This window comes from Cherax quadricarinatus, chromosome 33 (genome assembly GCF_038502225.1).
Source record: "Cherax quadricarinatus isolate ZL_2023a chromosome 33, ASM3850222v1, whole genome shotgun sequence".
Taxonomy (NCBI): Eukaryota; Metazoa; Arthropoda; class Malacostraca; order Decapoda; family Parastacidae; genus Cherax; species Cherax quadricarinatus.
Window position 1 is genome coordinate 28,449,553 of NC_091324.1, and position 144,179 is coordinate 28,593,731.

Sequence of the window (144,179 nt, forward strand, 5' to 3'; positions counted from 1 at the left end):
CGAAACAAAACATGGAAAATTAATAAAACGTCAAGAGCTATGCAAGCTCACTAATACTTCAAAAGCAGGATAAAAAAATAGGAAAAGTAAAATAAATCATGTAGAAATCTCAGCACGGATATTAATAAGGATAATGCAAACAGTCACAAATTAATTATTTAAAGAAACTGGTGGAAGAAAGAAAAAGTCATTATTTTTGGCTGAATGGATAAAATAACATGCATAAAAAAATAGGATAAATAGAAAGTATATCAAATCAGTTTCATTACAAAATGCAATTACAGTTTTAGCATAAAATAACATATAATAAGATACGCAAGAGTACGCAAAAAAAAATCTAAAAATTTTGAAAACTGGCTAAGTTCGAAAACTTCGTACAACAGTGTTTTCCACTGAGAGCATTATCATCCTGCACATCATCTGGCCTCAGGGAGCGTGTAAAAAAGTTTTACGTGTTTCTACTTATTAGTTGTTGTTCCATTGTAGTGAGTGCAGGACCCCAAGAACTGGTTCTTTCAAAATGGCCGCCAAGAGGCTCCCCTCCCTCAACCCACACCATCACAAGTGATACAGACACTTTGTTTCAGCACGATGCAATGTACTACGGTAAATTACAGAGCATTTCCGGCAAACTTAAGATTAATAAGGCAATGACAAATGGTTTTACATACACAATCTCTTAAGTGATTGTAAATATAGTGGGATAAAATGATATTATAGTTTTTGAAGTCAACATGAAATTCAAAATATTTGGGCGGCAGAATATTTGTATAATACTATGCAATACTATACAATCAGGATCTGTATACTCGTATATAGTGGACGAAATTTACAAATAAATGTTAATTCTATCGTGCTCGAGAAATACTGTATAAAAATATAGTAACAATGCCCAAATTTTATAGAATTTCCGTAATCATTTATAATTACGTTGTAAGGAACTTAAAAATACCCCTCACGGGAAGTTCCTTTATGCTACTGACGAGCTCTTGATCCAAGGAATTGGATCTGTGCTCAAATGCCTTGAATCAAGCTTGAATGCCTTCCATTATCCCAGGGACTGTAACTCCTACTAGTTTACCGATCCCTCATGAATGTAGAAGTAGTTGTAGTAGTAGTAGTAGTAGTAGTAGTAGTAGTAGTAGTAGTAGTAGTAGTAGTAGTAGTAGTAGTAGTAGTAGTAGTAATAATAATAAATAAATAATATTAGTACTACACTAGCTCCCACCAACATTAATCCCTCCTATTCTCCAATCTCACCACTTTCACCTATTCCCAATCCACTGCAGTCTCCTATTCCCCAGTCTTAACAACCACTCTCGAGTCTCCTATTCCTCAGTCTTATCACCCTTACCTATCCGCCCACCCCAATCAGTCTCTCCTATTCCTCAAGGGTTATCCCCTACCAAGACTCACTAGCATTCTCAAAGGGCGGTGTTCCATATTACGGACACCTGACTGAAAAACTCGACCCATGAAAAACGGAAACTAATGCACGTTACGTATTTGTAAAGAACCTTGGCGCAGAATGGAGCACAAGCGAAAAACGATCACCGTGGAACTGCGACGCCATGTTGTGTTGTGCCACCGTGTGTATTGTGTTGCTTGGTATTTATTATGTTATAGTGTTAGGTAATGTACTGTGTGGTGCTTTTTTTATGCAATAGTTTTGTGGTGATTAGTGTGTTGAATTGTTTGGTGTTACATTATTGTGTAATGTGGTACTGTTTTAGGTGATGTGCTTATATGTGGTATGTTGTGGTGTTGTGTTGTGATGTTATGTTGTGCTGTTTAGTCGTTCTGTGTCGTGATGCCTTTGTGGTACATTATACTATCGTTTTGTGATAAAAAGATATAGGAACACCTAAAATAGCACAGGTAAAACAAAAATCACAGATAAAAACGACGCAGGTAAAAAATGGCATAAGGGAAAGTAGGAAAATAACTTTTTTTTTTCTTTTGTGACGTGGTTTGGTACAAACTGGATGGATGGGGGCTGTTAGGTTCGCTAGACTTTTTTTTCCAGCTTTTCACTCATGCCATTTCTGCCTCTGATATTTGTTGTATGGTGTTGTGTTACCATATAGGGTGATGTGGTGCCATGTTATGTGGCACTGTGCCGTGGTGCCAGGTGTTGCATCATGATGTAATAGAGTATAATTTCTACATTGTGTAGTGTTATGCAGGGCTATGTATTATTATGATGGATGACGTTATTTTAAGTCGTGTGGTATTTTCTTGTGTTGCAACATGTGGTGACGTGGTCTGTGGAGGGAGAACACAAGATGCCAGACTCAGACTATGCAATTCAGCCAGGAACTAAGCCATGAAAGACAATGGTAAAAGAAACGAGAACAAGCGAGATCACACTGATAAAAAAGCTAGACGAGATCAAGAAAGACCAAACGAGATCAAGAAAGACCAGACGAGATCAAGAAAGGCCATACCAGTCGAAATCAAGAAAGACCATACGAGTTCAAGAAAGACCAGACGAGATCAAGAATAGCTAGACGAGATCAAAAAAGACCAGACGAGATCAAGAATGGCTAGACGAGATCAAAAATTGCTAGACAAGCTGAAAAGATTAGAGATCAAGCTAAGCTAAATGAGATCAAACTAGACTAAACGAGATCAGAGCAAACAAGATCAAACAAAGTTTATGAAAAGATGCAGACAGGGAGAAAAACAGGAATATAAAGAGGATGTAAATAACAGCCCTGAAAATATCTAACCAAGACAGGTCTCGCAACAATGTGTTCAAGTTGGACAAATTTAGATTTAGAAAGGGTACTGGGAAGTACAGGCTTGGCAATAAAATTGTTGATGAGTGAAGCAAACTCCCAAGTACTATTATTGAAGCAGGAAGTTTTGGTAGCTTTAAATTTAGGTTGTATGGATATGAGTGGATGTGGCTGGGCTGTGAATTGGACCTACACTAGCATGGACTCATTGTAGTGTTCTTAAATCGAACTAAGCTTGACGAGATCAAACTAGACTAGATATGATCAAACTAGACTAAGCAAGATCACACTAAACTAAATGAGATCAAACTAGGATAGAAGAAATCAAACTAGGCTAAACTATGTTAAACTAGACTAAATGAAATCAAACTAAATTAGACGAATGAAGAATGTTAAATAAGACTAGGCGAGGCCAAAGAGAACATGACACAAGGTGTCTATTTCCCTCGTAAAAAATAGTTTATTTCAGTCTGACCTAGCTTAAATCCTATTATCTCCTCCGTTGGATATTCATCTGTAAGTTTCTAGTCATAAATGATATGAAATCAAACAACTGCGGAAGCAATAAGAGAAAATCTGATGTATGCTGTCTACTTTCAGTGGTGATTTTTTTAAATATTTAAAACGTTTTTTCCTTAAAGGGTCGGGGGTGTCTTGATGCCGGTGAAGGGATCTTGAACTGAGGAATTGATGCTATCCTCCCCTGCCTTGAATCAAACCTGATTACCTTCCATTATCTAGGCGCTGTATGATCCTTATGGGTTTTTAACGCTTCGCCATGATTATATTAATTAAAAAAAAAAGGTTTTGCATGTTTCTTGCAGACCTTTTGAATATTTTCTTGATACGTGAATTGACTACTTCAGTGACTATCGCAGAATTTCATTAAGAATTCCTAATGTGTCATGCTTATGTATATTCATATGAAACACTCAACGTGTCATGTGTCATATCATTACTTATTAACATGACCTACAGTAGGTTTTTATTTTCTGCTGCCTTTCTGCTTATAATTGAAGGAAAATAAGCACGATGGTTTGCACAAAACACTGAAAAATTCTTGTCACTTACAGAGAATAATTTCACCTGTTGACAAATTCTGAGGAAGTGTAACTGCATATTCCAGTATAGTGACGCCATACTGGCGGTAGTTTTATTAGTTTATTCTTCTTAATAATATAATTCATCTAAGAAAAATAAACCTTGAAAATGTGGCTAAAAATATATAATTTCAATCAATTATTATCTTAGATACAGCGCCTGAGGAATGAGAGGTTGGGGTAACTGGTTTGATAAGGAATGGAAGGATAGCTCTAATTCCTTGGAAAGAGAGCCCTTTATCTGCATCAAGGCTTTCCCTTAAAGGGACAAATTCAGTCACAGAGTTTTAGGGATTCACTGAAACACATAGACCAGCAGCTGCACACCGGTACTATAACCTCCTGGCTGACATTTTTATGGCACGTGACTCGTTTACCTTTAACTTTATGTACATGTACAGTAATTTTATCACACTGGAAAGATAATCAAATTCTTAACGTTGTGTTTATGTACTGATAACTTCTTCATGGAATGCTGTGAAACAAATCAGCATATGTGGTTCAATTTGTGTTGTGTTCTGACCATGAAATGATACATTATAAAGGCGTTTAGAATTCCTTTCCTCTTTTAATTGTAGTGAAATTACATATTAAAGTAGCACATCTTGTTTATGTTGTAACCCATTTAGCACAAGGAAAACTTACCAAAGTAACTGACATAGTAAATTTTACTGTAGAAGAAAGCTGTGAGATTACTGACGTATAAAAATAATCAACATCAGTGGTAGATACTAACCTTAAATCGGGAGATCTTGATCTGGTTCTTCTAATCCTTTATATTGGCTTCCTGTTAATATATATTTCCTCTAGTGTCCTTCCTAGGAGCAATAAAATGGTGTGTCTATCGTAGTTGTGACCTGAGGGACACAACTATGGCGTACACTGACCTTATCTCCTACTGACTGAAGTTATTAAAACATCTGACCTTGGTTCACTTCAGACTATTTGTAATGTTCTAGTGTTTTTCAACACTTTGGAATATATAATACGATAATTGAACATATTTTTCGTTGCACTTATCTGATATATTCTATGTACTATTACGGTTTTTGGGAAAGAGCTTCCGCCTAGTTTCTTTAAAGAAATTTTACACACTGGAGAGGCAATAATAGTCAAGTGCAACACTGACTTAACCTACCACGGCACTACCACTACTCTGCTGGAATATATTTAGTTGAGTATTAACTCCTGGACCTAGTCGGCACTTAAAGCAGGAATACACTCAGCGTTGAGTACTAACTCCTGGACCTAGTCAGCACTTTAAGCAGGAGTATACTTGGTGTTGAGTACTAACTCCTGGACCTGGTCAACGCTTTCGACAGCAGGACTACTCAACATTGAGTACCAACACCTGGTCATCTCTCGCCTCACCACCAGCAGGACTGCACTCAGCGTTGAGCACTATCTCTTGGTCACTTGTAGCCTCACCATGATTATCACCACGACCCCCGAGACCAATACTCCCAGCGGCTGCCACAGCAGAAAGACAACTAACTGGGGCGGGACCAGCTGACCCACCGCCAGCACCCCCATCCATCCCTCACCTCCATCAACAAACTTTCCTATCCTCTAGCTCACTCACTCCTAACTCTTCATTCCCCAAACTATGTAGACCTCAACATACAACGAATGCTAACAAACACGTCTGAATGATTGTCATAATCTTGATTGAATGTTGCAAATAACTTAAGTATTTCACCGAGTTGCCATTTTTCACAATACGGGTCATGACAGATTAGCAGACTTTCATGAGCTTAATAAAATATATTTTAAATTTTATGAGATTTTATTTAACGCGTTCAGTGGTTGTTATGCACTGTAATGTTATCAGGAATGGTACAGAATTTAGAGAGACGTGTTGACAGTAAAATATGAAGAGACTAGCAAAATATTGGGAGAAAAGAAAGGAGGCAGAGTGAGTGCTGCAAGCCATGTACTACCCCACACCACCACCACACCTCCACCACCACACCACCACCACACCTCCACCACCACCACATCACCACCACCACACCTCCACCACCACACCTTCACCACCACACCTCCACCACCACCACACCTCCACCACCACACCACCACCACCACCACACCACTACCACACCACCAACACACCACCACCACACCTCCACCACCACACCTTCACCACCACACCTTCACCACCACACCTCCACACTACCACCTCCACTACCACACCACCACTACCACCACTTCTCCACCACCACACCTGGTTGTCTGGTGGCTAAAGCTCCCGCTTCACACACGGAGGGCCCGGGTTCGATTCCCGGCGGGTGAAAATTCCGACACGTTTCCTTACACCTATTGTCCTGTTCACCTAGCAGCAAATAGGTACCTGGGTGTTAGTCGACTGGTGTGGGTCGCATCCTGGGGGACAAGATTAAGGACCCCAATGGAAATAAGTTAGACAGTCCTCGATGACGCACTGACTTTCTTGGGTTATCCTGGGTGGCTAACCCTCCGGGGTTAAAAATCCGAACGAAATCTTATCTTATCTTATCTTACCACCACACCTCCACCACCACACCACTACCACACCACCACCTCTCCACCACCACACCACTACGACCACACCACCGCCACCCCTCCACCACCACACCACCACCACCCCTCCACCACCACACCACCACCATCACCACTACACTACCACCACACAAGAGAGGACACACTAGAATACACAAGAGGACACGTGAGAGAGAAGACATATGAGAAGAATGAAGAGGGGGGGGACACGTGAGGGAGAGCACACATGAGGGAGAGGACACATAAGGGAGAAGACACGTGAGGGAGGACATAAGTGCAAGCGCACATAAGGGTGAGGACACAGATCCGATAACATAAAGGAGATGAGACGTAAGGGTGAGGACACATGGGGCGAGGACACATGGGGTGAGGACACATGGGGTGAGAGGACACATGGGGTGAGAGGACACATGGGGTGAGAGGACACATGGGGTGAAAGAACACAGGGGCAAATAATATAGGAGCGAGGACACGCATGGACGAAGACACAAAGGGGATAGGACACATGGGAGTAAGAGGACACATAAGGACACATAGAGAGGAAAGGGTAATATAAAGAGTTAGGTGCAAGGAGGAAGCTCTCAATTGTACCTAACTGGACGTCATGCTGAGGCTGGCACCTGTATGGCACTGCCCAGGCCACCAGGGCAGTGCCCAGGCCAAGCCAGTCCCTAGGTCATCAGAGCAGTAACTAGGCCACCGAGGCAGTACCTAGGCTACCAAGGCAGTGCCTAGGCCACCAGACCAGTGACCAAGCTACCAGAGCAGTGCCCAGGCCATCAGAGCAGTAACCAGGCTACCAGAGAAGTGCCCAGGCTACCAGAGCAGTGCACAAAGCCACAAGAGCAATGACCAGCCCACCAGAGCAGTGACCAGCTACCAGAGCAGTATGGGTCAGAGCAGTGCCCAGGCCACCAGGGCAGTGACCAAGGCAGTGACCAGGCCACCAGAGCAGTGACCAAGCTACCAGAGCAGTGACCAGGCCACTAGGGCAGTGTCCAGATCACCAGAGCAGTGACCAGGCTACCAGAACAGTGACCAAGCTACCAGGCCAATGCCCAAGCCACCAGAGTAGTCATTGAAGCTAAAACCTTGTGTAGTTTTAAAATTAGGTTAGACAAGTACATGAGTGGGTGTAAGTGTAAGATGGATCTGCTTGTTGGGTCAGTAGGTCTGCAACAGTGCTCCTTCATTTTTAACTGGGTATGACTTGAACCTTCCTAGTATGGGTCAGTAGTCCTGCTGTAGTGTTTTTTCTTTCTTATATTGTTATACATAATTAGGGTTGCCGTGTGAAGCAGTAAAACACCACACACACACACACACACACACACACACACACACACACACACACACACACACACACACACACACACACACACACACACCTGTGACGAGCGGGGTCCCACAGGGGTCGGTCCTAGGACCAGTGCTATTTTTGGTATATGTGAACGACATGACGGAAGGGTTAGACTCAGAAGTGTCCCTGTTTGCAGATGATGTGAAGTTAATGAGGAGAATTAAATCTGATGAGGACCAGGCAGGACTTCAAAGAGACCTGGACAGACTGGACACCTGGTCCAGCAAATGGCTTCTCGAATTTAATCCTGCCAAATGCAAAGTCATGAAGATGGGGGAGGGGCACAGAAGACCACAGACAGAGTATAGGCTAGGTGGCCAAAGACTGCAAACCTCACTCAAGGAGAAAGATCTTGGGGTGAGTATAACACCGAGCATGTCTCCGGAAGCACACATCAATCAGATAACTGCTGCAGCATATGGGCGCCTGGCAAACCTGAGAACAGCATTCCGATACCTTAGTAAGGAATCATTCAAGACACTGTACACCGTGTATGTCAGGCCCATACTGGAGTATGCAGCACCTGTTTGGAACCCGCACTTGATAAAGCACGTCAAGAAACTAGAGAAAGTACAAAGGTTTGCGACAAGGTTAGTTCCAGAGCTAAGGGGAATGTCCTATGAAGAAAGATTAAGGGAAATCGGCCTGACCACACTGGAGGACAGGAGGGTCAGGGGAGACATGATAACGACATATAAAATACTGCGTGGAATAGACAAGGTGGACAAAGACAGGATGTTCCAGGGAGGGGACACAGAAACAAGAGGCCACAATTGGAAGTTGAAGACACAAATGAGTCAGAGAGATAGTAGGAAGTATTTCTTCAGTCATAGAGTTGTAAGGCAGTGGAATAGCCTAGAAAATGACGTAGTGGAGGCAGGAACCATACACAGTTTTAAGACGAGGTTTGATAAAGCTCATGGAGCGGGGAGAGAGAGGGCCTAGTAGCAACCGGTGAAGAGGCGGGGCCAGGAGCTAGGACTCGACCCCTGCAACCACAAATAGGTGAGTACACACACACATACACACACACACACACACACACACACACACACACACTAGTCCCAGAGCTCAAGGGAATGTCGTACGAGGAAAGGTTAAGGGAAATCGGACTGACGACACTGGAGGACAGAAGGGTCAGGGGAGACATGATAACGACATACAAGATACTGCGGGGAATAGACAAGGTGGACAGAGATAGGATGTTCCAGAGAGGGGACACAGGGACAAGGGGTCACAACTGGAAGCTGAAGACTCAGACGAGTCACAGGGACGTTAGGAAGTATTTTTTCAGTCATAGAGTTGTCAGCAAGTGGAATAGCCTAGCAAGTGAAGTAGTGGAGGCAGGAACCATACATAGTTTTAAGAAGAGGTATGACAAAGCTCAGGAAGCAGAGAGAGAGAGGACCCAGTAGCGATCAGTGAAGAGGCGGGGCCAGGAGCTGAGTCTCGACCCCTGCAACCACAATTAGGTGAGTACAATTAGGTGAGTACACACACACACACACACATGTCAGCATAGTTGCTGAATCCCCTTACATGTGTTGTATAGATTAGCTGAGCATTATAGGATCATCCATGTGTTTATACAGGAGATCCCTTTTAGGCCTGTGACTGTTTGTGTGACGTCACGGGATACAGCTTGAGTGTGAGGCGAGCTAGCTACCTCGGCCTCAGTCGGCGTTTGACATAGGCTAGGACAAGGCAGAGGCTGGGCTCCATCTCCCATTGCCACAGTCTGACAATATAGCGTTACCATCCAACAAGTGTGTCTATCTTCAACCCTCGATATCTCCTTTTTAAGAACCCTTACGATACACACACACACACAGAAAGTTGAAAACTCAGATGAGTCACAGGGATGTTAGGAAGTATTACTTCAGTCACAGAGTTTCCAGGAAGTGGAACAATCTGGAGAGTGATGCAGTGGAGGCAGGATCCATACAGAGCTATAAGAAGAGGTATGATAAAGCTCATGACAGTGTCTTCCATTGCAGACACTGCAAGGCTCCAGGCGGACATCAACCAAATCTTTCAGTGGGCTGCAGAAAACAATATGAAGTTCAACGATGAGAAATTTCAATTACTTAGATATGGTAAACATGAGGAAATTAAATCTTCATCAGAGTACAAAACAAATTCTGGCCACAAAATAGAGCGAAACACCAACGTCAAAGACCTGGGAGTGATTATGTCGGAGGATCTCACCTTCAAGGACCATAACATTGTATCAATCGCATCTGCTAGGAAAATGACAGGATGGATAATGAGAACCTTCAAAACTAGGGAGGCCAAGCCCATGATGACACTCTTCAGGTCACTTGTTCTATCTAGGCTGGAATATTGCTGCACTCTAACAGCACCTTTCAAGGCAGGTGAAATTGCCGACCTAGAAAATGTACAGATAACTTTCACGGCGCGCATAACGGAGATAAAACACCTCAATTACTGGGAGCGCTTGAGGTTTCTAAACCTGTATTCCCTGGAACGCAGGAGGGAGAGATACATGATTATATACACCTGGAAAATCCTAGAGGGACTAGTACCGAACTTGCACACGAAAATCACTCACTACGAAAGCAAAAGACTTGGCAGACGATGCACCATCCCCCCAATGAAAAGCAGGGGTGTCACTAGCACGTTAAGAGACCATACAATAAGTGTCAGGGGCCCGAGACTGTTCAACTGCCTCCCAGCACACATAAGGGGGATTACCAACAGACCCCTGGCAGTCTTCAAGCTGGCACTGGACAAGCACCTAAAGTCAGTTCCTGATCAGCCGGGCTGTGGCTCGTACGTTGGTTTGCGTGCAGCCAGCAGCAACAGCCTGGTTGATCAGGCGCTGATCCACCAGGAGGCCTGGTCACGGACCGGGCCGCGGGGGCGTTGACCCCCGAAACTCTCTCCAGGTAAACTCCAGGTAATGGAGCAGGGAGAGAGTGAACCTAGTAGCGACTAGTGATGAGACGGTCCAGGAGCTATGAATCGACCCCTGCAGCCACAATTAGGTGAGTACACACACACACACACACACACATATTAGGTGAGTACACACACAAACACACACACACATTAGGTGAGTACACACACACACAGATTCCTGATAGGGCAGACATGTGGTCATCTAGTCAGTGAGACAGTGTGACCTCCCGCCAACCATCTGGCTCAAGTCAAAACACAATTGCCTTCTATATAACACACCAGCCATAATACAAATTTATCCAATAAAATGTGTTAAAAATCTTGACACTTCGCAAAATAAGCAGATTAATGTTCAGTTTTTTCAAGATTGATGGACTGATTACATCGACTCCAGGCTGAGGGACTGATTACCTCAAACTCCTCCTGATCTTCGCCATTCTTCTTTGTTTAGGACTGATAAAGCCACTGTGTGGCGAAACGTTTCCTCAGTAAAAATACCCAAGTGTTGCACATATGTCTAATTCGTCATGTTGTCAGTTCTCTGAACCATTTATCTAGTCAGACGACTGCTCATGATAACCTAACCCAAAGCCAGATCCATCAGAGACAAAGTGAGATTATTATTTATTATAATCACAGGGAAGCGCTAAATCCGTAGGATTATACAGCGCATGTGGGGGGGGATGGAAGGTATTTAGGCTCAATTCAGGGAACCGGAGCACAGATCCAATTCCCTAGATCAAGAGCCCCTCACCAGCGTCAAGGAACCTCCCTTGAGAGGAGACAAAGTGAGAGGCGGATTTCAATAAAGATTTGAGATGTTCAAATTAATGAACCTCTGACGTTCAGGGAGGATCATAGGCTCACGCCCTTTCAGGTGTAAAGTGAGGGGCTCTTGATCTAGGGAATTGGATCTGTGCTCTAGTTCCCTGAATTGAGCCTGAATATCTTCCATCCCTCCCCCACACAGGCGCTGTAAAATCCTACGGGTTTAGCGCTCCCCATGATTATAATAATAATTTCAGGCGTAAAGCATAGAAAAAAATAAATATATATATATCAAATGAGGTAAAGTAATAATACAAAATCGAAATATTTTAATTGTTGCATTATATAAAAGCTAATGGTAGACAAGCCTGAGAAGTAATATATATATAAAAACGAATAAAATTATTTTTTTTCTGATCCACCGCCAAATAATTACAACAAAATACAAATGAACAGGAGTGTTGATCTCGAGAATAGTAGATAAATTGTCAGCTCGGGAAGGAATCCCTTCATACCAGGTCCTGCAGCAGAATGCTGAGAGAAGGAAATGCAGCTGAAGTGGCTCAAGGATCGTAGCAGTTGAGACTGTTGTTGTTGCTTTTTTAAGACCTACGACGGTTTATGCTATATGGGTGCTGATTGAGAGAGTGAAGCCATGGTCGGGGCGAGGCATTCAAGAGCCTCTCCACTCAGAGTGAAGGTGAGCATGTCACAGGCACGTAATGAGGGTGGACAGTTTGAGAATAATGATGCTCTACACTACACCAAATGTATGACAAGATTGTGAGACTGAATTTATAGTAAAGTAGTATCTGTGTGATTTCCTAAATCATGAATCTGTGATATGCCTTGCAGAGTGGTGATGTAAAATTGGAGCTCCGCCTCTCCTCTGTGTCTCTCGCTTTTGACAGTACACAAGTCTCCGTCTATTGCCTCACCTTCACATTGTCCTGACTCTGGAGCAAAATTCTTCTCCAGGATGAGAACTGATCACCTCAAAACTAAGTGTTCAAGGGTGATGAACTGATTAAATCTTTACATCTCCACTGCTTCTACCTCCTCCTCCGTACTCGAATGAAGAAGTCTTCTGTGTAGGCGAAACATTTCGGAATAAAGATACCTAACTGTAGCACATGTGCCTTACCTATCAATTAACCCACCCAGGTGAGGCAGGAGTTAGGAAGTAGATAGTGCCCACACAAACCACTGTACTAGCCTGGTATCCCGTAACTCCCGTGTACTGACCCCTTCTTTAGCATATCCGCTCAAGGAAAGAAACAACAAATTTGACTGCATTTTTAGGTTTCACAAACTTGCACACGAAAATCATTCCCTGCGAAAGCAAAAGACTCGGCAGATGGTGCAACATCCCCCCAATGAAAAGGAGGGGTGCCACTAGCACGATAAGAAACAACACAATAAGTATCAGGGGACAAAGACTGTTCAACTACCTCCCAGCATACATAAGGGGGATTACCAATAGACCCCTGGCTGTCTTCAAGCAGGCACTGGACAAGCACCTAAAGTCGGTACCTGACCAGCCGGGCTGTGGTTCATACGTTGAATTACATGCGGCCAGCAGTAACAGCCTGGTTGATCAAGCCCTGATTCACCATGAGGCCTGGTCACAGACCGTGCCGCTGGGTCGTTGACCCCCGGAACTCTCTCCAGGTACACGAGTTTAGTGAACCCTTAAATACTATATTTTCGTACAATTTTATGCCAGATGTACAGTGTTCTTATCTTTCACTACCTGCGAGGTTTTTGTTTATGCCTTCAGAACACATTTTGCAATCGACTTAAAATTTCCAACCCTTGTAAATTTGCAAATGGTAGTTGTGAATGTCCCCTGCTCAGTTTTATATAGACCACTCCCAGTATGGGTTATATAATAACTTTAGAAAGTCTCTTTTGATCGCCTCAAAATTTCAACATTTGTATATCCTACTTAGAGAAAGGTTTATATTGTTAGTGGAGTGTATAGGTGCTATTTTGCCACCTTTAATCTCGAAATGCCTCCTTCAATCACATTTCTAAAGGGGGTACCTTGATACAGATGAAAGGGGGCTTTTAGTCCAAGGAACTGGACTTATTCTTCTTTTCCTTGTATTTAATCTTAATGCCTCCCATTCCTAAGGTGTTATATGACCCGTACGAGTTTAGCTTTTCCCCGACGAAAATAATAAAAATATATAATCTGCTTCAATATTTAATAAGTGATGCTTCTTATGAAATGGATGAACTGCAATAACTGAAGAACACACCTAGTCGGCTTCAAAATTTTAGTGCTGATGTGTTTTCCCTAAAAGGAGCTTCATCTTGATTTTAGGTTCCGTATGTTTAATGTGTCAATTTTATTTACTGAATCTAAGAACAGCGGGCAGCATGAGTTGTGCTCCTCAATTTTACGAGCAACCTAGGCTGCCTAGTGCCCCTTTGACGGCCTACCAACAAGATATACAACACTAACGTACGTACGTAGAGACCCATGATGATGTAAATCAACTGTGGAAGCCTAGCAAACTTATTTTTATGTCAATTAAAATAGAAATACCTGTTGGTACCCTATATTGGCCCCGCTGCCATAAGATGGGCAAACTACCGAAGTTCTCCCTATTATGTCCACACAACTGAAGCAACTTTCTCATGGCTAGGGTAAAGCACAAGAGAGGCAACGCTAGACATTACTGCAAGACTCAGAACAACACAGGAGAGGAAAGTATTACTCTAGAATCGGGGATAGGTTGTAGCCGATGACTTCCTACAAGGGAGAAGTGTAATAATGTTGGTAGAATTACCGACAACATGTTAAGTGGAGGGACATAAGTACAACTAATGTGACTTTTTTTGTGGCAATAAAAGCCACAAAAAAAAAAAGGTCACATTAGCTGCACTTGTGCCCTTCTACCTAACATATTGTCGGTAATTCTACAAACATTATTACAATTTGTCGGACACTGCAACATAATGGACGTTTCATGCAAACGTTATTTGGACACCTTCCTTCGTGCTTATAGCTGTCGCAACAGACACAACTTTCTACAAGATTGCCGTGCAGAGAAGGTGATACCTAAATCTACTCCTACACAACTCTCAAACTCCAGACACCCATTCTCTCCAGCTACCCGATCTTACTTGACTGAATGCGCCGAAGAGCTTTCAAACACTGCTAAGGAAACACTAGAAACGGCAAGAAATATGAGGGCCAGTCTGCAGATTGACCACCGCACTGCTGAGCACATCCTCAGTACAGTCACAACAGTCAACCTACAACAGAAGATTAAACTCAAACGCCACAATAAAATGTCACATTAGTTGCACTTGTGTCCTTTTACCTAACAAGGGAAAAGTGAGTGTATGGACCTTGCTATAACCAACGCTATCTCCGGGTTCGAACCTACAGCGTTACACGTACAATTCGGAGATACCTTTCTTGGATCATTGTAGTACAAGGTACTGACTGGGATTATTCAATACGTATTTTGTATCTCGCAGGGGCCGAAATACATTCAGCTTTCTTACGTGATTCCCAGTGTCATAATCATCACCCTCCGTGTAAACTAAAACATTATATTTAATTTATTTTCTAATTAGATTAGGTTAGGTTACATGAACCCTTCAACACGTATTCAGTCACAAAAAGCACTTTTAATAAAAAAAGGTCAACAGTAACAGCCTGGTTGATCAGGCCCTGATCCACTGCGAGGCCTGGCCATGGATCGGGCCGCGGGGGCGTTGACCACCAGAATATCCCCAAGGTATACTCCAGGTAAGATGGTGACTAAGTAGCATCGTTCAGATCTACACGAATGTTATTGGTGATTTTAATAACTTGTTTTGGAAGTCAATATATCATAGCTTAGTGGTAGTGTTTGTCTCACAACCGAAAGGATATGGGTTCGATTCCCAGACAAGTCGGGTTGCATGCTAGGTAACATTCCCTTGTGCAACTCTTGGGTATCTTTATTGAGTACAGGCTAAAACGTTGTGTAGTTTTAAAAATAGGTTAGATAAATACATGAGTGGATGTGGGTGCGTGTGAGTTGGACCTGATTAGCGTGTGCTACAAGGTCAGTTGTCGTGTTCCTTCCTTAAGTGAATGAGACCTGACCTGGGCTTAAGCCGGTAGGAAACTTGGACCTGCCTCGCATGGGCCAGTAGGCCTGCTGCAGTGTTCCTTCTTTCTTATGTTCTTATCAGTCCATACAAAGGAGAATCTATTCAAGATTAATGGACTGACCACATCGACTCAAGGTTGAGGGACTGATTACCTCATTCTTCTCCTGTTCTTATTATTATTATTAAAGATTCGCCGGTATTCTCCCGGCCCGGGCCTTTCCCAAGTGGTGGCCCGGCCTTGGCTCCCTCTTTAGGGAGTGTCTGAGACCTAAGTCTCCCATGGGAGGAGGCACAATTACCTCCTCATCTTTGGGACCAACTGTCCCCAGGCCTAGCCACAAGCTAGGCCTCTCTGGTCTGCCATCCCCACCCCAAGGGGGCTAATGGGAATGACAGTCTTATGAGCTAAAGGCTCGGGCTCAGGCACCTACCCTACCCTAGAAGGGTTAGGCATGGTGTCGATGTCTCCTGTTCTTCAGGATCCTCCTTGTATGGACTGATAAAGCCACTGTATGGCGAAACGTTTCCTCAATAAAGATACCCAAGAGTTGCACATATGTTTAATTTATCAACATGTCGGTTCTCTGAACCATTCATCTACAACATTCCCTTGGATTATTATTATTATTAATGTTATTTAGGGGAAGCACTAAATACGTATGGGTCATACAGTGCCTGGGCTTGGGTGGTAGCGTCCTCAGCTCACACACTGAGGGGTTAGGATTGATCTCAGGCACGGTGGAACGTTGGGCATGTTTCCTTATATCTGCTGTCCCTGTTCACCTAGCAATAAGTAGGTACCTGGGTGTTTATCATATTATACCTACTGCCCTACTTCATCACCTAGCAGTAAGTAATAACAATATCTTTATTTATACAAGTATATATACAAGGTATTCGGGCCCAGCTGACATCAATGACAAACTATTATATAGAAAGCCGCTTGTTATGCAGAGCATTTCAGGTAATTTTTTCTCTATAATAGTTGTTTCAGGTAATTTTTTGTCTATAATAGTTGTTTCATGTATTTGTAGAAATAAAGATTATTATTCTGTCACTGCTAGGATGGACCACTATGGTATCCGGAGAAGCCGCGGGGTTTCACCTTTAAATGGGAAAAGAATTTGAATGAATCAAGGCATTTTAAACCTTCCTTCAGGATTAACCGAGTATCAAACATGGCGTATATATCCACATACTAAATATTTTATAAAGCCTGTGTTAATTGATTTTTTAGTTACTAAAGATTCATAGGTTATCTTCTGCGTTGGTGTGGGCTTGTGAAGGATGGGAACCACGCCACATCGTATATACTACTCAGTGTTCGTCTTCCTCGCCACTCAACATACTTATATATTATATATTCTGATGAATTACGGAACTTAATGCATATGAAATTATATATTGATGAATGAAATATCAGACGATTTGCTCTGTTGTAATTTTACGCCCCAGAAATGATGGTTTATGTTAGTTAAGTTAAGCGGAAGCTGAGGCCAAGTGTGGGCATCGTCCGCTTGTTGTTGTAGTGAAGGAACAACACCGAGGCTCCGGAGGCAGATGACGGCGTGGTGAGGCTTTATTATTATTCATATTTTCTTAACTTACTATGAAGTATATGCTGTTTTTGATAGGCATTATCATCTGCGCATCAATAACAATTGCTTAACGACAACAGAGATAGAGAATTTAGTGTAAGGGTGTGTTTAGGCGGGGTTGTGACCTAGGTTATTGGTAGCATAGTACGTGCAGCCACCAGGCAGCCTCGGCGGGAGTAGTTTGTTCCTCAGGAACCCAGGTAATATCTCCTGATGCACGTCTTTATCAGATGATGACCCGCTCAATGATTAAGCAACCGTTGACATAGTGGTGCTGGGCACCCGTGTTGAAGGAACTAGTGGTGTACCGGTGCTAGTGCTCTTACACTCTTACCCCTATCACATACCTTTACTAAAGCCATAAATGCAGTAAGTATTTTACACATGTATGTTTTAATGCACATCCTTGGTGTATAGATCACTATCCTTCCTAAACATTGTTCTTCTGCAGTCTTCTTTCAATAATTCTTCCAAACACTCTTTGTTTTATTATATATATAAAGTTAAAGTTACTACTTGTTATAGTCATTTGGTTTATTTCCCTGTAGTTCCTGCACACACTCCACTTCCTTCCTTGTACCTTATTCAAGGGAACTATGCAGGTTGTTTGCCAGTCCTTCAGTATTTTCCCCTCTTCCATGTCCTTAATGAATAAATGCACCAGTTCCTCCAAAACTGTATCCCCATCCACTTGTAATTTCTTGCTTCTAATCCCATGTCCAGGGTCTTTACCCTCTTTCATTTTACCCATTTCTTATCATTCACCTCTGGCACTTTCTTAATCTATATTATTCCTCCCCACCCAAGGCATGAGATCACTGCCTTCCTATTACCATCAATTTTAGCATATGATATATATACTCCCCATATTTCCAATAACTCTCCTTCCTCATCTAATATTTTTCCCTTTCATTTTTAACTGGCATGCCCATTTACTCCCTCAGTTTATTAATCTCTCTCCTAAACTTTTTTCCTACTCTCAGCAAAGTTTGCTGATAGACTTGCTCATTCTTTCATTGACTGTCCTCTTACACACACCCTTACAGTTCATTTTTTCTTCACCTTGTCTCTCCATATACTGTACTGTACTTTGCCTTTTGTATATCATTATTACATATTCTAACTTTTTGTTTTTTTACCCTTACCATCATTTTTGTCTATCATTCCACCAGTCGTACCCACCTGCACCTACCCTCCTGTAACCACAGACTTCAGCTGTGCACTCTAGCACTACATCCTAAATTTACCCCATACCTCTTCAACCCCTTCCTTATTACATGTACTCCCTTTACCCCACCTTTCTACTAACAGTTGCTTATATCTCCCACTGTGTATTTAGCCCTTTCAGGGTTTCAGCCGTACTAGTACGGCTTTCGCACCAGGGTTTTTGATGTACTAGTACGCCTAAATTCTAGCGCCCTCAAATCTAGTGAGAGAACTGGTAGGCCTACATATGAAAGAATGGGTCTATGTGGTCAGTGTGCGCAGTATAAAAAAAATCCTGCAGCACACAGTGTGTAATGAGAAAAAAAAAACTTTGACCGTGTTTTTGGATTAAAACAGCGACTTTGCACTGTATTTTCGTATGGTATTTATTGATGTATTCTAGTTTTTCTGGTCTCATTCTATAGAATGGAAGACATATTACAGAAATTGAGATGATTTTGACTGATTTTACAATGAAAAGTACCTTGAAATTGAGCTCAAAATAGCAGAAATGTTAGATTTTTACCCAAGTTTAAAAGTAAACAAATCATGCTAAGCGTCCAATACACGTTAACTGGTGAGTCTAATATTCTTTCACAAGTGTGCTGATATTATTTATACCATTTTTTAGACTAATGCATAACAGTAAATTTTCTATTTTTTGTGAGAATAAAAATTCAAAGTGGAAAGCAAAACAATGTAAGAGGGGCATTGGGACGTGACTAATGAACAGAGGAAATATCATTTTAGTTCCAGGAATGTCTTTCTTGTTTATTCTGGACCCTATTTGGAAATTGGCATCTTTTGAAATTTGTGTGAAATGGGCAAAATTGCTAAATTCTGACCACTGTATTGGATAGTTGAAATCGGTAAATGGGTGGTTTCTTGCACTCATTAGATAGAAAAAATGGAGTTCTAGCGAAATATTCATGATTTTCGTCGACTAGTACAGTGGAATTGGCCGAAAATAGGGCTCAAAGTGGGCAAAATCGCCGATGCGTAAACATCGTCGAGACCGCTAACTTCGCGAGAGCATAATTCCGTAAGTTTTCCATCAAATTTCATACTTTTGGTGTCATTATGATCGGGAAAAGATTCTCTATGTTTTCATGAGAATTTTTTTTTTTTTTTTTTTAAATTTGGGCGACCCTGAGAACAAGTTTCTGAGAGGGCCTGCCGCCCCTGAAAGGGGCGGCAGGCCCTCATGTCTCCCACTGATACCATTCTCCTTGTACTCCATCTGCCTTTTACTATACCTTTTACTAAGTAATCTGACATACTAGTTTCTCCTCTGAGAGACATGCACATTCTGAAATTTGTACATCGTCCTTTTATCCACCAGTACATAGTCTGGTAAACTACATCATGTCTTATAAACTTTTCTTATCCTCATTTTATTCAAAAAATAAATATTACCTATTACTGGATTCCTTTCAGTACATAATTCAGTTAGAGGTCCTGTATCATTTACCTCTGGCACTTCAAGCTTATCTACTGTACCCTCTCCAGCAGTCTCTCCCACTTCAGCATATAGGTCAACTGCAATAGGTATTCTCTCATTTGGTTCGAGACTCCCTAAGTATTCTTTTAAACACTTCCCAGAATCTCTCTCATCTTGATTCTTTCGCCTCCATGTATGGCACATAAACATTTAATATAACTCGCTTCTTACAGTCTACTTTTACTCTACTCCATGTGGAAAACAACCTTACATCAAGCACAAAACCTGTGAGGGTTTTCCAGTCCAGTGGTGGAAACAGCTTTATCTTCAAGCCACTAATCAAGAGTTATTTGCTATAATTATGGTAATTTATTATGCTGTTGGTTTCAAAGAATTTGTAGTAATTAATCCAATTTAATTTCCTTTAATGCAGATGGAAGAAGAAGGATTAATGTCCTCTGTCCCACAAGATTCTCTTGATAAGGATTTTACTAAGGAAATGGATGTTATAGAGGGTGATGAAAGTAACTTAGATGGGAATAATGCTGGGGAAGACGAAGAGGCTGATGTGCATGAGGCTGATGAAGTTGAAGAGAGTCAAGATGCTGAGGAGAAGGAACCCTCAGAAGAAGCAAATCTGCAGGAAGATGCATTAGATAACATCACTGATGATGTAGAATCTGCAAATAAGTCAGATAATAAAGAAAAAAGTGAAGACGAAAAAGCTCCCCCTGAAAAGTCTGCAGAGAACGAAGTGGGTATCACACACTATGCTGGAAATCATGAGGGTTTCTTTGGTATTATTAAACAAAGGTAGGTTATTGCTTTATGAAAATTGTCTAAATTCTTTGTGAAAAATTTTTTTTAAGTTAAGAAATGGAATGTGTAATAAATACATCCATCCATCCATCCACAAAACTAAGTGTTTTTTAAAACAAATAAGAATACTTCAACTAGCAGGGAATCAAACCCGAGTTATTTAACTAGCCTCTCCTTTAAACTAGCTAGATTCTCGACACCTTAGTCCACTATTAAATATATAGACACGAAAGCACAAGTAATACAGTCACAAACAAGTGACTTTAACAATGCAAAACAAACCACATTAGCTCAAGACCTTTCACATTTTCATGCTTCGTCAGGAGCTATTCAATGTTGCAGGAGTTGTAATAAGAAAGATTTTCTCAGGGGTAAGGAAGTGTGTATAACATATGGCCTGTTCCACCAGAGATAGTTCTCTCTGCATTTTATTCCTATAGGTTCTTTTACCGGTTAGTTGAACTTGAGTCCTGGAAATGGGAAGTACAGTTCCTGCACTTTAAAGGAAGGGCTTGGGATATTGGCAGTTTGGAGGGACTTCTAAACTGTCATATCTGAGTGCCTCTTCAAAGACAGTGATTATGTATGAGTGAAGTGAAAGTGTTGAATGATGATGAAAGTATTTTATTTTTGGGACTTTTCTTTCTTTTTGGGTCACTCTGTCTTGGTGGATCTTGCTTAATCCCCAGTCTTACGCGAGAGTTTCCATTAGTTCAGCACAGAAGAAATTATTGGAAAAACTACAGTATTTAAAATAAATATAAAATTATGTATAAGGTGGATAGAATTATTTTTTTTTCTCTCAATTTTTGCTTTGAGTAATGCATAGTTTTTGAGTCAGTGATTATAATATTGGAACATGCAAAGATGTTTTAGCTTAGCAAATCACTACGTGTTTAGTCTGGTTTCAATTACATAAATATTTACAATATTCTAATACATATAACATTCTTTTCAGGTTTTCAGATTTTCTTGTGAATGAAATAAACAGTGCTGGAGAGATTGTTTGCATCACCGAACAAATGGTCCCTCACGAACCTGAAGAAATTCCAGGTGACTGTGCATCTTTTTCCTGTAATGTTAATTTTGTGTAATTTCATTGCTTTCAGTAATACACAGTACAGGCTGGCCATCACTAATCCGGCAATCAGTAATCCGGCACTAATTTCAGCTAGCATAATTTAAAATTTCCGGGGTCACCACACCAACTTGCCGCTACTGTTTGGTGGCGCTACTTGCTGCATAAGTCACTCCAATTTGGTTTTCTCCATTTATTGTTATAACCTGCTCACTTTTAGCCCTAGCCGTGGTTCCAACGAATTAAAGAAATGCTTCTTGTTGTGTAAAGCACATACACTGTACATTGTCCATAAAAGATAAGGTGGTTTTGAAGCCACTGTCAGTTGCCATGAGCTCAGGCTCACTCAGATAAGCTGTGACTGCTAATTTAGGCCTATATGGGAGAGAATAGGTCTCTGTGTAAGTGTGCACTGTATAAAGAAAAATCCTGCAGCACGCAGTGCTTAATGAGAAAATACTGCAACTGTTTTTGGTGTAAAACTGCTACTTTCCGGTGTATTTTTGTAAGGTTTTTATGGTAGTATTCTCGTCTTTTTGGTCTCAATTGATAGAATAGAAGATATATTACAGAAATAGATGTGATTTTGATTTGTCTCACAATGGAAAGTACCTTGAAATTGAGCTTAAGGTAGCAGAAGTGTTTGATTTTAGCCGATGTTCAAGAGTAAACAAATGTCACCGTCCAGTACGTGCCCAACCGGCCGGTCTAATACTCGGTCACGAATGGGTTGACATTATTTATACAATTATTACAATAATGCAGTAGTCTCCATAGCAGTAAATCTTCTATTTTTTGTGTGAAAAAGCAAGCATAATATAAAAGGAGCCTGGAGATGTGACTAATGAACAGAGAAAATGTCTGCATTGTTTATTCTGGACCCTATTTTGAAATTGGCATCTCTTGAAATTTGTGTGAAATTGTTCAAATTACCAATTTCTGACCACTTTATTGGGTAGTTGCAATAGGTAAATGGGCGGTTTCTTGTACAGCCTCTCACTTAACGATGGAGTTTTGTTCCTAAGACCATGTCGGTAAATGAATTTGTCACTAAGTGAGGAGCATTCTGTAATGGTGGTGGGTTTCTGTCACCCATGTTTGATATTGTTTTAATGTCACCTTTGCACCATTTATAAAATTTCTGTTATATATTTTTAAATGTTTATACAGTAGTGTACTGTATATTGCAGTAGACAGAATAGCGGAAATAAGCTCTAATGTATATTATTTAACCCCTTGACTGTTGCAACCCCAAATCCTGAGGTGTCTCCTGGTGTCGCAAAATTTAAAAAAAAAAATTACGAAATGATAGAGAATGTTTTCCCGATTGTAATGACACCAAAAGAATGAAATTTGATGAAAAACTGATGGAATTACACTCGTGATGTTAGCAACCTTGGCGATATTTACAAATCGGCGATTTTACCCACTTTGAGTCCTATTTTCAGCTAATTCCATTGTTCCAGTTGACCAAACTCATAGGTATTTCTTTAGAACTCCATTTTTTCTATCAATTCAATTGAGTACAAGAAACTGCCCATTAAATGTACCAATTTCAACTACCCAATAACGTGGTCAGAAATTTGAAATTTGGCCAATTTCACAAAAAATAAAAAATATGACATTTTCAAAATAGGGTCCAGAATGAACATTGCAGACATTCCTGGCTCAAAAATAACATTTTCTTTGTTCATCAGTCACATTTCCAGGCCCCTCTAATATTACTCTTGCTTTCTATTTTGAATTTTTATTCAAACAAAAAAATAGAAGATTTACTGTTATGCAGACTACGGCAATATTGTAATAGTTGTATAAATAGTGTCACTCCATTCATGACTGCATATTAGAATGGCTACTTGGACATTTATTGGTAAATGACATCATTTGTTTACTTTTGAACATCAGCAAAAAACAAACATTTTCCCTACTTTGAGCTCCATTTCAAGGTTCTTTTCATAGTAAAACCAATCAAAATCACCTCTATTTCCATAATAATTATTTATTTATTTATTTTATGTGTTTGCAAACAGTACATTGAGATTTTGTATTTACAATAGTGGGTTGCAGTGCAAAGAGAGCCTCTATTATTCATAGGCATTATGGGCTAACTTAACGTTATTGGCTTACAGACTACTTAAACTAAGGATTATATCATAGTTGTACAGTAGGATAGTAATTATTTCATAGTTGTACAGTAGATTATTAATTATAAGTGAATCAAAATTTGTATAAGACAAGAGATATATTCATATGTTCAGAAATACAAGTCATGATGTGGGAGTACATAAGTGAGTATTTAGCGTTTAGTCTAGGGTGATTAAGTGGCTTTTAAGAAGAGTCTTAAATTGATTTTCAGACTGGGTTACTTTAATATCTTCTGGTAATGAATTCCATATTTTGGGGCCCTTTATGTGCATAGAGTTTTTACACAGTGTGATATGGACACAAGGTATATCAAAAAGAGATCTGTGTCTTGTGTTGTGGTCATGTGTCCTGTTTAGGTTGGTGAGGAGAAGTTTGAGTGGAGGGTTTATATTTGGGTGTATTGTTCTGTATGTAGTAGGCACATGAATATGTTTTCCATTCTATCAAATGAGACCAAGAAAATGAGAATACAACCATAAATACTATACGAAAATAGACCACAAAGTCGGCATTTTAATTAAAAAAATGGTTGGAGTTTTTTTTTTCTTATTATGCACTGCGTGCTGCAGGATTTTTTTTATATGGTACACACTGACCACACAGACCCATTCTCTCACATGTGGGCCTACCAGCTTTCTCCTGCTTGATTTGAAGCCACTAGAATTTATGAGTATATATACGTCAAAAACGGTGGCTCGTAAGACTTGTATATACGACCAAAACAGTCAAAGGGTTAAGGCATGCACACTTGTCAGAGAGCCCTACATAAGTCTGAGTTGTCGGTAAACAAGTACATCACTAAGTGAGGAGAGGCTGTAATCAATCGACAGAATTGAAGGAATACTTGCAAAATAGATATGAGTGTGGTAGACTGGAACAATAGAATAGGACAAAAATAGGGCGTGAAGTGGGCAAAATCGCCAATACATAAATATCACTGTTGGGTTAAGTGTATTCTAACCTAACCACTCTATAATCTGGCAACATCATTAATCCAGCACCCTACAGGTCTTGATGATGCCAGATTAGTGATGGTCAACCTGTACTATTATCAGAATTATATTGATACAAGGGTTAGAGGTTGACTTTTTCTTTTCATTTGCAACATTGCCAGGGGAAACTGTGCACAGTGCTGAGCAAGAATTTTTTAATTTAGGGGCTATACTTGTACTGGAAAATGCCTTCCTCTCTTATATATCCTACCCTGAGCCTTGCCCTCCTCAGAAAAGTTCTTAATAGCTTTTAAAATGCTACTACCTATTTCATATATTTCCATCACCTGCTTCATTGCTCTATAATCCACTCTAGCATATACCTTTTCCAAATTCATAAATGGAAATAATAGCTTCTTATCTATATCATTGTGTTGCTTACATAAATGTTTTAATTCAAATCCTTAATCTGCATCATCTTCCTTTCCTAAATTAACCTTGTTCATCTGCAATCTTTCTTTGTTTTCCCCTATGTCAATAATTATTAATATCAGCAAGTCTAATACATGTACTTCTGTTGTGCTCTCTGTCAGAAAGAGAGTGGCCAGTTTGTCCAAAGTATTGGAGAGGATAAGAGAAGCAGGGAATGGAGTAGACTCCAGAGGCATCAGTAGCAGGAGAGGAACAAACTAGATTACTATAAAGGGTATTAATCTGTCAAAAAGTAAGTCTGATGTCTAAGGAAAGGAGGGATTTGTTCAAGATTTAGGAGACTTGAAATATAGGGAAGGCAAAGAACAGATTTCACAGGGGTAGAGAGTTTGGGAAATAAAAGAAGTCTGTTTAGCATGTGAGTAGGCAGAATTCACGAAATCGGAAAGGTAGCTAAGGCGAGAGAATGAACTGTGAAGAGTGGAAATTTCTGAGTCCAGAAACTGAGGGTCACAAATGCAGAGGGCACAGAGAAAGAAAGAAATAATGCTTTTCTTGACAGGGAGAATGGTAAGAATAGTGAATATACATGCCACTGTGGATTAGCTTGCAATAAACGGAAAAAAGAAAAGCCTGTAGCTTAGTGATTGATATGCACATCAGGGAAAGGAAGCAAAGAGCTAGGTTCGCATTCATCTTTAAACTGGGAGGAAGGAGTAGTAATCTAGTTCGTACCTCTCCTGCTGCTGATGCTTCTCTTGTCCTCTTATCCTTTAGAAAAACTGGCCTCTCTTTGTTAATAGTTACCTAACATATTTTACCAGGTATACCTAACAAAGATGGCATAAATTTTTATCTTGATGTAAAAAGTGTATAAATATATACTGTTGATTGATTTTTAGAAACCTTTATGTGACCTCAGGTATTGTAATTGTAGCAATGATTTTAATCTATTTTAAAGCTGAACCAGCTGAGCTACCACCAGAACTGACACCAGAGAAGATCAGTGAACTAAATAGGTTGGTGGGTATTAAAGAGCCTGTGAGATTACCCATTGTTGCTCCAACTAAAAAAGACCTTGAAGCAGAGGAGACTCCCACATGTGATCAGAGTGAGACGGAAGAGTCTGAGATCAGCTTGCAACAGGCAGATGAAGATAAAAAAATGCAAGATGATGATGGTGAAGAAGACAATGATCAGGATGACAAATTAGCAGAGGAAGGTTTAAATGATGTTAAGCAGGAAACCGTCAAGCATGAAACTGTAGATAAAGTAAAGGACGAGAGTGAAGAAATGGAACATCATGAATTTACGGAAAGTGAAACAGAATTCAAAATGGCATCAAAAGAAGAGGATGAATCGGATAAAATAACTGAAGAAGCAGAAGTAGCAAAAGACGTGGAAGGCATATTTAAGAAACCATTAGAAGAACCCTTCAACAAGGGATCATCAGCTGAGAATTACAAAAAGAATAAAGACAAGTTTGGTAAGGAAACAGGAGGTAGGTGTATTGTGGTGTTCATTGATGAATAAACCACATGTGCATTACCTAGCTATGTTTATTTGAGTTGACCAGTGTCTTTACCAGTTTAATACAAACATGAGTTTGCATGTAATGTCATAGGGTAAGTGACTGGCATATTGGTGATCAAGCATGTACCAGTGTATTTTAAGCATAACTCTACATTACTACTACAGATAATGATAGTAATAATAATAATAATAATAATAATAATAATAATAAAAATAACAATAATAATACAAAATGGGAATTGACACAGTTACTTTTTGCTGATGATACTGTGCTTTTGGGAGATTCTGAAGAGAAGTTGCAAGGGTTAGTGGACGAGTTTGGGAGGGTGTGTAAAGGAAGAAAGTTGAAAGCGAACATAAATAAAGAGTAAGGTGATGAGGGTATCAAACGAGTTAGGTAAGGAAAAAATGGATATCAGATTGGAGGGAGGAAGTATGGAAGAAGTGAATATGTTCAGATATTTGGGAGTAGACTTGTCGGTGGATGGGTTTACCATGGAAATGATGAAGGGGAAAAAAGGTGGGTGGTGTGTTAAGGTATCTTTGAAAACAAAGAACATTATCCTTGGAGGCAAAGAAGGGAGTGTGTGAGAGTATAGTGGTACCAACTCTCTTATATGGGTGTGAAGCATGGGTTGTGAATGTTGCAGTGAAAAGGCTGGAGGCAGTGGAGATGTCGTTTCTAAGGGCAGTGTGAGGCACAAATATTATGCAGAGAATTCGTAGTGTGGAAATTAGGAGGAGGTGTGGGGGTTACTAAAAGTATTATTTAGAGGTCTGAGGAGGAGTGGTTGCAGTTTGGTCATTTAGGTAGGATGGAGGGTGTATAAGTCTGTAATGGAGGGAAGGAGGGGTAGGGGTCATGCTAGGAAAGGATGGGAGGGAGGAATAAAAGAGGTTTTGTGTGAAAGGGGCTTGGATATACAGCAGGCATATGTGAGCATGTTAGATAAGAGTGAGTGGAGACGAATGGTTTTTGGGACTTGACGAGCTGTTGGAGTGTGAGCTGGGTAACATTTTGTGAAGCAATTCAGCAGTGACAGTGTCTTGCAATCTGTTAATTTAATTTTCTCTATAGAGATTTGTCACATTTCATTGTGATGGTTACTATATGAACCATGTGGGTTTAGCACTTAATTTTTATTAAAATCATAAAATTATGATGGGTACTGTATCTTCTAAATCTTATCTGGTCTCTTCTACCTCAAAGTCAATTTTCTCCTAGTTTTTGTTTAGCATTGATTTTTATAGACAAATGGTTTGTAAACTGTTTTGAAAACCAAAATTATATTCCACATTCTTTTTTTTTTTTTTTTCTTTTTTTTTTTCTCAGCAAGTCGGCCGCCTCCCACCGAGGCAGGGTGACCCAAAAAAGAAGGAAAATCCCCAAAAAGAAAATACTTTCATCATCATTCAACACTTTCACCACACTCACACATTATCACTGTTTTTGCAGAGATGCTCAGAATACAACAGTTTAGAAGCATATACGTATAAAGATACACAACATATCCCTCCAAACTGCCAATATTCCAAACCCCTCCTTTAAAGTGCAGGCATTGTACTTCTCATTTCCAGGACTCAAGTCCGACTATATGAAAATAACCAGTTTCCCTGAATCCTTTCACTAAATATTACCCTGCTCACACTCCAACAGATCGTCAGGTCCCAAGTACCATTTGTCTCCATTCACTCCTATCTAACACGCTCATGCACGCTTGCTGGAAGTCCAAGCCCCTCGCCCACAAAACCTCCTTTACCCCCTCTCTCCAACCCTTTCAAGGATGACCCCTACCCCTCCTTCCTTCCCCTATAGATTTATATGCTTTCCATGTCATTCTACTTTGATCCATTCTCTCTAAATGACCAAACCACCTCAACAACCCCTCTTCTGCCCTCTGACTAATAATTTTATTAGCTCCACACCTTTTCCTAATTTCCACACTCCGAATTTTCTGCATAATATTTACACCACACATTGCCCTTAGACAGGACATCTCCACTGCCTCCAACCATCTCCTCGCTGCTGCATTTACCACCCAAGCTTCACATCCATATAAGAGTGTTAGTACTACTATACTTTCATACATTCCCTTCTTTGCCTCCATAGATAACGTTTTTTGACTCCACATATACCTCAACGCACCACTCACCTTTTTTCCCTCATCAATTCTATGATTAACCTCATCCTTCATAAATCCATCCGCCGACACGTCAACTCCCAAGTATCTGAAAACATTCACTTCCATATTCCTCCTCCCCAATTTGATATCCAATTTTTCTTTATCTAAATCACTTGATACCCTCATCACCTTACTCTTTTCTATGTTCACTTTCAACTTTCTACCTTTACACACATTCCCAAACTCATCCACTAACCTTTGCAATTTTTCTTTAGAATCTCCCATAAGCACAGTATCATCAGCAAAAAGTAACTGTGTCAATTCCCATTTTGAATTTGATTCCCCATAATTTAATCCCACCCCTCTCCCGAACACCCTAGCATTTACTTCTTTTACAACCCCATCTATAAATATATTAAACAACCATGGTGACATGACACATCCCTGTCTAAGACCTACTTTTACCGGGAAGTATTCTCCCTCTCTTCTACACACCCTAACCTGAGCCTCACTATCCTCATAAAAACTCTTTACAGCATTTAGTAACTTACCACCTATTCCATATACTTGCAACATCTGCCACATTGCTCCTCTATCCACTCTATCATATGCCTTTTCTAAATCCATAAATGCAATAAAAACTTCCCTACCTTTATCTAAATACTGTTCACATATATGCTTCAATGTAAACACTTGATCTACACATCCCCTACCCACTCTGAAACCTCCCTGCTCATCCGCAATCCTACATTCTGTCTTACCTCTAATTCTTTCAATTATAACCCTACCGTATACTTTTCCTGGTATACTCAGTAAACTTATTCCTCTATAATTTTTACAATCTCTTTTGTCCCCTTTCCCTTTATATAAAGGGACTATACATGCTCTCCGCCAATCCCTAGGTACCTTCCCCTCTTTCATACATTTATTAAACAAAAGTACCAACCACTCCAACACTATATCCCCCCCTGCTTTTAACATTTCTGTCATGATCCCATCAGTTCCAGCTGCTTTACCCCCTTTCATTCTACGTAATGCCTCACGTACCTCCCTCACACTTACATTCTGCTCTTCTTCACTCCTAAAAGATGGTATACCTCCCTGGCCAGTGCATGAAATTACCGCCTCCCTTTCTTCCTCAACATTTAAAAGTTCCTCAAAATATTCTCGCCATCTACCTAATACCTCCCTCTCCCCATCTACTAACTCCCCTTCTCTGTTTTTAACTGACAAATCCATACTTTCCCTAGGCTTTCTTAACTTGTTTAACTCACTCCAAAAATTTTTCTTATTTTCATTAAAATTTCTTGACAGTGCCTCTCCCACTCTATCATCTGCTCTCTTTTTGCACTCTCTCACCACTCTCTTCGCCTTTCTTTTACTTTCCATATACTCTGCTCTTCTTATAACACTTCTGCTTTGTAAAAACCTCTCATAAGCTACCTTTTTCTCTTTTATCACACCCCTTATTTCATCATTCCACCAATCACTCCTCTTTCCTCCTGCCCCCACCCTCCTATAACCACATTCTTTTTGTTTAATGCTAATTTAGCCCAGGCATCATATTAATATCTTCCTGGAGGCCAGTGTACTTTGAGAGTTTCAAGCCATTTCCAGTGCTAAAACCAATCAAAATCATCTCTATTTCTGTAACATGTCTTCCGAATCGAAAAATCATGATTTCAGTTTTTTTCTCTCATTATACACAGTGTGCTGGTGGTGCACACATACCACATAGATGTATTCTCTCATATCTAGGCCAAATGTACCAACAGTTTATCAGAGTGAGCTGAGCTCATGGCGTAGATCTACGGTTTGGACACTCACCGTCAGTAATATGTGAATGTGTGTGTGGTTTTTGTACATAAGCATGTTACATTCATACTTCAGCATTCATAAGTAATGAGAATAGGGAACCATAGAAACCTATACTGTCTGTAGTTACATATACAATATGTAGACTTAGTTGCAGCCATTAATGTTAGGTTCAGGGGAAAACTCTAAACCCTTTTGGGTCACGCAGGACCTGGGAATAGCAGGTATTCAAGTTCGATCCAAGGAAAGGAAGGATAGGTTCATTTTCTTGGATGAAGAGCCACTCACAAGCATCAGGGTACTTTCCTCGAAGATACAAGGTATATTGATATGGCAAATGGGATGAAAGAACTTGGTTCATTCAGCCAGGATATTTATTGGTTATGTTTTGTTCCTGAGATCTTGGTCTCTCTACATGTCTCAGGTCCCATGGTCCTGCCAGGACCAGATTTTTTTTTTTAACACGTCGGCTGTTTTCCACCGAGGCAGGGTGACCGAAAAAGAAAGAACAACCCAAAAAGAAAGAAAAACCTTTTATCATCATTCAACGCTTGCACCATCACTTATACATAATCACTGTCTTTGCAGAGGCGCTCAGATATGACAATTTAGATGTCCCTCCAAACTGCCAATATCCCAAACTTCTTTAAGCGCAGGCATTGTACTTCCCACTTCCAGGAATCAAGTTCGGCTAACCAGTTTCCCTGAATCCCTTCACAAAATATTACACTGCTCACACTCCAACAGCTCGTCCACAAAACCTCCTTTACCCCCTCCCTCCAACCTTTTTGAGGACAACCCCTCGGATTTATACACTCTACAAGTCATTCTACTTTATTCCATTCTCTCTAAATTACCAAACCACCTCAACAACCCCTCTTCAGCCCTCTGATGAACACTTTTAGTAACTACACCTCCTCCTAATTTCCACATTACAAATTCTCTGCATAATATTTACACCACATGTTGCCCTTAGACACGACATCTCCACTGCCTCCAGCCTTTTCACTGCAACATTCACAACCCATACTTCACACCCATATAAGAGTGTTGGTACCGCTATGCTCTTGTACATTCCCTTCTTTGCCTCCATGGATAACAAAAATATCCTGAGTGTAGACACTTGTTCTTTTATTTGTATTATCTTTGAGGGCTTTCACATTTGTACTACTGAACTATAAAAGTTGACCTACCTTACATTTGTATATAAAGTGGTACGTTGACTTACGAGTTTAATTTGTTCTGTGACCATGCTTGAAACTCAATTTACTCGTACATCAAATCAATTTTACTCATTGAAATTAACTGAAATACCATTAATCTGTTCCAGTCCCCCAAAAAACCACCCCAATTTATTTGTTACGGGTTTTTAAATAAGAAAAACGCATTTATGAATACAAAATATTGTATACTCCACCCACCCATCACTACTCTACCCACCACCATCTCTACTACACCCACCACCCTCACTACTCCATCCACACCACATCTATTCCACCCACCATCTATTATCACTACTCCATCCACTACCCTCACTACTGCACCCGCCACCATCACTTTTCCACCCACCACCATCACTACTCCAGCCACCACCATCACTACTTCACCCACTACCATTAATACTACACCCCACCACCATCAATACTACACCCACCACCACCACCAATACTACATCCACCACCATCAGTACTCTATTCACCACCATCACTACTCCACCCACCACCATCACTACTCCACTGACCACCATGACTACTCCACCCACCTCTCACTACTACACCCACCACTCACCACTACACCCACCACCATCACTACACTGACCAGTTTTATTTAAACCTGATGGTTGTTGAAAAAAGAAACTTCAAGGTAGGTGTCTTAATGCAGATGATAGGCCTTTGATTCAAGGAATTGGAGCTGCCTTCCCTTTCATTGACTCTGATTGCCTTCCATTTCTCAAGATACAGTATAACCTCTACTGGTTTAGTGTTTCTTCCATGAAATAAAAAAAATGTTGATATAAAAAGGTATGTTTGCCCACTAGTGTGGCAGGACAGCTGATTGGAATAGTGTGATTGCAAGCTTTCTGTAGAGGAAGCAGTGAGGTGTAATTGTAGTAACAAAGTATGAGTATTCATATAAGCATGGACAGGACTTATTAGTGGAGATGTGAGTCTCCTCTCTCACGTCTATTACACTGATGAATGTCCTTAGTGAAATGTCTCTCAAATCAAGCATCCACTTGTTTCATATGTATCTTGTTCATAAATTTGTTGGCATTTTATACCCATGATTTAATTAGAGAGTTTGTTACTAGTTCACTTAGCACCTCTTTGCAGTGATGTGTTGAACAGGCTAGCTAGAGGCCACACTAAATTTATTCTTACACTCTTTGAAAACTGTTGGAGCCAGGAGATTTATTTTGCTTTCAGGAAAAATTATTTCTCAATATTTGTTTCAGATGCACCCAAAGAGGTCTTGATTGATGTAAACAATACAGACAAAGAGGGAAGAACTGCCATTCACCGAGCAGTTAAGGCCAAGTATCGTGTGGTTGACAGCATCTATAAAGAGATGGAGGATGGTGGGAGGTACATTCTTGTTAGAAGGAAAAAAAGTAAGTCATTTGATAAAGTGACTAACAGCATTGTTATGCAGTCAGTTCTGTTAAAATCAGCATACATTATACATATTATATGCTAGAGATGAGACTAAGAAGTAGTAATGGCTCATAACATTTGATTAGAAACTCTGAATTGGTTAACAATATTAATTATTAATGTGAAAAAGTTTAGACTTGTATATCAGTGGAAGAATATTTTGATAAATATGTGAATAAGAAATAATGTGCAGTTTATGGCATTTTAGGCAGTAAAAGACCATAAACTCCATCTTGAGTTTTGTGGATTAATAAAATATGTTTTGGAATATTTTCTGACAGCATAAAGATTTTCCCTCATTCCAGCAGGTAGTGTGCGACGAGAGAGGACTACATGGCCCAAGTCTCAGATGTATACCACATTTGTACTATACAAAGAAAATATTGATACTATGGAAGCTATCAATTACATTGCTTGGAAAACCAGGTTATTTTCTTTTTTGTTATTATTTACAGTATATGTGTGTTTAGTAAGTATACAGATAGAGTACTTTTATCACTTTTAACCCAGTATTTTTCTTGCAAAATCTACTAAAATTGTATATTAAAGTGTTTATTATTTGGCTAAATAGTTGTACAGATGAAAATTAATAATTTTCTTTGGGTATTAGAATGAGTAATTGGAGGCAAGTGGTTTTTGGAGATTTGACATACTATACACAAATAACAAACACATAGGAGAAGGAATCTCATGACGATGTTTCGGTCCATGTTGGACCGAAACGTCATCCTAGGTTTCATTCTCCTATGCTCAGGTTAATTGTGTATTGTTCCAGTCACAGTATTGTGCCTTTTTATTCTTTGATTTGATATACAGTTAAGCATTTTAGTAAGGAATTTGCAGAAACTGGTTAGCCTGACTTTAAGTCCTAGATGTGGGAAGTACAGTGCTTGCACTCTTGAAGTAGGGGTGAGGATGTTACCGTTCAAAAGATTCATTGAATTGTGATGTCTGTGCATGTCTGGCAAGACAGCTTTTGAATGAATGATGGTGAATGTTTTCTGTTTGTGGGCCAACCTACCTTTTTAAGGCTGTCAGTGAATGGATATTTGATTATAGTACTGTATTTTATGCAGTATTTGAGATTTGTAATCTTTGTGCTATAAAATGTGAATTCCCTATTTTCATTTCATTTTCTTAATGTAATATACAGTGATTCACCCATTTTCTGGCACTAATGAGAAAGGGGAGGGGTGTGCTGGATTTTTCTAAAATGTCAAATAATGAAGGAATTTTTGTTAAAAAGTAGTGTATTTTTTAAGTGTTCTATTTCTGATAAAATATTACATGAGGAAGTGGAACAGAATTCTTCCTCTGTAAGCTATGCATGTTGTAAGAGGCAAGTAAAATGCCAGGAGCAAGGGGTTAGTAACACCTTCTCCTGTATATATTATTAAATTTAAAACGAGAAACTTGCATTTTTCTTTTTGGGCCACCCTGCCTAGGTGGGATATGGCCGGTTTGTTGAAAAAAAAAAAAAAAGCCTTTTCATGGGTTGATTTAATACACAAGTTAGAGTGTATATAGCAGAAAGATAGCAAGTAAGTGAGGCACAATAGCAGGTGACTGGACTTTCTACTTCAGTGACTTGTTCGGTCACTGAAGTAGAAAGCCCTGACTAACATAGGCCGTTAGGCCCATCTGCAGTGCTCTTTCACTCCAATGTTTTTGTATAGAGATGTGGGTCTGTTTGTAGTCTTGCATGTTTCAGATCTTTTTTTAAAGGAATAAGTGTGCCAACAGTTTTGCAATTTGAAAACTTTAATTTTCTGAAATCTTACTAGATGTGCTGATTAAAGCAGATTCTAAACATTCACATCTATATTTATCTCCTTGCTGATCAGTTTCATATGATGGATGTGTCCATCTCTTTGTATGATGAAAGCATTATTGGTGTTTTGTATGTGATGTGCATGCTTCTGTTCCATTATCTGTATGCTTTAAGTTTTCCAATGTATATTTTGTCAAGTATTGCCTAAGATGAAGTATACACCAGCATTTTCTGTTTTTGAATGATTGTTTTTTAATCTGGTCAGTTCTTTTATGGTGAAAAAGGTTGAAACAGCATTCCTGTTGTGGGCTGCATTAAGAATTTTTGTAAGATGGATGGATACCTAAGTGGATTACAAGATGGATGGATCCATAAGTGGATTGAGATAGCTAGTAACTATTCTAAATAGAAGGTTGATTGCTTAGTGCATAGGCACTGGTAACCAGGGGAAACAACTTCAAGACTGGCAAGTTTCTTGTTTTTTATATATCTTTTCTTTCAACAAACCGGCCGTATCCCACTGAGGCAGGGTGGCCCGAAAAGAAAAACGAAAGTTTCTCTTTTTAAATTTAGTAATTTATGCAAGAGAAGGGGTTACTAGCCCCTTGCCTCCGGCATTTTAGCCGCCTCTTACAACACGCATGGTTTATGGAAGAAGAATTCTGTTCCACTTCCCCATGGAAATAAGAGGAAATAAACAAGAACAAGAACTAGAAAAAAATAGCAGAAAACCCAGAGGGGCGTGTATATATATGCCTGTACATGTATGTGTAGTGTGACCTAAGTGTAAGTAGAAGTAGCAAGACGTACCTGAAATCTTGCATGTTTATGAGACAGAAAAAAGACACCAGCAATCCTACCATCGTGTAAAACAATTACAGGTTTCCGTTTTACACTCACTTGGCAGAACGGTAGTACCTCCCTGGGCAGTTGCTGTCTACCAACCTACTACCTAGATTTTTTATATATATAAATCCTTTATTCTAGTAAGCTCTCTGAATGTTTAAGATGGATGCTGTTAATGGAACCTAGTAATTTTGCTAGGTACTTAGCCAAACTTTTCTTTCTTTCAACACACCGGCTGTATCCCACTGAGGTGGGGTGGCCCAAAAGGAAAAATGAAAGTTTCTCCTTTTACATTTAGTAATATATACAAGAGAAGGGGTTACTAGCCCCTTGCTCCTGGTATTTTAGTCGCCTCTTACAACACACATGGCTTACGGAGGAAGAATTCTGCTCCACTTCCCCATGGAGGTAAGAGGAAATAAACAAGAACTAGAAAGAAAATAGAAGAAAACTCAAAGGGGTGTGTATATATATGCTTGTACATGTATGTGTAGTGTGACCTAAGTGTAAGTAGAAGTAGCAGACGTACCTAAAATCTTGCATGTGTATGAGACAGAAAAAAGGACACCAGCAATCCTACCATCATGTAAAACAATTACAACTTATCCAAACTGTCTGCTATAATTGTGTATTGCCTATTCCTGAGGGTGTAGGCCTCAGAAACCTAACATAGTATATGAAATCAGTGACCTCAGGAATAGGCAGTACACTACATAGCTAACAGATAAATTGTAATGGTAGATGCCAGATAAAAGATAGCAGCTGGATAATGGATGATTTACTGTATTTATAACAGATAAAACTGTGCTCTTAGTATTTAAGAGATAGCTGGAGTGGAATCATATTTCGGTTTTTAGAATACAGTACAAGTAATATATGGGTTAGTTCATTATGGAAAGTTATTGTTAGAGTAATTGTTTAAGTTTTGTGTAATATTTTTAATTTTGTGTATTCCAGGGTAAAACCTAACAATTTTTGTTATGCTGGAACCAAAGACAGACGTGCCAAGACAAGTCAGCTTGTATCTGTAAGTCGAGTAAGTAGTGCTGTACATTGTTTTGTTTTTTTATGCATTTTTCTTAGAATCTGTACCTTTTCAGTACTCTGCTTTTGCCATTTCAACAATACACAGATAACCTGCACAAAGAGAGAGGAGCTTACGATGGCATTTTGGTCTGACTTGGACCATTACAAAGTCACACTAACTGTGACTTTGTAAATGGTCCAAGTTGGACCAAAATGCCGTTGTAAGCTCCTCTCTTCTTAGTGCGGGTTATTTGTGTATTGTTCCAGTTATGGTATTGTGCGTTTTTGTTCTTCATTTCAGCAACACTGTAATATCCAATCTAGGTTCATTTTGTCTGTGACCAAAAAATCTCGGCAACCTCTTTCCTGCTTTTTGACTTACATCTTTCATACTACTATACCCATTCATATTGCTTTAAATATTCTGGATGGAAATTATAATGACAAAATGTATATGATTCAAATGCTGTATACTGTATTTCAGTCTGATTTTTTTTTTTTTTAGGTTGCTCCTCATAAACTTTGGCATGCAACTAAGAATCACAGGGGAATTGAACTTGGCAACTTTCGTTTTCGACCTACCCCTCAGAAATTGGGTCAGCTCCGAGGGAATCACTTTAGAGTTGTTTTGAGGTTTGTCTTGATTGTATTTATTTTCTAAGTGAAAGGTATCCGATTTTTATTATTGTGACAATTTATAACTAAAATGCAGTAGTTTAGTTTAATATACGTTGGGACAAGTACTGTACTAGGTGAAACAATTCTGACTAACTGTGGAACATAGACACACATGTAACATGTAGGATAATTATGAGACTTCTTACACATTGGGGGTTTTGATCATTCCAGTACAGTGAACAGGACTTGAGTCCTGGAAATTGGAAATACAATGCCTGCACTTTAAAGGAGGGGTTTGGGGTATTGGCATTTTGGAGGTACATCTAAACTGTCATATATGAGCACCTCTGCAAAGACATTGATTATGTATGAATGATGATGAAAGTGTTGAATGATGATGAAAGTTTTTTTTTTCTTTTTGGGTCACCCTGCCTCTGTGGGAAATGGCCGATGTGTTAAAAAAAAATAATTGTGTTACATATGTACTGTATATACTGTACCTTATGGTAACAAAATCATCATTGTGTTAACCATTGGTCAATATGCTGCTATGTTTATTCTTAAGATAATTTTTGTAGAAATTAGGGATGGGATAATACCAAAATTTTGGCGATGCCTATATACCAGAATTTTTGTCACTACTGATCCTCGGCATTAGGCTGATCTTTCTTTCTTCTTTTTTTCAACACACTGGCCGTATCCCACCGAGGCGGGGTGGCTGATACTGATACCATAAAAATTGACCAATACCCACCACTGCTGATACCGAGTAGTACCATTAAAATTAGCCAATACCACCAGTACCAGTACTTAGGCACAACCCTACTAGAGGTAATGGTTCATGACATACATGGCATGTTTGGACTCGGTCTACACCGATGTAGTAATGAACTGATGATTTTTAACAGAGAAGTGAAGGGAACTGATGAAGTAATAACATCTGCAATTGAATCTTTGAAGACTACTGGCTTTATTAATTACTATGGAACTCAGCGGTTTGGTACTACCACCATCCCAACATACGTTATTGGTCGAGAACTTTTGAAGAGCAATTGGCAACAGGTATGGTTTTCCATTTTTAGTTGCATTTTATTTTTTGTTGCATCAGTAATATATTTTTACAGTTGAAGTGTTTATTTATTTGTTAATGTGGTGTAATGTGTCCGGTTATTATAAATTTAGCCGGACTTGAGTCCTGGGTCTGGGTCTGGGATAATGACAGTTTGGAGGGGCTTCTATACTGTCATATCTGAAAGCCTCTGCAAAGACAATGATTATTTATGAGTGAGGTGAAAGTGTTGAATGATGATGAAAGTATTTTCTTTTTGGGTCATCCTGCTTCAGTGGGAGATGGCTGACTTGTTGAAAAAAAAAAGTGTGTAGTCATAGGAAGATTGAGTAATAATGAAGATTATAAGATGATGGGAAAATGTTAAAGTGAATATGATATAATAAGAATATGTGGAGGACAGGAAAGTTGAAAGAGTGGGTAGGTAGGTAGTATGATTGGGAAAATGACTATATTAGGCACACTAGACTCAGATGAACATTATTTTCGACAATTTTTTTTAATGACCTGATACCCTTAAGAAATCTATGCCTCTGAAAATCCCACGTTTGTGAAGATTCACTCAGTGACTTCTTAACTAAAACACCAATTATGTTTTTTTTTTCTTGTGCTCACCCTCCATGTATCTGCCTCTTAACATCAGCATCATTTTGTCATATTACTGTACTCAATATGCTTTTCAGGAATAATAATATCTGGTTTTAAATAACACCAAATGTATCATGTAATGAAAGGTAAGTTACTCTGTAGAAAATACTGTGGTAAATTATTTTAGGATCTTCATGCAGTAAAGGCTAAGTTATAAAAAAAAAGGGATGTTATTCAAGTTTGTATACAAGCTAAAGACAAGAATATGCTAAGGAGTAGAGATAGAATGCTGATTCAAATGCTTCCCATAAAGTCTTCTAACAAATTACTTGCTTTACTTTCATATACTCAGTATCCATTATCAGACAGGGTCACATCTTGAAATCATCATTGAAGTTTCAGAAGTATAAGGTGATGATTATATCCTGTCTTTGATTTCTGATTTGCCCTCATTGAAAGGTAAGCATGTTACTGTATCCATCCGTCTTGTCTAAGCATTTTCGTGACAGATACCTTGATTTCTTTGCTCTATGTAGTATTTCTAATATAACTTACAGTAGTCATTTATTACATCATTATAAACTTAAATTTTGTTCAACAGGCTGTTAACCTCATACTTGCTCCACGTGAGAATGATATTCCTGAACTTAACCGGTGTCGCATCACTTGGAAAGAAACTGGAGATGCAGAAGCAGCTCTTAAATCACTTCCCAAAGGATGGGAATCATCAGTTGAGGCTCAGCTCCTGACTGGCCTTGTTCAGCTACAAAGGAATGACCTTGTAGGAGCACTTGATCGTGTAAGGCTAAAAACAACTGTTTACCTCTACCTTAGGAACAACCTTGTTCTGTTATTTTCTTCATGAACTACCACAGTTTAAATGTTAATTTTATTTGTAATGAAGAATGGCCTGTATACAACTAACTCCATTAAGACAACTTTTTTTTTTTTTTTTTTTGTTTTTTTTAATGCTGGGGATGGTTTTTAAATCAGTTCTGTAACAAGTTGCTGTATACTATTTATCCTATGCACACTGTAAGTAAATACGTATTCAGTTGACCTGACTAAATAACCCCTTGAAGGAAGAACTTAAGATTAAAGCAAGATTTAATTTAATGCAAAGATTTTCTTCCCTCACAGATTCCTCGCAATACACGGTTACTTTATCTCCATGCATACCAGAGCTACTTGTGGAACATTGTAGCATCTCGGCGTATTGAGAAATACGGCCTTAAGGTTCTGCCAGGAGATATAGTTCGTCGGAAGGGGGACAAAACTGATGAAGAAGGTTAGCGTAGCACGTTTTGTATTTATCTTTATTATGGAACTTGAGACTAATGATGATGACTCGAAGTATCGAGATGACAGTTCTGCATAGTTGGCATTCTAGGCAATATACACACACAGGAAATTGCATAATATGGACCACCCAGGGTGGTACCACTGTCCTGCCAGATTAGTGTGAAACAGAAACCTGTTATTGTTTTACACAGTGGTAGGATTGCTGGTGTCTTTTCTTTCAGTCTCATAAACATGCAAGATAACAGTTATGTCTTGCGACTTCCACTTACACTTGGTCACACTACACATGCATGTACACATATATGTATGCACACCCATCTGAGTTTCCTTCTATTTTCTTAATAGTTCTTGTTCTTATTTATTTTCTGTTCATATCCATGGGGAAGTACAATGCCTGCACTTTAAAGGAGGAGTTTGGGATATTGGCAGTTTGGAGGGATATGTTGTGTATCTTTATACATATATGCTTCTAAACTGTTGTATTCTGAGCACCTCTGCAAAAACAGTGATTATGTGTGAGTGAGGTCAGAGTGTTGAATGATGATGAAAGTATTTTCTTTTTGGGGATTTTCTTTTTTTTTTTGGGGTCACCCTGCCTCGGTAGGAGATGGCTGACTTATTAAAAAAAAAATCCATGGGGAAGTGGAAAAAATCCTTTTTCCCAAAGTCATGCATGTCATAAAAGGCAAATAAAATTCTGGAAACAAGGAGATAGTAACCCCTTCTCCTTGCATATTTTTGGAGGGTAACATATTTTTTCTTTTAACATGCTGGCCGTCTTCCGCCGAGGCAGGGTGACCTGAAGCAAAATAGGATGACTTGAAGGGTGTATAAGTCTGTAGTGGAGGGAATGAGGGGTATGGGTTGTCCTAGGAAATGATGGAGGGAGGGGTTAAAAGAGGTTTTGTGTGAAAGGGGCTTGCACATACAGCAGGCATGTGTGAGCATGTTAGATAGGAGTAAGTGGAGACAAATGGTTTTTAGGACTTGATGAGCTGTTTGGAGTGTGAGCAGGGTAATATTTTGTGAAGGGATTCAGGGAAACTGGTTAGTCAGACTTGAGTTCTGAAGGTGAGAAGTACAATGCCTGCACTTTAAAAGGAGGAGTTTGGGATATTTGCTGTTTGGAGTGACATCTGAACTGTCGTATCTGCACACCTCTGCAGATGTGTGAGTGATGGTGAAAGTGTTTCTTTCTTCTTTTGGGTCACCATGCCTAGGTGGGAGATGGCCAGTGTATTAAAAAAAAATTTGTTGAGTATACCAGGTAAATTGTATGGTAGTTATTATTGAAAGAATTAAGGGCAAGATGAAGAGCAGGATCATAGATGAACAAGGAGGCTTAGGAAGGGTAGGAGATGTGTAGACTAAGCATTTACATTGATGCATATAAGTATTGAGGTAAAGGTATATGATGATAAGGTAAATAGGGGAGTAATGTTGTAGATGTTGCAAGTGTATTATGGAATAGGTGATAGGTTACTGAAAGAAGTTAGGAGTTTTTATAAGGATAGTGAGACTCAGGTTAGGGTACATGGGGGAGAGAGAGATTATTTTCCAGCAAGGATGCGTGATGTCACCATGGTTTTTTAACATAAAAATGGGGTTGTAAAAGAAGCAAATGCTAGAGAAAAGGGTTGGATTAAAATATGCAGAATCTACTACAAAATGGGAGTTGTCACAGTTGCTCTTTGCCAATGACACTGTTTTTGGAAGATTCTGAAGAGAAGTTGCAAAAGTTGGTGGATGAATTTGGTAGTGAGGGTAACAAATGATTAAAGTAATGAAAGATTGGATATCATATTGAAATGAGGACTCGTAGAGGAAGCGAATGTGTTCAGATATTTGGGAATGGACTTGTTGATGGATGGGTCTAGTTATTGGAGAATAAATTACTTGAGCTGGTGTTATGTTGAAAGGTTCTGAGTTCTATTTGATGCTGTGTCTTTAACTGCTGCTTCTAGACATTTCCTCACTTTAACTTCGTCAATTACCATCTTAACCATTCATCAACATGAACAGAATTAGGCTAGTAATTAGAAAATGGAATAAGAAAGGGAACTGTAAATAATAGTTATACTATTTAACATAGAACAGACTGAATAGGAGAATATTCAGTTTTGCAACACGCCTTTCACATCTCGTTTTTTCAAAACCAACTCAAACCTAACTGGAGACATTAAACCTGCTTATGTACATCACGACGAGGCTGTATAACATTTCTCTACTCACTATGATGGTGAATCTAAGTTCTAGCAATGCTTTATGTTAGGACTTTACAAACTTATAGTAAAGTGAAACGTAGTCCAAGATAGGTTTGCTTTCATGTCTTTGTTCCACCCCATTTTTGTGGGAGTTTCTGGTCATTGTAGGTTACTCTTCATGATGTGCAGTTTTCTTCTGGCTTTGCATTTGCAAAGCAAGGGTGGGGGTCTTATGTAAATTTATTATTTGCAAAGAATACCGAGGCTTTTGGCACATTAAACGCTCAACTATCTTTGCATGGTCAAACGTTAGCTAATACAGCAGTCCACTATTCAGTCAGCTGCTTTCTGTCATTTACTTTCAGTTTAAAACTATTTCTCAGTGTCATCATCAAGGCTGGTGTCTTCTCCAGAGTTGCCAGTTACAACACCATTCAATAACGAAGGCTCCAATAGTGAGAAGGTGGGTACGCATTGGTGGAACGCTGAAGTAACGAAGGCTGTGCAAGAAAAAAAAGAAGCTTATTATTTGAAAATGCAGACGGAAGGCGTGAGTGAAGAGGAGCGGAAAGAGCGCCAGAAAAGATATCAAGAAGCAAAGCAGAGAGCTAAAAGAGTGGTAAGAGAAAGCAAGAGGAAAGCTGAAGAAGAATTAGGGAAGTATTGGGCGAAAGTTAAAACCCTGCCATTAGAAGTAATTGAAGACGAGAGTAATGACAGTCACATTTCAGAAGGGGAGGCAGCCGATCAAGAGGCAAAGGCAGACATTGAGGGCGAAGAAACAAATGGCAATAAAACTCCAGATCTATGCTTTTTGACAAAAGAAGAGGCAGAGACAGCAGATATTTCAGATGTAAGTGTCATTACAGTGCATGTGTGTTTGTATGAGAGGAACTTCAGTTATTTGGCCCACTTCTTAATTTTTTATTGCCTGTCTTGAATTAATTCCATTATATAGCCGGACTTGAGTCCTGGAAATGGGAAGTACAATGCCTGCACTCTAAAGGAGGGGTTTTGGGATATTAGCAGTTTGGAGGGATATGTTGTGTATCTTTATACGTATATGCTTCTAAACTGTTGTGTTCTGAGCACCTCTACAAAAACAGTGATTATGTGTGAGGTGAAAGTGTTGAATGATGATGAAAGTATTTTGTTTTTTGGGGATTTTCTTTCTTTTTGGGTCACCCTGCCTCAGTGGGAGATGGCCGACTTGTTGAAAAAAAAAAAGTTTTAATCAATTAGCTGGACTTAAATCATGGAGGTGGGAAGTACAGTGCCTGCACTCTTGAAGGAGGGGTGGGGATTTTGCAGTTTTCAACTGTAATATTGGTACCCCTCTGGCAAGACAGTTATAGTGAAAACGTTTCTTCTTTTTGGGTGACCTTGCCTCGGTGGGGGTCAGCCAGTGTGTTAAAAAAATACTAGTTTCAACATTAGAGCAGAAAAATGAGTTATGTTGATAATAGTTTGAATATATGCAAAAATACGGATATGGAACTTGAAATATCAATTGTGCAGTCATCAGTGATAATGTAAGTAATATCAAAAGTGTTTCCTTTTCAAATACATGTATATGTAATATATGTGTTTCATCCCATGTCTTTGTCAGGGTTTCCTCAAAATTTACAAAAGCCCACATGTTTCAGGTCCTTTTGCCACTGCCTGGCTATAGTGTAATGTATCCTGAGAGTGAAATTAAAGACTGGTATGCTGAATTATTGGAGGCTGATGGCTTGTCTTTTGAAGCCCTGAAGCACCGAGTCAAGTGAGTACCTTTATGGTGAGAGTTGCCGCAGCTTAATGTTTCGTAGTATCATCATGTTGTGTGATCATCCCCTCCTTTTTCTCTCTTCTCCAGAAACCTCTTTCCTTCCTTACTCTAATCCTTTCCCTCCTGTCCTCTCATTTATGCACCTCTCCTCTTCACTCTTCTCTCCTCCCCACCCCACCCACTCTCATCCACCCAATCCTTCCCTCTTCATGCCTTCCCCTTTCTTCATCATCATCCTCATCATCCTCATCATCATCATCCTCATCATTATCATCCTCATCATCCTCATCCTCCTCCTCATCCTCATCATCATCATCCTCCTCCTCCTCCTCCTCCTCCTTATCATCCTCCTCCTCCTTATCTTCCTCCTCCTTATCCTCCTTCTCCTTATCTTCCTCCTCCTTATCCTTCTCCTCCTTATCCTTCTCCTCCTCCTTATCCTCCTCCTCCTTATCCTCCTCATCCTCCTCCTTATCCTCCTCCTCCTCCTTATTCTCCTCCTCCTCCTCCTCCTCCTTATTCTCCTCATCCTCCTCCTCCTCCTTATCCTTCTCCTCCTCCTCCTCCTTATCCTCCTCCTCCTTATCCTCATCCTCCTTATCATAAGAACATAAGAAAGGAGGAACACTGCAGGAGGCCTGCTGGCCCATACTAGGCAGGTCCTTTACAATTCATCCCACTAACAAAACATTTGCCCAACCCAATTTTCAATGCCACCCAAGAAATAAGCTCTGATGTGAAAGTCCCACTCAAATCCAACCCCTCCCACTCATGTACTTATCCAACCTAGATTTGAAACTACCCAAAGTCCCAGCCTCAATAACCCAACTAGGTAGACTGTTCCACTCATCAACTACCCTATTTCCAAACCAATACTTTCCTATGTCCTTTCTAAATCTAAACTTATCTAATTTAAATCCATTACTGCGCGTTCTCTCTTGGAGAGACATCCTCAAGACCTTATTAATATCCCCTTTATTAATACCTATCTTCCACTTATACACTTCGATCAGGTCTCCCCTCATTCTTCGTCTAACAAGTGAATGTAACTTAAGAGTCTTCAATCTTTCTTCATAAGGAAGATTTCTGATGCTATGTATTAATTTAGTCATCCTACGCTGAATGTTTTCTAACGAATTTATGTCCATTTTGTAATACGGAGACCAGAACTGAGCTGCATAATCAAGGTGAGGCCTTACTAATGATGTATAAAGCTGCAGTATGACCTCTGGACTTCTGTTGCTTACACTTCTTGATATAAATCCCAGTAATCTATTTGCCTTATTACGTACGCTTAGGCATTGCTGTCTTGGTTTAAGGTTGCTGCTCACCATAACCCCCAAGTCCTTTTCGTAATCTGTATGGCTAAGTTCTACATCATTTAATTTATAAGTACTAGGGTTATGGGCACTCCCAAGCTTCAGAACCTTGCATTTATCTACATTGAACTGCATCTGCCACTTTTCTGACCAAGAATAGAGTTTGTTTAAATCCTCCTGAAGTTCCCTAACATCTACGTTTGAATCAATTATCCTACCTATCTTTGTGTCATCAGCGAATTTGCTCATATCACTAGTAATTCCCTCATCAAGATCATTGATATATATTATAAATAACAACGGGCCCAAGACTGATCCCTGTGGAACGCCACTTGTTACAGATCCCCACTCGGATTTAACCCCATTTATGGACACTCTCTGCTTCCTGTCAGTGAGCCATGACTCGATCCACGAGAGCACTTTTCCCCCAATGCCATGAGCTGCCACTTTCTTTAACAGTCTATGGTGCGGAACTCTATCAAAAGCCTTACTAAAATCTAAGTAAATAATATCAAATTCTTTATTGTGGTCAACAGCCTCAAAAGCTTTACTGAAGAAAGTTAATAAATTAGTTAGACAAGACCGGCCTCTTGTGAATCCATGCTGAGTATCATTAATCAAGCTATGCTTATCGAGATGGCTTCTTATAATCTCAGCTATAATTGACTCTAGTAATTTGCCTACAATTGAGGTCAGGCTTATTGGGCGGTAATTTGACGGTAACGACTTGTCCCCTGTTTTAAAAATAGGAAATTACATTAGCCATCTTCCACATATCAGACACTACACCTGTTTGAAGAGATAAATTAAAAATATTAGTTAATGGTTCACAGAGTTCCATTTTGCATTCCTTAAGAACCCTTGAAAAAACCTCATCAGGACCCGGCGACTTATTTTGCTTCAGTCTGTCTATCTGCCTCACAACCATCTCACTAGTGACTGTGATGTTACATAATTTATCTTCTTCTAGCCCACTGTAAAAATTAATTACTGGAATATTGTTAGTGTCTTCCTGTGTAAAAACTGAGAGAAAATAATTATTTAAAATCAAGCACATTTCATTCTCATTGTCAGTAAGGTGCCCATAGTTATTTTTAAGGGGACCTATCTTATCTCTAACTTTTGTTCTATAGACCTGGAAAAAACTTTTTGGGTTAGTTTTAGAATCCCTAGCAACTTTAATTTCATAGTCCCTTTTAGCTTTTCTTATCCCCTTTTTAATGTCCCTCTTAATGTCAATATACTGATTCATAAGATGACCCTCACCTCTTTTGATACGCCTATAAATTCCTTTCTTATGCCCTAGTAGATATTTGAGCCTATTATTCATCCATTTTGGGTCATTTCTATTTGATCTAATTTCTTTATATGGGATAAACGCTCTTTGAGCAGCATGTATAGTGTTCAGAAAACTGTCATATTGATAGCTCTCTTCGTTACCCCAGTCAACAGATGATAAGTGTTCTCTAAGCCCGTCGTAATCTGCTAAGCGAAAATCTGGGACTGTTACTGAGTTATCGCTACTATCGTACTTCCATTCAATGCTAAATGTAATTGACTTGTGGTCGCTAGCACCCAGTTCCTCTGAAATTTCTAAATTATTAACAAGGGATTCATTGTTTGCCATAACTAAGTCAAGCAGGTTATTTCCCCTTGTAGGTTCTGTCACAAACTGCTTCAAAAAACAATCCTGAAATACTTCTAAGAAGTCGTACGATTCTAAATTCCCAGTCAAGAAATTCCAATCAACATGACTAAAGTTAAAGTCTCCTAGAATTACTACATTATCGTGCCTTGTGGCCTTAACAATTTCCTCCCATAGTAGTTTCCCTTGGTCCCTATCTAAGTTAGGGGGACGGTATATCACTCCTAAAATCAGTTTTTCATGCCCCTCTGAAAATTCTATCCAAACAGACTCTGTATGTGTTACTTCAGACTTAATACCCGTTTTTATGCAACAGTTCAAGCGATCTCGGACATACAATGCCACCCCACCCCCCCTCCCAATACTTCTATCTTCTTGGAACAATTTAAAACCCTGAATATGACATTCCGCAGGCATGTCCCGACTTTTTGAATTAAACCACGTCTCAGTTAAGGCAAATACATCAATGTTACCTACACTAGCAACTAATCTCAACTCGTCCATCTTATTCCTAGCACTACGGCAATTAGCATAATAAACATTGAAAGACTCTCCTTTCTCTTTACCCTTCCTGCTCATTTCTATTTTCCTACTAAACCTATTACTGTCCTTATCACCCAAGGTCCCTGGCTTTTCAATATCTATCTCGTTCTTATTATTACTAGTTTCCCTAGAACTCGTAATATTACTACACTGGGACTTCACTGTTTTCCTGCCAAAACCCATACCACTAACTATTCCTAGTTTAAAGTCCTAACTGCTCCCTCCACTGCAGTTGCCAGTGCTTCCACCCCACACCTAGATAAGTGAACCCCATCCCTAGCATACATGTCATTTCTGCCATAGAAGAGGTCCCAGTTGTCAATGAATGTTACCGCATTTTCCTTACAGTATTTGTCCAGCCAGCAATTGACACCAATTGCCCTGGACAACCATTCACTTCCAACTCCCCTCCTTGGCAAAATACCACATATGAGAGGGTTCCCACCCTTACTTCTAATTATTTCTATTGCTGACCTATACCTGCTAATCAGGTCCTCACTCCTACGTCTGCCAACATCGTTGCCTCCAGCACTGAGACAGATAATAGGATTGCTCCCATTACCTCTCATGATGTCATCCAGACGGCTAACAATATCCTCCATCCCAGCCCCAGGAAAGCAAACTCTCTGTCTCCTACTCCTGTCCTTCAAGCAGAACGCCCTATCCATATCCTCCTCCTTATCCTTATCCTTCTCCTCCTCCTCCTTATCATCATCCTTATCCTTCTCCTCCTCCTCCTTATTCTCCTCCTCCTTATCCTCCTCCCCCTTATCCTCTTCCTCCTCCTTATCCTCCTCCTCCTCCTTATCCTCCTCCTCCTTATCCTCCTCCTCCTCCTTATCCTCCTCCTCCTTATCATCATCATCCTCCTTATCATCCTCCTCCTCCTCCTCCTCCTTATCATCCTCATCATCCTCTTCCTCCTCCTTACCATCCTCCTCCTCCTTATCCTCCTCCTCCTCCTTATCCTCCTCCTCCTTATCATCATCCTCCTCCTTATCTTCCTCCTCCTTATCCTCCTCCTCTTTATCCTCCTCCTTATCCTCCTCCTCCTCCTCCTCCTCGACCATACTTTGATTACTATCTCTTTCCTTCTCCAATGACCTACACGAGTTTAGTGGTTTTTATATAAATTATATATGAACTTTAATGGTTGAGGATGTTTTACAAAAGCGTGCTTTTGTGTTTTTTATTATCAGTAGGTTGGATTGAAATACCCAAATGACATATTGGTTCTTCTGGCACACCTATGCAACTTGTAAGTACTACTGCTGTATGAAATGAGTGTTTAAGAAATGCTATAACTAGCTGAGAATGTGCTCCTTTCTTGAAGATAAGTTGAAAATTTTTGAAGCTGATTCATACTAACATCGGAAAGAGGCTTTTTATAATTGACTGCCCATTACACTTCAGAGGTTAAATGTAAATGTAAATTCAGTGCTATATCGCAAAAGATTGTACCATATTTAATACGACCCAAATATGTCACCCTGCCTCAATGGGAGACAGCCGACTTGTTTAAAAAAAAATTACCATAAATCAGTTATTAGCCACAAGTTTTTTAAACATCAATGTAAATAGTATGCTAGGTCCATAATTGTGGCAATTGTTCCTCAAAGCAGTCTTAATTCTCACTTAAAACTTTGTCTCAGTTGCAGATAGCTTCCTAGTTGTGTAACTTTTCATTTTGTCAAGTGTTTTCACCTCTGTATTATCCCTGCTTTGGCTCCCCCTTCATCACATTTTGTCAAGTGTTTTCTCTTCTGTATTATTCCTGCTTTGGTTCCCCCTTCATCAGAATGTAGAATTATCAAAAACTCTAAACAATTTTTATACGACTTTTAGTTTTGTAGATAATGCCATGATCCATTGATTAGGTGAAATAGGTATACCTGGAGGGGATTTCTGGGGCCAGTGCCCCCACAGCCCAGTCCGTGGCCAGGCCATTTTTTATTAACCATCCTTTAACCCTTCAACTGTCCAAACGTAGATCTACGTTTGCACGCGTAGCGCTCCAACCTTGATTTTCTCCCTAAGAAAGAAAATAAAAAAAACATAGATCTATGTTCGGAGCGCTACGCAAGCAAACGTAGATCTATGTTTGGACAGTTTAAGGGTTAAGGTTAAAATAGCAACATTTGGGTAAGCAGGGGCACTGTCTAATGTTAACAGTTCTTTAGCTTCACTAGTTCTTCGTGATATTCATGATACTCTGTAACCTCTTCATAGAAATATGTATAATCAGTTTATAACTATATTACATGTAAACTGGATAGTTGCTGCACTTTATGATAAAATAAAGGTAGTTTGTCCCCACATTTCCTTAGGACTGTGGGTTTTACAACTTTCTCCATGACTACTTTCTTAATCTTAGGGTATCAAAGGATTTGGTGCATAATAAGGATGATAGTCTTTCCTTAGTTTATGTTTTAGCAGTCTCGTCTAATTTATTAGAAATAGTGTTAGTGTTACTAATAAACTTCTCTAATTCAGCCTAGTCTCATTAACATGGCAAATTTGAATAAAAGTGTAAGTTATTCTCATAAATGTAATATTTTAATTTTAGCCTGAGAAGGTTATTAGTCTGAATCTGAACTTAAGCTTCACCAGTAATTAGTCTACTTTTAATGCTATGTATGTCTTTATATTTTCCAGCCCAGCCATCACTTGCCTTAAAATAAGTTCTGCATGGGAGGGAAACCAATTTCTCAGCTGCTGCCTTGAGTTCCTTGCATAATACCAGTACTTTCTCTGTGTTAAGTGTCTAAAACATGCATACATACCATCATCCATATCCCTAAAAAATGTTTTGTTGGCTTTATTGTACCACTCTGATGCTCTGTTGTCTTGATTTGTGGTAAACCTCATAATTTTCACTTTGATTTTATGCATCTACTTTATCCAGCCCTATACTCATTGGCAACATTCGCTAACCAATTATTCCCATCTTTTCATCTGTTGGTAGCACATTGCTTTTTCTTTTACCATTTGAAGAATTAACTGTTGCTCCTAGACATATTTTTTATCAATACTGAATATGGTTACATACATCTTTATTTTTTCAATCCTGAGTGGGAGTTCAGGAGTGAGGGTCTTGACCCTCAAAGGGTTAACACACTAGCTTTATCTCACTGAGACAGGGTGACCTAGTTAAAAAAACTTTCACCATCATTCACACTCACTGTCTTGCCAGATGCCTGTTGATACGACTTCAAATGACCCTCTAAACAACAAATATCCCCACCCTTCCTTTACAGTGCAGGCGCTATATATTTCTATAAAAATATCTTTGCATGAGAGCACATTATAAGGTTAATGGTTATTTCATTTATTTGTATATTTCTTCATGATCAGATCATATGCAGTGGGTGGAGCCTATCGACGATTGATTGTTCGACCCACAAATGTCAATGGAACACTATGTTACTACAAAGATCCCAGTAAATCACTCATCCAGTCTGATATGGACAAGTTGCGAGGTGCTGAGGTTAAAGATAATATATTAGAAGGTGAGATCAATACACTACAGTCTTCATCTCATGTTAATAATTCTCTAAGCTTTGAGACTTTGACCCACTGTTATTGACTCATATATGAAGGGTGATGTGCAGTATTCTATTCCATATTTCGGTGCACTAAGCGTATCTCATTATTTATTTGTCTTAAAAGGTAGAAAATTATTCTAATATCCAGTGTATCTGCATTTGTGTTTGCACCTAGATCAAGTGTTACGTTCATATGTGCAGTATTGGTAAGATCCATATTCTGTAATAGCCAAGCTGAGTGACCAATGATAAATTTTCTTCTCAACGTATCTTAGTGTTCTCTCGACAGAATAGATTTGTGGGCATCTAATATGCAGACTTCTGAATGATGGAGATTTAAAAAGGCTTTGTAATGAATAAACGTGTGATTGGTATATTAAAAAAATGTTACCAGTATAATACACATTTTCCTTACTTTTAAGTGAATTCACTAATATCTGATGTTCCATTTATAACAGTATCTGTGTTGTAGGGTTTATATTCACTGTATGCAATTGGTGCAGTTTGCAATTATTTTTATTTAACACTGGCTGTCTCCCACTGAGGTAGGTGACCCCTAGAAAGAAGGAACATTTTTTACCATCACTCACTCTATACCAAGGGTGGGCAAACTGTGGCCCGCCAAAGCTTTTCATGCGGCCCACCAAGATCAAGTCATATACTCACGTATATGCAGCTGAATGAGCAAAACTTTGTTCATTTTCCTCTATTGAAAACATGAGCTGTTAGCCAAGCATTATCAAACAAGTACAGTTCCCAGTTGATGGCACTGAAACGTTTGCCCATCCCTGCTTTATACTGTCTTGCCAAAGTTGTGCTGATATTACAGCTTAGTGTACAGTATAAAATTTTCATTAGGAATTCAGCTTCGATGACTAGATTAACATAGTACACATTCCATGAGCCTCAAGAATGGGTCACAGTACCAATCCTGAAATTATTCACAATTTCTCTACAAAATGGAAATTAAAACTGGATGTCATCCAGTATTAATTTAAAGTTTGTTGGTTAAGTTTGAAAAGTGAACCCTTCTAAGGAATTTCCTTCTGCTGGTGAGGGGCTCTCAATCCAGGGAATTAGACCTGTTCTAACCTTTCTGGGATTGAACCTAATTGCCTCCCATTTCCCAAGTACTGTATGCATTCTGTGGGTATAGCGTTTTCCCTTACATATAATAATAAAAAGGTTGTAATATTAATGTGGTGTTTATTGGTGAGTAAGACACTGATTGCAGAGGAGTCTTTATTGGCACAGTGTTATGTCACATATTGGCTTTATCAAGTACATAAAATACAACAGAAACATCTTGTATAGTACATATAGGCCAGGTAGTCAAGTGCTGAGCAAACGAGGTTCAAGGAATCAGGTGTTGAGTGGTAAGATCCAAGAAGCCAGGAAGCACTGCACAGAGAATTATTAATATATGTACGTTAAAGGAAGTCAGGCTGTATGCCAGATATAACTGCGGTACGTTGCATTATGGAAATGAACTTTTTTTTTTTGACAATATAAGAATGGTTGGTGGAAAAAATTAAACTATGAAACTTATTCATCTTAAGGTTGATGAATGTATTGTATTATTATTATTTTTTTCAAGTGCATTGGTCTGCTTACTCTACTTCATATAATTGAAATGTGTAGTACAGTGTAAGAATTAAACAAAAAAAAAGAGCTATCAAATTTTTCTTTTGTATTGCCAGAGGGTCCACACAGAGCTGTGATCCTAGAAATGACACTACCAGCATCTTCATATGCTACAATTGCACTTCGAGAATTGCTCAAGATGGATACCTCCTCTCAGGTTAGTAATATTACAGTCCTTCCTACTAATTAGTTTTCCTTCTGTTCTCTTTCTTAGATGCTCAATGAATACCATTTTGGTAGTTATATGTGATAATAGCAGTAGCCACTTTTGTGGAATATTCAGGTATGTTTGGTGATAATACAATTTAAAACAGATGTTTTTTTTTAAGTACAGATATAGTATTTTATCATTAACTAGAAATTCTTGTACTTTAATTAAAAAAATTTGATTTATCTCAGTGGCCATCTCCTGCCAAGGCAGGGTACCAGGGTGACAGTTGTGCTGACACCACATTTCAGATTATTCAGACTACACTCCAACTGCAACTTTCCTACCCTATCAGAGTACAGGCATTGCTCTTGCCATGTCCAGGATTCAAGTCCATCTAATTGGTTTTCTGTAATACTTTCATGTTATCTTGTTCATACTCTGCCTGCATGTCCATTAAAAAACCAGTTGTTTCCATTCACTCCTATCTAGCATGCTCACACATGCCTGCTGGATGCTGAAGCTCCTGTAATTCAGCCTCCTTTACCCCTTCCCTCCAACCATTTTTGACATGAGCCCCCCTACTCTTGCCTTTCACCCAATATATACACCCTTTGCATCATGCTTTTCCACCTCTATCCTCTTTGTGCCCAAACTATACTATTTTGAAAATTATTATTTGTGTTTTTCCATTTGAATATTTTTTTTAACATCTAAATTAAATTCATTATCAGGTTAAATTTATCTAATTTTGTATATAAATTTACCATAGAAATTAGGATTATTAAAGGAAGCAATGCTTTTGGTAAAAGTTCAGTTAAAAATAAAATTATGACCATTTCTGAGATACAGAGATTAGAGGCTTCTTATTTGCAACAAATGCCCTTTATTTTTTATTATTATTACATGCATGTCCGGTTAGCCAGATGTAAGTCCTGGAAATGGGAAGTAGTACAAAGCCTGCACTTTAAAGGAGGGGTTTGGGATATTGACAGTTTGGAGTGACTATCTAAACTGTCGTATATGGGTGCCACTGCAAAGACAGTGATTATGTATGAGTGATGGTGAAAGTGTTGAATGATAATGAAAGTTTTTTCTTTCTTTTTGGGTTTTCTTTCTTTTGGATTGCCCTGCCTTGGTGGGAAATGGCCAACTTGTTAAAAAAAAAAAAGTGTAGCTAAAATTAACATGGTCATATTTTCTTTTTAGAAAATGTAAAAATTAATCTAAAAACATATAGCACTTTACAACTATTGACCTGTGCATAAATGAGCTGCATTCATTGTATACAGTAGAACCTTCATTTACAAACAAGCTACGTTCCTGGACATTGGTCGTAGCTCAAAAACTTTTGCTGTTTTTTTTCCTCGCCCATATTTTCAACAGATATATTCCTGAGCCATAATATTCCATTTAATTTTTAACAAAGAAACTAAAAAAATTTCAGTATTCATAAAAGCCCTCTATTTCCCTTTCTTTTCCCTCCCATTTTTGGAGAAGTAATTTGAATTGTGATATCAGCACACTTACGCAAAACAGCAATTTAATGAACAGTGAATGTTTTTTCTTCATTGGGTTACCCTGGCTTGGCAGGAGGCACCTCTTCAGATAAAAAAAAAAATAATGTTTTTACTGTATTTTAAGGAGTGCAGAATTTCTTTTACAAATTATTTTTTCTTTGAACCAGTCTGATTTGTCTGCACACAATTTTCTATTCCATTACCCTTGTAAATTAATGATAATTTTTTTAGTTTCAGGCATCGCTCAATCCACCAGCAACCTACTTAAATAGAAATCGAGATTTTGGTAATAGACGAGGGATGCCCAGAGGAAGAGGTGGACCATGGAGAGGGTCTGATCGAAGAGGGGGCTGGGATGACAGAGGCTCATGGAAACAAGGAACATGGAGGAGCCACGATAATACTGGATCTACTTGGCGGCAGAATAGGGGTGGTGGGAGAGGATCTTACCAGACTGGTGGTGATCATGGAGGTTATAGAGGGGGTCGGGACTATGGTTGGAATAGTAGCAGAGGAGGTGGAGGAAGGGGTGGTTATGGAGGAGGTAGTGGATGGGGTGGACGAGGTGAAAAAAGGTCAAGAAGGGGAGGAGATAGCTGGAATGCTAAGAGGGGGAGATATTATTAGCTCTTGGGTGACAGGTAAAACAATGTCTGAAATGGAAATCTGGTGTCCATAGGGTGTTGTGCATGTCTCAACAATATATGTACTTCTGTATTGACTTTGAGATCGCACTTGTAAGAGGTTTCATTTTCTAAAATTCCACATCATGAATGATGATAGAGATTTAATGACTAGAATAATTTTTATTTTGTAAGTGCAAATCTGATATGAATCTTAAGTGAAAAAGTGTTTTATGATTGTAAGAATGAGCTGAATACCTATAGTAGGCAATTTCCTTGTTCTGTAAGATAAATTGCCAAGGCATTAGAACTAGGCTGCCAGCATGAATGTTGTGTATTTGAAATGATCATTTTTTATCAATAGGATGCTCTATTTCTTATACCCATTAAGGAGTTGATTTTTATAGTATTGAACAGGAAAATTACAAGGTTTATATTTTACTGTAACTTTTTTTTTCTTTGCATTTGTGTATATATGCTTGTATATATACACAGACACGTGCACATACATGTACTGTATACTTTGCTTAGTAAGTTATACTTAATGTTTGACGAAACATGCTGAATACTTGAGTATAAGAGAGGTGCATATTAAAAGTATGTAAAAATTATTTGAGCATGTTAGTTTGTCATACAGCAGTGTAACACCATGCCATTGCTAGGACCAGTGTCAGAATATTAAAAAATGTCTGATCCATCCTTAATATAGAAAATTTGACGGTAGGCAAAGCTCTACAGAATATTAAGAAACTGTAAAATTAAGGTTAATTACAGTTGGAAAATAATTATTTAAAAAAGGCTAGTACAGTATTAAAAATACTTCAAATAGTATTTTTCCATTATTAATGATTCAATCTATTAATATATAATCAAGACACACTTGCATGTATACATGCATGCATATGAATATTATATTGTCATGAAGACATACTCACATTCAGCCATGTAAATATTGTGGATACACGTGTTTGTGTATAATTGTAACTGTATACAGTATGTTATATATTTTACATTGATGCATCCATAGGAGGAATTTTAATCCTAAATTTGCGTCTTACTTTATATTAGACAAGTTCTTAAATATTTAGGGGAACCCTTTTGGATGAAGATAAGTTTCTAAATGTTGGAAAGCAAGAAAATTCAAATTATGTCTATAACTATCAAACTGTTCTGAATAATTTAATAAATGATTCTTTATGGTTTTTTTTTTTTTTGTTGTTTTTGGTACTTCCTTATTTATTGTTGATACCAGATTATTTGAAGTGTAGTTACAATGTTTTGGAAAGTTGAATTCCTTAGAATGCATTATTACAAATATATCATTAATACAGTGTTCTTCACCAGTTTAGATATAAACATTTCATGTAATTTTTTTTTAATTTGAAATGCTGAATCCAAGTGGGTCATGAAGAAATGCCGACATTAGGGTCGAGATACAAAAAAATTTTGGCTTGTAAACTGTGTGCCTGTCATCAGCTTGGAGAGAAGACAAGCAAGATTATATCATTTGAAAAGTAGATGCCACTAGTAAGTGGCTGGATATTTCTATACATATATATATTAGGTCTAAAATAGATGAAATTCACCACTTGATTTTTTTTTTTTTTACCGGGGAAGTGCTATATGACCCATAGGGGTCATACAGCACTTGGTGAATGAGAGGTAATTAGGTTCAGTCCAAGGAAGGAAAGAAAAGGCCAGTTTAGATCAATTAGCTTTAATAAAGTTGGCTTTTATTATACTGTATAAAAATAGATTGTTCAACATGGGCTTAAGCTTCATTATCTGCCAAACTACTTTGTTTAGCACTTTTTTTATTATTATCATAATGCTAAACTACTTTCAGATTATCATACATACTAAACTATTTATTTATTTTTTTTATGCATGGGCCATCTTCCATCAAGACAGCAAGAACCAAAAAAAAGAAAACTATAAAGCTTTTCTTTTTACACTAATTTACAGAAGGGGTTACTAGTCCCTTGTTATCATTTTCCTATCATGTGGTAATAAAATGTGAGGACAGGCTGGATGGAGTATGAATCTTATTATTCACATTTGTGAATGAACATATTGACACTGGTGAGTGGTATTTGTGATATTTTGGAAAAAGTTTTCATCAATGGGCATGAACCTTATTGGTGTTGACTGCAAGAGACTTTGTGATTGTCATGACACATCCATCACTGATCATACGGGAGATAAGAACTGCAGTGTTGCGTGTATCACAAATTCCCGAATGTTCTTGCCCTACAAATGATATGCCCAAATCTTGCAGGGCTCCAGCCAGGCCTTTTGGAGACCTATGGTAAAATTTCTGTGCACATATAAAAAAAATTATACATTAATATATGGTTACAAACACCAAATACTGGTACAGTAATTAAATTTTAAAGAATAAAAAGGCACAATACCATGACTGGAACAATACACAAATATCCTACACGGAATAAAACTTGTGACAATGTGTCAATTTGACTTAGGACTAGTGTGACCAGTTAATGGTCTGTGTGAAGGCTATTTGTGTATAATTCAATCTTAAGTAATGGCAACTATGATCAATACTGTAGTTCTCATTAATTAAAATTGTTCAGCAATTTCATTATTTTTTTTTTTTAACTTTACAGCCCTCTCCTACCAAGACAGGGATGACCCAGAGGAAACCTTCCCGCAACTGCCCTCTTTCCAGAAATGCACTGACATCATCAGATTACCCTCCAACTGTAGCATCCACGCCACTCCTCCTGAGTGCAGGCGCTGCATTCAAGTCTGGCTGACCAGTTTTCCCTGAATCTCTTCATAAGTTACCTTGTTCACTCCAACAGCACATCCATTAACAACCAATTGTCTCCATTCACTCCTAACATACTTACACAAGTGTGGTAGATGCTCAAGCCTCTAAAACTCAATTGCTCTTTTATCCCCTCCCTCAGCCATTTCTGGGATGACCCCTATCCCTCCTACCTTTCACCTGAGATTTATACAGTAGGGCACCACTTATACGGCAGGTTAGGTTCCAGGCTACTGCTGGACAGCAGACATTGCTAGACAGCAGAGTGCCATTTTTCCACTTACAAATAAATATAAATGCCAGATAACAAGTTTGCACTAACATATATTAAGTTATCAATAGAACTACGCATTAAAAAACAATAAAAAGTAAAATACACACATAGTACACTCATTATTTACCTCAAAATATTTGTAGTCTTAATGTAGGGCAAAGGTAAGTAGTATTTACTGTAAGACGTCAGGCGTGGTAGCCCTCCTGGCCACCCCACCCATAAATAATATACTATAACGCTTAAAGCTCCCTGGAGTAATAAAATGCATATACAGTACACACATTACTTACCTTAAAATATTTGTAGTCTTAATGGTCTTAATGTAGGGTGAGAGGTGAAAAGTATTTGTAGAAAGTCTTGTGGGAGGTAGGGTAGCCTGCCTGGCCACCCTACTCACTATGTAAACAAATGGACAAAGCGTCTAGTTATGGTTCATTAACATTCATACAAGCACCTTACATTGTGTACAAGTTGTCTCTGCAGTGGTACAGTAGAATAAATAAAGACAGCAACCACCCAGGGAGGTACTACTGTCCTGCCAAGTGAGCGTAAAACAAAAGCCTGTAATTGTTTTACATGATGGTAGGATTGCTGATGTCTTTTGTCTGTCTCATAAATATGCAAGATTACAGGTATGTCTTCCTACTTCTACTTACACTTAGGTCACACTACACATACATGTACACATTTATTTATACACACTCATCTGAGTTTTCTTTGATTTTATCTTAATAGTTCTTGGTCTTATTATTTTTTTTTTCCTTTTATATCCATGGGGAAGTGGAATAAGAATATTTCCTCCATAAGCCATGTGTGTTGTAAAAGTCAACTAAAATGCTGGGAACAATGGGCTAGGAACCCCTTTTCCTGTAAAGATTACTAAAAAGAATAAGAAGAAAATTGTCAAAGTGGGAAGTCTGAATGTGCATGGATGTTGTGCAAATGATAAGAAAGAGATGATTGTGGATGTTATGAATGAGAAGAAGCTGGATGTCCTGGCTTTAAGTGAAACAAAGCTGAAGGGGGTGGGAGAGTTTCAATGGAGAGGAATAAATGGGATTAGGTCGGGTTTCAAATAGAGTTAGAGCTAAAGAAGGAGTAGCAATAATGTTGAAGGATAAGCTATGGCAGGAAAAGAGGGCCTATAAATGTATTAATTCAAGGATTATGTGGAGTAAAATAAAGATTGTATGTGAAAAGTGGGTTATAATAAGCGTGTATGCACCTGGAGAAGAGAGAAGTGTAGAGGAGAGAGAGAGATTTTGGGAAATGTTGAGTGAATGCGTGGGGAGTTTTGAATCAAGTGTGAGAGTAATGGTGGTTGGGGATTTCAATGCTAAAGTGGGTAAAAATGTTATGGAGGGAGTAGTAGGTAAATTTGGGGTGCCAGGGGTAAATGTAAATGGGGAGCCTTTAATTGAGCTATGTGTAGAAAGAGATTTGGTAATAAGTAATACATATTTTATGAAAAAGAGGATAAATAAATATACAAGGTATGATGTAGCACGTAATGAAAGTAGTTTATTAGATTATGTATTGGTGGATAAAAGGTTGATGGGTAGGCTCCAGGATGTACATGTTTATAGAGGGGCAACTGATATATCAGATCATTATTTAGTTGTAGCTACAGTTAGAGTAAGAGGTAGATGGGGAAAGAGGAAGGTGGCAACAAGTAAGAGGGAGGTGAACGTGTATAAACTAAGGGAGGAGGAAGTTCGGGTGAGATATAAGCGACTATTGGCAGAAAGGTGGGCTAGTGCAAAGATGAGTAGTGGGGGGGTTGAAGAGGGTTGGAATAGTTTTAAAAATGCAGTATTAGAATGTGGGGCAGAAGTTTGTTATAGGAGGGTGGGGGCAGGAGGAAAGAGGAGTGATTGGTGGAATGATGAAGTAAAGGGTGTGATAAAAGAGAAAAAGTTAGCTTATGAGAGGTTTTTACAAAGCAGAAGTGTTATAAGAAAAGCAGAGTACAGTGGACCCCCGCATAGCGACCTTAATCCGTGCAAGAGGGCTGGCTGTTATGCGAAATGTTCGGTATGCGAATGAATTTTCCCCATAAGAAATAATAGAAATCAAATTAATCCGTGCAAGACACCCAAAAGTATGAAAAAAAAATTTTTTAATACACACAAACTGAAAAAGGCATGCACAATTACATGACACTTACTTTTATTGAAGATCTGGTGATGATTGATGGGATGGGAGGAGGGGAGAGAGAGTGTTAGTGTTTAGAAGGGGAATCCCCTTCCATTAAGACTTGAGGTGTCGAGTCCTTTTCTGGGGTTACTTCCCTTCTTCTTTTAATGCCACTAGGACCAGCTTCAGAGTCACTGGACTTCTTTCGCACAACATATCTGTCCATAGTGGCCTGTACCTCTCGTTCCTTTATGACTTCCCTAAAGTGTTTCACAACATTGTCAGTGTACAGGTTGCCAACACGGCTTGCAATAGCTGTGTGAGGGTGATTTTCATCAAAAAAGGTTTGCACTTCAAGCCATTTTGCACACATTTCCTTAATCTTTGTAGTAGGCAATTCCTTCAATTTCTCTCTCCGGTGGCCTGGTGGCTAAAGCTCCCGCTTCACACACAGAAGGCCCGGGTTCGATTCCCGGCGGGTGGAAACATTTCGACACGTTTCCTTACACCTGTTGTCCTGTTCACCTAGCAGCAAATAGGTACCTGGGTGTTAGTCGACTGGTGTGGGTCGCATCCTGGGGGACAAGATTAAGGACCCCAATGGAAATAAGTTAGACAGTCCTCGATGACGCACTGACTTTCTTGGGTTATCCTGGGTGGCTAACCCCCAGGGGTTAAAAATCCGAACGAAATCTTATCTTATCTTATCTTATCTCCTTTGAACCAGTTTCCTCAGGTCTGGCCTCTTGCTCTTGAAGTTGATCTATCAGCTCATCAGTGGTTAGTTCTTCATTGTCGTCCTCCACCAACTCTTCCACATCCTCCCCACTAACCTCCAACCCCAAGGACTTCCCCAATGCCACAATTGATTCCTCAACTGGCATACTCCTCTCAGGGTTAGCCTCAAACCCTTCAAAATCCCTTTTGTCTACACATTCTGGCCACAGTTTCTTCCAAGCAGAGTTCAAGGTCTTCTTAGTCACTCCCTCCCAAGCCTTACCTATAAGGTTTATACAATTGAGGATATTAAAGTGATCTCTCCAAAACTCTCTTAGAGTCAGTTGAGTTTCTGAGGTCACTACAAAGCACCTTTCAAACAGAGCTTTTGTGTACAGTTTTTTGAAGTTTGCAATAACCTGCTGGTCCATGGGCTGCAGGAGAGGAGTGGTATTAGGAGGCAAAAACTTCACCTTAATGAAGCTCATGTCCCCATAAAGTCGCTCTGCCACGTCTGTAGGATGACCAGGGGCATTGTCTAACACCAGGAGGCACTTAAGTTCTAATTTCTTTTCAGTTAGGTAATCTTTCACATTGGGGGCAAATGCATGGTGTAACCAGTTATAGAAAAAGTCCCTAGTGACCCATGCCTTACTGTTTGCCCTCCACAGCACACACAAATTCTCCTTGAGGACATTCTTTTGCCTGAACGCTCTGGGAGTTTCAGAGTGATACACTAATAAAGGCTTAACTTTGCAATCACCACTAGCATTGGAACACATCAACAAAGTAAGCCTGTCTTTCATAGGCTTATGTCCTGGGAGTGCCTTTTCCTCCTGAGTAATGTAGGTCCTGCTTGGCATTTTCTTCCAAAACAGGCCTGTTTCATCACAATTAAACACTTGTTCAGGTTTCAGTCCTTCAGTTTCTATGTACTCCTTGAATTCCTGCACATATTTTTCAGCCGCTTTGTGGTCCGAACTGGCAGCCTCACCATGCCTTATCACACTATGTATGCCACTACGCTTCTTAAATCTCTCAAACCAACCTTTGCTGGCCTTAAATTCACTCACATCATCACTAGTTGCAGGCCTTTTTTTAATTAAATCCTCATGCAACTTCCTAGCCTTTTCGCTTATGATCGCTTGAGAAACGCTATCTCCTGCTAGCTGTTTTTCATTTATCCACACCAATAAGTCTCTCAACATCTTCCATCACTTGCGATCTCTGTTTCGAAAACACAGTTAAACCTTTGGCAAGAACAGCTTCCTTGATTGCCTTTCTGTTGCCCACAATAGTAGAGATGGTTGACTTGGGTTTCTTGTACAACCTGACCAGGTCGGTGATACGCACTCCACTTTCATACTTATCAATGATCTCTTTCTTCATCTCTATTGGAATTCTAACCCTTATTGCTGTAGGGTTGGAACTAGAAGCTTTCTTGGGGCCCATGGTCACTTATTTTCCAGATAAAGCACCGAAAACACTGTAATAATACGAAATATTCCGATTGTATGCTTGAATGTTACCGCGGAGGCTGGCTGGTAAACAATGCCACCGGCGCAACATATGAGGCTGGCTCAGGCCGCACATTGGACGCGTCTCGGACGAAGGGCGCTGAGCGGGTTTTTGGGCGGTATGCGAGGCAAAATTTTAGCGATCAAAGCGTCCGGTATGCGGATTGTCCGTTATGCAAGGCGTCCGGTATGCGGGGGTCCACTGTATATGAAGAGTAAAAGAAAGGTAAAGAGAGTGGTGAGAGAGTGCAAAAGGAGAGCAGATGATAGAGTGGGAGAGGCACTGTCAAGAAATTTTAATGAAAATAAGAAAAAATTTTGGAGTGAGTTAAACAAGTTAAGAAAGCCTAAGGAAAGTATGGATTTGTCAGTTAAAAACAGAATAGGGGAGTTAGTAGATGGGGAGATGGAGGTATTAGGTAGATGGCAAGAATATTTTGAGGAACTTTTAAATGTTAAGGAAGAAAGAGAGGCAGTAATTTCATGCACTGGTCAGGGAGGTATACCATCTTTTAAGAGTGAAGAAGAGCAGAATGTAAGTGTGGGGGAGGTACGTGAGGCATTACGTAGAATGAAAGGGGGTAAAGCAGCTGGAACTGATGGGATCATGACAGAAATGTTAAAAGCAGGGGGGGATATAGTGTTGGAGTGGTTGGTACTTTTGTTTAATAAATGTATGAAAGAGGGGAAGGTACCTAGGGATTGGCGGAGAGCATGTATAGTCCCTTTATATAAAGGAAAAGGGGACAAAAGAGACTATAAAAATTATAGAGGAATAAGTTTACTGAGTATACCAGGAAAAGTGTACGGTAGGGTTATAATTGAAAGAATTGGAGGTAAGACAGAATGTAGGATTGCGGATGAGCAAGAAGGTTTCAGAGTGGGTAGGGGATGTGTAGATCAAGTGTTTACATTGAAGCATATATGTGAACAGTATTTAGATAAAGGTAGGGAAGTTTTTATTGCATTTATGGATTTAGAAAAGGCATATGATAGAGTGGATAGAGGAGCAATGTGGCAGATGTTGCAAGTATATGGAATAGGTGGTAAGTTATTAAATGCTGTAAAGAGTTTTTTTGAGGATAGGCTCAGGTTAGGGTGTGTAAAAGAGAGGGAGACTACTTCCCGGTAAAAGTAGGTCTTAGACAGGGATGTGTAATGTCACCATGGTTGTTTAATATATTTATAGATGGGGTTGTAAAGGAAGTAAATGCTAGGGTGTTCAGGAGAGGGGTGGGATTAAATTTTGGGGAATCAAATTCAAAATGGGAATTGACACAGTTACTTTTTGCTGATGATACTGTGCTTATGGGAGATTCTAAAGAAAAATTGCAAAGGTTAGTGGATGAGTTTGGGAATGTGTGTAAAGGTAGAAAGTTGAAAGTGAACAAAGAAAAGAGTAAGGTGATGAGGGTATCAAATGATTTAGATAAAGAAAAATTGGATATCAAATTAGGGAGGAGGAGTATGGAAGAAGTGAATGTTTTCAGATACTTGGGATATGTTAAGTGAATGTATAGGAGCCTTTGAACCAAGTGAGAGAGTAATTGTGGTGGGGGACCTGAATGCTAAAGTAGGAGAAACTTTTAGAGAGGGTGTGGTAGGTAAGTTTGGGGTGCCAGGTGTAAATGATAATGGGAGCCCTTTGATTGAACTTTGTATAGAAAGGGGTTTAGTTATAGGTAATACATATTTTAAGAAAAAGAGGATAAATAAGTATACAAGATATGATGTAGGGTGAAATAACAGTAGTTTGTTGGATTATGTGTTGGTAGATAAAAGACTGTTGAGTAGACTTCAGGATGTACATGTTTATAGAGGGGCCACAGATATATCAGATCACTTTCTAGTTGTAGCTACACTGAGAGTAAAAGGTAGATGGGATACAAGGAGAATAGAAGTATCAGGGAAGAGAGAGGTGAAGGTTTATAAACTAAAAGAGGAGGCAGTTAGGGTAAGATATAAACAGCTATTGGAGGATAGATGGGCTAATGAGAGCATAGGCAATGGGGTCGAAGAGGTATGGGGTAGGTTTAAAAATGTAGTGTTAGAGTGTTCAGCAGAAGTTTGTGGTTACAGGAAAGTGGGTGCGGGAGGGAAGAGGAGCGATTGGTGGAATGATGATGTAAAGAGAGTAGTAAGGGAGAAAAAGTTAGCATATGAGAAGTTTTTACAAAGCAGAAGTGATGCAAGGAGGGAAAAGTATATGGAGAAAAAGAGAGAGGTTAAGAGAGTGGTGAAGCAATGTAAAAAGAGAGCAAATGAGAGAGTGGGTGAGATGTTATCAACAAATTTTGTTGAAAATAAGAAAAAGTTTTGGAGTGAGATTAACAAGTTAAGAAAGCCTAGAGAACAAATGGATTTGTCAGTTAAAAATAGGAGAGGAGAGTTATTAAATGGAGAGTTAGAGGTATTGGGAAGATGGAGAGAATATTTTGAGGAATTGTTAAATGTTGATGAAGATAGGGAAGCTGTGATTTCGTGTATAGGACAGGGAGGAATAACATCTTGTAGGAGTGAGGAAGAGCCAGTTGTGAGTGTGGGGGAAGTTCGTGAGGCAGTAGGTAGAATGAAAGGGGGTAAGGCAGCCGGGATTGATGGGATAAAGATAGAAATGTTAAAAGCAGGTGGGGATATAGTTTTGGAGTGGTTGGTGCAATTATTTAATAAATGTATGGAAGAGGGTAAGGTACCTAGGGATTGGCAGAGAGCATGCATAGTTCCTTTGTATAAAGGCAAAGGGGATAAAAGAGAGTGCAAAAATTATAGGGGGACAAGTCTGCTGAGTATACCTGGTAAAGTGTATGGTAGAGTTATTATTGAAAGAATTAAAAGTAAGATGGAGAATAGGATAGCAGAAGAACAAGGAGGCTTTAGGAAAGGTAGGGGGTGTGTGGACCAGGTGTTTACAGTGAAACATATAAGTGAACAGTATTTAGATAAGGCTAAAGAGGTCTTTGTGGCATTTATGGATTTGGAAAAGGCGTATGACAGGGTGGATAGGGGGGCAATGTGGCAGATGTTACAAGTGTATGGTGTAGGAGGTAGGTTACTGAAAGCAGTGAAGAGTTTTTACGAGGATAGTGAGGCTCAAGTTAGAGTATGTAGGAAAGAGGGAAATTTTTTCCCAGTAAAAGTAGGCCTTAGACAAGGATGTGTGATGTAACCGTGGTTGTTTAATATATTTATAGATAGGGTTGTAAGAGAAGTAAATGCGAGGGTCTTGGCAAGAGGTGTGGAGTTAAAAGATAAAGAATTACACACAAAGTAGGAGTTGTCACAGCTGCTCTTTGCTGATGACACTGTGCTCTTGGGAGATTCTGAAGAGAAGTTGCAGAGATTGGTGGATGAATTTGGTAGGGTGTGCAAAAGAAGAAAATTAAAGGTGAATACAGGAAAGAGTAAGGTTATGAGGATAACAAAAAGATTAGGTGATGAAAGATTGAATATTAGATTGGAGGGAGAGAGTATGGAGGAGGTGAATGTATTCAGATATTTGGGAGTGGACGTGTCAGCGGATGGGTCTATGAAAGATGAGGTGAATCATAGAATTGATGAGGGGAAAAGAGTGAATGGTGCACTTAGGAGTCTGTGGAGACAAAGACCTTTGTCCTTGGAGGCAAAGAGGGGAATGTATGAGAGTATAGTTTTACCAACGCTCTTATATGGGTGTGAAGCATGGGTGATGAATGTTGCAGCGAGGAGAAGGCTGGAGGCAGTGGAGATGTCATGTCTGAGGGCAATGTGTGGTGTGAATATAATGCAGAGAATTCGTAGTTTGGAAGTTAGGAGGAGGTGCGGGATTACCAAAACTGTTGTCCAGAGGGCTGAGGAAGGGTTGTTGAGGTGGTTCCGACATGTAGAGAGAATGGAGCGAAACAGAATGACTTCAAGAGTGTCTCAGTCTGTAGTGGAAGGAAGGCGGGGTAGGGGTCGGCCTAGGAAAGGTTGGAGAGAGGGGGTAAAGGATGTTTTGTGTGCGAGGGGCTTGGACTTCCAGCAGGCATGCGTAAGCATGTTTGATAGGAGTGAATGGAGACAAATGGTTTTTAATACTTGACGTGCTGTTGGAGTGTGAGCAAAGTAACATTTATGAAGGGGTTCAGGGAAACCGGCAGGCCGGACTTGAGTCCTGGAGATGGGAAGTACAGTGCCTGCACTCTGAAGGAGGGGTGTTAATGTTGCAGTTTAAAAACTGTAGTGTAAAGCACCCTTCTGGCAAGACAGTGATGGAGTGAATGATGGTGAAAGTTTTCTTTTTCGGGCCACCCTGCCTTGGTGGGAATCGGCCAGTGTGATAATAATAAAAAAAAAAAAAACTTTTTGCTGATGATACTGTGCTTATGGGACATTCTAAAGAAAAATTGCAAAGGTTAGTGGATGAGTTTGAGAATGTGTGTAAAGGTAGAAAGTTGAAAGTGAACATAGAAAAGAGTAAGGTGATGAGGGTATCAAATGGTTTAGATAAAAAAAAATTGGATATCAAATTGGGGAGGAGGAGTATGGAAGAAGTGAATGTTTTCAGATACTTGGGAGTTGACGTGTCGGCGGATGGATTTATGAAGGATGAGGTTAATCATAGAATTGATGAGGGAAAAAAGGTGAGTGGTGCGTTGAGGTATATGTGGAGTCAAAAAACGTTATCTATGGAGGCAAAGAAGGGAATGTATGAAAGTATAGTAGTACCAACACTCTTATATGGATGTGAAGCTTGGGTGGTAAATGCAGCAGCGAGGAGACGGTTGGAGGCAGTGGAGATGTCCTGTCTAAGGGCAATGTGTGGTGTAAATATTATGCAGAAAATTCGGAGTGTGGAAATTAGGAGAAGGTGTGGAGTTAATAAAAGCATTAGTCAGAGGGCAGAAGAGGGGTTGTTGAGGTGGTTTGGTCATTTAGAGAGAATGGATCAAAGTAGAATGACATGGAAAGCATATAAATCTATAGGGGAAGGAAGGAGGGGTAGGGGTCGTCCTCGAAAGGGTTGGAAAGAGGGGGTAAAGGAGGTTTTGTGGGCTAGGGGCTTGGACTTCCAGCAAGCGTGCATGAGCGTGTTAGATAGGAGTGAATGGAGGCGAATGATACTTGGGACCTGACGATCTGTTGGAGTGTGAGCAGGGTAATATTTAGTGAAGGGATTCAGGGAAACCAGTTATGTTCATATAGTCGGACTTGAGTCCTGGAAATGGGAAGTACAATGCCTGCACTTTAAAGGAGGGGTTTGGGATATTGGCAGTTTGGAGGGATATGTTGTGTATCTTTATACGTATATGCTTCTAAGCTGTTGTATTCTGAGCACCTCTGCAAAAGCAGTGATAATGTGTGAGTGTGGTGAAAGTGTTGAATGATGATGAAAGTATTTTCTTTTTGGGGATTTTCTTTCTTTTTTGGGTCACCCTGCCTCGGTGGGAGACGGCCGACTTGTTGAAAAAAAAAAAAAACTTCTATTCTTGTGTAATTTTTAGAAGGAATGATGCTCTGACAAATTATCATTATTACAAGTTATTATTATAATCAAGAAGTGCTAGACCCAAAAGGGTCGCGAACAGCTATAGATAGAGTGAAGGTATACGAAAGGAATAAATTTCTAGTCAAGTTACTGGTGTTTGACTAGAGAAAACAATTCTTCCGACTCTCCTACCAACCACTTGGTAAACAAATCTCATATTTATGTAAATTTTTATACTGTGGGCATATGTATCATGTTTATATGTTATGTAGCATGTTTATTATATAATTTTGAATAAAATATCATAGATGGATTAATGGAAATAGTATTTATATTAACAATATACGACATTTAATGCGCCCAAGATATTATTATTATTATTAATATGGCATTTTCAAGAGTAGAGACACACTTAGAGATTTTAATGTGTACCTGGATGCCAGCATGTTGTGTAAGTATATTTAGGTACAGGTATGAATAAGTATAATTATCAGAGTACATATAAAATATGCAATAACTTTAAACACTTGAAATTTTGGAAAATTTCCAGACATAATAGCGATAATAGCGGAGAACGTAAACAAACCGGGTGGGGCGCGCCGTGTTAGTGGAATGCCGTAAAGTTGGGCCCTACTGTATAATTAACCTATCCCTCTCCATCCTCATATCTTTAGAATACAATGATTATGAGTGCATACCTTATACATATACCTTATATCTATCCAATAATTAAAGAACTCTGGCTTTTTCAATTGTTTCCGAAGACATTCTCGATGAAGACATATCTGAAGATCCCAATCTGAAATGAAATTAGAAAAAATATATTTAACATTATAATGATGGATAATTGTTAATTATCTCATTATTTTAAACAGCTTATTTCTCACAGAGAATGCTAAAATGACATGACCTGTAATAAAATTGTTCAATAACTATAAAAGAGGACATTACCAAGGCTGCCCAAAGGATGAAAAGGCATACACATATGAATGAGTGCCTAACAAAAAGAAACACCAAGACTACTCACTGGTTAAATAAGACATACATGACCCATATGTAATTCAAAAATTTCAGAGAGATTAATGAAACCAAATTCTTAAAATACACATGGACATTAAGCTTGAAGCCACTCGGGGAGACCGTGGGAATTGGGACCCCAGAGCTTGGGGTAACTCTAGAAGAAATATGAAGTCTTCCCTGGAGGCATAGAGAGAAGTTGTATTATCATGTCATGAGCATGGGAGGCTTGATGCCAATTACGTGCTGCATTTGGGGATTACTGCATGAAAAGCAGGATTTCAATTTTTTCAATTTCTTACAAAAAAAAAAAAATGCCAGGAGCAGGGGGTACTAATCCCTTCTGTATAAATTACTAAATATACAAAAAAAACTATAAAGTTGGGATGTTTGAATGTGCATGGATAGAGTGCAGATAAGAAAGAAATGACTGTCAATATTATACAGGAAAAGCTGGATGTCCTGGCTATAAGCAAAACAAAGGTTAAGAAGGAGAGTTTCACTGGGAAGAAATAAATGGGATTAGGTCAAGAGTATCTGAGAGTTAGAGCTAAGGAAGGAGTACCAATAATGTTGTTGAAAGATCACGCAAGCATACACATACATATGTGCTCTACATGGTCCTATTATAATAATCAGTATATTCTACCAGTTACATACACATTCATTCTTCTTTCAACCAGCTGTTCGGGTCTGTTGTTTCTCACTCCCTTGCTCGAAAGCCCAACTGCCTATGGTGGCTTCCCGCTCTCTTTTTCTTGACCACTTCCACTCTCATTCTCATGCTATCGCTGTGTACACAGATGGCTCTAAGTCTTCTGACGGCGTCGGATTCGCAGCAGTGTTTCCGGACAGCGTTGTGCGAGGGCATTTACTATCTTCGGCTAGCATTTGTACTGAATTGTATACCATTCTTGCAGCACTTATTCGTATCACATCTATGCCTGTGTCATCATTTGTGGTTGTCTCCGACTCCCTTAGTGCTCTACAGGCCATACGGAAATTTGATACACTTCAACCCCTAGTTCTCCATATCCAACTTCGGCTACGCCGTATCTCTACCAAGCATAAAGATATTGTTTTTTTGTTGGGTCTCTGGTCATGTTGACATACAGGGCAATGAACAGGCAGACACTGCTGTGCGGTCAGCAGTACATGACCTACCAATTTCATATAGAGGTGTTCCATTTCCAGACTATTTTGCTGTAATGGCTACCCACCTTCACACCCGTTGGCAACAACATTGGTCAACTTTACTCGGTAACAAACTTCATTCTATTAAACCGAGCATAGGTTACTGGCCGTCTTCTTGTCATCAGTGCCGAGGTTGGGAGACTACTCTCTCCCGCCTTCGCATTGGCCACACTCGTCTTACTCATGGGTATCTCATGGAGAGGCACCCTGAGCAGTGTCAAGTTCCAGTATCGATTAGCCACATTCTGTTAGACTGCCCTCTCTATCAACGAGCACGCAGAATTTACCTCCAACGTCGTCTCCGCTCTACTACTCTCTCTTTACCTTTCCTTCTTGCTGATGGACCCTCCTTTAATCCTGACTCTCCCATTGACTTCTTGACAACAACTGATTTACTCCACAAACTCTGATGATGATACCTTCTGCACTCCCCTCAGCCCTTTCTACCTCAATCTCTTGCTGCCCTCTACCCTTTCACCATCCACTGCCTCGCTGTTCTCCGTAACCTATTACTCGCCCATCTCCCTTTTGCCACCTGATACCCTCGCTTCCTTCCTGCCCTGCAGTGCTGTATAGCCCTTGTGGCTTAGCGCTTCTTTTTTTATTATAATAATAATAATCTTCTTTCAACAAACCGGCCGTATCCCACCGACGCAGGGTGGCCCAAAAAGAAAAACAAGAGTTTCTCTTTTTAAATTTAGTAATTTATACAGGAGAAGGGGTTACTAGCCCCTTGCTCCTGGCATTTTAGTCGCCTCTTACAACACGCATGGCTTACGGAGGAAGAATTCTGTTCCACTTCCCCATGGAGGTAAGAGGAAATAAACTAGAACAAGAACTAGAAAGAAAATAGCAGAAAACCCAGAGGGGTGTGTGTATATATATGACTGTACATGTATGTGTATGTCACCCTGCCTCGGTGGGAGACGGCCGACTTGTTGAAAAAAAAAAAAAAACGTGTAGTGTGACCTAAGTGTAAGTAGAAGTAGCAAGACGTACCTGAAATCTTGCATGTTTATGAGACAGAAAAAAGGACACCAGCAATCCTACCATCATGTAAAACAATTACAGGCTTTTGTTTTACACTCACTTGGCAGGACATGCACATTTACCTGGAGTTTACCTGGAGAGAGTTCCGGGGGTCAACGCCCCCGCGGCCCGGTCTGAGACCAGGCCTCCTGGTGGATCAGAGCCTGATCAACCAGGCTGTTGCTGCTGGCTGCACGCAAACCAACATACGAGCCACAGCCCGGCTGATCCGGAACTGACTTTAGGTGCTTGTCCAGTGCCAGCTTGAAGACTGCCAGGGGTCTGTTGGTAATCCCCCTTATGTGTGCTGGGAGGCAGTTGAACAGTCTCGGGCCCCTGACACTTATTGTATGGTCTCTTAACGTGCTAGTGACACCCCTGCTTTTCACTGGGGGGATGGTGCATCGTCTGCCAAGTCTTTTGCTTTCGTAGTGGGTGATTTTCGTGTGCAAGTTCGGTACTAGTCCCTCTAGGATTTTCCAGGTGTATATAATCATGTATCTCTCCCTCCTGCGTTCCAGGGAATACAGGTTTAGGAACCTCAAGCGCTCCCAATAATTGAGGTGTTTTATCTCCGTTATGCGCGCCGTGAAAGTTCTCTGTACATTTTCTAGGTCGGCAATTTCACCTGCCTTGAAAGGTGCTGTTAGTGTGCAGCAATATTCCAGCCTAGATAGAACAAGTGACCTGAAGAGTGTCATCATGGGCTTGGCCTCCCTAGTTTTGAAGGTTCTCATTATCCATCCTGTCATTTTTCTAGCAGATGCGATTGATACAATGTTATGGTCCTTGAAGGTGAGATCCTCCGACATGATCACTCCCAGGTCTTTGACGTTGGTGTTTCGCTCTATTTTGTGGCCAGAATTTGTTTTGTACTCTGATGAAGATTTAATTTCCTCATGTTTACCATATCTGAGTAATTGAAATTTCTCATCGTTGAACTTCATATTGTTTTCTGCAGCCCACTGAAAGATTTGGTTGATGTCTGCCTGGAGCTTTGCAGTGTCTGCAATGGAAGACACTGTCATGCAGATTCGGGTGTCATCTGCAAAGGAAGACACGGTGCTGTGGCTGACATCCTTGTCTATGTCGGATATAAGGATGAGGAACAAGATGGGAGCGAGTACTGTGCCTTGTGGAACAGAGCTTTTCACCGTAGCTGCCTCGGACTTTACTCTGTTGACGACTACTCTCTGTGTTCTGTTAGTGAGGAAATTATAGATCCATCGACCGACTTTTCCTGTTATTCCTTTAGCACGCATTTTGTGCGCTATTACGCCATGGTCACACTTGTCGAAGGCTTTTGCAAAGTCTGTATATATTACATCTGCATTCTTTTTGTCTTCTAGTGCATTTAGGACCTTGTCGTAGTGGTCCAATAGTTGAGACAGACAGGAGCGACCTGTTCTAAACCCATGTTGCCCTGGGTTGTGTAACTGATGGGTTTCTAGATGCGTGGTGATCTTGCTTCTTAGGACCCTTTCAAAGATTTTTATGATATGGGATGTTAGTGCTATTGGTCTGTAGTTCTTTGCTGTTGCTTTACTGCCCCCTTTGTGGAGTGGGGCTATGTCTGTTGTTTTTAGTAACTGTGGGACGACCCCCGTGTCCATGCTCCCTCTCCATAGGATGGAAAAGGCTCGTGATAGGGGCTTCTTGCAGTTCTTGATGAACACAGAGTTCCATGAGTCTGGCCCTGGGGCAGAGTGCATGGGCATGTCATTTATCGCCTGTTCGAAGTCATTTGGCGTCAGGATAACATCGGATAGGCTTGTGTTAATCAAATTTTGTGGCTCTCTCATAAAAAATTCATTTTGATCTTCGACTCTCAGTCTGGTTAGCGGCTTGCTAAAAACTGAGTCATATTGGGACTTGAGTAGCTCACTCATTTCCTTGTTGTCATCTGTGTAGGACCCATCTTGTTTAAGTAGGGGCCCAATACTGGACGTTGTTCTCGATTTTGATTTGGCATAGGAGAAGAAATACTTTGGGTTTCTTTCGATTTCATTTATGGCTTTTAGTTCTTCCCGCGATTCCTGACTCCTAAAGGATTCTTTTAGCTTAAGTTCGATGCTTGCTATTTCTCTGACCAGTGTCTCCCTACGCATTTCAGATATATTGACCTCTTTTAGCCGCTCTGTTATTCTTTTCCGTCGCCTGTAAAGGGAGCGCCTGTCTCTTTCAGTTTTACATCTACTCCTCCTTTTTCTTAGAGGAATAAGCCTTGTGCATACATCGAGTGCTACCGAGTTAATCTGTTCTAGGCATAAGTTGGGGTCTGTGTTGCTTAGTATATCTTCCCAGCTTATATCGGTTAGGACTTGGTTTACTTGGTCCCACTTTATGTTTTTGTTATTGAAGTTGAATTTGGTGAATGCTCCCTCGTGACTAATCTCATTATGTCGGTCTGGGGCTCCGCGCATACATGACTGAACCTCAATTATGTTGTGATCTGAGTATATTGTTTTTGATATGGTGATATTTCTTATCAGATCATCATTGTTAGTGAAGATGAGGTCTAGTGTATTCTCCAGTCTAGTAGGCTCTATTATTTGCTGAATTTTGTGCAGAGATTTAAAAGCTCGCGTGAGTGTGAGTTTTCATCAGAGCTGCCTCCTGGTGTTATTACTGCAACAATATTATTTGCTATATTCCTCCATTTTAGGTGCCTTAAGTTGAAATCCCCCAGGAGCAAGATGTTGGGTGCAGGAGCTGGAAGGTTTTCCAGACAGTGGTCAATTTTTAACAGCTGTTCCTGGAATTGCTGGGATGTTGCATCCGGAGGCTTGTAGACTATCACAATGACTAGGTTTTGGTTCTCGACCTTTACTGCTAAAACTTCCACTACATCATTTGAGGCATTTAGCAGTTCTGTGCAAACATAGGTTCAATAATAAAAAAAAAGGCACAATACCATGAGTGGAACAACACAAATAATCCAGACAGGAGAATGAAACTTATGATGACATTTTGATCTGACTTGGACCACAGTGAGATTCATTAACTGTCCAATTTAGACCAAAATGTCATCATAAGTTTCATTTTTCTATGTGCAGGTTATTTGTGTATACACATGGATTACTATATAATGACAATCATAAAAAATAAAACTGTCTACTGAATATCAATAAAAGTTACTTAGTCTCATAAAAACTATGCATCATTACCCCTGCAAGGTGAGTGCTTTGATAATGGTGAAGGTTCTTGATACAAGGAAATGGAGTTAAAACTTTCTTTTTTTTGTCTTCATCCAAGGAATTAGAGCTAACTTCCCTTCCTTGGGTCAAGCCTGATTACCTACCATTCCCCAGGTGATGTGTGACCATTATGGATTTAGTACTTCTTATTAACACACCACTACTACTACTATGCATCGTCACTGTCATAATCGTACCAGACCAAGTAGCAAACGTGACATGTTTCCCAGGGACACTGATGTTAAAAGACATCTGGTACTGCTCACACAACTTCTGAATCCATGAGGAAAACAAACACAGACAAGCTCCCAGTGGAATTCCAGCATCAACTTGTTCCTGAGTTATCCCTGTCAAATAACACACTTTTATAATAGTAACTGTAGTAAAAGGTAGTAAGAGTAATAAAAATAATCCTTATTTCTACATGTACATGTACAAGGTGTACAGGCCTAGCTGACATCAATGGCATACTACTATATAGAAAGCCCCTTGTTATGCAAAACATTTCAAGAAATTAGATCAGTTTTGTCCCAGGATGGAATCCACACCAGTCAACTAACACCCAGCTACCTAATTTACTGATAGGTGAACATGGACAGCAGGTGTCTTAAGGAAACATTTTCTAATGTTTCCACCAGTACTGGGGACTGACCCCTGGACCCCAAGAGTATGAGCAGAATGCACTAGCAATCGAGCTACAGGACACCTTAACAGTACAATTGTATACAAATTATGCTGTATACAAATTATACTGTAACTCAGTATTATGGGAGGGTTTACTGTACAATACTATTATTCATTATGACTCGATATTTTTTTAATTCTGCTCATTATTTAAAAGTAAATTTGTAATAAAATACTGTATATAGTTAAGACATGCAAAAATATAACTTTTGTAAGACTATCAATTCCACAAAGTTAGCATGGTAGTCTTAATGAAACTTTAAAGATTATAACTTGTTAAAAATGTTTAAAATAAATCATCACAACCTTTTCCTCATCTACAGCAAAGCAGTCTATAGTTATAATATTTATGTTTGTTTTTAACTAACCTGTGAGATTTTTGCAAAATGAAGAGAGTATTGATTGTTCTGTAGGCTTTACGTATTCATGAAACTCAGAAAGAGTATTTCCAGATGAGAGGTCAAGAAGCACAGCTGGAAATTCAATGATCTCATTTTGTCCAGCTGGAGGCCAAGTATCCCAGCATGTTGATTCAAAGTCTAACACAATCAAGTACTCAAATTTTTGGTCTGAAAATGAAAGAAATTTGATTTATCGTGTTGAAATAAACTTACTTATTCCATCAGTGAACAGAGTCCTGGTAGAATTTAAACTAGTAATAAAACAGAAGGCCCTAATATTTTATTTATTTTCTTAACACATTGGCTATCTCCCACCAAGGCAGGGTGGCTAGAAAAAAAAAAAATTTCATCATACACTCCATCACTGTCTTGCCCGAGGCACACTTACACTACAGTTATAAAACTGTAACATTAACACCCCTCCTTCAGAGTGTAGGTAGATATTGTACTTCCCATCTCCAGGACTCAAGTCCGGTCTGCTGGTTTCCCTGAATCCCTTTGTAAATGTTACCTTGCTCACACTCCAACAGCACGTCAAGTCCTAAAAACCATTTGTCTCCATTCGCTCCTATCTAACATGCTTACACATGCTTGCTGGAAGTCCAAGCCCCTCACACACAAAACCTCCTTTACACATTTTTTGACCACAACCATTTCCCACAAAGGTAGAAGTAACCAGCAGACTTAGTCTGCTGGTTTAGAAGACAACCTGACTACCATGAAAAATTAATTTCATAATTCAAAAGTTTCGGATGATCAGTAATACGTATTATGCATCCCCCCCCTCTCCCCCTACTAGCCCATTAATCAGCAGGTTCACTGTATAAGAGGGCCCCTGCTTTACAGTGCTACACTTTATGGTGTTTTGTTAATACAGCAGTTTTCAATTATATACCCATTCTTCATTTATTCAGACTTCCTACAATAAATATATTCGCAAGACATTATAAGCTAAGGATGAAAACATTTTATGGTAAGTAATGTGTGTACTGAATATGCATTTATTTAGGCCTAGCTCTATTGCTCACTTAATATATGATAGTGCAAACATGTTATCAAGCTTTTATAGGCACTTGAAAGTAAAAAAAGGCTATGTTTCACTTTGCAGTGATTTTTGCTTTACAGCAGTAGCCCAGAACCTAACCTGCCATATAACTTGGGCCTGCCTGTACTGTACAGAATTGTAAATAAAAATATACAACATAGTACTGAATTCAATCACATTTTATTACAAACTCAATTAAAATAAAATGATTTACAGATGGTACTTACTTACTTTACTTGTAGACTGTGACATTCTCTTTACTTGCCTCTTTTGTACCAAACCAAGCTCTCTGAAAAATTTATGGAATTATTAATTTTGATATACTGTAGTCTCATATATCATAAATTGACATTTCACATTTTAAATACATATATAATTATGGAAATTATCTCCAAAAGTTGAGATATCGTGGAAGTTGTTGGGGTTCTTCATGCTATGAAGTGTCAGGAACTAACATTTTATGTGATATCAGGCTTGATTGCACAGTGGAAAAATCCATCTGCACCTAAAATGACCCTACATACTGCTTCAATGGAAAGCCTAGTTTAGCACTTTTGTGTACTGTACACAGCCTCCCAAGCAGCCAGTTGTGTAGTGGCAGTGTTCAGTACCTTAGTGTTCATGAATTCCATGCTGCTAGTTGCCTATGGGATTCATCAAGACTAAGATAATGAACACTGTCTCCCAAGCTGAGGGACTGATTACCTAATCTTCCACTGTCTTTATATATCATGTCTGTACCAATCTGATCAAGTCACTGGTTAGGAAAAACCTCTTCATATAGATACCCATATGTTGCATAAGTGTCCAATTCCTCATATAGTCAGTATTGTATACCAACACTACTGTAATGAGGATTGTTATACAGTACATAAAATATTAACATTACTCTCCAAGGAAAGGAGTATATAATGACCTTTGGCTATATAACCCTCTATGTTTTATGTATGAATATAGCAAAGGTATGTACAGTAATAACATTACTTAGATGTGCTGAATTATGATTAAGCAGTTTTCCTTCCCTTTCTCACACAGGCGGGAGAGATACATGATTATATACACCTGGAAAATCCTAGAGGGACTAGTACCGAACCTGCACACGAAAATCACTCACTACGAAAGCAAAAGACTTGGCAGACGATGCAACATCCCCCCAATGAAAAGCAGGGGTGTCACTAGCACGTTAAGAGACCATACAATAAGTGTCAGGGGCCCGAGACTGTTCAACTGCCTCAAAGCATACATAAGGGGGATTACCAACAGACCCCTGGCAGTCTTCAAGCTGGCACTGGACAAGCACCTAAAGTCGGTTCCTGATCAGCCGGGCTGTGGCTCGTACGTTGGTTTGCGTGCAGCCAGCAGTAACAGCCTGGTTGATCAGGCTCTGATCCACCAGGAGGCCTGGTCACAGACTGGGCCGCGGGGGCGTTGACCCCCGGAACTCTCTCCAGGTAATAAGAAACTAAGAGAACTAATCAGCAGATCTTTTTTGTACAACTTGTCTATATTTTATACCACTTATGTTTAAAACACTTGTTGATCAATGGATATATGTACTTGGGGGCAATGTTCATATCAATTAGTCTTGGAAGTAATTTTGCCTATGTGAAATAAAACACAGGTGCAGCATTAGGATATTGTAATGGAAATAAGTCACTCTGACTTTTTTGGGTTATCCTAGGTTCTCTACACATATGCTGATATGTATGATAATTCTATGTAACTGTATTTGTGTATACCTGAATAAACTTACTTACTGTGGCTTTAGTTCTGCAAAAGAAGCCATTCGAGGTGAAACATTTCCTCATGAAAATGTTCTAATACTGTACTGCTCATGTGTCCTATTTCACATTTGTCAGAATTTTATACCATATCTTACCTAACTGGCCTAATTTTTAAACACCAATTGGGTAAACTAAATTAGTATAATTGTGAACACTTAAAATACAAAGACATAGTAAATGATCATCATTATTTGAGGAGACTGTTTAAGGATCCTCCACCATCTATATATATCTATTCAAGAAGCACAAAACTTGTAGAAGTCACATACACCACCAGGGAAATGGGAGGTAATCGGGTTTAATACGAGTTATGAAAGAGTAACTCTAATTCCTTTGATTGAAAGCCCTTAACCAGCATTAAGGACCCAAATTTAATCGTCACTTCCGATCGTTCTTTTTGGTTATCCTTGGTAATTTACACATGTTACTCTGCAATACTATGTAATCATCTAAAATTATGTAATGTACCCTAAATAAACTTACTTTTTACGACACTTCCTCTGATCAAGAGCCTTTAATCAGCATGAAGGTACCTCCTCTGACCAAGTCTAACCAGCATCAAGGCACATTCTTTGATCAAAAGCCTTTAACCAGCATCAAGGCACCTCCAGTGATGGAGAGGTTTTAACCAAATCAAGGCACCTCCTTTGATCAAGAACCTTTAACAAGCATCAAAGTACATATCAAGAGCCTTTAACCAGCATCAAATTACATATGAAGAGCCTTTAGCACCATAAAATTACATATCAAGAACGTTTAACCGTCATATCAAGAGCCTTCAACCAGCATCAAAGTACATATCGAGCCTTTAACCAGCATCAAGGTATCTCCTTTGATCAAGAGCCTCTAGCCAGCATCACTGCACCTCCCATCACCCTACAAAGGTAACCAAGTTTTTATTTAAATTCCGGGAACACATTATTACTATTATAATCAAGGGGGAAGCGCTAAACCCGGAGGATTATACAGCGCCTGGGGGGGGGATGTGGAAGGCATTCAGGCTTAATTCGGGGAACTGGAGCACAGATCCAATTCCCTAAATCAAGAGCCCCTCACCAACATCAAGGAACCTTCCTTGAGGGGTCCGGGAACACAGCATTCCATATTTTTAACAGTAGTTTTGAGGACACATGGGCACTTAAATCATAGCGCAGATTTAACCTAGGATAATACACTAAAAAAAAATCGAACATTAGTAACTTATTAACAAATGAGCGGCAGAGCTCAGCACCCGCACTCCCTAAATGACACACATTAAATCATTTGTTCAAAACTTACTCAGCTAAACGTTTCGTAGCCATGACACAAGAAGTATAATTAGGTGAGTACAGCGTCTTGTTGGGGATGATGAAGATCCTGACACTGACTACAGGCAGTCACGGGGTGGGGAAATATGTTGCCCATTATGCAATAATCGCGAACAAGTGATACAAAATACAGAACAACCACAGGGAGGGGAGAAGTGAATGATAGCTCTAGGCCTTTCGTGTTGCACTCAACACATCATCAGAAGCTTGCAATGCTGCAGAAAAAAAAGGAGGAATTCCAAGTAAATATGTTCAGAGGATCATCTTGGCTTGAATCGAGGCAAAGACGCTCCCTCTGTAACGTATTTGCTTGGAATTCCTCCTTTTATCTGCAATATTGTAAGTTCCTGATAATGTGCTAATTCCAACACCAAAGACTTGATTAAGAATAATTTAAGATTAATAAGACGATAACATTATTGTAATTGTACATATGGTCATTAGGTGAGTTATAGTGAATACAAGAAAATTGAATATTCAACTAGTTCACGCTCCGTGCCCCGTGGCCTGGTGGCTAAAGCTCTCGAGTCACAGTGAGACCCGGGTTCGATTCCCAGCGAGGGTAGAAACATTGGGCGTGTTTCTTTACACCGGTTGTCTATGTTCACCCATAAGTAAAATGAGCACCTGGATGTTAGTTGGCCGGTGTGGGTCGCATCCTGGGACAAAATTGACCTAATTTGCCCGAAATTTTCAGCATAACAAGCGGCTTTCTAGATAGTAGTATATCACTGATGTGAGCTATGGTCTGTATACCATGTACATGTACTTGTAGTAAATAAAGATATTATTATTATATAGGTAATTTACACTGTACATGATAATTGTAGTTATGTGTACCTGCACCTAAATAAACTTACTAAGCACCCTCCGCACTTAACCAAAACCGTAGTTCATAAGAATTCAACACTGCAGAAGACCTTTTAGCCCATTCTAGGTAGGTCTTCCTCATATCCTGCCATTAGGATTAGGAACAGCAGGGTCCACACACTGATCCTTAGGGAACGCCGCCTGTCACCCTTACCAAAGTATCTCTGTGGAAAATTACATTTATCTGAATGTAACTAATTATGTACATAACAGTAAATGATAACAAAGATAATTATTATTTATCAATGTTACATAGACAAGTAGGAATTTGGGACACCTAGGTCGCCAAAAATGTTCCCCTTCGATACCTACCACTGTCATAACCACAAGTTGTTCTGGACCTATTAATTAAATGAAACATACATACACCAGGAATACTGGTAAATATATAAATTTGTGGACTGTATATTAAAAATAATAAATGGTTATATATATACACAATTACATAACAGAAGGAAAATATATCTTAATATCACTCACCAATTTGACTGGAGATTAATGTGTATCATAGTCAGAAAACCTCACTCTAACTAAATCTATGAAAATAATGCTGGCCAGAATTACACACAAATCTAGAGAGCTTATCTGAGGTTCCTGGAGCTGTCTTGTCCAGTCGTCTGATATCTCAAGTTATGCAGGAATGCACATCCAACAATTTCGCCTCCTATTTGAGACGTGTCAACACAATTTTAACCTCTAGAGCACGAAAAATTCTTCCCATTACACCAACGTTTGTACAAAATTCAAAACCAAGATGGCGAGTCTCGTCTGCGCAGACGCAGGCTTTCCGTTTTCTATGACAAATATTATTAAATACAGTATAGGCCATCTATTTACCTATAAATTACCGTATTTCCGGAAAATATATACAGTATTTTCCACAATCTCCTTTCCTGCAGATCCTCACTGCCTTAAGCTAAGATCAAAATCTGTTCTGATTTTTAACCTGGAGGATTATCCATCTAAGATAACCCAGTAAAGTCCGTGCGTCATCGTGGACTATCTTGAAAAATGGTCTGGTGATACCTGGAGAGAGTTCCGGGGGTCAACGCCCCCGCGGCCCGGTCTGTGACCAGGCCTCCTGGTGGATCAGAGCCTGATCAATCAGGCTGTTACTGCTGGCTGCACGCAAACCAACGTACGACCACAAATAGGTGAGTACGAGCCACAGCCTGGCTGGTCAGGAACCGACTTTAGGTACTTGTCCAGTGCCAGCTTGAAGACTGCCAGGGGTCTGTTGGTAATCCCCTTATGTATGCTGGGAGGCAGTTGAACAGTCTTGGGCTCCTGACACTTATTGTATGGTCTCTTAACGTGCTAGTGACACCCCTGCTTTTCATTGGGGGGATGTAGTGAAAAACACTTATGTACAGTTCAGGAAGTAAGTTTATTCAGGTATACACAAATACAGTTCCATATATTATTATACATAGCAGCATATGTGTAAAGTAGGCTAGAAGGCTACCTAGAATAACCCAAAAAAGTCAGACAGTGACTTATTTCCATTGTATTATGGGAAACGTTCCTAATGACTTAAGAAGCCACCAATGGCGAAACATTTCCTCTATTAAATGACCTGAACTGTACAAAAGTGTCTGCACTGTCTTATTTCCACCAGGGTTCTTCAGTCGTCTCTCCCATACTGCGACCCATAAGACCAACATATGTACCTACTTCCTGCTAGGTGAGCAACACATAACTGTTTCACCCGTGATGGAATATGTAACTTTATTTAGGGTAACTAAACATCAGAGGAATCTTAAATGTTACTACCACTCTACTTCAAGTATATTAAAATTATCCGTGAAAATCTGCACCAGTCATATGATCGGATTATATTTCAAATTAGTCAGAATTATTCTCACACCTCGAATTATGTGAAATAATTCAAGTAATGGACAATTACAGATGGACAATTACAGATACTAATGCCGGAAAAAAAATCCCCCCCCAGTACCAACAATACCACCAGTCCGATAACATTCTTCTTTGCAAATATACAGGGTCTAAAGCCAGCAACAAACAACAAAATACCTTTCATCCGTGGACTGCTTGCAGAGGCAAAGGCAATGTTCGCGGCTTTCACTGAGACCCACATAAAGGATCACTTGGACAACGAAATATGGATCCCAGGTTACAACCTATACAGATGTGACAGAGTGAACAGGCAAAATGGGGGGGGGGTTGGCCTGTACATTGCAGAGTCACTTGTTTGCACAGAACTGCTAAATGCCTCAAATGATGTAGTGGAAGTTTTAGCAGTAAAGGTCGAGAACCAAAACCTAGTCATTGTGGTAGTCTACAAGCCTCCGGATGCAACATCCCAGAAATTCCAGGAACAGCTGTTAAAAATTGACCACTGTCTGGAAAACCTTCCAGCTCCTGCACCCAACATCTTGCTCCTGGGGGATTTCAACTTAAGGCACCTAAAATGGAGGAATATAGCAAATAATATTGTTGCAGTAATAACACCAGGAGGCAGCTCTGATGAAAACTCACACTCACGCGAGCTTTTAAATCTCTGCACAAAATTCAATTTAAACCAGCAAATAATAGAGCCTACTAGACTGGAGAATACACTAGACCTCATCTTCACTAACAATGATGATCTGATAAGAAATGTCACCATATCAAAAACAATATTCTCAGATCACAACATAATTGAGGTTCAGTCATGTATGCGCGGAGCCCCAGACCGACATAATGAGATTAGTCACGAGGGAGCATTCACCAAATTCAACTTCAATAACAAAAACATAAAGTGGGACCAAGTAAACCAAGTCCTAACCGATATAAGCTGGGAAGATATACTAAGCAACACAGACCCCAACTTATGCCTAGAACAGATTAACTCGGTGGCACTCGATGTATGCACAAGGCTTATTCCTCTAAGAAAAAGGAGGAGTAGATGTAAAACAGAAAGAGACAGGCGCTCCCTTTACAGGCGACGGAAAAGAATAACAGAGCGGCTAAAAGAGGTCAATATATCTGAAATGCGTAGGGAGACACTGGTCAGAGAAATAGCAAGCATCGAACTTAAGCTAAAAGAATCCTTTAGGAGTCAGGAATCGCGGGAAGAACTAAAAGCCATAAATGAAATCGAAAGAAACCCAAAGTATTTCTTCTCCTATGCCAAATCAAAATCGAGAACAACGTCCAGTATTGGGCCCCTACTTAAACAAGATGGGTCCTACACAGATGACAGCAAGGAAATGAGTGAGCTACTCAAGTCCCAATATGACTCAGTTTTTAGCAAGCCGCTAACCAGACTGAGAGTCGAAGATCAAAATGAATTTTTTATGAGAGAGCCACAAAATTTGATTAACACAAGCCTATCCGATGTTATCCTGACGCCAAATGACTTCGAACAGGCGATAAATGACATGCCCATGCACTCTGCCCCAGGGCCTGACTCATGGAACTCTGTGTTCATCAAGAACTGCAAGAAGCCTCTATCACGAGCCTTTTCCATCCTATGGAGAGGGAGCATGGACACGGGGGTCGTCCCACAGTTACTAAAAACAACAGACATAGCCCACTCCACAAAGGGGGCAGTAAAGCAACAGCAAAGAACTACAGACCAATAGCACTAACATCCCATATCATAAAAATCTTTGAAAGGGTCCTAAGAAGCAAGATCACCACCCATCTAGAAACCCATCAGTTACACAACCCAGGGCAACATGGGTTTAGAACAGGTCGCTCCTGTCTGTCTCAACTATTGGATCACTACGACAAGGTCCTAAATGCACTAGAAGACAAAAAGAATGCAGATGTAATATATACAGACTTTGCAAAAGCCTTCGACAAGTGTGACCATGGCGTAATAGCGCACAAAATGCGTGCTAAAGGAATAACAGGAAAAGTCGGTCGATGGATCTATAATTTCCTCACTAACAGAACACAGAGAGTAGTCGTCAACAGAGTAAAGTCCGAGGCAGCTACGGTGAAAAGCTCTGTTCCACAAGGCACAGTACTCGCTCCCATCTTGTTCCTCATCCTCATATCCGACATAGACAAGGATGTCAGCCACAGCACCGTGTCTTCCTTTGCAGATGACACCCGAATCTGCATGACAGTGTCTTCCATTTGTGACACTGCAAAGCTCCAGGCGGACATCAACCAAATCTTTCAGTGGGCTGCAGAAAACAATATGAAGTTCAACGATGAGAAATTTCAATTACTCAGATATGGTAAACATGAGGAAATTAAATCTTCATCAGAGTACAAAACAAATTCTGGCCACAAAATAGAGCGAAACACCAACGTCAAAGACCTGGGAGTGATCATGTCGGAGGATCTCACCTTCAAGGACCATAACATTGTATCAATCGCATCTGCTAGAAAAATGACAGGATGGATAATGAGAACCTTCAAAACTAGGGAGGCCAAGCCCATGATGACACTCTTCAGGTCACTTGTTCTATCTAGGCTGGAATATTGCTGCACACTAACAGCACCTTTCAAGGCAGGTGAAATTGCCGACCTAGAAAATGTACAGAGAACTTTCACGGCGCGCATAACGGAGATAAAACACCTCAATTATTGGGAGCGCTTGAGGTTCCTAAACCTGTATTCCCTGGAACGCAGGAGGGAGAGATACATAATTATATACACCTGGAAAATCCTAGAGGGACTAGTACCGAACTTGCACACGAAAATCACTCACTACGAAAGTAAAAGACTTGGCAGACGATGCACCATCCCCCCAATGAAAAGCAGGGGTGTCACTAGCACGTTAAGAGACCATACAATAAGTGTCGGGGGCCCAAGACTGTTCAACTGCCTCCCAGCACACATAAGGGGGATTACCAACAGACCCCTGGCAGTCTTCAAGCTGGCACTGGACAAGCACCTAAAGTCAGTTCCGGATCAGCCTGGTTGATCAGGCGCTGATCCACCAGGAGGCCTGGTCACAGACCGGGCCGCGGGGGCGTTGACCCCCGGAACTCTCTCCAGGTAAACTCCAGGTTACCTTGAGGATTTTCGAGAATGTCTCAAATATCCGATTAATAATTACCGTAAAAGACAAATATCATAATATCGGTTAGTGTGAAAAAAAAAAAATCAATTCCTGTACCTATTACTGTATATGCCTCTAATGGGAATAGTTTACCACAAAATTTGTTTAAGACTTAATTACTTTAACAATAAGTACATTGTAATTTCAGTGATTTCATGCAACACGCTGTGACTTGCTATTGAGCTGCAACCGCCGGCGAGAGAGAGAGAGAGAGAGAGAGAGAGAGAGAGAGAGAGAGAGAGAGAGAGAGAGAGAGAGAGAGAGAGAGAGAGAGAGAGAGAGAGAGATAGAGAGAGAGAATTATAAGGAATCTGCAGAACCATTCACTGCCAGTGTTACGAGGGACGGTAAGGGGATGAGATGTTGCGACTCTTGTTGCTGTATCTTACACTGGGTAAGTGGAGCTTTTATCATCATTCTTGGAGTTAGTAACCTTAGAACAAATTTCCTTGATACACTCTTATCTTTTAGGATTCTTTGATCCAGACTGTCTATGTGGGATTTCAGGAGGCAAGCACCAATAGTCTCATTGAGCAGGTGGTCACCAAAGAACTCTGACCCCAGATCGGGATGCCAGAGTAGAAGCATGAAAGACTTGTGAAGAATAAGACATTTGAGAATCTTGATTAAGGAAACGATTCGCCAACCAGTGGTTTCTTCAGCCCATTACTGAGAATAACAGAGGAGAATGAGGTAATCAGTCCCCTACCCTGAAGTCGACGTTTTCAGACCATAATTCTTGAGAAATGTACATTTCTCAAGGATGATGGACTGATTACATCGAATACAGGCTGAAGGACTGATTACCTCATTCTCCTCATCTTCCTCTGTTATTCTCAGTATTGGACTGAAGAAACCACTGGCTGGCGAATTGTTTCCTCAATAAAGTTTCCCAAATGTTGCACAAGTGTATCATTCAACAGAAACAAGGTTGTATACTCTGGCACTGACGTAAGCAAAGCTGTTCTTTCATGTTAATCTTGTGATAATATGTATGAAAAATTAAAACAAAGTAACGTGATTTAAACCATCTAAAATAAATAGATTAATATTAATTTCTTTGGAGAAGCTGACCAATGATTGATCATCATCATACCTGGGTGAGTATTGAAATCAAGCTCCAGGAGCTATTAAATTGTCAGTCATATGCTTCTAGTGCCTCGTGTATAAAATCTATTCTTATCTACCCTGTCTATGCTCTGGAGTATTTTAAAATCATAATTATTATGGCTTATGAATGTGAGGTCTCGGCCAATGTAAATATTATTTATTCAGGTTCTTACTTTGGGTAATCTGGCGTACATTGCTGACATTCTATGAAATGTGGTAGTACACTGTCTTCATTCTCCTACGGCGCCTTATTGCAATGCTGCTTTATGTGCTTCAAGGAGTATATCTCTACATGTTTTAATATGCTTAATATGCTTCAGTGAACATATCCACCAAATACTGTTGCAGGTGTGTAGTCCATGAAGTCCTCCTGGTTGGGGATTAGCATTTTTTTTTTTACGCTGATCAGTTTTTACAAGCTAAGAACTGTTATCCTCCATCAGCTCATTTAAAAGCCCAGCCTTGTCAAAGGTATATTACTTTCCCTCCCCCTTCTCCAGGATGCGACCCACAACAGTCGACTAACACCCAGGTACCTACTTACTGCTAGGTGAGCAGAGCAAGCAGGTTTAAAAAGAAACATGCCCAACGTTTCTACCCGGCCGGGGATCAAACCACCGACACTCAGTATGCGTGCTGAGTAGTTCCATGGTAGTATCTTCCCTTCTTCCTTCACTCTCTCTTTTCATTATCTGGTAAACTCTTGAGAAGATAACACTTATCATCGTTCCGGTTAGTTTTGTCTCTATTCTCAATTAGACCTGGAGGTACAAGAGTCGAGGGATGAGGTTGAGGGGCGGCTGTAGTACCACAGTTAGGTGCGAGGAAGGAAGCCAGTGAGTGGGTGTAATGTGGATATTAATATTGCATCATGGTTGTCAGGGGTCGAACTCCCTTCAGTCGGGGTGCCTTGATGCTCGTGAAGGCCTCTTGATTCAAGGAATTTGAGCTAACCCCACTTCCTCGAAATAACTTGATTATCCCCAATTTCTGAGGCGATGTAGGACCTTAACGTGTTTTGAGCCTCCCATGGATATAATTTAATAATAATAAACAATAATAACAGTGGACAATCAGGTACTTCTATGAAAGAGATGAAGGTGATTGGTGTGCTCTCCTATATTCACTTAATGTGGTTGCAGGACTAAGTCTAAGCTCATGGCCCCTCTTCGCTGGCTGCTAGGGTCTCCTGGCTGCGTGCGCCCTATCATACCTATTCTTAACATTATGTATGACTCGCGCAGCTTCCACTTCGCTCTCTAGGGTGCGTTCCACTTCCTGACCGCTCGAAGACTAAAGAAGCATTTTCTAATATCCCTGTGACTTTTTTTAAGCTCCCATCTATGCCCTCGTGTACCTTATTCCACCTCTCGAGAAATTTGTCCCTGTCCATCCTATCAACTCCTCTCAGTATTTTGTACGTTATCATATCACCCCTGGTTCTTCTGTCCTCTAATGTCACCAGGTTTATCTCCTTTAGTCACTCCTTACCTTATAACTTTTACCTCTAGGACTAGTCTTTGCAGACCTCACTTTTTCTAGCTTCACGCGTTTTACTATGTATGGGTTCCATAATGGTCTGGCATAAGTCGTATATAGTGTTGTGAATGATTCTTTGTTGAGGTTCCTAAGAAGTAACCTTGTATTTGCTAGATGAGCATTTGCTGGGAGATTATTCGGTTGACATGTGCCTCAGGCAGCATGCTTGGAGCTATGCTCATCTCGAGGTCCTTGTCCTTGAGGAAGGTTTGCAGCCTTTGTCCCGCAATCCTGTGCTCTCCAGTCTTATTCACCTTTCCACGAAGTGATGTTAATTTCTAATAGCCACTTGTCAGACGAATCTTACAGCTTATCTTGCTGATTTATTAAGGAGGACGAGATACTTGAGTAAGAAGTAGAGAAGGAGGGATTATGGAGTCAATGATTGAATGAGAAATAATGATGAGTTGAACTGGAGGAGGTGAATAGGTTGAAGGTATTTGTATTGTACTGATAGGTTTGTGGTGGTCATACAGGTGGTGACAGGTAGTGGTGGTCGTAGTGGTGAAGGGTAGTAGTGGTCGCAGTGGTAAAGGCTGAGGTTTAACGAGTGGGGAAGAGGGGTAGTGATAGTGAGTTTTGTGGTACTGGGTGATTAAGGTGCTGGAGAAAGTGCAGGTAATGGGCAAGAAAAAATACGGCAGTGGTGGGCTGGTGGTGGATCAAGGTGTGAGCTTCCCCAGAAAACAAGAAACATCTCTTTTTATTTATTTACACAGTTGAATTTAAAGACAGAGTTGCTATCTTACCTCAGCTCACGTGAAAGCCTAGTTCTACCTAAGATATATTAAAACCCTAATCTAGTGTAACTTAACCTAACTGTACCCCTTCGGGATACCTATTTGAAATAAATCTTAACCTCAGTAGGAACTCACAGTAAACATTGCAGCTATGTTGTTAACATCAGCTGAAGGACACAATAAGTGTAATGAGTTGCTCATACTTTCAAACTGCGCGTCATCTGTTACCGAGACATGTTTATTTCACCACTTTGTTCATCAACTTTCACTCTTTAGTCACTAATTTGCAAGATCCTACTATTATATAACAACCATTAGCACCATAGGGTGTTATATGCCTATTTCTTCATAACCATCTCGTCAGCCACGCTGTCTCCATTCACAACTATAACAATTTGGAAAGGAAACTTTTGACTACGTTTCGGTCTGATCTGGACCATTATCAAGTCGCAACTTGATAATTTTCAAGAACGGATGGAAATGTGGTCTAGTTTCTTTTCCAAATTGTTACAACCACTATACTGTGATTTTTTTAAGACTCCCTGGAGAATACCTTTAACTGGCTAATTAGTGTTTTCTTCTTCCAAGGTTTTCATTTATATCTTGAAAGCGTCTCATCTGAAAAGCTGATAGAAAAATCACGGTACAGGTGGGTTTAGAACCCATGCAAGTGAGTCGTAAAACTCCAGGCCAATGCGTAGGCCACTGAGCCAGCTGACTCAGTGACTTACACACTGGCCTGGAGTCGAACGACTCACCATGGGTTCTAACCCCACCCATACCGTGGTTTGCTGGCAATCGAGTTATTACGATTTCGTGAGTCAAGCTGATAGAAATCTCATCTGTCTTGCGCTCAGCAGACGGAGGATCAACCTCCACCAGGTCTGGCATTGAATGACCCATACGGGTTTAGCGCTTAACCTGAATGAAATAAAAAAAAATAAATGTAACTAAGAAGTTCACCCAATAGTTGGTAAAGTTATACAGACCATTCTAGATTATGGGATTCGTGTGCTACCAAGAGAAAGCTTCTGATCAGCGTCAAACTTTCAACACTGGTTAACATTACTTATTAGAAAGTGAGGATTATTATTGGAATGTGTAGTTGTGAATTTTCCAATTTTTTTTTAAAATGGAATGGTATTATTTTCCATAAAATAACTTGGGTATATTTCTTCTGAATGGATTCAATTTTTAATGCCACACGCATCTAAATATAAAGAGGCAAATTTGTCAACGAGGTTAATAAATGTGTGCATGTTAGATTATATGTAATAAATTAAGAATGCCTTTTCTGATCTTTAGTGCTGGAGTGATTTTTTTTTTTAATTCTGCAAGTCTTAATTTGCCAGTTTTATTAAAGGATTTTTTTTCCTTTCCATTATTGTAGAATGACTTTTGATTGGCCTTGATTCTTAAATTTAAGAAAGATTTTAAAAGATTTTGGATTGTGTAGGTGCCAACTTTCTAATTTAGGGAAAATGTAGTATATTGTTTTTCTGTGATAATTTATGAATGCCTAATCATATCAGCTTCAAATCTTCAACACTGATAACTTAAGAAGACAAATTCTGAGAGGCTTCGGACTTAAAATGGTGGTCTACTTTGGGATATTTGTCTATGTGCGATAACCAGAGAATGCCTCGTTTAATTGGCTTTAAACTTAGTGGAAGGTTCGAATTAGTTTTGGGCTGTGCAGGTGCCCTTGTTTGTCAGTTTCATTGAAAGAGTGCATTAGTTTCTATATAACTTGTGCATACCTCTTCTCATTTGCTTCATATCTTCAGTGTTGATATTTAACATTAGAAACTTATGTAGCACTCTGTACCATTCCTTTTATACCTGCTTATCCAATATGGAGATACCTTTCCAGGACCGCACAGTCATCGAACCATATCTAAAAATTCTTTACTTTATCTAGAGTAAGGGATGGTGGAGGCTCAATCCTCCATCCGCTAATCGTTGTTAGTTATCTCATAAAAGTTTTGATCTTGTAGACCGATCTAGCTCTAAATGATACAGTGAAGCAGAGTAATGCAAGAGTCCTGGAGAAAACATTGAGACAGCCTGATAAATGGCGTGATTTTATATATTACATGTCTTACTTAATAACATGAAAGTTGCTACTTTTGTGGTTGCTTGTCAAAGGAAATATTACCCGCCACTGTTCCTGTGTCTTGCCATAGCTATCAGGAAGAGCAGCCAGTGAGGTAACATTTGTACATCATAGTGACAGTATTATTATCCAGCTGCTGGACCGCTTGTGGCAGGAAGGAAAGTGGTGTTGATTCTGTCATAATACGTGTTTGTGCGTGTAAAAAATATACTCAGCTATGATCTCAGTAAGAATGCAGTGATTAATTGGTTCAGTTAGTTAGTTTAATATGTTTATTATGCACCCCATACCCATCCTGTGGGCGGTAGTCAAAAGATTACAGAGGTACATAATTGGTCCAGGGACTGGACTCCAAAGTTTTGATAGCTGAGCAAGTTACAGAGGTAATGAACTCACAATTTACAAAGGTAATGAACTCACAATTTGGTTCATCGCAAATGATCTTCACCCCCGGAGGCACTCGGACTCAACTCACTGAGTGTCCATGGTTCGATCCCGGCACAGGTGGAAACTCCTGCCTTTGTTCACCAAGCAGCAAGTAGGCACTTGGGTGCTAGTCTACTGATGTGGGTCGCATCCAAGGGGATCATAATATATATATATTCCTTGGATAGAGCTGAGCTTTGAAATGAGCTGAGGTAGGACAATAACACTTAGTTTGTAAAATTGGTTTGACTCTTGACTATAGCCATTTTTTTTAATCATTCCATACCTAAGTCTTGCTTTACACCCACAGCTCACTATATGTTATTTCCGTTATGAAGTATTCATGTTGGTTTATCATTATTCAGGATGGGTGTGTGTTCTGGGCGTGACTGAAGAGGACCAAGACGTACAGGAGTCGTTGGCGCCTCAAGGCTGGGCTTCATCATGGAGCAGATCTAATTCTCCGCTGGAGCGTCCGCGTCGCCGTCAGGATCAGACTCTGCCTTACGCTTCGTGGGAATCCCCATTACTAGTGAAGGAGTCATTGACATCAGAGGAGAAGTCCTGGCTACCTCAAAAAGATCCTCTGGAAATCATCAAGGAGGGTTACACTTCCGGCTCCAGGATGTTCGACTATAACTTTGAGCAGTCTCCCGCTCTTGTGCTGAAGACGGTGGGGGATTACAATGTTGGGGCTGCAGCTCTCTCACACGCAGGTGCTCCCCACCGACCTTCCCTGGGTGACAACCTGTCCAGGAACTTCAACTCGAGCCCGCAGCCTGGGCGACCCCGCAAGTATTACCTAACGGGTGTGATGCAAGAATTACCCAGGGATTCAGGCTACGCCAACAAACACCTCCGCAAGTACTTTCTCCAAGCTGACACGAAGGCGATGACTGCAAATAAGGACCAACCTCGCGTCGTCTTCAGTGATGTTGAAGATTCGATTCATCTTATACAAGTACTGGGCACCAACGACCCACTACCTTCGTCACACGACACAGCTGAACCAGCCGCAACACCTGAACCTCCTGCAACATTAGACACTACAAACAACCCCCATGATATACACACTTCAGCATTTTCTCCATACTTCCCTCCTACTGTGTTTCGCCATCCCACATCCTACCCTGTTGCACCACCAAACACTCGTTCACCCTCCACATACTACCTCCAGCAACCTACGTCACAACACCCTACTCCATTACCCTTCAGAAAATACTACCTCCTCCCCAGATCCCACCAGCCGACAACAGCTGCTGACGGAAACGGCTTACAAGACTCACAAGAAGGAAGTATAAGTAACTCCCGCGAGCTCAGTTCATTTGAAGTTTACGAAATGGTAAGTGCCTCAGCATTGTATTGTACTACGATATTCCACAATAAAAAAAATCTCGTGCCCTATAACATTTATGATTATTTGCAAAACATAACCTAATAAAATAAACATTTTGTTGCTTTTTCCATAGCTTCGTCAGCCATTAAAGTGTCATCCAGAATCGTGTTGAGTCATCTGCGTGCGGGTCGGGGATGCTTGGGCCAGTGTTGAGCAGTCCCGAGCTGAGCTGATGTCAAGATCAACTCACATTCAACTCCCATCATTGTTATATATTAATTTGTTATATATTACTGGTATATGTATCGTCTCATTTTCTAGTCATCTTTATATACTGCAAATACATCAAGAGATTTATATCTGTGTATATATACCTAGAGATTTGTATCTGTGTAGATTTTATTTTAATTATTATCCTAGAGAGGTATTAACACCGGAGAACCTACTTCCTCTCTGAAGGTGAAGAGTGGCAACAGTTGTAAGAAAACTTGCCCAATGTTTCCACTCGTGCTGTACTATATACACTAAAAGGCACATATTTTTCTAAATATATATCTTGACACAACCCGCACGTAGGAGAACCAGTTGGAACGACCCGTGTGTCTTCATAACTTTAAAACCAAATAATTAAGTTTAAAATTTATTTTTATGGTTAATTAAAACGTCCTACAACTGGTGTTTGCTATGTCTGTATTTTTGTGAGGTTTACAAAACCAGGTGTAAGTTGGGTCAACGTTATTGTAACTTGTACGAGAACCAGGTGTGTGCTGGGTCAAGTTAATGTGAAGTATACACTATTAATACCAAGTATTGTGCCGGTCAAAGTTATTATGTAATGTTCAATACTAGGTGTATGTTCTGTCAATGTTATGAAGTATACAGTGTCAAGTGTTTAACTAGGTCAGTTATTGTGAAGTGGGCTGTGCCGTGTTGATGAATAAGACACACGGGTTTCTTTATTGAGGGACGTTTTAGGTGCACAACCTTCAGTCTAATACGAGGGTGACGACTTTTATATTGCAGCTGGTTCGAAGAAGTGGAGAGATGCAGCAACTGAAGACATCATCGCATGTAGGAGGGGCACACTATTGGAAATAGGTCAGATCCATAAGGTGGAAAATAGATTTAGCAATGTAGTTGTAGAATATGTAGAGAAATGCACCGGTTGATGACGGTGTCATTTGTAGGCAGAGGCCACTTGTGGAAGTAGGTCAGGCCCATAACATGGGCCTGAGATGAGTTTAAGAGATTTTCTGTACCAAGATTCCGTGATATTGCTATGTCAGACAAGTATCAAGTCACTAATAGTATAATATTGAAGAGAAAATGAATAAGACACGTTCCCTCAAGAACATTGTAATTTTGTTTATGTTATGCATCTAAAGCCTAAATAGTCACTGAGGCTTTCTTAGCTATCCTAGTTTAAATCTAAATAATTCATCACAAGTGTATGCCTGTAACAATTGTGTTTATTTTCAACCATTGTATAAATGAATAATAATGTGTAAAAAACATAGATTATGGACTTAAATAAAGTTTACCTTACCTTAACGCTTCCTCTTCAGTGTAATAATGATATTAATCTAACTTATCATATCTTTTAGTTTCAATAAAAGACAACATACATGTACCTAGAAATATTAAAATTGACAAAGACCCCAGTGATAAGATAAGATAAGATTTCGTTCGGATTTTTAACCCCGGAGGGTTAGCCACCCAGGATAACCCAAGAAAGTCAGTGCGTCATCGAGGACTGTCTAACTTATTTCCATTGGGGTCCTTAATCTTGTCCCCCAGGATGCGACCCACACCAGTCGACTAACACCCAGGTACCTATTTGCTGCTAGGTGAACAGGACAATAGGTGTAAGGAAACGTGTCGGAATTTCCACCCGCCGGGAATCGAACCCGGGCCCTCCGTGTGTGAAGCGGGAGCTTTAGCCACCAGACCACCGGGTTATCCTTCGTTAAATTTACACTATATAACGCTGTTGTAGAGCTATAACATCTATGTGACCTCACATCCAGTACACTATATTATACTTGTCTAAAATATTTTATCTTCAAGAGTTATCAATATATTTCAAACCATTAAGTTGCAAGTTCTGTGAAAGTCTTTACATCAGCATCACATAGTAATATCAAACATTAATATAAATACTATGTCAAGGGAAAATTAACTAACCATATAAATTATTTTGTAAAATTAAATATTGACATGTTAAGTTTAACTACAAAATTTTAATATAGTTACAAATAAGGTAAATATGAAGTTATTTTATTCAAGATGTAAATAAAGAGTCCACGTCTTGTCCAGCTGAGTAGTGAGTACACACACTTGTATATTATTATTATCCAATTAAATAAACTCAGTGTAGATAGTACCAGTGTCATCACTTGGCCTTTTAACTACACCATTGTTGCTATATTTTATATAGTGCTGTGCAAGGGACTAATATGGAGATTTTACCCCTTTGAGAAGCTCATTTTGTTTTTTTGAAATACGAAAACCTTGCATATTGTTATTTCTTGTGCAAATTGTTATTTTGAGATATATCAGGAAAAATTACATTTATTTAAGAACGAGCAGCACGTCAGGGCCAGTCATCGAGTGAACTTAAACAAAGACGAATCGAATGTAAACAAAGGTGCGCCAGTCCCATATCTACCGTTGGCGGAGTAAGTTACCTTAAGTTATTTAGGTTGAGCTAGGCTAGGTTGCGTTTCTTACATTAACACAACATAAAAAATGTCCATGATAAAACCAATCTAATAGACCTTTTTTTTATAAATTATAGGTAAATTTCATAAGGACTGGAATTAAATATTTACTTGTTCAAGTACTTCAGATACCTTATATATGTACTACCTCTTATGTATGTCAGTAAACATGTGACCAGAAGTTTATAAACATTCACAGAAACCTCTTTTAGATGATAATCTTTTGGATGATAATATTAATGATAATAATAAAAGGTTCATCTTATGAACTAACATGATAGTTATCAGATGTTAATTGGTGTTTATGCAGGTTAATGTCTGCAAATATTTTTTCTTTCGATGGATTTCTTTGATCACGAAGGGCTAGAACCATGGAATTAGTGTCTACATTATTCTTGAATAAAATCTAAATACCCCTAAACTTTCCTCTTACTTGCCTACTGGAGTCATTTTTACTTTGGGGTCAGAGGCTGTAGATTTCTTTGGCCTGTCACAAATAGACTTTGTCTTGTTCCACCTCCACTGATCCTGACAGTTCCTGATCAGCCGGGCTGTGGCTCGTACGTTGGTTTGCGTGCAGCCAGCAGCAACAGCCTGGTTGATCAGGCGCTGATCCACCAGGAGGCCTGGTCACAGACCGGGCCGCGGGGGCGTTGACCCCCGAAACTCTCTCCAGGTAAACTCCAGTATTTCAGTTGCTGCTGATGCTAATGCTTCTCGTTCTTCAGCCACTCATATCTCCACCTATGATATTCTCACCAATGAAATTGCCTTTTATAATGCTTCTGATGTCACTGCCAGTTATGCAACCTCAAATGACCCTGCTGACGCCAGCCTGGATGATGCCATATTTTATAATCACAGTGTTACCATTATGTACTTTCCACTATCTGACTTGAAATTCATCAACATTTTAGTACTTATTTGAATTGTCTGTTGGACTTGCAGCTATGTTAAAGGTTACTGATATAGCTGTCGGGTAGCAACCAGTTTACGTATTTATAGGTTAGGTGAGAACCTACAAAATAAGCAAATTAAAATAAGCTAGTTAAAATTCTTTGGCTATGACACTTCTTGCAATATAGAAAAACATGCTATATTTTATATAGTGCTGTGCAAGGGACTAATATGGAGATTCTTCCCCTTTGAGAAGCTCATTATTTTGTCTTTTTGAAATACAAGAACATTGAACATTGTTATTTCTTGTGCAAGTTGTTATTTTGTACTTAAATATTGCAAAACATGCTATATTTTATTTAGTGCTTTGCAAGGGACTAATATGGAGATTCTTCTCCTTTGAGAAGCTAGTTAAAATTCTTTGACCCCCAGAACTCTCTCCAGGTAAACTCCAGGTAAATGACACTTCTTGCAACATGGTCCAATAAAAGTTATGTTTAGGCAACTGGCTGCTGGTCCAGTATCATCTGTGTCATTTTATTGGTTTAGATAAATATGATTTTTTTTGTAAGGGCAAGTATTTAATATTTTAAGTTAATTTTTTTTAATGTCTTTATTTCTACACATACATGTACAAAGTATACAGGCCAAGCTGACATCAGTGACATACTACTATATAGAAAGCCACTTGTTATCAGAAAATTTCAGGCAAATTAGGTCAGTGTTTTCCCATGATGTGACCCACACCAGCCAACTAACACCCAGGTACCCATTTTACTGATGGGTGAGCATGGACAACTGGTGTAAGGAAGCGCGCCCATTGTTTCCACTCTTGCCGGGAATCGAACCCAGACCCTCAGCGTGTAAAGTAATTCTTGTTTTTGGTTTCATTACTTTATATAGAGGTAAAAATATTGACCAAGAATTTTTGTTGATACTTAAGTAGAATAAACTAATTATTCTGTTTAAAAATTTGTAAAGCTGTATTTCACTATTTCTTTGAGCATCATCTTGTCAGCATTCGTATGAGAAATGCTTAATCATGGGAACTGAAGTAAATTAAAATTCTTTAATTATTTCTGTCTTGGTTTGCAGTGTATAGTGTGAATTGCAAGACACTGTTATCATGAAGACGACATTTACTACTGTTGACCTGCTGGCCATTGTGGCTGAGCTACAGGAAAGGTGAGTATACCACCTTCTATATTAAATACCTTAATGCTTTGAGAATAATTGTGGCAGGAAAAAAAATAACGTTATAGAGTATTGTTGTTTTAATATTTGTGGGGAAGCACTAAACCCATAAGGGTCTTATGAATGTAAGTACTCTCACTGACATTTTCAAGTCATCAGGAGAAATCTCCGATAATCCTTCTGGTGAAAAAGTTCTTCCATATACTACAGTGTAAGTTTAGTGACACTATCAGAAACCACTAATGTAACATAGCTTCATCTAGATAACGTGTGGTTGTATTTGCATATATACTGTATTTTAACAAGTCACCCCTTCAAGTGATGTGCCTTGATGCTGGTCAGAGGCTCTTGATCTAAGGAAATAGATCTATCCATCCTTTTCTATGGATGATCATGATTGCCTCCTATACCTTATTTACTGTATTACCTGTGTGGGTTTAGTACTTCCTCTCTGATTATACTGATTTAATAATAATAATTTAATAACGTTAGATGGACTTGAGTCCTGGAAGTGGGAAGTACAATGCCTGCACTTTAACCCTTAAACTGTCCAAACGTAGATCTACGTTCATGTGCGTAGCGCTCCTTCCTTGATTTTCCCCATTTGAAAGCATGTAAAAAAAAAGTAGATCTATGTTCGGAGTCCCCCACACATGGACGTAGATCTACGTTTGGACAGTTTAAGGGTTAAAAAGGAGTTTGGGATATTGGCAGTTTAGAGGGATGTCTAAACTGTCATATCTGAGTGCCTCTGCAAACACAGTGATTATGCATGAGTGATGATGAGAGTGTTGAATGATGAAAGTTTTTTCTTTCTTTTAGGGTTTTTCTTTCTTTTTGGGTCACCCTGCCTTGGTGGGAAATGGCTGATATGTTAAAAAAAAAAAATTACTGTGGAAAGGGTTCATGGAGATATGATGATTGGAGTTAAACACACTTGTTGGATGGTAACACTATATTGCAGTGTGTGAGAGGGGAGAGCCCAAACTGCCTGCCCTGATGCCTGCTTGGATTATGGGGAACTGAGCTAGGGCCGGTCACTAGGCCTAGCAAAGGGGTCGTGTATGTAAAACATATGGATGGTACTAACTATGATACTCAGATAAGCTATACAACACATGTAGGGGATCAGCAACTATGCTGACATTACGAGTCACCAAATTTGCTATTTGGATAACTTGCTGATGTTGGTGATTTGAAAAATCTGTGACTTCAATGACACCCATTATACAGCACTTGGAAAATTGAACTAGAATGACTTGAGAATTTTTGTCTAAGAAATAGCATTACCAGAAAATAGTGCAGCTGGGGAATCACCCGTGAAATTGCTCAGAGGTATATCACATGATAATAAATCTTAGGAGGGGTGTTAATGTTGCAGTTTAAATGTATAATGAAAAAACTGTAGTGTAAAGCACCCTTCTGGCAAGACAGTGATGGAGTGAATGATGGTGAAAGTTTTTCTTTTTCGGGCCACCCTGCCTTGGTGGGAATCGGCCACTGTGTTAATAATAAAATAATAAAAAAAATAAATCTTAGTCTGTAAATTCAACAGTATATGGAAATATGGTTATAGATATCCTCCCCATGTTTCTGTGAAACTCCTAAGTAATTTTTTTTTGTTCACAGGGTCATTGGAATGAGAGTTGTGCAGGTTTATGATGTAGACTCCAAAACATATTTGATAAAACTCCAGAAGCCCGATCAGAAGTGTATGTTGTTAGTTGAATCAGGAGCTCGTTTACACACCACTGAATATGAATGGCCCAAGAGCCCAGCACCCTCTGGCTTCTCTATGAAGGTTTGTTCTGTGTCAATTTACTGTGGGTATCGTAATTTCTGACACTAAGTGAATAATGATACACTGTAGCTAAAGAATGACCTTTTCCTCAGTAATCTTGCATCTACATTTAGTACTGAATTTTTATTACTTATATCATGGCTACATCTTGAGTTTTGCAATGGAAATAAAATATGCTAAAATGCAAATCCTGTAATTAATAGACTTTTAACTATAATTATGCTCATAGTTTATTCATACCAAGTCTAATTATTAAAATGCTAATTCTCTTTAATCTCATATAGTTAAGAAAACATCTACGCAATAAACGTATTGAGGCTGTGCAGCAGCTTGGTGTTGATCGTATTGTTGATTTGACATTTGGATCTGGGGAGGCACAACACCATGTTATATTGGAACTTTATGACCGTGGTAATATTGTACTCACCGACCACTCATACACCATTCTTAATATTCTTCGTCCACGGAAGGAAGGGGAAGATGTTAGGTAAGTTCATTCCAAAGTTAGTTTTTATGGGGATAAAAGGAAACAGAATTCTTCCTCCGTAAGCCATGCGTGTCATAAGAGGCGACTAAAATGCCGGGAGCAAGGGACTAGTAACCCCTTCTCCTGTATATATTACTAAATTTGAAAGGAAAGACTTAAGTTTTTCCTTTTGGGCCACCCCACCTCGGTGGGATACGGCTGGTACGTTGAAAGAAGAAAGAAAGAAAAGGAAATTTTGCAACTAAAATGTTGGGAGCAAGGGGATAGTATTCCCTTCTGTATAAATTACTAAATTTAAGAAGAAAAACTTTAATTTTTCATTTTAGGTCACCCTGCCTTGATGGGATACAGCCAGTGTGTTAAAAAAAAAAAGGGAAATTTTATTAATTAGCAGTATAATACCACACAAGTATATAAATATCAAAACAATATTCACTCACTAATCAAAATCATCTAACCACATTTGAGAGGAATTTATATCATTCTGGTGAGTGCTGATTAACCCTTAAATGGTCCAAACGTATATATACGTTTTTTCAGCATCTGAAAGTATGTAAAAAAATGTAGAGTTTTTTTTGTTTGTTTTACATGTGAAAACGTGTAAAAAAACTTTTATCTACATTTTTTTTGTTATATTTGAAAATATGTAAAAAAACGTAGATCTACTTTTGTAGCACTACGAATTTGAACGTTGATCTGTTTGGACCGTTTAAGGGTTAAGGTCAATCTTGAGCAGAACTTCTAAACTAGAGCCTTGATTTGCATTTTGGCTTCATATCCATTTGTTAGCTTATTTCATTAGTCTCCACAGGAATGTACAATCTGTCAAATCCTGGCTTCCTGATTGGTTTAATTTTTCATACATAGATGCTTGCACACAAATTCCAATCAAAGTAATGTATAATTAAACCCCAGAATTCACTTGCTTCATAATCCATAAGATTTGATTATACGTTTTTTTTTTTAATGTTTTTTGCCAAAGACCATTAGTGGATAATTTCATATATATACCATACAGTACAGTTTTTTCTTGGTGCCCATTGCCCATTTGCTTGATGTACAATCCCTAAATTTAAAATGACCATAGGATTTCATTCAAAATATGTTCAGTTTAGGGAAATATTTAACCCTTTGAGGGTCGACAGGCCCTCTACGAAACTCGTTCTCAGGGTCGGCCAAATTTTAAAAAAAAAAAAAATTATTTTCTCTTATGAAAAGATAGAGAATCTTTTCCCGATCATAACGACACCAAAAGTTTGAAATTTGATAGAAAACTTACGGAATTATGCTCTCGCAAAGTTAGCGGTCTCGGCGATGTTTACACATCGGCGATTTTGCCCACTTTGAGCCCCATTTTCGGCCAATTTCACTGTACTAGTCGACAAAAAAAATGAATATGTCGCTAGAACTCCATTTTTTCTATCGAATGGGTGCAAGAAACCACCCATTTATAAATTCAACTATCCAGTACAGTGGTCAGAATTTAGCAATTTTGCCAATTTCACACAAATTTCAAAAGATGCCAATTTTCGAATAGGGTCCAGAATAAACAAGAAAGACATTCCTGGCACTAAAATGACATTTCCTCTAGTCATTAGTCATGTCTCAAGTACCCTCTTATATTCTTTTGCTTTCCACTTTGAATTCTTATTCTCACAAAAAATATAAGATTTACTGTTATGCAGACTACTGCATTAGTGTAAAAAATGGTATAAATATTATTGGTGCACTTGTGAAAGAATATTAGACTCACCAGTTGACGTGTATTGCACGCTTGGCACGATTTGTTTACTTTTGAAGTTTGGTAAAAATCGAACATTTCTGCTACTTTGAGCTCAATTTCAAGGCACCTTTCATTGTAAAACCAGTCAAAATCATCTCAAATTCTGTAATATGTCTTCCATTCTATAAAATGAGACCAAGAAAACTAGAATACAACAATAAATACCATACGAAAATACACTGCAAAGTCGCTGATTTATTAAAAAAAAATGGTCAAAGATTTTTTTTTTCTCATTATACACTGTGTGCTGCAGGATTTTTTTTAGACTGTGCACACTGACCACATAGACCCATTCTTTCATATGAAGGCCCACCAGCTTTCTCCCACTAGATTTGAGGCCGCTAGAATTTATGAGTACTAGTACGTCAAAAACCCCTACGCGTAAGACGTACTAGTACGACCAAAACCCTCAAAGGGTTAAAGAAATATGGCTAAGATAAAATTAACTGAGACTTAAAGAAGCATCAGTAGCAATGCCAAGTCTCCAAATGCTGCATTGCATGCGGAGCAACTACATTTCTTACTTGTCTAACATTGTACAATTTCCTCAGTGTACAATGTCAGAAGTACTGGTTTTATCAGTCATGTTATAGTTTCTGTACCACCAGTATTGTCACACTGCTTGTGTGTTTGCTAAAAACTGTGTGGGTAAACATATCCACCAGTCCTAATCTCCAGCATTTTTAAATGCTTCCAAGGGACTTTGGGTGATAAGGACAGTAATAGGTTTAGTAGAAAAACAGAAATGAGCAGGAAGGGTAAAGAGAAAGGAGAGTCTTTCAATGTTTATTATGCTAATTGCCGTAATGCTAGGAATAAGATGGACGAGTTGAGATTAGTTGCTAGTGCAGGTAACATTGATGTATTTGCCTTAACTGAGATGTGGTTTAATTCAAAAAGTCGGGACATGCCTGCGGAATGTCATATTCAGGGTTTTAAACTGTTCCAAGTAGATAGAAGTATCGGGAAGGGGGGTGGGGTGGCATTGTATGTCCGAGATCGCTTGAACTGTTGCATAAAAACGGGTATTAAGTCTGAAGTAACACATACAGAGTCTGGATAGAATTTTCAGAGGGGCATGAAAAACTGATTTTAGGAGTGATATACCGTCCCCCAAACTTAGATAGGGACCAAGGGAGACTACTATGGGAGGAAATTGTTAAGGCCACAAGGCACGATAATGTAGTAATTCTAGGAGACTTTAACTTTAGTCATATTGATTGGAATTTCTTGACTGGGAATTTAGAATCATATGACTTATTAGAAGTAGTTCAGGATTGTTTTTTGAAGCAGTTTGTGACAGAACCTACAAGGGGAAATAACCTGCTTGACTTAGTTATGGCAAACAATGAATCCCTTGTTAATAATTTAGAAATTTCAGAGGAACTGGGTGCTAGCGACCACAAATCAGTTACATTTAGCATTGAATGGAAGTACGATAGTAGCGATAACTCAGTAACAGTCCCAGATTTTCGCTTAGCAGATTACGATGGGCTTAGAGAACACTTATCATCTGTTAACTGGGGTAACGAAGTGAGATATCAATATGACAGTTTTCTGAACACTATACATGCTGCTCAAAGAACATTTATCCCATATAAAGAAATTAGATCAAATAGAAATGACCCAAAATGGATGAATAATAGGCTGAAATATCTACTAGGGCATAAGAAAGGAATTTATAGGTGTATCAAAAGAGGTGAGGGTCATCTTATGAATCAGTATATTGACATTAAGAGGGACATTAAAAAGGGGATAAGAAAAGCTAAAAGGGACTATGAAATTAAAGTTGCTAGGGATTCTAAAACTAACCCAAAAAGTTGTTTCCAGGTCTATAGAACAAAAGTTAGAGATAAGATAGGTCCCCTTAAAAATAACTATGGGCACCTTACTGACAAAGAGAATGAAATGTGCTCGATTTTTAATAATTATTTTCTCTCAGTTTTTACACAGGAAGACACTAACAATATTCCAGTAATTAATTTTTATAGTGGGCTAGAAGAAGATAAATTATATAACATCACAGTCACTAGTAACTTTTTTGGGTCACCCTGCCTCGGTGGGAGACGGCCGACTTGTTGAAAAAAAAAAAAAAAAAAAACAGTCACTAGTGAAATGGTTGTGAAGCAGATAGACAGACTGAAGCAAAATAAGTCGCCGGGTCCTGATGAGGTTTTTTCAAGGGTTCTTAAGGAATGCAAAATGGAACTCTGTGAACCATTAACTAATATTTTTAATTTATCTCTTCAAACAGGTGTAGTGTCTGATATGTGGAAGATGGCTAATGTAATTCCTATTTTTAAAACAGGGGACAAGTCGTTACCGTCAAATTACCGCCCAATAAGCCTGACCTCAATTGTAGGCAAATTACTAGTCAATTATAGCTGAGATTATAAGAAGCCATCTCGATAAGCATAGCTTGATTAATGATACTCAGCATGGATTCACAAGAGGCCGGTCTTGTCTAACTAATTTATTAAGTTTCTTCAGTAAAGCTTTTGAGGCTGTTGACCACGATAAAGAATTTGATATTATTTACTTAGATTTTAGTAAGGCTTTTGATAGAGTTCTGCACCATAGACTGTTAAAGAAAGTGGCAGCTCATGGCATTGGGGGAAAAGTGCTCTCGTGGATCGAGTCATGGCTCACTGACAGGAAGCAGAGAGTGTCCATAAATGGGGTTAAATCCGAGTGGGGATCTGTAACAAGTGGCGTTCCACAGGGATCAGTCTTGGGCCCGTTGTTGTTTATAATATATATCAATGATCTTGATGAGGGAATTACTAGTGATATGAGCAAATTCGCTGATGACACAAAGATAGGTAGGATAATTGATTCAAACGTAGATGTTATGGAACTTCAGGAGGATTTAAACAAACTCTATTCTTGGTCAGAAAAGTGGCAGATGCAGTTCAATGTAGATAAATGCAAGGTTCTGAAGCTTGGGAGTGCCCATAACCCTAGTACTTACAAGTTAAATGATGTAGAACTTAGCCATACAGATTGCGAAAAGGACTTGGGGGTTATGGTGAGCAGCAACCTTAAACCAAGACAGCAATGCCTAAGCGTACGTAATAAGGCAAATAGATTACTGGGATTTATATCAAGAAGTGTAAGCAACAGAAGTCCAGAGGTCATACTGCAGCTTTATACATCATTAGTAAGGCCTCACCTAGATTATGCAGCTCAGTTCTGGTCTCCATATTACAGAATGGACATAAATTTGTTAGAAAACATTCAGCGTAGGATGACTAAATTAATACATAGCATTAGAAATCTTCCTTATGAAGAAAGATTGAAGACTCTTAAGTTACATTCACTTGTTAGACGAAGAATGAGGGGAGACCTGATCGAAGTGTATAAGTGGAAGATAGGTATTAATAAAGGGGATATTAATAAGGTCTTGAGGATGTCTTTCCAAGAGAGAACCTGCAGTAATGGATTTAAATTAGATAAGTTTAGATTTAGAAAGGACATAGGAAAGTATTGGTTTGGAAATAGGGTAGTTGATGAGTGGAACAGTCTACCTAGTTGGGTTATTGAGGCTGGGACTTTGGGTAGTTTCAAATTTAGGTTGGATAAGTACACGAGTGGGAGGGGTTGGATTTGAGTGGGACTTTCACATGAGAGCTTGTTTCTTGGGTGGCATTGAAAATTGGGTTGGGCAAATGTTTTGTTGGTGGGATGAATTGTAAAGGACCTGCCTAGTATGGGCCAACAGGCCTCCTGCAGTGTTCCTCCATTCTTATGTTCTTATGTACCGATAGTTTCTTAGAGTGCTCATCTTCCATCTTTAGACTTGCAAGAACTGCCTTATACTGTGTGTGTGTGTGCACGTGTGTGTGTGTGTGTGTGTGTGTGTGTGTGTGCACATGTGTGTGCATGTGTGTGCATGTGTGTGCGCTTGTTTGTGCACATGTGTGTGCGCATGTGTGTGCATGTGTGTGTGCACGTTTGTGTGCACGTACTCACCTATTTGTACTCACACACACATGTGTGTGTGTACTCACCTATTTGTACTCACCTATTTGTGGTTGCAGGGGTCGAGTCCTAGCTCCTGGCCCCGCCTCTTCACCGGTTGCTACTAGGCCCTCTCTCTCCCCGCTCCATGAGCTTTATCAAACCTCGTCTTAAAACTGTGTATGGTTCCTGCCTCCACTACGTCATTTTCTAGGCTATTCCACTGCCTTACAACTCTATGACTGAAGAAATACTTCCTACTATCTCTCTGACTCATTTGTGTCTTCAACTTCCAATTGTGACCTCTTGTTTCTGTGTCCCCTCCCTGGAACATCCTGTCCTTGTCCACCTTGTCTATTCCACGCAGTATTTTATATGTCGTTATCATGTCTCCCCTGACCCTCCTGTCCTCCAGTGTCGTCAGGCCGATTTCCCTTAATCTTTCTTCATAGGACATTCCCCTTAGCTCTGGAACTAACCTTGTTGCAAACCTTTGTACTTTCTCTAGTTTCCTGACGTGCTTTATCAAGTGCGGGTTCCAAACAGGTGCTGCATACTCCAGTATGGGCCTGACATACACAGTGTACAGTGTCTTGAATGATTCCTTACTAAGGTATCGGAATGCTGTTCTCAGGTTTGCCAGGCGCCCATATGCTGCAGCAGTTATCTGATTGATGTGTGCTTCCGGAGACATGCTCGGTGTTATACTCACCCCAAGATCTTTCTCCTTGAGTGAGGTTTGCAGTCTTTGGCCACCTAGCCTATACTCTGTCTGTGGTCTTCTGTGCCCTTCCCCTATCTTCATGACTTTGCATTTGGCAGGATTAAATTCGAGAAGCCATTTGCTGGACCAGGTGTCCAGTCTGTCCAGGTCTCTTTGAAGTCCTGCCTGGTCCTCATCAGATTTAATTCTCCTCATTAACTTCACATCATCTGCAAACAGGGACACTTCTGAGTCTAACCCTTCCGTCATGTCGTTCACATATACCAAAAATAGCACTGGTCCTAGGACCGACCCCTGTGGGACCCCGCTCGTCACAGGTGCCCACTGTGATACATCATTAAGTACCATGACTCGTTGTTGCCTCCCTGTCAGGTATTCTCTGATCCATTGCAGTACCCTTCCTGTTATATGCGCCTGATGCTCTAGCTTCTGCACTAATCTCTTGTGAGGAACTGTGTCAAAGGCCTTCTTGCAGTCCAAGAAGATGCAATCAACCCACCCCTCTCTCTCTTGTCTTACTTCTGTTATTTTATCATAAAACTCCAGAAGGTTTGTGACACAGGATTTGCCTTCCGTGAATCCGTGCTGGTTGGCATTTATACTCCTGTTCCGTTCCAGGTGCTCCACCACTCTCCTCCTGATAATCTTCTCCATAATTTTGCATACTATACACGTCAATGACACAGGTCTATAGTTTAGTGCCTCTTTTCTGTCTCCTTTTTTGAAAATGGGAACTACATTTGCCGTCTTCCATACCTCAGGTAGTTGCCCAGTTTCCAGGGATGTGTTGAAGATTGTGGTAAGTGGTACGCACAACATATCTGCTCCCTCTCTAAGGACCCATGGAGAGATGTTGTCCGGTCCCATTGCCTTTGAGGTATCGATGTCCCTTAGCAGTTTCTTCACCTCCTCATCTGTATGTATGTCGTCCAACACTTGTTGGTGTATTCCTTGTTGGTGTCCCCATCTGGTCTGTCCCCCCAGAGTCCTTCCTGTCTCTACTGTAAATACTTCCTTAAATCTCGTGTTGAGCTCCTCACATACCTCTTGATCGTTTCTTGTGAGTTCTCCACCTTCTTTCCTCAGCCTTATCACCTGGTCCTTGACTGTTGTCTTCCTCCTAATGTGGCTATACAGCAGTTTCGGGTCAGATTTGACTTTCGATGCTGTCGTTTTCATACTGTCGCTGGGCCTCCCTCCTTATCTGCGCATACTCGTTTCTGGCTCTTCTACTAATCTCCTTGTTTTCCTGGGTCCTATGCCTCCTGTACCTTTTCCATTCTCTGTTGCACTTAGTTTTTGCCTCCCTACACCTTCGGGTAAACCAAGGACTCATTTTGGTCTTCCTATTATTTCTGTTTCCCTTGGGAACAAAACTTTCCTCTGCCTCCTTGCACTTTGTTGCCACATATTCCATCATCTCGTTTACTGATTTTCCTACCATTTCTCTGTCCCACTGAACCTCCTGCAGGAAGTTTCTCATACCTGTGTAGTCCCCCCTTTTATAGTTTGGCCTGTCCCCTTCAGTTCCTGTTACCTTCTCCACTTGTAACTCTACTATATAGTCAAAACTCAGAACCACATGATCGCTAGCTCCAAGGGGCCTCTCATAAGTGATGTCCTCAATGTCTGAACTGCTCAGGGTGAACACAAGATCCAGTGTTGCTGGCTCATCCTCCCCTCTCTCTCTGGTTGTGTCCCTGACATGTTGATGCATGAGGTTTTCAAGTACCACATCCATCATCTTGGCTCTCCATGTTTCGGGACCCCCATGTGGCTCCAGGTTTTCCCAGTCGATCTCCCTGTGGTTGAAATCGCCCATTACCAGTAACTTTGCTCTGCTCGAGTGAGCTCTTCTTGCCACCTCAGCCAGTGTGTCCACCATCACCCTGTTGTTTTCTTCGTACTCCTCTCTTGGCCTCCTGCAGTTCTGTGGTGGGTTATACATCACTCCAATGACTACTTTATGTTCTCCGGACTGAATTGTACCTACAATGTAGTCTCTTTCTCCAATCATGTCCATGCCTTCCATTTCCTCAAATCCCCATTGGTGTTTTATGAGCAGTGCAACCCCTCCTCCCCCTCTACTCCTTCTATCTTTCCTCAGGATCTGATATCCTGTTGGGAAGATTGTGTCTATTATTGTCTCAGCGAGTTTTGTTTCTGTGACTGCTATGATGTCTGGGGATTTTTCACTGATTCTTTCATTCCACTCCTCATGTTTATTCGTTATTCCATCCGCGTTTGTGTACCAAACCTTTAGTTTCTTTTCTATCATTGTGGTCATGCAAGTATATTGGGGTTGGGGGAGCGAGAGCCTTGGTGGGGGCCTATATGGGGCTGTGGTGTAGGTGGGGTTTGTGTTGATGGGGGTGGGGTCAGAATGCCCATAAGGGACAGCTGTTGGGGTGAGGTTTGTGATATGGGGGTTGGTGGCAGAGGGAACAGTGAGTGGGTTGTAGTATAGGTTGCTCAGTTGCGTTGGGAATGTCGCGGGTGGAGTCTTTTGGTGGGAGATTCTGTGGGGTGTGTTTGCCCTTCCTCCTGTGTCTGGGTCCTGCTCATTTTCATTGCTTCTCGTTCCTCCTTGCGTCTCTGTACCCTCTCTTTCAGTGTAGTCCTTTCTTCTTGTGTTCTGTCGCGGTCGAGGTATACTCTCTGGTACCCCTCTTTGTCCCTCAGTCTTGCTTTCTCTTGCAGAATCCTGGTTCGAACTGATTCTTCCTTGAAAGTTACTCTGACAGGCCGTATCCTTCCACTCGCAAACCACCCAATTCTCTGAAAATTTGTCACCTGGGTCATATTGCCCTCCCCTATTGTTTTCATGATGCCTTCAATCATTTTTTTCTCCTCCTGTTTTATTTCTTCAAAGTTGGCCCCCTTGGCTTCTTGGAGCCCGTACACAAAAACTGACCTCGCCCTTTCCTCCTCCCACTGAGTCTCCATCTGCTTCCTCTGAGGCATTTTATTTCCTTCCATTGACATGTTCTTGCCTTCAGTCCCTGTCATATCTGAAACTTCTATTCTCAGTGAACTGTCTTTCCTGACCAGCTGTCCCTTGCTACTGCAGTTGGCTGTTAGAATCTCTGCATATAACAAACCTTCATTGTCTTCGGACCTGTCGCTTGATCTTAGTGTGCTCATCGTCTTTTCCCTGGCCCCACGTGGGTCTGATAGGGCCTTCGTGTACGGCATGTCTCCGTTGTTGCTTACCATCCCCTTGTCTGCGCCTGACTTTGAATTTCCTTCATTGTCTTCGGACCTGTCGTTTGATCTCAGTGTGCTCATCGTCTTTTCCCTGGCCCCACGTGGGTCTGATAGGGCCTTCGTGTACGGCATGTCTCCGTTGTTGCTTACCATCCCCTTGTCTGCACCTGACTTTGAATTTCCTGATGTCACATCTGAATTGTCATTTGTCTCTCTAATCTGTTTCAGGCTTTGCAGTTTCTCTTCTAAGCACCGTATCCTAGCTTCTGCTGCTAAGACCTGTACTTCCCACTTCCTGCACTCTTCAGCTATCCGCTCCTCCATTTTCTTACCAAGCTCTACTATCTTCCTTCCCCACTCTTCCTCCCTTTTTTGGAGCTCTAACTCCCAGTCTTTCCTCCCTGGTTCGTCTACCAGATCTCTGGTTTTCCGTCCTCTAAGGCCACCCATATATTTTTTTTTTTTTTTTTTTTTGTGTGTGTGTGCACGCGTGCATGCATGTGCGTGTGTGCGTGCGTGTGTGCACGTGCATGTTTGTTTGTGTACGTGTCTGCACCTTTGCGTGAAACGGAGAGTGAGTGGGTGTGTGTCAAATTGAGCAATTTAATTGGCTTAAATTAAAACTCAATTGGGTGAGTTGCCAGTGCGTTAATTGTGCCCTGACCACTAATTCTGTAGTCTTTTGTAAAATTTCATAATTTTGGTTCTAATACTTTCAGAAAAAGATTCTCTACCATTTCAGAAGTTTTTTTTTTTTAAAATATGAGCACTCTTAATTTTCATGGCTTTACACAGTGAAATGGTTAATTATTATTTTTATTATCACACCGGCCGATTCCCACCAAGGCAGGGTGGCCCGAAAAAGAAAAACTTTCACCATCATTCACTCCATCACTGTCTTGCCAGAAGGGTGCTTTACACTACAGTTTTTAAACTGCAACATTAACACCCCTCCTTCAGAGTGCAGGCACTGTACTTCCCATCTCCAGGACTCAAGTCCGGCCTGCCGGTTTCCCTGAATCCCTTCATAAATGTTACTTTGCTCACACTCCAACAGCACGTCAAGTATTAAAAACCATTTGTCTCCATTCACTCCTATCAAACACGCTCACGCATGCCTGCTGGAAGTCCAAGCCCCTCGCACACAAAACCTCCTTTACCCCCTCCCTCCAACCCTTCCTAGGCCGACCCCTACCCCGCCTTCCTTCCACTACAGACTGATACACTCTTGAAGTCATTCTGTTTCGCTCCATTCTCTCTACATGTCCGAACCACCTCAACAACCCTTCCTCAGCCCTCTGGACAACAGTTTTGGTAATCCCGCACCTCTTCCTAACTTCCAAACTACGAATTCTCTGCATTATATTCACACCACACATTGCCCTCAGACATGACATCTCCACTGCCTCCAGCCTTCTCCTCGCTGCAACATTCATCACCCACGCTTCACACCCATATAAGAGCGTTGGTAAAACTATACTCTCATACATTCCCCTCTTTGCCTCTAAGGACAAAGTTCTTTGTCTCCACAGACTCCTAAGTGCACCACTCACTCTTTTTCCCTCATCAATTCTATGATTCACCTCATCTTTCATAGACCCATCCGCTGACACGTCCACTCCCAAATATCTGAATACGTTCACCTCCTCCATACTCTCTCCCTCCAATCTGATATTCAATCTTTCATCACCTAATCTTTTTGTTATCCTCATAACCTTACTCTTTCCTGTATTCACCTTTAATTTTCTTCTTTTGCACACCCTACCAAATTCATCCACCAATCTCTGCAACTTCTCTTCAGAATCTCCCAAGAGCACAGTGTCATCAGCAAAGAGCAGCTGTGACAACTCCCACTTTGTGTGTGATTCTTTATCTTTTAACTCCACGCCTCTTGCCAAGACCCTCGCATTTACTTCTCTTACAACCCCATCTATAAATATATTAAACAACCACGGTGACATCACACATCCTTGTCTAAGGCCTACTTTTACTGGGAAAAAATTTCCCTCTTTCCTACATACTCTAACTTGAGCCTCACTATCCTCGTAAAAACTCTTCACTGCTTTCAGTAACCTACCTCCTACACCATACACTTGCAACATCTGCCACATTGCCCCCCTATCCACCCTGTCATACGCCTTTTCCAAATCCATAAATGCCACAAAGACCTCTTTAGCCTTATCTAAATACTGTTCACTTATATGTTTCACTGTAAACACCTGGTCCACACACCCCCTACCTTTCCTAAAGCCTCCTTGTTCATCTGCTATCCTATTCTCCGTCTTACTCTTAATTCTTTCAATTATAACTCTACCATACACTTTACCAGGTACACTCAACAGACTTATCCCCCTATAATTTTTGCACTCTCTTTTATCCCCTTTGCCTTTATACAAAGGAACTATGCATGCTCTCTGCCAATCCCTAGGTACCTTACCCTCTTCCATACATTTATTAAATAATTGCACCAACCACTCCAAAACTATATCCCCACCTGCTTTTAACATTTCTATCTTTATCCCATCAATCCCGGCTGCCTTACCCCCTTTCATTTTACCTACTGCCTCACGAACTTCCCCCACACTCACAACTGGCTCTTCCTCACTCCTACAAGATGTTATTCCTCCTTGCCCTATACACGAAATCACAGCTTCCCTATCTTCATCAACATTTAACAATTCCTCAAAATATTCCTTCCATCTTCCCAATACCTCTAACTCTCCATTTAATAACTCTCCTCTCCTATTTTTAACTGACAAATCCATTTGTTCTCTAGGCTTTCTTAACTTGTTAATCTCACTCCAAAACTTTTTCTTATTTTCAACAAAATTTGTTGATAACATCTCACCCACTCTCTCTGGTTAATGAGAACATAATTTTTCCAGATTTGCTGTGCATGAGACATATCCAGCAGACCGACCACGACTGCCTAAATCTCCACTCTCTACAGAAGACTTGAAGAATGCATTATCTTCTGCTAAAGAAAATACTCCTTTAAAAAAGATACTAAATCCCTTGTTAGGTTTGTATAACTGTAATATACAGTATGGTACATCATCTCTGACAGCAACAACTTTCTCACTTATCTTGAAGTTTAACTGTTTCTTTTTTACCAACAAAATCTCTTATATAAATATTGAAGATAAAAGTTGGAATAATATTTTGGGCATGGAAGGTGCTATTTTATATACCATGGGCCCAAGGAGTGTTGAATTGTCTTGGCGAATCATGGAGTGTTATGCCTTAACACTTGTTTTTTAGTTTCATGTTTTCTGGAAAGTATTAAAAATTTAATATCTATAAACAAATATATTTGAAGCTGTTCATACCACCATAGAGATGACATTTGTTTTTAAAATGAAATAATTTTTGTTGCATTGTTTAAATTTTTTGTTAGTGTTTATCTTTGTATAACTAGCAAGGAAGTGCAAAACATGGAAGCAGTACATACAGCAAAATGCTGACTGTGTCAAATTTTATTTCTAGTTAGATAAGGAAATTTCACTGCCTTTGTCTCACCAGCAGTCATATTCTCCTATTCACAGTTATGTACTTGTATAACTAGTAGTTATGTTTTTATGTTACCATACCAGTTTTTGATTAATTAACATTACAAGGAGGCTTTCATTATACTGATCATTGAAAGTCTCTGCATGTACTGTATTATTATATAGTAAACTCTTAATTTAATTGGCATACGAAATACAGGAAAAAAATCCTATTGGTTATTTGAATCAGAAACTATGGATAACTCCATTGATTACACAATTGTCTATTATTGTTTCAATCATGGCAAAAAGATTCTTCTCTGTCCACCATAGTCATTATTACTGGCCATCTGCTCTTCCCTTTCAGTCTCTTAAATTCAGGGTTTACTGTCTTCATTACTCGCATACACTCACAAGAGATTCTTATTATAATTGCTTCCTTATTTTTATTATATTTCTTAAGTTACACTGTTCATTAGAACATGTCATGAACATTAATAACTTTAGTGTAAAAAATATTAGTAGCTTACCTAAGTAGTAGGTTGGTAGACAGCAACCGCCCAGGGAGGTACTACCGTCCTGCCAAGTGAGTGTAAAACAAAAGCCTGTAATTGTTTTACATGATGGTAGGATTGCTTGTGTCCTTTTTTCTGTCTCATAAACATGTAAGATTTCAGGCACGTCTTGCTACTTCTACTTACACTTAGGTCACACTGCACATACCTGTACAAGCATATATATACACACCCCTCTGGGTTTTCTATTTTCTTTATAGTTCTTATTCTTGTTTATTTCCTCTTATCTCCATGGGGAAGTGGAACAGAATTCTTCCTCCGTAAGCCATGCGTGTTGTAAGAGGCGACTAAAATGCCGGGAGCAAGGGGCTAGTAACCTCTTCTCCTGTATATATTACTAAATGTAAAAGGAGAAACTTTCGTTTTTCCTTTTGGGCCACCCCGCCTCGGTGGGATATGGCTGGTGTGTTGAAAGAAAGAAAGACCTAAGTAGTAGGTTGGTAGACAGCAACCGCCCAGGGAGGTACTACCGTCCTGCCAAGTGAGTGTAAAACAAAAGCCTGTAATTGTTTTACATGATGGTAGGATTGCTTGTGTCCTTTTTTCTGTCTCATAAACATGTAAGATTTCAGGCACGTCTTGCTACTTCTACTTACACTTAGGTCACACTGCACATACCTGTACAAGCATATATATACACACCCCTCTGGGTTTTCTATTTTCTTTATAGTTCTTATTCTTGTATATTTCCACTTATCTCCATGGGGAAGTGGAACAGAATTCTTCCTCCGTAAACCATGCGTGTTGTAAGAGGCGACTAAAATGCCAGGAGCAAGGGGCTAGTAGCCTCTTCTCCTGTATATATTTCTAAATGTAAAAGGAGAAGCTTTTGTTTTTTTTTGGCGGGGCCACCTCGCCTCGGTGGGATACGGCCGGTGTGTTGAAAGAAGAAAGAAAATTAGTAGCTTAAAATTTATTTTTAGTTTTTGTGATTTCAGACTGTGGTGGAGGAGTACTTGATCATGAACTGCTGGAAGCAGGCTTCCGCACAGGTGCAAAGTTAGGTCAGGATCTGAAAATTAATGATGACCTTACACAGCTGCATAAAGCTGCAACCAGAGCACAGGCTGTTGTCACAGAATGGGCCAAAAGACCATTCCAAGAGGTGAGAAGTGTGGCAAGAGGCAAATGTGCTAGAAAAAAAAGGAATAGTTATTCTTAGGATGTCTTATTGTTAATTGATCATAGTTATTGTTAAACTTTTCTATAGTAATTGCAAACACGTCCCCTATCAAACTTGCTTCAGCGAACACATCCCTTGTTTATAAAGAAATGCTGCAGCCAATATTTTCTGCACTTCTTTTTACGTAATTTAAGCATTTATTTTTCCATCCCTGTTGCTAATTCTAAAAGATTACTATTTCTATTTTTTTCATAAAGATAAATAAATTTATTATTGGTTATCATATCTCTTCTATTTACCAACAAAGGCAAGTAAATTCACTATTAGCCTCGATAACAGATGCTTTCTGTAACCTTTTTTAGTACCTTAGTTCATCAACTTTTTAAGATGGATATTCAGCAGTTTGTATATGCAAAACCTGCTCTTCCATGTTGCATGGTTTATGTTTTTAAGCCAGTTTTTGTAAGTTCATATCACAATTATTCTGTAGGATAATTATTTTCAGGGGATTGTGATGGCCACTCCAGAACACTGATTTTGTGTTTGTTAACCTTTTGGTTATTGTCATGGATATATTCAAAGGATTATTATTGTGTTGGAAAGTTCAGCTGTTTAGGCAAAGGCCCTGTTGCTCTCATTTGATTGTAATTGAAGTTTTCAAGACAATGATGCCCAGAAGTGCACATCCATGTCTTAATCAAATAACTAAAGGAGCATAATGCTAACTTAGTCGGCTGTTTTCTGTGCAAGTCTCATGAATAATGTAGATTATATATAATTTAACTGACGATGATGTGCTAAGTCAACTGCAACTGTTCTTTTTCCTGTATTCTCCATCTCTCATCCACTAGCATTCCTCTCATTCTTCCTGTGGTGCCCTGAATGACCCATATGGGTCTATTGCTGTCCATGAATGCACAACAACAATAATCAATTTTATTGGTCATCACATTCTTCAGAATTCAGTCCAATAGATAATTTTTGTGAATTCAAAATTAGCAGTCAATAAATACAGTCTGAAAGAGCTGGAGAGTCTTTGCATGGAGGTACACTTGGTAGAATTCTGCAGAGAAGTTCATGAGTCTACTGAAAGGTGATGAAAAGTGCCACCTCAATATTATCTAAGCTTCTTAAAGTTGCAAATTGAAAGTCTAGGGTATAAGTAAATATGAACATTACAGGTTTCACACTACACAGTATGTATGTAGCTGTAAGAGATAAGCTGTTGATATATACAATAATATAGATAATTGCAAAGGCATTTATTCTGTGTGTTGGTTGAAGGTACCAAATGTAGACTTGTATTTTATCGCTAAATCAAATTGTAGTTGCATATAGAGTTTACATAAATTTGGAGCCTATTGTATGAAAGAATAATGACTGATTGAAATGTATTTCAGGGCTACATTATCAAGAAAATTGAGCAGAGGAAAAAAGGAGATGGTACTATGGAGGAAGTTCCTATTTACCAAGAGTTTATGCCATTTCTCTTTGCCCAGTATGCACAGTCTCCTAATGAACGATTCCCAACCTTCAATGAAGGCAAGCTAAAGAATGTTGCTTTGTTGTATGCAAAATAACAGCTTTTGGATGTTGATAGATAAGATTTTTCTCTCAGGTTTTATTATTTTTATTGGTTGAAAGGTAAGTGAATACTAACAAGTTCGAATGAAATGAGGCACACTAAATCAGTATCGAGACTATATACTTGATGTTTCACTTGATATAAGGTGTTTTGAAGTAATAGATGTGCCTGTGGTTTTGCAGTTTGGAAGTGTCCTTGGTTTTGCATGATTGTGTTAGATATGCTGATAAAAGCAGTCTCAACAACTTCATATTTATCTCTCTTCTTGATCAGCTTTTTTTTATTTTTGTTGTGTTACACAAATTTTATTCTTTCTTCACAGCTTGTGATGAATATTTCTCAAAGATGGAGGCTGGTAAAATAGACCAAAAAGCTGTGCAGAAGGAGAAGGAGGCACTTAAGAAGCTAGAAAATGTTAAACGTGATCATGAACGGCGTCTGCAGGACCTCAGCTGTACCCAAAAGACAAATGAACTTCATGGCCATATGATAGGTGCACTTATATTGCTTTTACCCACTATATGTAATTTTGGATAAATGAAGTGTAGTGATTAATACAAAAAATCTTCTGATTCACTAATGGTTTTAGGGCTTAGGGGTCATCTTTCTTTTGGCCTGGTTTCTGAGATCCACTTAATCCCTCTCTTTGTTTTTTAATGTTGCCATAAGCCTTAGGGTTGATATAGTGTTGTTACACCTGGTTGGGAAGTCGGAACAAATATATTAATTTACGTAGGCATCATGACTATTTAATAATTTTATTTTATCTGTATTTTTTCTTCGAATGGCATAGTATAAGAGTTAGTTTTTATCTTTATCAAGGCTCATTAGATATCCTGTAGAAAAAGTGACACTCCATTTAATACAGTTTTGTGTGAAATATCATGAACTGTACAGTATGGAACTGTCAGGTTCTGTTTATTAATTTATTTTATCATCTTGGTATCCAACTTTAAAACTGCAATACATTTTTAAATTATTTTGTTTAGCTAACTCTTCTCATGTTTTTACAGAACTTAACAAAGATTTGGTGGATAAAGCAATCCTGGTGGTCCGAAGTGCTGTTGCCAATCAGATTGACTGGAAACAAATTAAAGAACTGCTAGCAGAAGCTCAAGCTCGAGGAGATACCGTGGCTCTAGCTATCAAACAACTCAAACTGGAGAGCAATTCTATCATTCTGTCACTTAGGTTTGTTAATATCTGAGTTACATTGGTTTGTAAAGGGACTTGTAGATGTTTGGGATAAAGTGTCAGATTCATTGATTGAAGTAAACTGCTATATTGTAGTAAAGTAAAATATTATACTGTAGTTTGGGTGTAAATAAGGTCTCTAATTCAACTGTGAATGCACATTTCAAGTGTGATAAAAAACTCTACAATAACATAATGAAGTGAGTATTCATTGCATTGAGGGAAATCACATTTCCCTCGAGTCATCCTGAAACTACACTCAAACCAATAATCATTTATGCTTCACTAGCAAATGTGTTAATTCTTCTGTACACTCGAAGGTGTAACTTGTGATGTCATCTATAGACATATTGGTTACTGATAATTTGTGTCTCCTAATGTTGAAAACTGATCAAGATATGTTCATTAAACTCATATAGATCTGTGTAAATCTGTTATTCAAATTATTCTTTCAGCAACCCATATGACTGTGAAGAAGATGACATCTTGTTGGACTCTGATGAAGAACGTGAAGAAGGCAATGATTCCACAAAGATGCGGCCCATGACAGTGGATATAGACCTAGATCTCTCTGCAATGGCCAATGCTCGTAGGCTAGTACAGTACTGATTATGTGATACCCTTTTCAAACTTATTTTATTTCTCAAAGTGTACGGTGAACTGTTTACAAAAAAGCCTTATGAACCTTAACTTTTGATGTCATATGTATGTATAGTATTTTATAAGCTGGAAAAGCAATATATACTACTAGGTTAATAGAAAGTTCGGAAGTGTATTTACTAATAGATCTCTAATATAAAAATGGACTTGAGTTTCCAGTGGCTAAATAAAGTAGTATTATAATACTGTGTGTATTAATATTCTAGGCAGTAGGTTGGTAAACAACAACCACCCAGGGAGGTACTACCGTCCTGCCAAGTGAGTGTACAACGAAAGCCTGTAATTGTTTTACATGATGGTAGGATTGCTGGTGTCTTTTGTCTGTCTCATAAACATGCAAGATTTCAGGTATGTCTTGCTACTTCTTCTTGCATTTAGGTCACACTACACATACATGTACAAGCATATATATACACACACACACCCCTCTGGGTTTTCTTCTATTTTCTTTCTAGTTCTTGTTCTTGTTTATTTCCTCTTACCTCCATGGGGAAGTGGAACAGAATTCTTCCTCCGTAAGCCATGCGTGTTGTAAGAGGCGACTAAAATGCCGGGAGCAAGGGGCTAGTAACCCCTTCTCCTGTATATATTACTAAATTTAAAAAGAGAAACTTTAGTTTTTTCTTTTGGGCCACCCCGCATCGGTGGGATACGGCTGGTATGTTGAAAGAAGAAGTGTATTAATATAAATGGCAAGACAATGATGGAGTGAATGATGGTGAAAGTTTTTCTTTTTCGGGCCACCCTGCCTTGGTGGGAATCGTCCAGTGTGTTAATAATAAAAAAAAAAAAATTAATAGGCAACAAAAAAACAAATTGATCACATGGAATATTACCTTGGGCTTTGAGGAAATGGGCAGAAGAGCTAATCTATCTTTAAAAAGTGTTGAGGACTTAGAATGTTAACTAGAAGACAAATGGAAACATAGCAGACATTTTTTCTTAGTAAATGGCATTTGTAAGCATAGTAAGGTATTTGATAATACTACACTGTATATGAAATAGAATCAGATTGTAGTTGTACTACTAATGTTACCAAATAATGCTTATTGTTGCAAAGTACTTTATCTTCTTCTTTAAACACACTGGCCGTATCCCACTGAGGCGGGGTGGCCCAAAAGGAAAAACGAAAGTTTCTCCTTTTACATTTAGAAATATATACAGGAGAAGGGGTTACTAGCCCCTTGCTCCTGGCATTTTAGTCGCCTCTTACAACACGCATGGCTTGAGGAGGAAGAATTCTGTTCCACTTCCCCATGGAGATAAGAAGAAATAAACAAGAAGAACTAGAAAGAAAAAAGAAGAAAACCCGGAGGGGTATGTATATATATGCTTGTACAGGTATGTGCAGTGTAACTTAAGTGTAAGTAGAAGTAGCAAGATGTACCTGAAATCTTGCATGCTTATGAAACAGAAAAAAGGACACCAGCAATCCTACCATCATGTAAAACAATTACAGGCTTTCGTTTTACACTCACTTGGCAGGATGGTAGTACCTCCCTGGGCGGTTGCTGTCTACCAACCTACTACCTAGGAAAGTACTTGATGCTGTGTTAAAAATTCCTTTGTGAGATAACTGGAATATTACTGTACATTATTGAATGTGATTATGCTAAGTTCCTGTGATACCACTGAATGTGGACAGTACTATAATGTGAAAACTTTGGTAACATTACGCTTATTTCTAATTCTTCTTTCAGTAAACCGGCCATATCCCACTGAAGCAGTGTGGCCCTGAAAGAAAAACAAAAGTTTCTCTTTTTAACCTTAGTAATGTATACGGGAGAAGGGGTTACTAACCCCTTGCTCCTTATATCTAATTAACTTTTTTAATATTGCCTTTCCATGTTTCCCTGGTGAAAATGGCTATAATTACATTAGCAGGTAAACCCTGATTATATGAAGTACTACAGTATTACTCATTATTATTACAATATTACTTATTATTTTTATTTATTTAAGTATTGTTCCTGACATGCAGAATATACCATTTCTCAAAGTGAGATGTTAAATTATCAAAATATACTTTGCCAGGTATTTCGATCAGAAGCGTCAAGCAGCAAGGAAGGAACAGAAAACAATTGATGCCTCAGCTAAGGTACTTCAGATAACCACCAAGAAAACTAATGAAACACTCAGAGAAGTGGCAGCCATCTCTAACATCAATAAGGCGAGAAAGGTCCATTGGTTCGAGAAATTTCTTTGGTTTATTTCCTCTGAAAATTATCTAGGTGAGAGGAGTATTAAATAAATTTTTTAAATTTTTATTATATTAAGGAAAGACAGGCAGCTTGAGAGTGCTGTATACAGTACAGTAAACTTGCAATTTGTGCAACTTCAGCTTGCATTATCAATAACATAAGATTTAAACTTTGTTTCCAAGACCATGAGTTGTGTGTGAAATACTGCTGTCACCCAGCAGAATATTTTCCCTCTGTGCCCAGGCAAAGGCCTTATTTCCTTTCTGCTCTCAAGAGTTCATTTATTACTGGATGATTTAGCCATTTTTAAATGCACATAGACTGCATAACATAAAATTCAGTGGGGGAAAGTGCCTGTCGACCAGTGGTGGGAGGGCTTAAGCTCCCTCCATAATTTGCTTCAACCTCCAAAATCCCCAATAATTACCTTTAGTCCCATAAAGTACCCCCATAATTTCCTTCAGTCCCCAAAGTACCCCCATAATTTCCTTCAGCCCTCAAAGTATCCCAATAATTTCCTTAAGCCCCCAAAGTCCCCCATAATTTCCTTCAGCCCCTAAAAAAAAAAATGAAAGTTTTTCTTTTTCTTCTTTCAACAAACCGGCCATATCCCACCGAGGCGGGATGGCCCAAAAGGAAAAACAAAAGTTTCTCCTTTTAAATTTAGTAATATATAGAGGAGAAGGGGTTATTAGCCCCTTGCTCTTTAATATTTTGATCACCTCTTACAACATGCATGGCTTTCGGAGGAAGAATTCTGTCCCACTTCTCAATGGAAGTGGAGTTGAATCTTGGAGATGGGAAGTACAATGCCTGTACTTTAACCCTTAAACTGTCCAAATGTAAATCTACGTTCACGTGCGTAGCGCCCCGACCTGTATTTTCTCCATTTGAAAGCATGTAAAAAAACGTAGATCTACGTTCGGAGCACTACACACGTGAATGTAGATCTACATTTGGACAGTATAAGGGTTAAAGGAGGGGTTTGAGATATTTACTGTTTGGGGTGACATCTAAACTGTCTTATCTACACACCTCTGCAAAGACAGTGATTGTGTGTGAATGATGATGAAAATGTCTCTGTCTTCTTTTGGGTCACCCTGCCTCGGCGGGACATGGTCAGCATGTTGAAAAGAAAGTACTTTCATCATCATTCAACACTTTCACCTCACTCATACATAATCACTGTCTTTGCAGAGGCACCCAGATACAACAGTTTAGAAGCATTTTATTTTTTGTTTTAACAAGTCGGCCGTCTCCCACTGAAGCAGGGTGACCCAAAAAGAAAGAAGATTTCCAAAAAGAAAATACTTTCATCATCATTCAATGTGAAGGCTTACTCAGCCTTGTAACAACTTCAGTCAGTATTACCAAGGCTGGCTCCTCCTCAGGAAAATTAATGAATAGAAAAAGAAATAATAACAGACAATGATACACTTTATTATTTAGAAATGGAAAATGTAAAACAATAAAACATGAATGGGTATCCTAATTGAAAGAAAAATGAAATGAAAAAAAAATTACATTTGAACTCAACGCTAATGTAGGTATATCGTGGTAATGGGGTGTCAGGTGTTGTTGACCTCCACCGGCTCGTTCTTCACAGAGTGTAGCCGTGAATAATTGCTTCAGATGACAGGAACACAGGTTCGTTACCACTGCTATGATGAGGGGTTAGGTCCTGTGTTGGCTTACATAACAGGTAAATAGGTTAAACATGGGACGTCTCAGGACGTTAGTCCGTCTCCTTCTATTCTTCTCGTTGGTTGGCAGGTGACCCTCTCTGTCATTCCAAGCTGTAAAGAGAGACAGATTACCCACTGCTTAAGAAATCACTCTCCATCTCTCCATGATAAGTACAATACCTAAAAGATGTGGTGATTATTAAAACATTTAACAGATGAAGACTGAAAGGACTAAGTTAATCATTGGTCAAAAGTGAAGCTTTCAACCAATAAGTCCACTAAAATATGATCAGGCGTGTACTTACAGTAATGTTGGGAGCTGTGAGTCGAGTGATTTACTGTTTGACCGGAGCCCCACATGTCACCTTTCGGGGGGGGAAGAGGGAGGGGAAGGAATAGCGGGAGCTAGACTGACCCTACCTTAACAAGCAGCCGGCAATCAAACTATCACTTTCGGGGAGGGGGATAAAGGGGGGAGGGGGAATAGCGGGAGCTGGACTTACCTACCTTAACAAGTAGCCGGCAGTGTAACTATTGTTACTATACACTCCCTCGCTACTCCTATCTATTGAACTTTTCCCTCACATTCAACACTTTCACCTCACTCACACATAATTACTGTTTTTGCAGAGGTGCTCAGAATACAACAATTTAGAAGCATATACGTATAAAGATACACAACGTAGCCCAAACTGCCAATGTCCCAAACCCCTCCTTTAAAGTGCAGGCATTGTACTTCCCATTTCCAGGACTCAAGTCTGGTTATTTAAAAATAACTGGTTTCCCTGAATCCCTTCACTAAATATTACCATGCTCACACTCCAACAGCTCGTCAGGTCCCAAATACCATTTGTCTCCATTCACTCCTATCTAACACGCTCATGCACGCTTGCTGGAAGTCCAAGTCCCTCTCCCACAAAACCTCCTTTACTCACTCCCTCCCAACCTTTTCAAGGATGACCCCTACCCTGCCTCCTTTCCCTTCAGATTTATATGCTTTCCATGTCATTCTACTATGATTCATTCTCTCTAAATGACCAAACCACCTCAACAACCCCTCTTCAGCTCTGTGACTAATACTTTTATTAACTCCACACCTTCTCCTAATTTTCACACTCCAAATTTTCTGCATAATATTTACACCACAAATTGCCCTTAGACAGGACATCTCCACTGCCTCCAACCGTCTCCTTGCTGCAGCATTTACAACCCAAGCTTCACACCCATATAAGAGTGTTGTTACCACTATACATTCATACATTCCCTTCTTTGCCTCCATAGATAATGTTTTCTGTCTCCACATATACCTCAATGCACCACTCACCTTTTTTCCTTCATCAATTTTATGATTAGCCTCTTTCTTTCAACGCACCAGCCATATCCCACTGAGGTGGGGTGGCCCAAAAGGAAAAACGAAAGCTTCGCCTTTTAAATTTAGTAATACGTACAGTGGGCCCTCGACATTCGATACTAATCCGTTCCTGAGAGCTATCGAATGTCGAAAATATCGAAAGTCGAATTAATTTTCCCCATAAGAAATAATGGAAATCAAATTAATCCGTGCAAGACACCCAGAAGTATGAAAAAAATTTTTTACCACATGATATATTAAGTTTAATGCAATAGAATAATTACAATAACAACAATAACAATAGATTAATAACAATAGAATAATTGACACTTACCTTTAATGAAGATCTGGTGATGATTGATAGGATGGGAGGAGGGGAGAGTGTGGATGGTGTTAGTGTTTAGAAGGGGAATCCCCTTCCATTAGGACTTGAACTGGCAGCCTCACCATGCCTTACCACACTGTGTATGCCACTATGATTCTTAAATCTTTCAAACCAACCTTTGCTGGCCTTAACTTCACTCACATCACCACTAGTTGCAGGCAATTTCTTTACCAAATCATCATGGACTCCGACACACGCACTCCACTTTCGTACTTTGCAACTATCTCTTTCTTCATTTCAATAGTCATTGGCACGTTTTTTCTCGAAGGGTTGGCACTAGAAGCTTTCTTGGGGCCCATGGTTACTTACTTTGCAGAAACAAGCACCAAAAACAGTGATAATATGGATAATATGGAATGTACCCTTAGATGCGTGCACACTGGCTGGTTTGTAAACACTGGCACACACGGGGCAGTTCAGGCCACATGTGGACACGTCTCGTACGAATCGTATCGAATGTCGGGTTTTCCATTGAATGTCGAGGCGAAATTTTTGCATTAAAATGCATCGAATGTCGGATTTATCGAATGTCGATGACTTCGAATATCAGGGGTCCACTGTATATACAGGAGAAGGGGTTACTAGCCCCCTTGCTCCTGGCATTTTAGTCGCCTCTTATGACACGCATGGCTTGTGGAGGATGAATTCTGTTCCACTTCCCCATGGAGAATGATTAACCTCATCCTTCATAAATCCATCCGCTGACACGTCAACTCTCAAATATCTGAAAACATTCACTTCTTCCATACTACTACTCTTCATTTTGATATCCAATTTTTCTTTATCTAAATCATTTGATACCCTCATCACCTTACTCCTTTCTATGTTCACTTTCAACTTTCTGCCTCTACATACACACACCCAAACTCATCCACTAACCTTTGCAATTTTTCTTTAGAATTTCCCATAAGCACAGTATCATCAGCAAAAAGTAACTGTGTCAATTCCCATTTTGTATTTGATTCCAAATAATTTAATCCCACCCTTCTCCCAAACACCCTAGCATTTACTTCTTTTACAACTCCATCTATAAATATATTAAACAGCCATGGTGACATTACACATCCCTGTCTAAAACCTACTTTTACCAGGAAGTAATCTCCCTCTCTTCTACACACCCTAACCTGAGCCTCACTATTCTCATAAAAGCTCCTTACAGCATTTAGTAAATTGCTACTTATTTCATATACGTACTTGCAACATCTGCCACATTGCTCCCCTATCTACTCTATCATATGCCTTTTCTAAATCAATAAATGCAATGAAAACTTCCCTACCTCTCTCTAAATACTGTTCACATATATGCTTCAATGTAAACACTTGATCTATCCATCTCCTACCCACTCTAAAACCTCCTTGCTCATCTGCAATCCTACATTCTGTCTTACCTCTAATTCTTTCAATAATAACCCTACTATACACTTTTCCTGGTATACTCAGTAAACTAATTTCTCTATAATTTTTACAATATCTTTTGTCCTCCTTCCCTTTATATAAAGGAACTATACATGCTCTCTGCCAGTCCCTAGGTACCTTCCCCTCTTTCATACATTTTTTTTTTTTTTAACAAGTCGGCCGTCTCCCACCGAGGCAGGGTGACCCAAAAAAGAAAGAAAATCCCCAAAAAGAAAATACTTTCATCATCATTCAACACTTTCACCACACTCGCACATTATCACTGTTTTTGCAGAGGTGCTCAGAATACAACAGTCTAGAAGCATACACATATAAAGATACACAACATATCCCTCCAAACTGCCAATATCCCAAACCCCTCCTTTAAAGTGCAGGCATTGTACTTCCCATTTCCAGGACTCAAGTCCGACTATATGAAAATAACCGGTTTCCCTGAATCCCTTCACTAAATATTACCCTGCTCACACTCCAACAGATCGTCAGGTCCCAAGTACCATTCGTCTCCATTCACTCCTATCTAACACGCTCACGCACGCTTGCTGGAAGTCCAAGCCCCTTACCCACTAAACCTCCTTTACCCCCTCTCTCCAACCCTTTCGAGGACGACCCCTACCCCGCCTTCCTTCCCCTATAGATTTATATGCTTTCCATGTCATTCTACTTTGATCCATTCTCTCTAAATGACCAAAACACCTCAACAACCCCTCTTCTGCCCTCTGACTAATACTTTTATTAACTCCACACCTTCTCCTAATTTCCACACTCCGAATTTTCTGCATAATATTTACACCACACATTGCCCTTAAACAGGACATCTCCACTGCCTCCAACCGTCTCCTCGCTGCTGCATTTACCACCCAAGCTTCACACCCATATAAGAGTGTTGGTACTACTATACTTTCATACATTTATTAAACAAAAATACAAAGCACTTGAACACTGTATCCCTCCCTGCTTTTAGCATTTCTGTCATGATCCTGTCAGTTCCAGCTGCTTTACCCCCTTTTCATTCTACGTAATGCCTCATGCACCTCCCCCATGCTCACATCCTGCTCTTCGTCACTCCTAAAAGATGTTATGCCTCCCTGTCCAGTGCATGAAAGTACCACCTCTCTTTCTTCATTGACATTTAAAAGCTCCTCAAAATATTCCTGCCATCTACTTAATACCCCCAGCTCCTCATCTACTACTCCCCTACTCTGTTTTTAACTGACAAATCCATTCGTTCCCTAGGCTTTCTTAACTTGTTTATCTTCAAAAATTTTTCTTATTTTCATCAAAATTTCTTGACAGTGCCTACCCCTCTGTCATCTGCTCTCCTTTTGCACTCTCACCACTCTCTTCACCTTTCTTTTACTCTCCATATACTCTGCTCTTCTTATAACACTTCTGCTTTGTAAAAATCTCTCATAAGCTACCTTTTTCTCTTTTATCATACCCTTTACTTCATCATTCCACCAATCACTCCTCTTTTCTCTTGCACCCACCCTCCTATAGCCACAAACTTCTGCCCCACATTCTAATACTGCATTTTTTAACTATTTCAACCCTCTTCAACCCTTCCCCCCCACTACTCATACTTGCACTAGTTCACCTTTCTGCCAATAGCTGCTTATATCTCACCGTAACTTCCTCCTCCCTTAGTTTATACACTTTCACCTCTTTCTTACTTGCTGTTATAGTTTTCCTTTTGTTCCATCTACCTCTTACTCTAACTGTAGCTACAACTAAATAATGATCCAATATATCAGTTGCCCCTCTATAAACATGTACATCCTGAAGCCTACCCATCAGCCTTTTATCCACCAATACGTAATCTAACAAACTGCTTTCATTACGTGCTATGCATAAATGTTTACTATAACCCATTTTTCACATCCAACCCTTATTTTACTCCACATAACCCTTGAATTAACACATTTGTATTCCCTCTTTTCCTGCCATAACCTATCATTCAACATTATTGTTACTCCTTCTTTAGCTCTAACTCTATTTGAAACCCCATGACCTAATCCCATTTATTTCTCCCCACTGAAACACTCTTACCCCCTTCAGCTTTGTTTCACTTAAAGCCAGGACATCCAGCTTCTTCTCATTCATAACATCCACACTTATCTCTTTCTTATCATTCGCACAACATCCATTCACATTCAAACATCCCACTTTGACTATATGTCTTAATGTTTTTTTATTGTTCTGTAGTGGTAAAAAATGCTTGCAGGAAAGAAACTTTTAATACTTATCAACATTTCACCCACTGAGCACGTCATCAGTTGGTGAATCACTGTACGGTATGTATTAATAAAGGATTTCTTTTCTTAAGGTGTATATTTTTACTACTGTCTGCTGGCTCAATTATTTATTTTCATGCTGTTTAATGTAAATGATTGTTTGAAAGTCAAATTTTATGTTTGAATGGAAAAAAGTCCTTGAAAATAAACAATTTTTGATAATTCAAAAAGCATTCAAAATCAAATACATGTTTACTCTTAATTTGCCTTGTTTCTGTTTCAGTAATTGGGGGTCGAGATAGCCAAATGAATGAATTGCTCGTGAAACGTCACCTGCATCATCAAGATGTTTATGTTCATGCAGAAATGCATGGTGCTCCTAGTGTAATTATCAAGAACCCAACTGGCAAAGAACCACCACCCAAGACTCTGCATGAAGCTGGCATTATGGCTCTTTGCTATAGGTAAGTTTATTGAAAACTAGCTAATTTAACATCCATCTTGGATATAGTTTTTAACAAGAAAAAATTTACGTACTGTGTGGATTACAGTATCAAAAGCCACTCTGAGATTAAACACTAAACACTGTAGACCACAAGCATAGCTACTCCTGCAGTCACAAATAGGTACTGTATTTACATATAGGTAATCACATGTGATTATGTGTGAGTGAGGTGAAAGTGTTGAATGATGATGAAAGTATTTTCTTTTTGGGGGTTTTCTTTCTTTTGGGTCACCCTGCTTCGGTGGGAGACAGCCAACTTGTTAAAAACAAAAAAAAAAATCACATGTGACACACACAAAAGTATTCCTTTCCTAGGAGTCATTTATAATTCAGTAATTTAGTTATGCACTATGAGAGATCGTGTGTAAGTATAGTAATTGGCTTTCTCTGCAGTCGTGCTTGGGATGAAAAAGTTGTGACTTCGGCATGGTGGGTATGGGGTAACCAAGTAAGCAAGACAGCACCGTCAGGAGAATACCTCACTACGGGTGCCTTCATGATCCGTGGCAAAAAGAACTTCCTGCCACCTTCGCACCTAATCTATGGTTTTGGGTTCCTCTTCAGACTGGAGGAAGAGTCCATTGCTAGGTAAATATTTTTTTACATAGTTTTTTGGGGAAGGGTGACATGATTTAGTAGCATTATAAATATTATTGTTGATGCATTTACTGCATTGTTGACTTCATTGTGGAAAACTGTTACTTATTCTTTCCTGCACATTTTTATATTTATTTCTTATTTTTTTTATCATATCAGTACTGAAACAGTTTTGGCATATTGTTATCCAGTGAACAAATTTTGTGGGCTAGTGATCAGGTAATGGCATTAGTTATTCAGATGATGAAGTTTTCTCAAACTGCAGTTTTTAAATGCATAATATACTTGATGCCTCCTCTTAAAGCACTTGAGAATATTTCTGGATCTATTAAACAGTTATTTGGTGCTCTATTGAAGTGCTTGAAAATGTTTCTGGATCTATTAAACACTAACTTGGTGCTCTTTTGAAGTGCTGGAGAATGTTTCAGCATCTATAGAACTGATTTTGTACCTCTCTAAGTGCTAGATAATTTATGGATCAATAAAACAGTGCAACAAGAAAATATAATACAGAGCTTACTGTACTTACTATGTTTTCAAATTATACAAAATACTTTGTGTGTCTGTCTGAGTTTGGTATAAATATTAGTTTTGACTGTTGTTATGAAACAGAGGAATAAGATATCAAGGTATATATTTACTTAGAACTGTTTTTGCCTCTGCTAAAACAGTGATTATGTATGAGTGAGGTGAAAGTGTTGAATGATGATGAAAGTATTTTCTTTTTGGGGATTTCCTTTCTTTTTGGGTCACCCTGTCTTAGTGGGAGATGGCCAACTTGTTGAAAAAAAAAAGTGAGTATAAACTCTATTGTGTTTTAGACATGTTGGTGAAAGAAGAGTGCGTTCTTTAGAGGAAGATGAAGTAAAGGATGCCATGAGCAGTCTTTCTGTAGCAGACACCGACGATCACAGTGACTTATTACTCGAGGAGGAAAATGGATTAATGGAAAAAAATAAAGAGGAGAATGAAGGTACAGACACATGTCAAGACTGGCATATCACTGTTAAATTTCTTTACTTTATTTTTCATAAGTATTTATTTATACCATTGATATAAATTTTCCTAGTCTTTCCTTCTTAAAGGATGTGGTCATATGTAGAATCTCTCTCGAGTTCAACTACTGACCATCACCCCTTCAAATCCCAAGGAAAAAAGCAACATTTGCAACTTAACCCTTTGAGGATCAACAGGCCCTCTCCGAGACTTGTTCTCAGGGTCGGCCAAATTTAAAAAAAAAAAAAATTATTTTTTCTTATGAAAAGGTAGAGAATCTTTTCCCGATCATAATGACACCAAAAGTATGAAATTTGATGGAAAACTTACGGAATTATGCTCTCGCAAAGTTAGCAGTCTCGACGATGTTTACGCATTGGCGATTTTGCCCACTTTGAGCCCTATTTTCGGCCAATTCCAGTGTACTAGTCGACAAAAATCATAACTATTTCTCTAGAACTCCATTTTTTCTATTGAATGAGTACAAGAAACCACCCATTTACTGATTTCAACTATCCAATACAGTGGTCAGAATTTAGCAATTTTGCCAATTTCACACAAATTTCAAAAGATGTCAATTTCCAAATAGGGTCCAGAATAAACAAGAAAGACATTCCTGGCACTAAAATAACATTTCCTCTGTTCGTTAGTCACATCCCCAGGTTCCTCTTATATTTCTTTGACTTTCCACTTTCAATTTTTATTCTTACAAAAAATAGAAGATTTATTGTTATGCAGACTGCTGCATTAGTGTAGAAATGGTATAAATAATATCAGCGCACTTGTGAAAGAATATTAGACTCGCCAGTTGACGTGTATTGGATGCTTGGCATGATTTGTTTACTTTTGAGCTTTGGTAAAAATCTAACATTTCTGCTTCTTTGAGCTCAGTTTGAAGGTACTTTTCATTGTAAAACCAGTCAAAATCATCTCGATTTCTGTAACATGTCTTCCATTCTATAAAATGAAACCAAGAAAACTAGAATACAACAATAAATTCCATACGAAAATACAGTGCAAAGTCGCTGTTTTATTCCAAGAACACGGTCAAAGTTTTTTTTTTCTCATTATGCACTGTGTGCTGCAGGATTTTTTTTATACTGCGCACACTGACCACATAGACCCATTCTTTCATATGTATGCCTACCAGCTTTCTCCTACTAGATTTGAGGGCGCTAGAATTTAGGTGTACTAGTACGTCAAAACCTCTGGTGCGTAAGCCGTACTAGTACGGCCGAAACCCTCAAAGGGTTAAGAAGTAACAAAATGGTATGTATATGTGTAAGGCAGTCATCACTTATGGCTTTACTCTACGTATTCCAAAACTGTTAATCTATTCTCTCAGCAAAAATTTGTTGACAAATACTGAGCCATTTTGTCATTTTACCTCTGTATTATTTATGAATTGTAAAAGCCTCTTGAATGCTAACTAGTTCCATATTACCACCCTCGTTTATCGTTGATGAGCCAATCGTTTCTCTTTTCCCCCCTCTTATAACCACCAACTACTCCTGTACACTAAGGCACTGTATTCTTTAATCTACCCGTGCACTGTGGCATTGCATTCTTCAATCTACCCCTTACCTATTTGACTTTATTCCCTGCACTCTTCTTTGCCCGACTTTTATAGCATATCTTAATAGCTCATACTAACTGTCTCCTTTCCTAGTCACTAATGCTGTTCTTGTTCTCCATCCTCCTTTTACTGTAACTGCCATTAAATAATGAACTAATATGTCAGTCGCTCATCTCAAAACATGCATATCCAAAGGTCTTCCAATTGATTTTTTTTTCCATCACTACTTGTAAGAGTTATGTCATCATTAATGCTTACAAGACAGAAAATCCAGCAATCCTTCCAGATTGTAAAACTTGTAATAGGTTTCTGTTGCACACTTGTATGACAGTACCTTCCTGGGTGCTTGCTGTCTACCAGCTTACTTAAAATAAAAGAAAATATGACAATCTATAAACACTGTTTAATTTATATATGAATCATAATTTACAGCTTTTATGAGGTTGCGAAAATTTGGCAACTGATAAAACTAGTAATTTTTATTTTCTTTAATCTATATCAGATACAACACTACAGTCAATGAAAGAGGAATCTGATGATGAAGAGGATGAGAAGGGCAGCAGAGAACAAATAGATAATAAATTTGGGACAGAGGTAAAAGAAGATGAAAAAATAATAGAATTTCCAGATACAGTGGTAGACATAACTCATATTGGTGGCGATCAGTAAGTATCTCATTTAGTTGATCCTACATATTTTGCCTCCAAAATTCAATTTGCCTATAAAAATTGCAACACATGTTAGTTTATAACTAATATCTAGTGTTGTTTTAAGTGAATAAAATATCTTAAAATATGACTGCAAAGTAGTATTATTGTTTTCAGATTTTCCATCCGTGCACGAACAGTTTCTACAATGTCACAGTTATCTGTGCAGTCTGGTGGAACGGAAGAGGATAATGAAGTTGTATATCTTGGAGATAACCAGCCAGTCATCATAAACAGAAAAATAAATTCTAATAATGAATTCAATAAAGGTTAGGAAATAATTTAATACCACTGAATTGAAGAAAATGTTTTGCACATTTCTTTAAGAAGGGAGGATAACTTGATACTGGTGAAGTGCTCTTTTCCAAAGAACTGCAGCTACCCTCCCCTCCTTTCAATCAGACTAGATATTCTCACATTCTCGGGCCCCTTTTGACACATGGTTTTAGTGCTTCACTATGAATGGGATGATACTTCTCATCTAGTGTTAGATAGTGTTAGTCCAGGCTGAGGGGATACAGTAAATCCTTTAAAAAATGTGGGAATATGTTCCTGAAAATAATTGGTTTATGAAAATTATCGGTATGTAAGGTGAAGGACAAATGGGAAAAATAAGGCTACATTCAGAAACCTCTAAATTTACCAAACTTTTTTAAATACATGTATTCTGTTAGGTGCAAATTACTACTAATAGTTTATCTATATTATATTCTAGCTTTTGTTGCTTGGTGTAAGACACTATTTCAAAATTACTGACTTGTTTGACAGGTAAAAAGGGAAGTCGCACAAATTCCAAGATTGCGAAAAGGCAAATTGAGCAAAAAAGTGTAGAGGAACAGAAGTGTCATCAAGATATAGACAGCAAGGGGAGTGCACCTAAGCGTGGGCAGAGAAGCAAGATGAAAAAGATGAAAAAGTATCGTGATCAGGATGAAGAGGAACGCGAAATGAGAATGCGCTTGTTGCAGGTGAGAGGTTAGTCTTATTTGGGTGCATTGGAGTATTTGTACAGTTTCCTTTGGTCTATTAGTTTACATAAGTTTTCAAAATTTTATAGTAGTTTAGCTGTTACCCTATTTTATTTACCTTTTAACTTTAAATTATTAAAATGTTCCCATTGAGGTAATGTACAGAGGGTTCCTGAGTTATGAGCAGAAGTACTTACAAAATGGGGCCCATAGAAATAAACAGTATTACTATGAATGCTGATCTACAATTACAGACATTTAGAGTGCAATTAAGCTGAACTTCGGATATTATTTTTCTCAATTTTTTATCATATGCACTGATTTTTATATATGTAAATAATAAATAATAATAATATAATTTCAAAGGAGAAACTTGTGTTTTTCTTTTTAGGTGACCCTGCCTTGGTGGGATATGGCCAGTTTGTTGAAAAAAGAAATAATGGAATAGGTGGTAGGTCAGTGAAACCAGTTAAGAGTTCTTATAAGGATAGTGAGGGTCAGGTTAAGTTATGTAGAAGAGAGGGAAGTTATTTTCCAGTAAAAGTAGGCCTTAGACAGGAATGCATGATGTCACCATGGTTGTTCAATATATTTATAGATGGGGTTGCGAGAGGAGTGGAATTAGAAGATAAAGAATCTAATACAAAGTGGGAGTTGTCACAGTTGCTTTTTGCCAATGACAAGGTGCTTTTGGGAAATTCTGAAGAGAAGCTGTATAGGTTGGTGGATAAATTTGGGAGAATAGGTAAAAGAAGGAAAGAGTAAGGTGATAAGGGTAACAAAAAAATCAGGTAATGAAAGACTGGATATCAGATTGGAAGGAGGGAGTATGGAGGAAGTGAATGTGTTCAAACATTTGGGAACAGACTTGTCAGCAGATGGGTTTGTGAAAGACAAGGTGAACTGTAGAACTGATGAGGGAAAAGAGGTGAGTGGTGCACTGAGGCATCTCTGAAGACAAAGAATATTATCCATGGAGGCAAAAAGGGGAATGTATAAAAGTATAATGGTACAATGCTCTTCTATGGTTGTGAATGTTAGGATGACGAGAAGGCTGGAGGCAGTGGAAATATGCCTGATGGCAGTGTGTAGTGTGAATATTATACAGAGATCTCATAGCTTGGAGATTATAAGATGCGGGGTTAATAAAAGTATTATTCAGAGGGGGTAAAGAGGGGTTGTTGAGGTGGTTTGCAGATTTAGAGAGGATGTAACAAAATGGGATGACTTGAAAGGCATGCAAGTCTGTAGTGGAGGGAAGGTGGGGTAGGGATCATCCTAAGAAAGGTTGAAGGGAGGGGGGGGTAAAGGAGGCTTTGTATGCAAAGGGCTTAGACGTTCAGCTAGCATGTGTGAATGTGTTACTTAGGACTTTGCATACTGCTAGAGTGTGAGCAAGATAACATTTATGAAGGGATTCAGGGAAACCAGTTAGCCAGATTTAAGTCCTGAGGTAAAAAAAATAGTGGGCTTGCATTTGTTTTGTAGCGAATGCTCAAGAATTAGGTAATTAATAATTAGGGCTTTTTTTTTTAATCTAAATATCGTAATTTTATTTTTTCTCCTGTTATATGAATTGAATTTTATGCAGTATATGTTTGGAGTGATGTCTAAACTGTCATATCTCGGCACCTCTACAAAGACAATGATTATGTGTGAATGAGTGAAAGTGTTGAGTGATTGTGTAAATGTTTTTCTTTTTTGGGTCACCCTGGCTCAGTAGGAGATGGCTGGCATGTTAAACAAAAAAATGTTCATTTTATGTAAGTGTGTGAGGTAGGCTCATATTTGATAGTTAGGTTTTTGGTTAAGAATTGTGGAAGCAATAATTACAATTTTAATTTAAATCCAGAAATTGTTCTCCAAAATGCAACAATGTATATATATCGTATTTTACACTGTTTATATTAATTTTGTGCATGTGTGGTGGACTCGTATTTGTTTCGTAGGCATTAATAAAGAACTGTAGATTCAATAATTACTTTGGGTGATGTAAGTTGAGGCAGCCTGTCCTGTACTTTTTCGGTGTGTTGCTGCTTGGAACATAGCCAGACTTTATACTTTTTGTTTTATGGGAGAATAGATTCCTTGTCCCAACCATCCAAAATTTAGGAGGGCAATTTGTTCATAAATTGAAGACCTCTGTGTAAAAAAATATGGAAGATATTCATTTTTGACATTTCTTTCTTTCATAATACCTTCCAAATTAAATAACAGTAGTACAGGTACACATTCTTTATCCAAAAACCCTTGGGGCCAGTAGTGTTTTGAATTATAGAATTTTTCAGATTTCAGAGCGAAGGTGAAGTGTAGGGCAGCAACCCATAATCAAACATTAACACTGCAGCAAAAACGTATGAATACTCACACTAAGTGGGATAAATAAGGACTACAAATACTATTACAGTTTATTTATAGAGTAATATATTGACAAATGAAATAATGGGATAAATATAGACCAGGAACATGATTCTCAAGTGATGAAGCAGCACTATGACAGATGGCATATTTAAAGACTTGACTGATGACACATTTTCACCATATCGTCTCTGGGGACTTTTTCACCTGTGTTCACAATGTCATCATCATCATCACTACTATTGTCATGCTTATTTGTATTTAACACCATTTCTTTAAATCATAAACAGTGGTAGTTCCAACACCATATTCTTCAATATGATGTCGTACTGATACACCACGATCAAGCTTCTGCAGTATCTCTACTTTCTGCATTATTGATAACGTCAGATACTTCCTTTTAATTTTCTTACTGTTACCCATAGGGGTATCTGCAGCTCTTTTTGACATTTTCACAGTGAAATTAAACAGTCACAAAATAAAAAGCAAAAACAAAATATCAGTGAACAGCAGAGGCACGTGTGAACACTACAAGTGCTGAGACACAACTGATGCCTGCCACTCTGGCTGTCAGTAATTAATGCTCCACACTCCACAAAAAACTTCAGTTTTCGGGACTTTTCGAATTTCAGAATTTCGGATAAAGGAATGTGGACCTGTACCAGTGATAATAAAACTGATTGCAAAAACTGTCATGTAAGTATTGACAGTAAAATCAGCAATTTTAGATGAAAAAGTCAGTTGAAACATTTTTCTATTTTGATTACAGGATAAAATATGTATCATGATTTCAACTAAAAAGGAGGCCCATGTGTTCTGAAGGTATTACAAAATATTGCCCATTTCTACATGTGGTGTTTGTCATGTACTGATAATCATGTTACTGGGATTTTCATCTAGTGATGCACATTTCTTGTACACACACTATGTGATACATATTATTTGTTAGTTATCTGGAATTGGTAAACAAATGATCTTTAATACAATCATTTACCAGTAACGAGGCTTGCTTACAGTTAAACACACTCATATTTTTTATTTAATTTCTTCATTATCAATGCACTATAACCAAATAAATTTTTCTAGTTGTATCTTGTACAACCATTTTCAGTGGCATTATCTTGTATTCTAGTCTGCAGGCAACAATACGGATCAGAAGAAAGGTAAAACTGTCAAGAAAGATGGTAAAGAAGTAAAGGGAAAAGGCATAGGCACAAAGCCGAGTGCTAAACCCAGAGCCTGTAACCAGCCCAGGGAGGAAAGTGAGGCACACATTACACAGCAAGATCAACTGCACACTGAAGACATCATAACCAACAAGGAAGAAAACCAAGATGAAGAGGATGAGGATGAGTCATCACAGGTTCTCTCATTGCTCTGACTTACTATTAAAAACCATCAATGGCATTAGTGAAAAATTATAAATTTGTTGAAAGATACTGTATTAGTGTAAAACTTAAGGATTGTTACTGGTTGTAGGAATATATCATGTTTGACCTCATTTGAAGCTACAGTATATTTACAATAGTATGTGGGAACAGTAGCCAGCAAGTGCCTATTGAGTTTCTAACTTGGTAAGGATACGAGTTATTTAGATGTTTTTGAGTGACATTTGTAACTTGGCATTTAATAATTGGGTTTTGTAAGAAATAGCATTGCTGACTTATTTGGTTGAATCCTTAGTTGTCATCTCAAACTTTCCTGCTGACCTAACTGAGCTCAGTAGTTACCTGCCCATCTGAAAACTGTCCATAGAAAAGACATCTCTAATGAAATTTGATTGCTTCCCATTCCTCAGTTCTCAGGCACTGTAAGATCCATATGAGCTTAGCACTTCCCATAAATATAATAGTAATACATGAAATAGCAATGTACAGAACAGTAATCCTTCACTCTGCAGGTTAGGTGTATGTGAATTCATTGTTATTCAATGCTCCATTTCTACCAGTAATTCTTTATGTGCAGTACAATCACTCTTGTTCAATCAGTGTGATTGGCAATATGTAAGAAAGATTCCTATGATGAAGAATTAACCCTTTGACTGTTTTCGACGTATAAATACGTCTTACGAGCCAATGTTTCTGACGTATGGATCAAAGTAGAATGACATGGAAAGCATATAAATCTATAGGGGAAGGAAAGAGGGGTAGGGGTCGTCCTCGAAAGGGTTGGAAAGAGGGGGTAAAGGAGGTTTTGTGGGTGAGGGGCTTGGACTACCAGCAAGCGTGCATGAGCGTGTTAGATAGGAGTGAATGGAGATGAATGATACATGTACTTGGGACCTGACGATCTGTTGGAGTGTGAGCAGGGTAATATTTAGTGAAGGGATTCAGGGAAACCGGTTATTTTCATATAGTCGGACTTGAGTCCTGGAAATGGGAAGTACAATGCCTGCACTTTAAAGGAGGGGTTTGGGATATTGGCAGTTTGGAGGGATATGTTGTGTATCTCTATACGTATATGCTTCTAAACTGTTGTATTCTGAGCACCTCTGCAAAAGCAGTGATAATGTGTGAGTGTGGTGAAAGTGTTGAATGATGATGAAAGTATTTTCTTTTTGGGGATTTTCTTTCTTTTTTTTTTGGGTCACCCTGCCTCGGTGGGAGACGGCCGACTTGTTGAAAAAAAAAAAAAAAAAAAAATTCTAGCGGCTTCAAATCAAGCGGGAGAAAGCTGGTAGGCCCACATGTGAGAGAATGGGTCTGTGTGGTCAGTGTGCACCACATAAAAAAAATCATGCAGCACACATTGCGTAATGAGAAAAAAAAAACTGATCGCTTTTTTGGAATAAAACGCCGACTTTGAGGTGTATTTTCACATAGTATTTATCATTGTATTCGCGTTTTCATGATCTTAGGTGATAAAATGGAAAACATATTACAGAAATAGAGATGATTTTCATTACTTTGACGATGAAAACGACCTTGAAACTGAGCTCAAAGTAGCGGAAATGTTCGATTTTTACCAATGTTCAGGAGTAAATAAATCACACCACACTTCCAATACACGTTAACTGGGGAGTCTAATATTCTTTCACTAGTGCACTGATATTATTTATACCATTTTTACAATAATGCAGTAGTCTGCATAACAGTAAATTTTGTATTTTTTGTATGAATAAAAAGTCAAAATAGAAAGCAATAATAATATAAGAGGGGCCTAGAGATGTGACTAATGAACAGAGCATATGTTATTTTAGTGCCACGAATGTCTACCTTGTTTATTCTGGACCCTACTTTGAAATTGGCATCTTTTTTAGTTTGTGTGAAATTGGCCAAATTGCCAATTTCTGACCGCCATATTGGGTAGTCCAAATTAGTAAATGGGAGGTTTCTTGTACTCAGCTGATAGATAAAATGGAGTTCTAAAGAAATAGCTATGAGTTTGGCCAACTGGAACAATGGAATTGGCTGAAAATAGGGCTCAAAGTCAGCAAAATCGCAGATGCGCATATGTCGCCGAGACCGCTAACTTCGCGGGAGCATAATTCCATGAGTTTTTGACCAAATTTCGAACTTTTGGTGTCATTACCATCGGGAAAAGATTCTCTATCATTTCATAAGAAAAAATATTTTTTTTTTGTTCAAAAATTGAGCGACATAGAAGGACAGTTTCAGAAAGGGGCCTGAAACAGTCAAAGGGTTAAAGTGTTGACCTCACTGAGATTTAGAAATAGCCAGGTTCAAAAATAATCACCTGACACCTATATGTTATTGTATATGTTTATAATGGCAAGCAATATTGTTGATAATAGATACACAGAATTGTTCTTTGAAAATTGATTAAATAAATATCCTTTTATTTCATTACAGATTGCAGATGACCTGAACATTATCAATACATTAACAGCAATACCTGTGGCTGAAGATGAACTACTTTACACCATTCCTATGGTTGCTCCATACACTGCTATGGCTAACTTCAAGTATGTAATTTTTTTTTTATATCATTCTGGCCATCTCCTACCAAGGCAGGGTGACCCAGAAAAGGAAATAAATTCACTGTCATTCATTCAGTTGCTGTCTTGTCAGAAGTGTGTTGACAATTCAGTTCGTATGACCGTCCGAATTGATACATCCTCACCCCTCCTTCAGAGTGCAGGCACTGCCATTCCCACTTCCTGGACTCTTAACTCTGGCTAACCGATTACCCTGAATCCCTTCATAATTGTTACCTTGCTCACACTCCAACAGTACGTCCATTAAAAATCACTTAGTCTCCATTCATCTCTATCTAACACACTCACACAAGTCTGCTGAATGCTCAAGCCACTAAAACTAGAAGCCTCCTTTACCTTCTCCCTTGAACTGTTTCTGGGAAGATCCCTACCCTTCCTGTTTTCCACTCCAGATTTGTATACCCTCTTTGTCATTCTATTCCTCTCCTCAGCCCTCATAATTATAAGTTTGGTAACTCCACACCGCCTTTCAGTTTCTATGCTCGGAATTCTCTGCAAAATAGTCATATTACACATTGCCTCCAGCCTCTTTCTCGCTGCAACGCTAAGAACCCCAAAATCTCACCCATGTAAAACACTTGGTATCACTACATTGGTACATTTTTTTGTTTGCTTCCATAAACTTCTTTTTACAGATGCCTCAATACACCACCTACCTTTTCCATTAATTTTTTCTGTGGTTTACTTCATCATTCAGAGACCCATCTACTGACATGTCCACTTCCAGATATTTTAATACAGCCACTTCATATCCTTCCTACAATCTTGTATTTAATCTATCATTGCCCAGATTTTTTGTTACTCTTATCATCTTGCTGTTCTCCATGTTCATTTTTAATTTCCCATTTTTACATATTTTCCCAAATTCATCCACCAACCTTTGCAACATGTCTTCAGAATCTCCCAAAAGAATTGCGGTTAGCAGAGATCAAATGTGGCAAATCCCACCCTAGCATTCACATTTTTACAGCATCATTTATAAATATGCTAAGCAACCATGGGGCCATCATGCATCCCTGCATAAGTGCTAGTTTCACTGAGAAATAGCCCCCCATCCCTCTCCTACATATTCTAACCTGTACCTCACTATCTGCATAAAACTCTTAACGAGGATTAATAATTTCCAGACATTTGCTGCATCTACACCATGACTTCCCTATCCATCCTGTCATACTTTTTTCTATATCCACAAATGCAGTAAACAGCTTATCACTATTATCCAAGTGCTTCTGACTTTAACAAGTCGGCTGTCTCCTATTGAGGCAGGGTGACCCAAAAAGAACGAAAATCCCCAAAAAGAAAATACTTTCATCATCATTCAACACGTTCACCTCACTCACACATAATCACTGTTTTTGCAGAGGTGCTCAGAACACAACAGCTTAGAAGCATATACATATAAAGATACACAACATATCCCTCCAAACTGCTAACATCCCAAACCCCTCCTTTAGAGTGCAGGCATTGTACTTCCCATTTCCAGGACTCAAGTCTGGCTATATAAAAATAACCGGTTTCCCTGAATCCCTTCACTAAATATTACCCTGCTCACACTCCAACAGATCATCAGGTCCCAAATGCCATTCGTCTCCATTCACTCCTATCGAACATGCTCATGCACACCTGCTGGAAGTCCAAGCCCCTCGCCCACAAAACCTCCCTTACCCCTTCCCTCCAACCTTTTCAAGGACGACCCCTACCCCGCCTTCCTTCCCCTACAGATTTAAATGCTCTCCATGTCATTCTACTTAGATCCATTCTCTCTAAATGACCAAACCACCTCAACAACCCCTGTTCAGCCCTCTGACTAATACTTTTATTAACTCCACACCTTCTCCTAATTTCCACACTCCAAATTTTCTGCATAATATTTACACCACACATTGCCCTTAGACAGGACATCTCCACTGCCTCCAACCGCCTCCTCGCTGCTGCATTCACAACCCAAGCTTCACACCCATATAAGAGTGTTGGTACTACTGTACTTTCATGCATTCCCTTCTTTGCCTTCATAGATAATGTTTTTTGTCTCCACATATACCTCAGTGCACCACTCACCTTTTTCCCTCATCAATTCTACGATCAACCTCATCCTTCATAAATCCATCCGCCGACACGTCAGCTCCCAAGTATCTGAAAACATTCACTTCCATACTCCTCCTCCCCAATTTGATATCCAATTTTTCTTTAAATCATTTGATACCCTCATCACCTTACTCTTTTCTATGTTCACTTTCAACTTTCTACCTTTACACACACTCCCAAACTCATCCACTAACCTTTGCAATTTTTCTTTAGAATCTCCCATAAGCACAGTATCATCAGCAAAAAGCAACTGTGTCGATTCCCATTTTGTAATTAATTCCCCATAATTTAATCCCACCTCTCTCCTGAACACCCTAGCATTTACTTCTTTTACAGCCCCATCTATAAATATATTAAACAACCATGGTGACATTACACATCCCTGTCTAAGACCTACTTTTACTGGGAAGTAGTCTCCCTCTCTTCTACACACCCTAACCTGAGTCTCACTACCCTCATAAAAACTCTTTACAGCATTTAGTAACTTACCACCTATTCCATATACTTGCAACATCTGCCACATTGCTCCCCTATCCACTCTATCATATTTTTTTTTTTTTTTTTATTATCACACCGGCCGATTCCCACCAAGGCAGGGTGGCCCGAAAAAGAAAAACTTTCACCATCATTCACTCCATCACTGTCTTGCCAGAAGGGTGCTTTACACTACAGTTTTTAAACTGCAACATTAACACCCCTCCTTCAGAGTGCAGGCACTGTACTTCCCATCTCCAGGACTCAAGTCCGGCCTGCCGGTTTCCCTGAATCCCTTCATAAATGTTACTTTGCTCACACTCCAACAGCACGTCAAGTATTAAAAACCATTTGTCTCCATTCACTCCTATCAAACACGCTCACGCATGCCTGCTGGAAGTCCAAGCCCCTCGCACACAAAACCTCCTTTACCCCCTCCCTCCAACCCTTCCTAGGCCGACCCCTACCCCGCCTTCCTTCCACTACAGACTGATACACTCTTGAAGTCATTCTGTTTCGCTCCATTCTCTCTACATGTCCGAACCACCTCAACAACCCTTCCTCAGCCCTCTGGACAACAGTTTTGGTAATCCCGCACCTCCTCCTAACTTCCAAACTACGAATTCTCTGCATTATATTCACACCACACATTGCCCTCAGACATGACATCTCCACTGCCTCCAGCCTTCTCCTCGCTGCAACATTCATCACCCACGCTTCACACCCATATAAGAGCGTTGGTAAAACTATACTCTCATACATTCCCCTCTTTGCCTCCAAGGACAAAGTTCTTTGTCTCCACAGACTCCTAAGTGCACCACTCACTCTTTTTCCCTCATCAATTCTATGATTCACCTCATCTTTCATAGACCCATCCGCTGACACGTCCACTCCCAAATATCTGAATACGTTCACCTCCTCCATACTCTCTCCCTCCAATCTGATATTCAATCTTTCATCACCTAATCTTTTTGTTATCCTCATAACCTTACTCTTTCCTGTATTCACCTTTAATTTTCTTCTTTTGCACACCCTACCAAATTCATCCACCAATCTCTGCAACTTCTCTTCAGAATCTCCCAAGAGCACAGTGTCATCAGCAAAGAGCAGCTGTGACAACTCCCACTTTGTGTGTGATTCTTTATCTTTTAACTCCACGCCTCTTGCCAAGACCCTCGCATTTACTTCTCTTACAACCCCATCTATAAATATATTAAACAACCACGGTGACATCACACATCCTTGTCTAAGGCCTACTTTTACTGGGAAAAAATTTCCCTCTTTCCTACATACTCTAACTTGAGCCTCACTATCCTCGTAAAAACTCTTCACTGCTTTCAGTAACCTACCTCCTACACCATACACTTGCAACATCTGCCACATTGCCCCCCTATCCACCCTGTCATACGCCTTTTCCAAATCCATAAATGCCACAAAGACCTCTTTAGCCTTATCTAAATACTGTTCACTTATATGTTTCACTGTAAACACCTGGTCCACACACCCCCTACCTTTCCTAAAGCCTCCTTGTTCATCTGCTATCCTATTCTCCGTCTTACTCTTAATTCTTTCAATTATAACTCTACCATACACTTTACCAGGTACACTCAACAGACTTCTTTCTTTCAACACACCGGCCGTATCCCACCGAGGCGGGGTGGCCCAAAAGGAAAAACGAAAGTTTCTCCTTTTACATTTAGTAATATATACAGGAGAAGAGGTTACTAGCCCCTTGCTCCCGGCATTTTAGTCGCCTCTTACAACACGCATGGCTTACGGAGGAAGAATTCTGTTCCACTTCCCCATGGAGATAAGAGGAAATAAACAAGAATAAGAACTAGAAAGAAAATAGAAGAAAACCCAGAGGGGTGTGTATATATGTGCTTGTACATGTATGTGTAGTGTGACCTAAGTGTAAGTAGAAGTAGCAAGACGTACCTGAAATCTTGCATGTTCATGAGACAGAAAAAAGGACACCAGCAATCCTACCATCATGTAAAACAATTACAGGCTTTCGTTTTACACTCACTTGGCAGGACGGTAGTACCTCCCTGGGCGGTTGACTCAACAGACTTATCCCCCT

At 39.3% G+C, this 144,179-nt stretch overlaps 5 protein-coding genes across 19 annotated transcripts in view; 3 read left to right on the forward strand and 2 right to left on the reverse strand.

Moving 5' to 3' along the window:
- The window catches only part of LOC128693930 (uncharacterized), a 383,054-nt gene extending 377,727 nt beyond the window's left edge, over window positions 1-5,327 (reverse strand). For all 3 annotated transcript variants that reach the window (XM_070090979.1, XM_070090978.1, XM_070090977.1), the window contains exon 1: window positions 4,578-5,327. The gene's annotated coding sequence lies outside the window, so the exon portion shown is untranslated. The remainder of the gene's footprint in view (window positions 1-4,577) is intronic.
- An 11,641-nt stretch (window positions 5,328-16,968) lies between these two features.
- On the forward strand, window positions 16,969-56,708 carry LOC128693933 (pseudouridylate synthase 7 homolog). 4 transcript variants are annotated; one of them, XM_053783836.2, is made up of 16 exons: window positions 16,969-17,119; window positions 20,227-20,606; window positions 21,571-21,665; window positions 26,161-26,700; window positions 33,126-33,281; window positions 33,630-33,750; window positions 36,899-36,977; window positions 37,473-37,600; window positions 38,494-38,647; window positions 39,844-40,041; window positions 40,383-40,530; window positions 43,132-43,601; window positions 44,395-44,513; window positions 51,381-51,535; window positions 53,272-53,372; window positions 55,115-56,708. In XM_053783836.2, exons 2-16 carry the CDS (start codon window positions 20,227-20,229, stop codon window positions 55,508-55,510), a joined length of 3,240 nt encoding a protein of 1,079 aa, XP_053639811.1. In that variant the 5' UTR covers window positions 16,969-17,119; the 3' UTR covers window positions 55,511-56,708. The 4 variants fall into 4 exon arrangements, with proteins under 4 accessions (XP_053639811.1, XP_053639814.1, XP_053639815.1 ...); XM_053783839.2 differs by having other exon boundaries at window positions 43,162-43,601; XM_053783840.2 differs by having other exon boundaries at window positions 43,480-43,601.
- Window positions 56,709-57,148: 440 nt separating this feature from the next.
- Window positions 57,149-80,325, reverse strand: LOC128693934 (ERI1 exoribonuclease 2). 8 transcript variants are annotated; one of them, XM_070090983.1, is made up of 6 exons: window positions 80,017-80,325; window positions 77,182-77,243; window positions 75,877-76,077; window positions 75,022-75,171; window positions 69,086-69,186; window positions 57,149-57,823 (listed from the first exon to the last, which is right to left on the reverse strand). In XM_070090983.1, the coding sequence occupies exons 1-6, from the start codon at window positions 80,037-80,039 to the stop codon at window positions 57,626-57,628; spliced, it is 735 nt and encodes a 244-aa protein (XP_069947084.1). In that variant the 5' UTR covers window positions 80,040-80,325; the 3' UTR covers window positions 57,149-57,625. The 8 variants fall into 8 exon arrangements, with proteins under 8 accessions (XP_069947084.1, XP_069947083.1, XP_069947087.1 ...); XM_070090982.1 differs by lacking the exon at window positions 80,017-80,325 and adding an exon at window positions 78,712-78,763; XM_070090986.1 differs by lacking the exon at window positions 80,017-80,325 and adding an exon at window positions 78,255-78,599.
- A 5,941-nt stretch (window positions 80,326-86,266) lies between these two features.
- LOC128693937 (uncharacterized) lies at window positions 86,267-92,912 on the forward strand. Its single transcript, XM_070091047.1, has 3 exons — window positions 86,267-86,332; window positions 92,235-92,830; window positions 92,874-92,912. Exons 1-3 carry the CDS (start codon window positions 86,299-86,301, stop codon window positions 92,910-92,912), a joined length of 669 nt encoding a protein of 222 aa, XP_069947148.1. The 5' UTR covers window positions 86,267-86,298.
- Window positions 92,913-95,477: 2,565 nt separating this feature from the next.
- The window catches only part of Clbn (Nuclear export mediator factor NEMF homolog Clbn), a 50,240-nt gene continuing 1,538 nt past the window's right edge, over window positions 95,478-144,179 (forward strand). Inside the window, exons 1-20 of one of the 3 annotated variants that reach the window (XM_053783847.2) lie at window positions 95,510-95,528; window positions 95,786-95,883; window positions 97,918-98,007; window positions 99,646-99,817; window positions 100,102-100,304; window positions 112,864-113,000; window positions 114,980-115,146; window positions 116,565-116,706; window positions 117,072-117,242; window positions 117,763-117,940; window positions 118,399-118,536; window positions 120,638-120,834; window positions 128,156-128,336; window positions 128,771-128,965; window positions 129,796-129,947; window positions 132,049-132,211; window positions 132,371-132,522; window positions 133,022-133,221; window positions 136,712-136,942; window positions 139,392-139,504. In XM_053783847.2, the coding sequence (XP_053639822.2) occupies window positions 97,949-98,007; window positions 99,646-99,817; window positions 100,102-100,304; window positions 112,864-113,000; window positions 114,980-115,146; window positions 116,565-116,706; window positions 117,072-117,242; window positions 117,763-117,940; window positions 118,399-118,536; window positions 120,638-120,834; window positions 128,156-128,336; window positions 128,771-128,965; window positions 129,796-129,947; window positions 132,049-132,211; window positions 132,371-132,522; window positions 133,022-133,221; window positions 136,712-136,942; window positions 139,392-139,504 (2,951 nt within the window). In that variant the 5' untranslated portion in view covers window positions 95,510-95,528; window positions 95,786-95,883; window positions 97,918-97,948. Of the gene's footprint in view, window positions 95,529-95,785; window positions 95,884-97,671; window positions 97,691-97,917; window positions 98,008-99,645; window positions 99,818-100,101; window positions 100,305-112,863; window positions 113,001-114,979; window positions 115,147-116,564; window positions 116,707-117,071; window positions 117,243-117,762; window positions 117,941-118,398; window positions 118,537-120,637; window positions 120,835-128,155; window positions 128,337-128,770; window positions 128,966-129,795; window positions 129,948-132,048; window positions 132,212-132,370; window positions 132,523-133,021; window positions 133,222-136,711; window positions 136,943-139,391; window positions 139,505-144,179 lie in introns of those variants that run through there. The other 2 variants (XM_053783849.2, XM_053783850.2) reach the window with 2 other exon arrangements.

Coding starts and splice junctions, on each gene's coding strand:
- LOC128693933 (XM_053783836.2), top strand. CDS start 20,227: ATGGAAGAAGAAGGATTAATGTCCTCTGTCCCACAAGATTCTCTTGAT. Junction 26,701..33,125: donor GTTTGGTAAGGAAACAGGAG/GTAGGTGTATTG, acceptor TATTTGTTTCAG/ATGCACCCAAAGAGGTCTTG. Junction 43,602..44,394: donor AGACAGCAGATATTTCAGAT/GTAAGTGTCATT, acceptor CACATGTTTCAG/GTCCTTTTGCCACTGCCTGG.
- LOC128693934 (XM_070090981.1), bottom strand. CDS start 77,453: ATGGATTTTTCCACTGTGCAATCAAGCCTGATATCACATAAAAT. Junction 76,078..77,181: donor ACAGTCTACAAGTAAAGTAA/GTAAGTACCATC, acceptor TTTCATTTTCAG/ACCAAAAATTTGAGTACTTG. Junction 75,172..75,876: donor ATTTTGCAAAAATCTCACAG/GTTAGTTAAAAA, acceptor GTTATTTGACAG/GGATAACTCAGGAACAAGTT.
- LOC128693937 (XM_070091047.1), top strand. CDS start 86,299: ATGTTGCGACTCTTGTTGCTGTATCTTACACTGG. Junction 86,333..92,234: donor GTTGCTGTATCTTACACTGG/GTAAGTGGAGCT, acceptor ATCATTATTCAG/GATGGGTGTGTGTTCTGGGC. Junction 92,831..92,873: donor ATTCGATTCATCTTATACAA/GTACTGGGCACC, acceptor CACACGACACAG/CTGAACCAGCCGCAACACCT.